The sequence below is a fragment of the Podarcis cretensis genome (genome assembly GCF_951804945.1).
Source record: "Podarcis cretensis genome assembly, chromosome: 7".
NCBI classification, from domain to species: Eukaryota; Metazoa; Chordata; class Lepidosauria; order Squamata; family Lacertidae; genus Podarcis; species Podarcis cretensis.
Window position 1 is genome coordinate 5192264 of NC_137176.1, and position 144179 is coordinate 5336442.

The 144179-nt window shown below is 43.1% G+C and overlaps 1 protein-coding gene across 1 annotated transcript; it reads left to right on the plus strand.

The window, feature by feature from the left end:
- The first annotated feature begins 6974 nt into the window (after positions 1-6974).
- Positions 6975-110959, plus strand: LOC307219547 (uncharacterized protein). The gene is made up of 7 exons (XM_079982802.1): positions 6975-9113; positions 31153-33792; positions 47089-47128; positions 53477-56139; positions 69610-69668; positions 72663-72751; positions 107425-110959. The coding sequence occupies exons 1-7, from the start codon at positions 7023-7025 to the stop codon at positions 107733-107735; spliced, it is 7893 nt and encodes a 2630-aa protein (XP_079838928.1). The 5' UTR covers positions 6975-7022; the 3' UTR covers positions 107736-110959.
- Positions 110960-144179: the final 33220 nt, after the last annotated feature.

Consider the following 144179-nt stretch of genomic DNA (forward strand, 5'->3'; position numbering starts at 1 on the left):
TTGTTTATGTGGTGAGAGAGCTGCTTCATGTGGGTTTTCAGACAGATCTTATGATGCCTCAGCAACCTCTGGCGATATTTTTGCTAAGCACCTCAAGGATACAATTGCTCATGTTTGTACTGATATGGCTCTGGCGCTGAGTTTAGTAAATTACCCGTTGTTCTATGGTCTTGCCGATATTGTGTAGATGTGTTCCATTTAATATAGTCCAAGGATGCTGAAAGGTTGCTTGGAGTTTTAATTTAGTCATTTACTGTATTTATATTGACACCCATTAGCACAGTTTTTGGGGTGGCTCACAAAGGTAAAGTAATAAAATGCACACGAACATGCATGCAGCAGCAACAAAAATAGTGTGATTTTTCCTCTTTCTCACTTATAATATCTTCCCATCAAGATATGATGGGTACACTCCAGGAAATCATGAATGTGTCACTGAAAGAGGTAGCCTGGGAGTAGCCACTGGGTACATCCTTTGGGTTTCTTTTTTTTTTTTTTAATATTTTTATTAAATTTTCACATTTTATAAAGACAAACATACACACACAAAGACAAAGACAACACGTATAAAAATTTCATAACCTTACTTTCCTAACCCCAGTTCTTGACCTCCCCCCATCCCCCCTTCATACATCCTAGTTCAGTTACATTAACTCAGCAAATTCAAATCTCTCATCCATTGCGTATTATTACTATATCTATATATATATGTTTTTGTTTTTTGTTTTTTTAAAAAAACCATTTACTTAGCCAGATTTTACTTATCCAATTTTCTTATAAAACATTAAAGCCTTTCCTAAGGTCGTCTCGAGTTCCTTCCACGAATTTCCCTTTAATCTTAAAAATAGGTCATAATAATCAAACACAAAAGTCATAAAGATTTAAAAACAAATTCTCCTTCCCCCCCCCCAGCCCCGGTTTCTGTCCCTTCCAAATGTCCCCCCATCCATAACAACAGTTTTTAGCCTGGGTTCCTCACATCTGAGGCCTTTAAGTCCTTGTCAGTCTCTCTTTGCCGATCTTGTTGGTAACCCTCCTCATTGGTCCTCAGGTTTCGGGGAAATTTCAGCTCAGTCTCATCAGAATTTCTTCCATCCAAAGTACTTGACACCAGCTGCTGCAGAAGATCAACCAGTCCATACTCAAATAGGAAGCCCAAGTCGTATTTCTTATTTCTTTTAAAATCAGGTATTCCAGATGTTCCAGGGGCTTCCTCCCTCCTCTTTCGCATCTTTCGCAGATTTGTAATCCAAGGGTCTTCTTCTTTGTATTCTAACAATGTAGGCTTGTGGTTGGTAGTCTCCATCTGTACTAGCCCTTGCTCGCTCTCCCCCTGTTCCGAGGTTATCTCTTCTGATTCAGCTGCAGACTTTTCCCCAGTCAAATCCATTGTACCTTCAGCAGAGTCATTTATTTTAGAGTTCAAGGTTATGAGTTGTTTACTCATGACCGTAGTCTGCTCCTCCAGTTTTCCCACAAGAAAAAACATTCTTTCTAGCTCTGCCTGTAGTTTTCCATCTGCAGCCATTGCAATGTTTCAATGTTTCCCCTAGGGGGATTCTAGTTACTTAGTAATCTTTTCCAATAGTCCTTTACTTTGTTATTTCCCTACTTTGTTTCCAACCACTTTAGTTCGAATGTAACAAATTAAGTCCAAAAAGTGTTAAATAATAGAGTTTTTCACTTTCGCTGCCCGTTTGACAGCTCCTTTGACAGCTGTCAAACTCCTCGTTCCTTGTTCTCCAGCTCACATAAAAGGACACCCCCGGGTCTGGGGGGGTTCAAAAAAGACAAACTTCTAAAAAATCACTCTTACTCTCCAGCACACATCTTCTTCTGTCAAATTCATACAAATCTTATCTTTTACAGAACACCAAGGAAAGAACTCTCCACCTTAGTTCTCCGATCTTTGCTTTAAATTTTCTGTAGGCAGGGGGGTGCGGACTTCCCTTTAGCACATCCCCCGATCGTGCCGAATTCAAGGATAAGCTTTTTAAAGTCCAAATTCCAATCTACTCACGGATTAATTAGAGTCCGAATTTCAGGGAAGAAAGTCAGCGGTCTCCGGCCATGGCTCGTGGCTTCGCTCCACTGCAGTAGCGGTCTACTCACAGCACCACGCCACTCCCGGTACCCTCTCCGCAGCCTTTAAAAAGGCTCTTCGTGGGTCGGGGGGGGCGCTTTAGGTGCCCGCCGAGTCACCAGGTCCGCAGGCTTCCGCGCCTGCGGTTTCTAAGGGTCCCCGCGTCGCCGTCGCGGTGAGACCCGTTTGCAATGGAGCCGATTCCCTCCGGAGCTCGGAGGGAATCCGCCATTACTCGGATCGCGCTAACCCGGAAGCAGCAACAAAAATAGTGTGATTTTTCCTCTTTCTCACTTATAATATCTTCCCATCAAGATATGATGGGTACACTCCAGGAAATCATGAATGTGTCACTGAAAGAGGTAGCCTGGGAGTAGCCACTGGGTACATCCTTTGGGTTTCTACACAATGTGCTTCAGATGTTGGTGAGGTAGAAAAAAGCCCTCTCTTGAAGATCTTAAAATGTATGCAGGCTCATATGGAAGAATATAATGTTTCAGACAACCAGGTCCACCTCCAAAATCTGAGCATTCAGATTCAGGACTGAATCCTAGAGTGTAACCAAACTGCAAAGCTGAGTCTTCAAGCAAAGTACAACCACATCCAAGGCAGGTTGAACTCCATTTCTCCAGCTTGCCTTTCTATTGGCCAGGAGCTTCTCTGGCTGAATCTACAGTTTGTGCACCATCTTCCAGTCCATTACTAATATCAGACACTAATTCTGAAGGCAGTTTCCTTGGATTTAAATGGAAAAAAGAAATAGAGTTGGGTGGCATCAGTATATTGGTGATAATGAACCCCCAATCTCCTGGACACCTAGAATCATAGAATCATAGAATCATAGAGTTGGAAGAGACCACAAGGGCCATCGAGTCCAACCCCCTGCCAAGCAGGAAACACCATCAGAGCACTCCTGACGTATGGTTGTCAAGCCTCTGCTTAAAGACCTCCAAAGAAGGAGACTCCACCACACTCCTTGGCAGCAAATTCCACTGTCGAACAGCTCTTACTGTCAGGAAGTTCTTCCTAATGTTTAAGTGGAATCTTCTTTCTTGTAGTTTGGATCCATTGCTCCGTGTCCGCTTCTCTGGAGCAGCAGAAAACAACCTTTCTCCCTCCTCTATGTGACATCCTTTTATATACCTGACCCAGCAGTTTCATGAAATGTGAGAAACAATGTGGAATTTTGACAGATACACTATAGGCCATTGGCCAAAGCCTTAAACAGGAGTCCTCCAGCACCATGTTCTGAAACTTTCCCTCTAAGAAGAAACAGAGCTACTGTAAAATAATGCCTTCCAGTTTCATCCCAGCCAGGCAGTCCTGAAGGATACCATGGTCAATAGTGCCTAAGCTGCAAAGGGATCCAGCAGAACAAACAGGATGGATTTTCTCATTAGATTGCAGAAATAATTTTGAATATAGTTTTTCAAACACACACAGAACTGGACCATTTAAGGAAACACCAGAGACTACACGCCAAATTCACTTACCTGGGAATAAGTCCAATCAAACTACATAGGGATTACTTCTGGGTAGCCATGTAAAGGACTGCACTATTAGAGGCCCATAATTTCTCTCTAGTTTATACTCCTGTCTATATATTTTTGTGACTATACCCTCGCTGAATAAAATCTTTCAGTTTCCTTAAGCCACCTTTAACCAATATACATGAATTTATATTTGGTACGTGAAGTAAAAAAGGAATCACTTTGGAATATAGCTAATTAAAATACAGTCACAACCACATTTAAAAGAAAAAGCTCAATATAAATGCCTGACTGAGATCAGGAAGAAAGTATACAGTAACTTACAATAACTTACAAATATATGACAACTTACAATTTAATAAGCAGCACCTACCACTGGGTGTTGTTGTTGTTATATCCCACCTTTTTCCCTGACAGGGACTCAGGGTGACTGACAAGAGTGTTAGAAGGCAAATCCATTTACAGTTGTGTCTTCTTCATTTTCTATTACAGCATCACACCAAAACTAAAAGAGCCTCATAAAATAAAAAGAGAATGCCTATAGCTCTTGGCTAAAATTCTATCTCGCATTAAAACTGCTCTTCTTGGCTAAATTAACATTCCTTGCAGTGTAATCCTAAACATGTTTGTTCGATAGCAATAACAGAAAGTTCCACCATGTTGGATGGGGCGTACTCCCAGGAAATGTGCATAGGACTATAGCCTTAGTTGATTCATCTACCAATGACAACATCTGTGCCCATTCTCACCAGTTAAATCTGTGAGATCTGGGCTGGATGTCTGAGCCTTTGAGGTGGTAGATAAGAGGGGTGTGCATGGCCTCCATGATACACCAAGTATGTATCTTGGCATTTTTGAAAATTCTGATCTGTTTTTGAGTCATGCTCTGTTCTCTCTGATTCAATCTGTAATTTGGGTTGGAGCCGCTCTGTATAAAACAAGCCTCTCTGTTCCGCATTCACTATAACAGAAAATCTAAAAATGGCTACAACTTTCCTTTTTTTGACCAAGGTGGATGAAATTTACAGGCGCGGGAACCCCCCTCCACCCCCCCCCATGGATCATGCCTGCCAAATTGCAGAATAGTTCCAGGGGCTGTTTGTGGTGGAAGTAAAAGGGATTCAGTTTCTTCCATAATCCCATTGACATGTGTATGTGCAGGTGTTTGCCTCTTGCTCCTTATTACCTTAAAATAATTAAGAGGTGACTGACTGCTGTGTATTCTTGCATGTGTTTTTTAAAAACCTTGCAGCTTTACACATGCTTTTCCATTGCTTGTTTGTGTTCTCTGATAGGCCTTATAATGTGAGGCTGTCTCCAACAGTGCCCTCAATGTTCTGAAGAACTCTGGAGATTTCTTTGCTAAAACCAAGCAACATGGGATTTCCTCCCCCCCCCCCCAACATAACTTTTTAAAAAATCACCCACTGCTGTGCTGTAACAAAAGAAAAAGGAAATTCCTGAGCTCTTTATTGATCTGTAGGCAACAATTTCAGACCCTCCAAGTGTCCCTATGTTGTATGGGACAGTCCAGGATTTACAGCAGCCATCCCAGTTTCTGATTTGATCCAGGAATTGATCCTCGAACATCCTGCTTTTCCTTAGGATGCCCTTATTTTTATTGGAGAAATGTTGGTGGATATAAACTTTTCTGGGGCAAGTGGCATATAAATATGTTAAAATAGTAATAAATAAAAAAAATAAGAGAGGTCAGCAGCAAGGCAGTCACGTGTACGTGCTGCAGTAGTGGCTTGGGAGTAAAAGCAGATATGGCTACTTTCTAATGAAACATGGTATATATTACCATTTTAAATATTTTTATATTAAAAAACAGACAATTATTTTATTGTCTATTTTAATTCAAAACACAACAGAGGCCTAGAGCCTCTATCAGCTACCAGCCATCTTATCAATAACGCAAACATCAACTAGGGGTAGTTCTTCTTGCCCTTCTGCTTGGGGATGGTACAATTATTAACGAATTACTTCCCTAGTACTGTTGTATTCTTTTTACCACTGTAGTGGATAAGTGCAGGAGGATGCAAAGAATGACTCAATAATATCCTTAAAAACTATTATCCTGTTGAATCTAGGATAGTGGGATTTGTATTTCTTTTTTATGAATATTTTTTTAAAGGGAAGGAACACTAATTTTCCAGTCAGTCAATGTGGTGTAGTGGTTAGAAAGTTAAGGGCACTGGGAATTGTAGCTTGGGGGTGGAAACTACAGTTTTTAGAATTCTTTGGGGGAAGTCACATGCTTTAAATGTATGTTGTGTACGTAGCCTTTGTCTAGCAATTTCTGTATTAGTGTTTTGGCTCTCAATGACCTTACCTGGCAAGATGGAATAGGCTGGGTTGCAAATAAATTATGGGCTGTGTCCCTAGTTTGAGTTCTAAAATAATTTTGAGCTGGATCCAGTAGGGTTTTTCCAATGTTCTCTGGCTAATTTTTTCATGTGTCAGTTCTCTGCCTGTCACACACTGTGCCTTACTTGTGTAGAGTGATTGGGCAAAGAGAGAAGGCCGCTGGTCATGGTGGTTCCAGAAGTAATGCCTAGTTGATCTCTTGTGAAGGAATGGAGTTGACTCAGTATCTCAGACCTCTACAATGTAAACTTCTCAACAGTGTGGTATGTCTTGTGGTAGCAGCATAAAAGTCTTCTAGTGTAAGTAGTTGAAAACATAACCTGTGGAAGCCACAATACTCTGACTGAGCTCTATTTTGGATAATTGAAATCAACATGTACCCTACCTAATTGTTTGATTCTACAATGATTATTCAAAAGTATTACAACTATATACCAAAAAACACACAAGTTAACTTTGCAAGGAAAAACATCAGAAAATAATAGCAACGAACTACACATATATTTCAGAAGGAAATTATGAAATTAATCTAAGAATTGAGGAAATTTTAAAATAAAATACCTGTGTGGCATTTATACCAATTGTCACAAGATGTCGCTACCCACTGAAATTCAAAATACTCTTTTCAGGCAGAGATCAAAGCCCCTCCCAGCAATTCAGAAAGAACAAGAGACTGCAAGAAGCTCAGGATGATGGCATGGAGACTGCAGCATAACAATTGCCTATTTCCCACCATTTTATGCTGACGCTGGAGAGTGGATTAATTTTTTTCCAAAGCAGGGATAAAACCTACCGTTACAATGTCTTTGAACCAATGCCCCCTGGTGAAGAGCTGGCTGCTGCAGCTGATTCTAATCCACAGAGTCTGGTTGATGGGAAGTGGCCAGCTCCATTACTCTGTCCTGGAAGAATCCCAGCATGGCACCTTCGTGGGCCGCATTGCCCAGGATCTGGGGCTGCAGGTGGAGGAGCTGATGCCCCGGATGTTCCGGATGATATCCCAAGGCCATGAGGACTACTTAGAGGTAAATGTCCAAAATGGAATTTTATTTGTTAATTCCCGGATAGATCGAGAGGAGATGTGCGCCAAGACCCTTGTATGCATGATTCACCTGGAGGTGATCCTGGATAAACCCTTGAGAGTCTTTCATGTGGAAGTAGAAATCAAGGATATCAATGACAATGCTCCTATATTCCCAGCTGCTGGGCAAAACCTGAATATTTCTGAATCTAGACTTCCAGGTTCATCCTTCCCACTAGAGGGAGCTTCTGATGACGATATTGGTTCAAACTCTCATCTCAGCTACAAACTCAGTCCCAATGAGTATTTCACCTTGGATGTTCAAAACAATGAGAAGCATGGTGAGTCTTTAGTTCTTGTGTTAAAGAAACCTCTTGATCGAGAATTAACTCACGTATACAATTTATTGCTTACGGCCACTGATGGAGGAAAACCAGAGCAAACTGGCACAGCTCAGTTGCTAATCAGTGTGCTGGATACGAATGATAATGCACCAGTTTTTAATCAGTCTGTGTATCAAGTTAAAGTTTTTGAAAATGCAAAAATAGGCACGTTAATAATCTGTCTCAATGCAACAGATCTCGATGAAGGAATTAATAAAGACATTATATATTCAATTCGAAGTGTTAACCCACAGAATTTAGGTGCACTGATTAGTTTAGATTCAAGCAATGGACAAATCATATTAAATGGAGAACTTGATTTTGAAAGTATTAAGTTAGGTGAAATTAGAGTAGAAGCAACAGACAAAGGCTCCCCACCAATGAAAGGACATTGCAAAGTCCTGATTGAGGTCTTGGATGTGAATGACAATGCTCCTGAGATATCAGTCTCATCACTGTCAGTGCCAGTGCCAGAGGACTCCCCACTAGGGACAGTGGTGGCCTTGTTCAGCATTTCTGACAGAGATGTTGGTGCCAATGGGCAAGTAAGCTGCTCCTTGTGGCCACCTGGGCTCCCCTTCAAGCTGATGTCCAACTTCAAGAACTATTATTCACTGGTGATAGCTCAGCCTCTGGATCGGGAGAAAGTAGCTGAATATAGACTGTTGGTGATGGCACAAGATCAAGGGGAGCCATTGCTGTCAACCAGCAGCAGTCTGGTTGTGCCCATCAGTGATGTGAATGACAATGCACCTACATTTGCACAACCCTCCTACATGGTCTTTGTGAAGGAGAACAACCCACCGGGTGCTCACATCTTCACTGTGTCTGCCTCAGACCTAGATGTGGCTGAGAATGCTCTGGTTAGCTACTCGATGGATGACAAGCTTTGGCCACTGACAAGCTACATCTCGGTGCACTCGGAGAGTGGGAAGGTCTATGCCTTGCAACCCTTGGACTATGAGGAGCTGAAGCTGCTGGAGTTCCAAGTGAGGGCCAAGGATGCTGGGCTGCCCTCCTTATGTGGTAATGTGACTATTCAGGTCTTTGTGGTGGATGAGAATGATAATGCACCAGCAGTGTCTGAGCCAGAGGAGGCTCCCATCTTGCTGGCAGCCCCACTAGAAGCTGGACATGTAGTGGGAAAGATCCGTGCCTTGGATGCTGACTCAGGCTACAATGCATGGCTGCGCTATGAGTTGCATGATGCGAAAAGTGGTCCTTGGCGCGTTGGGTTATACAGTGGTGAGATCAGTACAACCCAAGCCCTGGATGAGACAGAAGGTGGCAGCAGCCAGAATCTGCTGATAGTAGTGAAGGATCATGGCAAACCAGTGTTGTCAGCCACAGTCACATTCAGTGTATCACTGATATCAAGTGCTCAGGCTGTTCACACTGATACCCGGCTTCCCATGTTGGGAGTGAACTCAGGATCCTTGGCGGACAATTCCAATATCTACCTGATCATTGCCATCTGCTCAGTTTCCACATTGTTTCTGCTGGCAATCATTGTGTATATGGCTCTGCGATGCCAGTGTCAACCCAAGGAGCCCATGATGTATGGTCCTGGCACAGCCACACTGGTTTGTGCCAGCGAAGTGGGCAGCTGGTCCTATTCAAATCGCCACAGCCATATCCTGGCAGCTCCAGCTGGGGAGGCTGGTGCCAAGAATGACCTCATGGTTTTTACCCCCAACATACCTATCTTTTCAGAGAATGGGGAACTGCAGAATGGAAAGGAGCTGGTCCCAAATATATCTGGGCAGGTGAGATGTAAAGAGAGTTTGCTTTCTTTAATTTTTCTGATGTGTTATCATATGGAGTCACTAGCAACATAAAAAGTAATTTTTTCCATTGAAATTTTCTTAGAGAATGAGATTCCTGATAGCACACAAAGTGTGTCTTTTGGGGGTTATTATGATTAATTTTAAACAATTTTGCATTTACTTTGTACAACTCTGTTTTAAAGTGAAATTTGCAATACTTGTTTATGGTGTCGCTTAGATAATGTGGGACTTTTTTTGTTTTGCTGAAATGGGAAATTATATGGAGGCTTAATTTTTAAATTTATTAATTCATCTCTCTGTTCATTATTTTTCATAGCTGATGGATGGCTGAGCTCATTCTTCTGTCATTAACTGCAACCACCTAATAAGGCACCTAAGAATCTTTTTACCCATTTCTGTGCATTTTTGTTCCATTGATTCCAAGGGAAATGCTGCTCAAAGATTTGTAGACTTCAAAGCTTAACTTCAGATATTACCACTCTGTTTTAATGTCCTCCTTTAATGTCCTTCGTAGCTGTCATAGCCAAGGGAGAACTGCTGTTCGCTGAATGAATGACTTATTGTGAATGAACACACATCCACTGACAAGCTTAAGTCTATATTAATTCATAATTTAGTGTCAATCTAAGACACTAAATTTGGGGTGTATTTTAAGAAAGGATTAAAATAAGGCAAGATATGGGGAGTGGAGAAGAAGGTGCTTAACTCTTTCCCCCTCCAGTTGCTTTTTCTGTTCCCCACTGTTGCTTTCTCTCTTGCAGAATTCCAAATGTATGTTTGCAATGGCAAATGCTTTTGGGACTCCATTCAGAGGGGAACATTTGGCAGGGAAGGCAACCTGGAGTGGAGAAGTGATAGATGGGGGGAAGCATGCCTTCCCCGCTCTGTTTCTTTGCTCAGAATTACCCCCTTAGAGATAGCATCCATTAATATGGTTAAAATACAGGCACACCTCCTTTGATTGTGTTTTACAGATATTGCTCCTTATGAGGATATGGGTGCAGCTGCAGGAAGCCTGGCTGCTTCCAGGGGAAGAAAGACCCCCTACCCAGCCCCTGCCCCTCTTCTGGCCTTGAGAGTGGAGCTGTCTAGGGCTGGAGCTGGGTTTTCCCCCTCTTGCCCCTGCAGTTAGGGAGGCCTGGCTTAATAGATGACAATATAACTTCAATATGCACTGGGAAACAAACAAAAAAAGTGTGTCTTGCTTTATTGTGATATTTGCTTTATTGTGGTGCTCTGAAACCAAACCTACAATATCTTTGAGGTATGCCTGTACATTTGTTTGTTTTGTATCACAAAATTTTTTTTACATTTTTTAAAAAATGTAACTTGTGGTTAGGATCTTAGAGTGAATTTGTATGGACAACTCTGAAAGAATATTCTTTCTTTCTTTGGCAATCACTCGTAGCTGAGTAAGATTGTTTTACCACCACTGGAGAAGTTAGAAAGACTTGTCTTTTGGTTCCCATTCAGTTTTTGTGTGTGTGACCAACATTATATACCACGCCTAAGATACTCAACTGACACTTCTCAGCTGCTAGTAAATTACTAGCTTTCATCCATCTGGCCAGTTTCTGTTGGCTCACCAGCAATGGCTATTCCTTGACAGAGATAGCCTTGACAGGGAAATCCATGCTCTGTCAACCGCCTGCTTGGATTATTGTTGGTATGGTGTTACTCTTGAAGATGGAAGCTTCAGCTAGTATGGAATGCAGTTGCCAGGTTGTTAAGTGGGTCAGCCAGCTGTTCCTGAAGACTGCCAATGGTCTTCCTGGCTGAAATCAAGGTGTTAGTGGTGATTTATGAAGCCCTAAATTACTTGCAACCTAAGTACTTGAAAGAATGTCTCTTCCTATATTGCCTTGCCTGGATACTAAGTTCTTCTGGAGAGGCCCTTTTTAGTGTCCTGTTGCCAGGAGTTGAATACCATGTGGCAATACCAGAGAGAGCCTATTCAACAATAGCATCACATCCACTCTAAGGAATGGTAGCTTCTGACTCAGTTTTCGCTTTGATGTCAACTTGAAGCATGGTTCTTTACTCAAGCATTTGAGATTCATTAAGTTGTTCAGTTGAGATTGCAGGAGATTCCATTATGTGATTTTACCATTGATAGTATTTATTGATTTTAACTGCTCTCTAAAGATTATTGAGTCTGACCAAACTGCGGGAGGCAGTGGAAGACAGGAGTGCCTGGCGTGCTCTGGTCCTTGGGGTCACGAAGAGTCGGACACCACTAAACGACTAAACAACAACAACAAAGATTATTACAGATTTGCTATTTTAAATATAGTTTTATTGTATCCCACCCTGCAATCCATTGTGATGAAGGGTAGGCTATGGTATTAAAATAAATTAATTGAGCTTTATTTCCATAGCACAAATTGGGATGCAACACCCTCTTAGGCATTTGTGAGCCTCTCTGAAGAAATACCATCAGCTGTTAAACTACAACAAAAAGCGGGGGGAAATGCTTGATAAAAGGTAAAAGGGGAATATGCCCCAAAGCAAAGACACACAGAGGGAGGGAGCTGTTTGATTTATGATTTGCTAACTGAATATTAAAAATAAAAATAAAAAAGCCACCACTGTTGATTTGCACGTACACTTTGGGGACTGAAGGAGGGGGTTCTTCTGTAGGGTCTCTCTAAAGGTGTTGGAAGGTTGACTATAATGTGCTTGTAGAATTTTTTGCTTCAGTTGCTAAAATACCTTGGTTGGCCTTGGGTGCTAGCTCTCTTTATTGGGTTGTAAGGTGCCATTTGTTGGTCCACCTTAGGCAGCCAAACGATTTGGGCCAGCTCTGGGTGAAATAATGTTGCCAAACTGTGGGTTGGGCCAATATGAACTGTCAGTTGTTGATCATAATGATACAGCCAGGAAACAGGGAATCGGTTGAAAGCAGCTGATATCTAATTTGATATTGAGTGAACCATTAGTACACAGTTTGTGGTACGAATTTTGAAATACAAGGACTTTCTGAAAAATTATCTGTATGATATAACTGTCTGCTCCTTAAAGGCTATCCTGTTTCACTGAAGGGAGAAGCACAAAAATTCCTGTAGACATGTGCTAGTGAACCTATGGAAGAAGGGTGTTGTTTGTTGCTCTTAATGATAAATAAGTTGGCATCCTCGGTGGGCTTGTTGAGAGAAATTATCTATAACCTGACAAAATGTGTTACCTCTTAACTGCTAAGACTTATAAGACTTATTAGATCAAACCAAGTCAAGCGTATAAAACTGCTTCATTTCTTGGGTGTATTTCCGTCCCTTTTGTTTTTCCCCTTTGATTATCACTAGATCTCAATAGCTGAACTGGACTAGATATTTATAATTTGGGCAGGCTCAGTAGCAAATTGTTCATACTTTTCTGCTAGGTTCCTGTGTACAATTTTTGCAGCTTGATTTTGCCTTCACAAATTTGCCAGGGCATTGTATCTTATCTATAATCTATGTTTAGAAAATCTATGATTTCTGACATTTCCACCTTTCTGTCATTTCTCCCCTAATAATATACTTTAAAATATACTGATAATACTTTTTAAAATATTCTGATAATATACTTTAAAATATTTGTGTATTGCATCGGATAAGAAACTCTTTCATTTCAGCTTCCAATCAGTGGCCTCCTATCAGTGACTAGATACTTGAGCACCTGATTCCTTTTTAAAGGCTTTCTGGGTATTTTCATAATGCCTTTGATTTCCATCTAGAATTCCACTGGAATTACTGCAGGTGGGGGGTGGGTGGGTGGGAAGAGAACTATTACTATTACTGTACTCTTGTTAGGGAAAAGAACATAGATTTGATGTTTTGAAAGATCTCTTGAAAAAGTCTTCTCCATTGATTTTGGTTTATACACTATCTTAGCCAAAGAAGGTGGATGGGGTGGTACTGAGTGGCCATTAGCCTTCTCAACAGCTGATCTAGTTTATTATGGTCAACATCAGATCATTTGATTATACCCATATTATAGAGTGTGTTTGGACAGTCATATGTTGGTGGTGTTTGTCCAGTTCTGTCTTTGTTTTTTGCTATTCTTTGTAAGCAAAATAGGCATCATTTGACTATTGCGCTCAATTCCTAAAAGTTGGCTCCAGTAAGGAAAGTGTTTTCAGTGCCATTCACAGGGTTGGTTCACATATAATGCCGACCTTTGTTTTTGTCTTTTGCAAATCGTAAGTTGAACTCCAAATTATTAGTTTTGTTTGAGGTGTAAAAAACAAACTGATCTTCCCTGACAATTCCTGAATGCTATTGGAAACTTTATACTATGAGGATGGAATAACGCCCCAAATCATACTTTGTTAAACCATATGTAATAAGATACTAATTTGCACAAACTTTAGAAACTAGTTCAGAAGCTTCAGCTAGTCCATAATGCTGTTGTATGGCTGTTAACCAGGGCCAGTAATTGGCAGCACCTGACCCTAGTGATAGAACAACTTTACTGGCTGCCAGTATATTTCTGGGCATAATTCAAAAGGCTACTTGTGCCCTTTAAAGCCCTGATTGGCATGGAGCCAGGTTGTCTGAAGGACCACCTTCTCCTATATGAAGGTTTCCAGGTTTAAATATTTTGAGAAGAGGTCCTTCTCTACATTCTACCAACATCTGAGGTATGTTTGGCATTGAAAATGAGAAAGGGCACCTTCATGCCTATGCCTAGCCTTCAGAACTGAGGTCTGTCTAGCTACCTCTTTGTTGACCTGTCAGCAAGCAGAGACCTTGTTTGGCTGCTCAGGCAATTTGTTTTTCTGCTAATGCTGTTTATAATTTAGTCCACTGTTTCTGTCTGCTCTTGGTTTTATTTGCTTATTTTTATATTTCTTTATAGCGTGTCTATGTTTGTACATGCACAGGCAGAAAATGAGAAGGATGGTGTTTGTTTTTTTAATATAAGCAACCACCTACAATTAAGGAAAGGGAATTCAGGATGCAAGGTAGCATCACATAAGAAGTATATGGTATGAATTTAATTGCATTTGTGCTGTCAAATGTATTGTTACATATCTCACATCAAACTTCACCCCTTGATTAGCAGAGCATTGATTTCATGATTGATTGAGGAATTGCAGAGATAATTGCAAGAAAGTAAATGCAGTAAAAAAATAAATAAAAATGAATTGTGTTCTAATTGCCACTGAGTATGAATAGTTCCACTGTGAATAGTTGAATAGTTCCACTGTGATGTCTACACATTGGATCTGTACATGGCTTATCTGATCTTCTGGGCAATAGGATGCATCACAAATGACATCCCTCTGAATTCACTCCACCCTTATAGGTTTATCTGATCTTATAGAGATGCATCCAAAATTGCCTGCCTCGGAGTCCATCTCCCCACCCCTCAAAAAAAAGTTTTGAGGTTCCAATTTGTCATGACATTAGAGTGGCATTCGTAATCTACTATTCTTTCAAACTGGATGTCTACAATTTGTAAAGACTGTTGCAAATGCTTAGTTTGCTCTTGCTGCAGGTCTTGTTGTATTTTGCTGTTGTTTTCCACTATGCAAATAATGTGTACAGGTGATTGAAATTACTATCTGTTTTATTATGTAATTATGTACATGATTGCATCAACCCTCATTTTAGTCAATGCAAAGCGTAAGTGCTTATTAACCAGCCCTGAAATTTCATGCAGTGTCCTCTGCCTACCTTTAGAACAGACTCATAGATGGTCCACTGATACAAATGGCAATTTTTAACTGGGTGTATAGGCAGGACTTAGGGACGCAGGTGGCGCTGTGGGTTAAAGCCTCAGCGCCTAGGACTTGCCGATCGAAAGGTCGGCGGTTCGAATCCCTGCGGCGGGGTGCGCTCCCGCTGCTCGGTCCCAGCGCCTGCCAACCTAGCAGTTCGAAAGCACCTCCGGGTGCAAGTAGATAAATAGGGACCGCTTACCAGCGGGAAGGTAAACGGCGTTTCCGTGTGCGGCTCTGGCTCGCCAGAGCAGCGATGTCACGCTGGCCACGTGACCCGGAAGTGTCTCCGGACAGCGCTGGCCCCTGGCCTCTTAAGTGAGATGGGCGCACAACCCCAGAGTCTGTCAAGACTGGCCCGTATGGGCAGGGGTACCTTTACCTTTACCTTATAGGCAGGACAGCCAAAATCACTTAGGACCTGCACCTACATACTGATTTATACTTTAAAATTATTGCAGCATCTTAAAAACTAACACATTTATTGTGGCATAAACCTTAATGGGCTATAGTCCATTTCATCAGGTGCTTCAGCAAAAGCTTTTGCCGTAATAAATATGTTAATCTTTAAGGTGTCATAAAAATATGTATTTGTTTTGCTGCTACAGATTAACATGTAAGCCCCTCTATAAGGAGTGCAATAGGAGGAAGTAGTGACAGATAGCCATTAAAATAACATCCCAGTCAACTATTTTTTTAAAAGCAATTTTATTGAGTTTTACAATTTTATATTCAATCAATCAACACAATGTAACATTTGTCATAAAAAAGAAAAGAAATCCCCCCCCTCCCCGTGACTTCCTTCAACTTCCCTTTCTGGTTCTTTAAATATTTACTATTTCTGCTTAATTGTTATCTTATTTTTATATTCTTATACCTTAATCCTCTTAACTTCTTATTGTTTTTGTACTGAATTTTCTTTCATGATTATATCCTACAATCAATTTCATTCCATCTTATCCTTTCTTAACTTTTGGTCTTATTTTCTTACTTGTATAGTGAGCCCATTTCTTTACGATATTTCTGTAAATACAACATAAAAGCGTCCCAGTCTTTTTAAAAGTCTTCGTTATCATTGTCGCCGATTCTTCCCATAAGTTTCGGCAAGCTTAATCCACAAGCTTGACTCGCCATTCTTCTTTCATTGGAGTCTGGTTGTCCTTCCGTTTCTGGGCTAGGAGAATCTGAGCCGCCATTGTAGCATATATAAACAACTTTTTCCATTCTTTTGGTAATTCATGTTCTATTATACCCAGCGGCGTAGCGTGGGTGGTCAGCACCTGGGGCAAGGCAAGTAATTTGCGCCCCCCTAACCCGGGGCAAGGCAAGTAATTTGCGCCCCCTAACCTGGGGCAAGGCAAGTAATTTGCGCCCCTAACCCCTAACCTGCCGCCGCTGCCAGCTTCTTCTTGCTGAAGCCTGGGCTGGGGTATTTACGGTAAGGTAGCCACGGCGGTGGTGGCGGGTCCGTGTCAGGTGATCTGAGGCGAGCTGCCGCTGGCGCTGCCGCCCAAACGACGCCGCTTGCCCGGAGGAGGAGGAGGGTAGAGAGGCGAGGAAAATGCAACATGGCCCAGCAGCTGCAGCAGCGGCGGCGGTGGCGGCGGGGCTGTCTGTCGCGCCCTCCGCGGCCCTGACGCGCGGGGACCGTGGCGAGCGCTGAGAGCCGCTGCCTGCCGGACACCTTCAGCCCGGACGCGCGCACAGCTCGTCGGTTCCGCAAGACATGGGGCTCTGCTACAGCCTGCGCCCGAGGCTCTTCGGCGACTCCGGAGGCGGCAAGCGCGCCCCCCCAGATGTTGCGCCTGGTGCGGCCGGCCCCCCCTGCACCCCCCACGCTACGCCACTGATTACACCTCACAAAAATGCTTATTTTTTTTTAACAAAAGTTATTTTGAACATCTTCAATTCATTATAAATCATTTCCCAATAACTTTTTATAACTTTACAATTCCACCACTTACAGTAAAACATTCCTTCTTTCTCTTTACACTTCCTGCACTTATTAGAGCTTGTTCTATACATTTTTCCAAGTTTAGCAGGAGTTAAATACAATCGAGACATCATTTTCATGTAGTTCTCTTTCAGAGTTGTACATGCGGTAAATCTTAAATCAACTTTCTGTAATTTTCCTCAGTCTTTCATTTGTAAGTTGTATCCTAGATCTTGTGCCCATTTAATCATTACACATTTGACTTCTTCTTTGGTTTCCCATTCTAACAATAAATTATACATCTTCTTCAGTAACTTAGTATTATCCTCTACAATTTCTCTTTGAAATCTAGATAAAGTATAACTAAATCCTTTCTTTTTATCTTCTTTAAAAACCTCATTTACTTGAAAATATTGTAACCAATCATTAACATGTTCTCGGATCTCTTCAAATTCTTTGAATTTTAGTTTCTCTTCTGTTTCTATTATATCCCAGTCAACTATTGATGCTGTGTACCTTGATCCTGTACATGCTTGTTTAGAATAAATTCCTCCAGGTTCAATGGATCTTGCTCTCAAACAAGTAAGTACTCATTTGCAGCCTTTTGTACTATTGTACGGTTAGCATACGATACGACAGAACAGGGAAAGTTTTAATTTACCTTGAATGCTTTGGGCTAGCCCTGCTCCTGGGCACTTAATTCTTGGAACTGGCTAGCAAAAGTTGGGCACATAATTTACCAAATGTACTGTAGACATCATGAAACTAGTTTGCCTTATCTGTACCAGCCAGATAGCTTTGTAAGGACTTTGATGTGTGGCTAGAACACCAGAGTACAATATGTAGACCACAGCATAGTGATTTTTAATGGGGTTGGATAATGAGGCCACAGAATCAGATTGTCATAATGAATTTGTTAGCCTCCAAGGTACTGCAATCCTCTGTTGTCACAAGGGGCCTCCTTTCACAGCTCACCCATCACAGAAGGCCTGTTCCTGGGCCCAGGAAAAACCCTGACATCTCTTTTTTAAATACAGAAATGCAAAAATAATAAACAATATAACATGTATCATAACATATTTTCAAAGCTTCTTTGGACTCCCTCACGTCTCCCACTCTCACTTGCATCATTGTAAAACTTTTTCCAGCAATTTATCAACTTGTTTACATTCTTAAGTCTTATTCATTTAATTTAGTCTAATAATTCTCCAAAAAGTTTATATTTTCCTGAATCTCATTTATCATCCTAATTACGTCTAATTTAGTGGTGCTCAATTGTTTATGATCTGGCATCCTTCTTAACATTCAACCAAATTACAGTGTTTTTGTAAGTAAATCCTAAATTTCTTCCAGTCTTCTTCAACCCTCTCCTCTCCCAGGTCTCGGATTCTGCCGGTCATCTCAGCCAATTCCATATAGTCTATCAGTTGCATCTGCCATTCTTCCAGTGTGGGTAGATCTTGGGTTTTCCAGTGCTATCTTAATAAATCTTAATAAATATTTAAAAAACAAAAAAAACCCCTGACATCTCTGCTAAGTTTTTACTTTAATTATAATAATTTATTGCTGTTATCCTCAGTTGGAATCAATTGTATTGCGTATAAAATCTCCAGATCCCTTAATTCTGAAGGCTGCATGAGTCAGAGAGAAAGAATGCTAATAAGCATATTCAAACAGCCCAAGGAAAACAATAGGTATTATATTGACAATTTTATTTACAAAGTAAGCAGCATGATGTATAGAGTATCCAACCTAAAGGTTGAAAATGCTAGTGATATTTAGAGATCCTAAGCATGCTGGAGAGACACTGGCTTCCTCACAAAAGGTAGCCCTTCTTCTCCACTTCTGGGAATATGCAAATGTCCTCACCCTTCCTACTTTTGCAGCACCCAAAAAGGCCAGGTTACTCCCGCCTCCCTATGTGTGGTCTGATATTTCCTCCTCTTCCCTTCCCATGACAGCAAATAGGATTTTGAAATAATTTACTGCCACTCCTCTCCTTAAACATTTCTTTACCAGACCCAGGAACTCAAAGAGATAATATATTGCTGCTTTCCACAGAAGGGGTGGGGGCAAGATTGTCTTTCCTGCTTTAGTTTGCTGCCTTGCAAATGTGAGACAATAGTGTCACAAAGGAAGAGAAGAGCAACAGGCAGACCAAAAATTCATGCATCTGATTGGCTCAGATTGAAATGCATGCATGCGACTGATGGGGTTGGGAAGGTCATTTATAATCCTACCCAAACCCTGTGGAGGTTTCAGTGCATTTCTGAGAGAATCCTGATTGGCTGGTAGTTTAATCCACTGGGGAAAGTGTTAAAAAAGGAGGTCCAGAGGGATCTGCTGCCTTCCATAAGGCACTTCTAGTGGAATTTATTACAGTGGTACCTCGGGTTACATACACTTCAGGTTACAGACTCTGCTAACCCAGAAATAGTACCTTGGGTTAAGAACTTTGCTTCAGGATGAGAACAGAAATCACGCGGCAGTGGCACGAAAGCAGCAGGAGGCCCCATTAGCTAAAGTGGTGCTTCAGGTTAAGAACAGTTTCAGGTTAAGAATAGACCCCCAGAACAAATTAAGTACATAACCAGAGGTACCACTGTATAGTATTTACAAACCCTTTTAAGTTCCAAGAGATGGATGGAACCATTAGGATGGTTGTGCCTGGCTGTGCTGCCCAGAGATGATTAGCCAGCACAGCAGATGGGCAAAAACAAGTCCAGAGGGTCTCTAAGTGTATTTAATAGGAATGTAAGGAACAGAGGAGGAACTGGGCTATAGCTTTGGTGGGTTTGGAGATTTAGGGTAGGCAGTGCCCCAGTTGTGCTAACTGAGGTGCCTCCATTGCTCCCAGTGGTTCTTTGTAGCAAAGAAATAGCTATAATTACTGTACATTACCCACAGCTGTGGTAATGTGTAGTATGGACACAAGCTGCTGTTTGAGAGTGTACAAAGATATCCTAAGAGCTGCTTCAACCACAAAACACATGATGTTAAGATGAAAGCTCTATTAGCTGGGTTTCTTCCTCTAGCCCTCTGGTCCCAGTAGTTCACAGACCAGTTTTCTGTTAACTTCTAGCCATTGCCAGAAGTAAATTTTAAAACATGTTTATTGACTGGGCATCATACCAGCCTTGCAAGGTACAATGAGCCCTCTGTAAAATATGTGAAAAACAGCTTTGTGAGATGCCCCACTCAAGATGGAGTCAGTCTCTTGAGAGGGTGATTGCAAGCCAGATCCAGGTACTCTTGGAGGAGCCATATTTCCCAGATCCATTTCAGTTGGGATTCAGACCTGGGTTTCATAGGGAAACTTGGTTGCCTTGTACAATGACGTGTGTCATAAAAGAGACAGGGGGAGTGTGGCTCTGTTGATATTCTTTGATCTTTTAGAGGTTTTCAATATTATTGACCATGGTATCATTCTGACACGGGTGGTGCTGTGGTCTAAACCACAGAGCCTAGGGCTTGCCAATCAGAAGGTTGGCAGTTCGAATCCCCGCGACATGGTGAGCTCCCATTGCTCGGTCCCTGCCAATCTAGCAGTTCGAAAGCATATCAAAATGCAAGTAGATAAGTAGGTACTGCTCAGGTGGGAAGGTAAACAGTGTTTCCGTGCGCTGCTCTGGTTCGCCAGAAGCGGCTTATCCATGCTGGCCACATGACCTGGAAGCTGTACACTGGCTCCCTCGGCCAGTAAAGTGAGGTGAGCACCGCAACCCCAGAGTCGTCTGCAACTGGACTTAATGGTCAGGGGTCCCTTTACCTTTACTTATCATTCTGAGGCGACTGCTTGAGCTGGATATTTGGGGCATTGCATTCCAATGATTCCACTCCTACTTGAATGATAGACTCCAGAAGGAGTGGCAGAGCATATGCCCGTGCTGCCCAGGGTGGGTGTGCTCCCGAGGGGAGAGGGGCATAGAGGGTGTCCACACAGGTGTGGGATAGCTGCTTGGGTGCACTGAGCGGTGCGTGCCCTGCAGCCAGGGGTGGAGCGAGCCACCCAGGGGGGCAGAGCGAGCTGCTGATGGTGGACATTTGGCGCACTGCCCACCCGCGACTCCCAAGCCTCCCCCAACTGTCAAAACAAAGGGGGAAGACACACAGCTGGCCTCAGTGGCATGGAGTGCCTTTTACCAATTTAGGCCAGTGGCTCAAATACAACCCTATCTGAACAGGGGTAATATAGCTGCAGTAATCTGTTCTCTGGTAAGTACAAGATTGAACTATTGCAATGTGCTCTATGTGGAGCTGCCTTTGAAAATGGTTTGGAAACTTCTATTAGGAAAGAATGTGGCTGCCCGACTATTGACAGCTTCAAGGCGAATAGATACTATAACACCAATTCTGTTACAACTAGATTTGTTCTAGATTCAGAGCTCAATTAAAATGCTGGTTTTGACCTATAAAGTTTAAAAATGCTGGTTTTGACCTATGTAGTTTAAAAATGCTGATTTGACCTATAAAGCTCTTTAGGTCTCAGAGTCTCAGTAGCTTCTGGAAGTCACTTACACTCTTAGATCTTCTTCTGAGGTGGGAAACTGTCCTTCGTGAGGTCCGCCTGGTCCTTTGTTAACATCTTTTCAGGCAAAAACTTACCTTTTCCTTCAGTATTTGATGGGCTGAGATGATGTTATTTTGCTGCCAATGCTTCATTTTGCTGTTGAGGTATGTGTGTGTCTTTGTATCTATGAAGGAATTGCAGTTGATTTGTATGAATCGTGCTCCTTCTAGGGTAGTTTGTCCTACTTTGGTCCCCACTCTGCACTTAGCTCTCACCTATGGCTCCTAGAAGCTGTCAGCAGTGGCGTAGCGTGGGGGGTGCAGGGGGGGCCGGCTGCACCGGGCGCAACATCTGGAGGTTAGGGTTAGGGATAGGGTTAGGGGGCGCAAATCCAGGGTTAGGGGGTGCAAATTACTTGCCTTGCCCCGGGTGCTGACAACCCATGCTACGCCACTGGCTGTCAGCATTCAACAGTGGGCACACCCCAGGAAATGGTTTTGACTAGCCGGCTAAAACAGGTGAGGATAGCCAATGGGTCTCAAACTCTCAGTGAATTAGGGACTTCACCTGCATGTGAAGACAGGCTCTGGCAGATTGAGCAGACAAGACCAAGAGTGGCTCCAATGGTCATTAAGGCGGTTTCTGCACATGCTGTAGAAGGAAGTGAGGAGCAGATGAGGATTGCCAACCTGGGAAGGTACCCAATCTAGGAGAAGGAGAACTCTGGTCCTAAATCTCTGATGCTTTGCATGATCTCTTTGGGAGAAGAAAAGGCTAAGGAATAAACCCTACATAAACCCATAGCAGAGTCCCTAAGATGGCTGGATGGCGCCTTGTACACCTCCCTCTGGTAACTCCTGCAGCCAAGCTGGTGCCAGATGTCTTGCTCGGCTTTCCTTTGGACCCTTTCAGTGAGGCCGAGAGGGAGGTCTTGTCATCTGGGTAGCCCAGGACCTTCATACACATTGCCCAGGTTTGTGTCCCAGGAAGGTCACTTTATGCCTTTAACACAACAGTTTGACTGGAGCCACATTCCATTATCTCTTGAGACAGAAGAATGTCAACCAACAAATCCTTCCTCATGTTAGCCTAAGGCGTTGTTTTCTTTCTTGACTAGCCTCTGCCTTTGGTTGATCTCCCTAGAAATGTATCCATGCTGTGTCTGGAAGTGCAGGTCAAAAAACAGCTGCTTCTTTCCAGGATCTGTTGTACTTGTGCTTATAACAAATGTTTTGGCATTGGCAAGCTTTGTCTTCACCTGCCACTCTAAGCCTTTCTGCATATATGCTTTTTTCTTTTCTATTTCCCCCGCCCCTTAACTTGTATGTCTCTTCAAGTAGCTTGTTAAAAAACTTTCCTTGCTTTGCATTGGAATTTTATGTTCTGCATTTCTCAGACATTTGAGTACCACTGGTCACACACTACCAAGGTGTTTTGTCACAGTGACCAGGAAGTAGGATAGTGTTGGGGCATCTGCTGCCAGAAAACACATGTTGCTTTCTAAACTCCTGGTTGTCTTTCTCTTCTTGCTCTTTTAAACTAGAGACTTACTTGTTGTTTTACCTAGGACTATGGGGTGTTTAATAGCATTTTAAAAGTAAACTGATACACCTGGAGACTGACTCCAACAGGAGGAGAGATATAATTTCTAAAAATTGCTGCTGTGCTTAAGGCAGCTGTCAGGGGTTCAGGAGCAGAGGCACAGGGAAGAGAGGAGATGGAGAGCGAAGGGGAAGAATCCGAGGGGAGCGTAGGAGAAGAGGACAGTGGACCGAGGGATTCCATGAGCCTCTCCAGCGAATCGGAAGATTCACAGAAGGGGGCGCCAGTGGCCAGGGGTAGGGGGTTCCCAAGGGGAACGTCCCAGGAGCAAGGGGGCAGCAGGGACTCCCAGAGCAGTAGTTGGAAATCAGGACCAGCTTCCCCACCAGAGCAGAGTGGGGGGGGAAGAGTCCCAAGGATCAGGGCCAGTGCATTCCCCACCAGGGAGAGAAGATAAGGCAGGGCTGACCACACCTCCATCGGAGAGTCAGACAACGGAGGGGAGGTCAGATCCGGCCAGTATCCCGGAAGAGGGAAGCAGTGACAGAAGTAGTGTAACGGTCAGGAGGAAGGTCACTGGGTTGGCGCGAGAGGCAAGTTCAAATGTACAGGAGCGCGGGACAGCAGAGAATGAGGATTGGGAACCGGGTCCTAAAGCCCGCCGGAGGGAGGGGGAGGAGCTAAGCGACTCAGCGTCGGAAGAGTCCAGAAAGGGCAATGCCCCAGCGGGCAGGAGGACCCAGAGGAGGAGAGAGCAGCGTAAAAGGTGGAGCCGGGCTAGGATCTTAAACTGGTGTCATAGGGGAGGAGACTCAGACTAGGCTTTAAGACGTAGAGCTGCGCGCTGCGGCTTTGAAATGGAAACTAAACCTCAATAAAGACTTTTGTACATAACGACAGCCTGGCGTTGGTCCTCTGTGAGCTGGGACCTAGAGGCAGCTCTGACAGCAGCTACATAAGCTCTTTCCACATTTCAGTTTACTTTCTATCAGACTAACTTCACAACCTCTCAGCTCAAGTGCATATTGTAATAGTTGTCTCCGAGTTAGTCTTCAGTTTACAAATCATTCACTGTATGTCTCAGGAGAATTTACTTCATTTTTTCTCATTTCACTCTGCTAGTCTACCACTACATCAGTTCTATGGACCAGTTCCAACTTCAAATAACAGCTTTCCAGTCCATCTATCTATGGCGGGGGGGGGGGAGGGAATCACACTCCACTTAATTTTGGGGGGTGAGGGTGGGAGCAGCTTGGAGGCCCAGAAGCAGGAGGCAGTATAGACTGAAACCTAGTTTACATGCTGTGCTTGCCTTATGAATATGATATTTATGCTGCTGTGTATGCTTCTGAAGTGTATTTTATATGATAGTTTGACATTGTCAATAGAGCATATGAATATTGGCCAGCCAAAGCAGTTTGAGAGATGACTGAAGAGCAGAACTAGACAGTCTTGGAACTGTCTCGAATCTGGGTAATCTTCTTAGCATGCTCACAGCTTGGAAGAGTAGATGTAAGGTCCAGATGTTTCTATACTGAAATGGTTGCACTAGAAATTCACACTAGTTGTTGCTTCTACTATTGGGTCCTGAAAGACATTTTCTGCTTCAGGGTGGGTTTCTTTCTCACTTGGTGGAGGTGATGAGAGAAATAGGAATTGCAACATTGAAATCTGTTAATAATTTGTCATGATGTGCTAATTTAAGACGGAACTGCTTTGAGCTAATGACAAGTTGGTATATTACACCTTTTTAAAAATCAAATGAGATAACAGCCTTTTCTGTTGGAAGTGGCAAAGGGAGGAGGGGAATTATCCTCCTCATCTTTGCTAGTTTGCTCAGCAACCAAGAACTTTCAAATGATCAAGGCAGTAACTGAATCAATAAACAGAAATAAAATTAACATTGGGCCCTCTGTTTTTGCTGACTCCATAGAGATATCCTCACCTCCTTTGGAGTTTATAAAATCTTTTTAGAGTGTTCAGAGGTCTCTCTCTCTCTGTGTGTGTGTATTGCCTTATATCAATCCTATTTGATTGTTACGTATTATTGTCCCCAATATCATTGAAAGTGTTCCAGAGCTAACCCAAATCTGACAAGTGCGTTCATGTCACAGTTTCTAATTCATATACATCAGTCTAAGGCTGCAGTACTATATACATGGAGAAAGTCCAAATGAACATTTTAGAACTTCTGAATAAACATGCACAGGACTGTTCTGCTGGCCAGGGTGCTGCATGTTAGAGAATATTGCCTTGCCCCCTACAATAGCAGAATGGGAAAAGAAATCACTTTAATGTTGCCTATCATGTCAAAGCAGATCAATTACATGAGAGTATAGAAAAACAACAAACAAATGCCAGGATTGTTCAGAATTTGACTTCCTTTGCTATTGGTAGAACAACCCATAGATATCATAAAAAAAATTACTCAGTTTTAAACATTGTAATATTTTACTTTAATTTCTTTTAAAATTCTGCCTGTCATCTTCTAAAAATATATATTAAAAAGTGGCAAGCAGTATTGACAAGTTAGAACAATATAACAGTGTTAAAAATAATAAATTAAATCAAAACAGTATTCATTAGAATCAATATAAAAAAACAGCACAGCCAAATATTTTTTTTCAAGCTGAGCAAAATGAAGACCTCTTGGCCTCCGCAACCCCTGCACTTGTACAGAACTGCAACAAGTGCCATTTAGTGATCTCAAACTTCTGCTGAAGGATCATCATCAAGGAAGTATCTGGTCCTTGTGAGGAGCTCCCAAGTCAGCATTTGACTGCCTAAGCCAGGCAGTCTGTAGGTACAGGGACTGGCTGTTCTGCAAAAAGTACATAAGAGGAGGCTGCTGTATTAAGCCCGTGGCCCATCTAGTCAAGCATCCTGTTTTCACTGTGACCAGCCAATTGATTGTGCCAAGCCCCAAAGCAAGACCCAAGCACCCAAGTACAAGTGCTTTCTACTCCCGTGGTTCCTAGAAATAGATAGAGAAGCAAACTGCCCCTTGTACCATTATAGCCTTCACCATAAAACCTCTGGCTACCAGCATGCCATTAAACCTTCTGCCATCCCTAAAGTTAGACTTCCTCTCTTGTAGAACCTGCAGTCCCACAAAGAGCCTTTTCCCTCCCACCTTTGCAGCCTGCATGCTAGCAGATGGACAGAAGCGGCACTTGTCCCTGTCATCAGACACAAGGACTCTGGGCACACAAACCTTTCACTTCCTGAAAACTTCAAATTCTGCAGCTCATTGTCATCCTTCAGAACCTTCCTTTCTCTTCTAGACAGAGAGAGTGGAGCAGGGAAGTACCTGTATTTCATGCACAGTTTGCTGTCTGGTTCAAGATCTTCATGTGAAAAGGGTTTTAATAGGCAGGAGAAAATGCATTAATTGCAATTTATCCCTCCAGGTGCCCATGTGTGCATTGAACATACAAAGAGATCAGCTTACCATTTCATTTAAAATGTAGGGCTGAGCAAAGTTTAAAGTTCCATCTGTAACAGAAAAAGCCATAATACTGCCTTCATTCTCAGCAGCAACAGCAGTAAAATAAATGCAGGCAAAATACTTACCGTATATTTCCAGTATAAACAGCCTCAGGCATGTGCCTGAGATGGAGCAGTTGGATATATATCTGCTCCTATTGCTTATCAAAGTGAAACAGGAAGAGAGAAAGGAATAGTCCATATGTCCCCCCCCTCAGGAGAGGAGAGGAAATGACACCACACAGAGCCCTCTCAACAAATTACATTTCTATGATCTGTGTCTGTCTATTGGCAGTACAGCTCTGTGGTCTTTAACCCCTTCTCATGCTAACTAGTAAGAATATCCATTGCTAGATTGGGCTGCTAATCTCCCACACTTCGTTCAAGTTCCATCCAGCTGAATAGGGCTTGTCTTTAGATACCTAAATCCTGTCCAAGTCCCATTTATTTCAATGGAGTCTTTTCAAATAGAATATCAAATGTGAAATGCAAGAAAGAAAAGATGCATTTTAAATGTTTCCTTAAAATTGAGATGAAGGGACCAGGAATGAAAAAGCATGAGTTAATAGCAAAAGGGAACTGAGGTTTTAATCAGTTTGGTGCTTGATGAATGGATAGCAATGGAGAACAGACTTACAGTGCAGTACTGTTTATGTCTGCATAGATGTAAGCCCTATTAAAGTCAGTGGGACTTAGTAAGAGTCTTTTATAGAGCCATTAAATAAAAGGGATGAATTTTAGAAAGCAGCAAGCCTTAGCTATAGAGCAGTACAGTGGTACCTCAGGTTAAGAACTTAATTCGTTCCGGAGGTCCGTTCTTAACCTGAAACTGTTCATAACCTGAAGCACCACTTTAGCTAATGGGGCCTCCCGCTGCCGCCGCGCAGCCGGAGCACGATTTCTGTTCTCATCCTGAAGCAAAGTTCTTAACCCGAGGTACTATTTCTGGGTTAGCGGAGTCTGTAACCTGAAGCGTCTGTAACCTGAGGTACCACTGTAATGTGGGACCCCAAAAAGAGAAAGAAGGCTAAAGGCAACAGCTTCCTGTGACACCTGAAGGGATGATCTTGCCGTTGAAAGAAGGTGAAGCAAAACGGAAGGTTTGCAATGAATGCTTTTCTTCGGCATGTTCAGCTCTTCCCTTTTCCTAAAAAGCACTTGGCTAGCTGCCGGCAAGTTGCCAGTACGCAGGACTCCTTTGGATGGCGGTTCACTTGTTTGCATTGGTGCCAAAGGTCTTCCTTGGGAGAGACCCATGTCTCTTCCTGCACAGAGGCATAAAAGAGAGCGCATGGAGAAAGCTCCAAGTTACAAGATGGCTTCAGGTTACCAGAGGGGCAGTTCGAGGGTAGCGCCGTCCTTGCCGGCGGGGAGCAAGGCGGCAGCACGAGAGACGCGGCCGCCCTTCCGTGCCCAGGAGTCCTGACGCCGCGGGTTTCCTGGAAATCAAGTTCCCTGCGGTTGACTCGTAAATCACCGCTCAGCGGCCGCTCGACGCGCTCCCGAATCCAGCGGCGAATCTCGGGCGCGCAGTTTGCCTCCTTGGCAGCCGCTCTTCTGCCCATTGCCGAGATGCCGCCCGCAGGTTTCCTGGGAGGCGCAGCGGGCGGCGGGGGCCGCTGGCAGCCGCGCGTTTAAGGGGCTTCTTTCTGGGCAGCTGCTGCTTCTCGCCTTCTGCCAGATGCCCGCCAGGGAGGCTGCCCGAGGAAGGACGTTTTGTTCCGAGGCGTGAAGTGGAATTGGAAAGCTTGCTTTTGACATGCGAGGAGCTCCCAGGGGTTGTCGGTGAAGCGGAGGAAATTGGTGCGGGAGGCGACAACCCTCTTTTCAGCTCAAGGCCGAGGATAGGGGTGGCTGCCGTGACGTCATAGAAACAGCAGCCATTGCGGGACTGGAATTGCAAGCGAGTTTACAAGAAGGAAGACTAGCAGCGGTGGTTACCTGGGGTCCTGACCAGACCAGGCACCTGCAGAACCCGGCAGCCCAGCACGTTGACCACTGCGGGAGAGGCGCAGAAGCCCTGCCCGGAGGAAGCCGGTGGATATTTTTGGTACCCCGTTGACGACTTGGTACCCTCTTGGCGACTTACTGGCCTCTTCGCAGCTAAGTTCTTGGAAGTGGATTTGGCTTAAAGAGAAAGCGTGGATGTCAGAAACGGATCTGGAAACGCCTATACCACGCAGGCACGCTCATCGGGGCGGACAGCCAGGACTGGAGGCCAGCTGCGTGTGTTGCCTGCCGGTGACCCGGTGTTGTGCGTGAAACAGCCCAGGCGAAGAAAATGCTTCTTACTATGCAGGACATGTGTGTGTGTAAAGGAAGTCTCACCACTCAAAGCTACCCAAGAGATGGCTGGCAAATGCTCAAAGCTGCAGCTGTGAAATATTCTTCCAGAATAATTCTATGGGCTTCGATGACTTACGGTTAGGACTGAAACTCTGAGCCTCTCAGAGCTCATCTTCAATCTCGCCCAAAGGAGATCCTGTTTGCACCCTTCCATGAAGGCAAAGGCTTCGCACACCCTATACTGTATATTTAAAGCACACATCCTCTCGCGTCCCGCTTACCCACGCACCAAGAATCCTATATCCGTGTGCATCCTTTGAAGGCATGGTGCCTACACAGCCAAACGGTCAATCGCGGAAGCGCCTTCAGTTGGAGTTTGGGCGCTGAGCTGCGATACGTCCTCTTTGTCCTCTTTCTTCTTGAGCATCGCCAGCCTTGGAGCGTCAGAGAAGAAGACGTGGTTCAACAGTCGGAGCCCTGAGTTTTCGCACGCAGCTTTAATATGCAGCCGCATTTTAATAAGGACTACCAGATTTAAGCAATCACAGAGTAATGAGGAGACGTTTAATGGCCCCCAAAGGCGCTCCGTTTTAAGCAGAGCAGCAGATTAAAGCAAAGTGTGTCCTACACCCACCAAAGATGATGACCAAGCCGTTAAGACAGGGGCTCTCAAAGGGTGTGGCTGTGCCACACTGGTGTGGGGCAGGAGAAGATGGCAAGAGTGGCGGGAAGATTCAAGGACAATCAAAGAAATATTTTTTTTATTTGCAGAATCTGGATAGACACCCTTTCAAAATGAGAGCAAGAGCATCCAGTGATACTGATGATAATCCTAGTTGTGATCCAGAATCGCCTTTGGATCGGGTGCTGGAGAAGACCCTTTTGGGGTGATTCATGTTCTTATGTAGCTGCATTGTTTATACTTTCTGGATGTCCCACGATCATATTATTCAGTAGCTGTGTTCTGTGTTACAAATCAATCATTGCTAAGAGTTGTTTCTTTTTGTTTTCCAATGTATTTCTTTGCAATATATTAGCAAATTTGGCGTGGCGCGAGCAAATTTTTATCTTGAAAGCGAGGACTAGAGGAAAAGGTTTGAGAGCCAGGCATTAAGGTGCTACAAGTCTCCGTTATGTTTACAAGCACATCTTGCAAGCTGCAACAATTGCCTCATCCTGATCCAAGAGTCGTCCTGAAGATTTTCCCGCTGGAACTCAAGAGAGGCCTCCCTGGGGCATAACACAAAATCCACCCGGGAACACGAGGGCATGTCAGCCAGGGGGCGAGGCAAATGTCAGTAAAGCAAGTACGAACAAAGACTCCTACTCTGGGGCGGAGCAGCCTCGGGATTTGCCAGGTGGCAAGAAACCCAAGACTTCTGCTTCTTCCAGCTTTCCTCTGCTTCTGCCCTGCCTCCAGTAACCTATTCCCCGCATATAAATTCATTATCCCGTCAAAGGAATTCGATAGTGTAACCTTATTTACGTCCAGGCAGAAGTAGGCCCCATAGACTTCAGTGGGCCTTACTCCCAAGTGAGTGTGCTTTTGTACGGGATTGCAGCCTATGGCACAGGGGTGCCCCGGTCTTAGGAGGCGCCCCAGGAAAAAACACTGTAGTCTCACAACAACGAGACTCTCAAGCAGCCGGTGCTTAAGGGCTAGAGATAATAATAATAATAATAATAATAATAATAATAATAGAGCCATTCTCTTCTAAAGCCTCAACAAGTAAGCTCCACTGTTATTCGCGGGGCCAGGAAAATGGGTCTAGGATTCTCAGTCGTCGTCCACCACCAGCGCCCCAGATTCGGAGCTCCCATCCTCCCATCCTTAAAAGCTCCCGGTACCCCAAGGTCCATTCGGTGCTATTGAGACGTCTGAAGGGTAGGTGGGGAGCTAGCGTGGCCTTGGGTGCTATTCTGGCACCAACCGAAGTCAGCCGTATGGAGGTCAGAGACAACGTGTTGGTGTGTGTGTGTGTGCGCGCACCACTGGGCGTGGAGGAAAGGGAAGAAGCAGAGGCGCACGAGGCGCACGGCTCCCCCCTCCGCCCTCCATGTTTCTCGTCACGTTTCTGGAGAGAGGCGGCTCCCGCCTCCCTCCCTGCTTCGATCCGTGCCGATCGCGCCCCGCTTTCCAGGTAGGCGCCGCCTCTCTCGGCAGCGAGGCTGGGCGTTTTCCATCGCGGGCGGAGCCGCGGCGCGCGTGGCGAGAAGGGAAGCTTTTCTCCCCCGCCTTCGCCCAGGTCGCGGGGCGGGGAGCGCGGCCCCCCCCCTCCGGCGGCTGCTTCCCCGCAGCAGCAGCAGCAGCATCTGCGACGTTTCCGCGCTGACCTACTGATACAGTAGTCCGGGCAGGGCTGGGGAGGCTGCGGCGTGCGCGCGGGCTCCTAGGCGGCGCTGTGCTCCAGCCAGGCGCCCCCGCGTCTGCAATAGGAGCGCTTCTCCCCCTCGCCCCCCCTCCATGAGCTCATCCCGAGCCAAAGGCAGCGGCTGCCTTCGCGCAGGGCTCGCTCTCGCTGGCTCAGCACAAGGGAAGCGGGCGGGCGAGCCATGACTTCGGCCGGCGCCTGGAAGAAGAAGAAGAAGAGCGGCGCCTGCTCTCCCCGCGCCTCGTAGCCAGCGGGTTTCTGGCTGCTGCGGCTGCTGCTGCTCCGGTGCGCTCGGCTGCTGCTGCTGCTGCCGCAGCAAATTTGCTGAGAACGTGGGATTATGGTACTGTTGGCTCGGTCTGCAGGGAGCTGAGGGGGAAGCCAGGGATAGAAGAATGCGGGTCTATTTAATGGTGTGCTGCCTTATTTTCTACACCGTCAATGGACAAGTAGAGTACTCCATCCCCGAAGAAACGGAGCCCGGCACGCCTGTCGGGAACCTAGCCCAGGATCTGGGTATCGTGGCCGCGACGCTTCCCTCCCGGAAATTCCGCATGATCACCAGCTCCAGCAAGCAATATTTTAGCCTCGATGCAAGCACCGGAGCTTTGTCTGTCAAGGAGCCCATCGACCGGGAGCAGATCTGCGCGCTGAAACCTACCTGCTCTCTGAATTACGAACTGGTGCTAGAAAACCCCTTGGAGCTTTATAAAATGCAGTTTAAAATACTGGACGTGAACGACAATGCCCCCATCTTCCCGCTAGACGAGTACCATTTGAACGTGGCCGAGTTCCTGGCGCCGGGAGCTCGCTTTACCCTGCCCAACGCCCAGGACCCCGACGAAGGCATCAACGGCGTGCAGAGCTACACGCTGAGCCCCAACGAGCTTTTCCGACTGGAAATGCAAACGCGCGGGGACGGCAGCAGGTATCCGGAACTGGTGCTGGAGAAGCCCTTGGACCGCGAGCAGCAAGCCACGCACAGGCTTGTGGTCACAGCCAAAGATGGAGGGACGCCCCAGAGGTCCGGAGACGCCCAGGTCGTGGTCACCGTCCTTGACACCAATGACAACGCCCCCGCCTTCGAGCATTCCGTCTACAGGGCCAGCGTCTCTGAAAACTCCCCCAATGGCACTCTGGTCACTCAGGTGCATGCCACAGACTTAGATGAAGGTCAGAACGGGGAGGTCCGGTATGCCTTCAGCAACAGCACCCCTGCTGAGCTCCAGAAGATGTTCCACATCAACCCCCAGACCGGGGAGATAAGAGTAAGTGGGAGTTTAGGCGCCCGGAAGCCCCTCCTGGAGATGTTCATTGAAGCAAGAGATAAAGGGGTCTTTGGTATGTCCACTGTAGCCAAGCTGCTGGTGGAAATAACTGATGTGAACAACAATGCTCCGGAGATCACTGTTACTTCTCTTTCTAGCCCCATCCCAGAGGATTCCTCTCTGGGCACAGTGATAGCGCTCCTGAGCATCACCGATGAAGATCCTGGAGAGAATGGGAAAGTCATCTGCCAGATCCCCACCAACATCCCCTTCCAACTCAAGTCCTCTTTTGATAGTTACTACAGTGTGGTCACCAGCGGCCTTCTAGATCGGGAACGGGTCAGCGAATACAACATCACTGTCACTGCCTCTGATCTGGGCTCCCCTCCCATCGCCACTCAGAAGACTCTGCGGGTGCACATTGCGGATGTGAACGACAATCCCCCTAAGTTCCTCAACCAGATGCGTGAAGTTTCCGTAATGGAGAACAACAAGCCTGGGGTGTCCCTTTTTCATGTGTCAGCCTCTGATCCAGACCTGGGGGAGAATGGTCGGGTCTCCTACCTACTCAGGGACATTGACATCCAAGGCAGCTCCTTGACCAGCTATTTGGCCATTGATGCAGACAGTGGAATTGTCTATGCAAAGGGCATTTTTGACTTTGAGCAACTCCAGAGCTTCCATTTTCAAGTGGAGGCCAAGGACAATGGCTCTCCAGCCCTGGCTTCCGCCTTTATAGTCAGCATTACCATCCTTGACCAGAATGACAATGCCCCAATCATCTTGTACCCAGGGGTCAGGAATGGCTCAGTGGCGGTAGAAATTGTTCCCCGCTTGGCAGATGCTGACTACCTGGTGGCCAAGGTAGTGGCCCACGACCCAGACAGTGGGCAGAACGCCTGGCTTTCTTATCACCTCTTGCAGTCTTCCGACAGCAGTTTGTTTCGAGTTTCACCCAATGCTGGAGAGGTCAGGACTAGTCGCTCCATGAGGTCTAGTGACCCCATCAAGCACAAAGTTGTGGTTTTGGTAAAGGACAGTGGGGAGCCTCCCCTCTCCTCCTCCGTGACCCTGGGCATCCTGCTGGCTGACTCTCTCCCACAAGCGCTCCCGGACTTTGATGACAGCTTGGAAGCACGTGGGCAGCAGCTGTCCAGCTTGAACTTTTACTTGATCATTGGTCTAGCTTGCCTTTCCTTTGTCTTCCTTGGCTTTCTAATCTTCCTTCTTGCCATTCGACTTTTTCACTGTAGGACTAGTCCCTCATGCAGCTGCTGCTGCTGCTGCCCCACAGATGAGTATGAAAAGTATCGCTACAATGTGCGCATGCTCCCAAGTTCTCATTTTACACCAGAGATGGTCGAGGTTGCAGGCATGGGGAAGCTTACGCACACCTATTTGTACAGGGCATCTCTGGGTGTTGGGCCTAGCAATAACAACTTGATGCCCAATGGAGATGCCGGAAAGCTTTCCAAGGGGGCAGGATTATTACAAGTGCCAGCATCTTGCATTCAAGTGCAGAAGGTGAAGAGTGACCACTTTAATGCCATTCTGGTGGTAAGCAAGGTTTTCTTTTAATATAAAAAGTTATGTGTCTTTCTTGGGCGTGTGTATCTGGGTTTGGGGTGGCAAAAATAACCCAAAGGTGTATCCACTTCGTCCATTTTGTTTTAAAGGAAGTCAATACATTTATAGATGCAAAACTGAATTTGCGCCTAACCTCTTAGAAACTAAGGACAGAATAAAAGAACTAACAGCAAATAGATTGTATCTGCCTCTCATCATTTTTTCTACCATGGACACTAATGGACAGTAGATTCATGATTGCAAAAAAAAAAAAAAAAAAAGCCCAGCCAACCGTCCACTTCACATAATGCATAATGTGCATAATGCATAATTAATATAAAGAATTTATTGCTACAATATGTGGTGAAAGTTTCTGCCTGAGATGGCTTTATTAGAAAGGGATAGACAAATACAGTACATGGAGGATGGCCCATCAACACTAACCTGCCTAGCCAGTGGTTAAAGTCTGGACTAGATGGCTCCTTGTTGAGATCCAGCAGGGCTTTCTTATATTCTCCAGTGAGATTTTTTATGGCTATCTAGTTAGCTGTTACTCAGTTGTGGGGAAATGGTAGTTAAAAATTTGGTTCAAACGTTTGATCTTCACTGCCTGTGCTGAAAATTACAAAATACTTGAATTCCTTGTATTGATTATAAATTGTGCCATATTATCAATATGATTGTGTATAATAATAATAATAATAATAATAATAATAATAATAATTTATTTGTACCCCGCCCATCTGGCTGGGTTTCCCCAGCCACTCTGGGCGGCTTCCATAGAAACCAAAAATACACTAAAATATCACAGATTAAAAACTTCCCTGAACAGGGCTGCCTTAAGATGTCTTATGAATGTCAGGTAGTTATTTATCGCTTTGACATCTGATGGGAGGGCGTTCCACAGGGCCGGTGCCACTACCGAGAAGGCCCTCTGCCTGGTTCCCTGTAGCTTTGCTTCTCGCAATGAGGGAACCGCCAGAAGGCCCTCGGCGCTGGACCTCAGCGTCCGGGCAGAACGATGGGGGTGGAGACGCTCCTTCAGGTATACTGGGCCGAGGCCGTTTAGGGCTTTAAAGGTCAACACCAGCACTTTGAATTGTGCTCGGAAACGTACTGGTTAGCATTCCTTTTTAAAAAAGTTGGAATATGTGCTTTCTTAAAATTTGTGAAGAGGTTAAAGAAATACAGAGATCCGCAATATGGAAAAAGGTGGAATTTTGAATATTTTTGTTAGTGACGCTGCCAATATGCTTTATAAGTGCATTATGACCTATTGTAAAATTACTTCCAATTATGGCAAACTACAGTCTTCTACAACAAAATTGTCCAAAAGGAACCTTGGGGTCCAACGGTGGAGCACAGTCCAGTTTCCAGTTCTTGAAATGAACCAGTCGTTGAACATTCTTTGTTGTTCAAAAATCTCTGAACTATACCTGAAAGTAGTCCCCATAATTGCCAGAAGAATTAAGTTCATTTTGAATCATTCATTTTAAAACCAAAACTTTGAATGATTTCTAGTTCATCTTCACATTAATTCCCCCAAGCCCAGCCCAACAGGAGGGCCGGACTCTTAGCTTTCTTTTTTTAAAAAAGAAGTAAGTACTGTATTTTTCTGCGTATAAGACTATATTTTTTCCTAAATTTTTGAAGTTTAAAATAAGGGATCATCTTATACACGGATAGTGCATAGTACATTTTCTTAATTTTGAGTCCCCAAAAATAGGGGGAATCTTATACATGGGGGCGTTATACATGGGAAAATATGGTATATTGGATCTCTATAAAGAAAGTTAGAAAGCAAACATGGAGGCAGTGTTCTAAAGCTTTTTAGGGAGATATAGAGGCACTGCTGTTGCTAAGGATTCTTAGTCAATCCATGTTACTAAACGGGAATGTGGAAGAAATGAATGTGAGGCATTTCCCAAGGCTTCCCTGCTGAAGAGATGTGAGGTCTTCCATTAGGAGCAGCATGCAGAAAGAGGTACAGGGTCAAAGCGAATGATGCCGTGTGCCTTTAACAGTAGCGTGACAGGCAACAATTAAACAGGGTAAGCATTTTCTAATATGAAAATACAATTATGGGCAAAACTTCACCTGTCAGTCTTCTGTCTGTGAGACGTCTTATTACTTGTGTGTGGATCCTAATTTAGTTTTGCACCCTATACAAGCAGAGGAGCTTGTAGCTTTCTGAATGCGCTCTGTGTGCGCATGCATGCATGCTAAGGATGAACTTTTTGTGAGCCTGGACTAACCTAGTTCATTTTGTAAATTATGAACTTTAAGTGAAACTAGTTCCTTTTTGGACAGGATGAACTTGAACTACAACCAATTCCTTTTTAATACGAACTTTCAAGGCAATTGCCAATTTCTGGTAGGCCACTTTGTGCTTGGTGGTTGCAGTGATTCTTCCAAAGACTGCTGGTCTAGATCCATCTCAGTCTGATCCAGTCTGATCTTTACAGATATTAATTTATACCTTAACTATTAGCTCCTGGGTATATCCATTTGGCTGTGGAAATTTAATACACCTTGGTGGGCCACAGTCACTCTAGTATGAAAACAAAGCCATATAGCCAACCCCATCTCTAGAAGGGGTTAAAAGGTCAAGTGCTTTTAATTTCCATTGATGTGAATAGGAGAGATTTAAGGATTTAAGGATGAAATGGATTTAAGGATGAAATGGATGGGAAGTGTATTTTGACTGGAACTGGGCATAGTTAGCTTACCTGAGAGCAAAACTAGATGTGATGTAAACACACACATGTTGCTCAAGAAAGTAGCCCCATGTTGAGTCTTCCCCTGTTAGATGTTATATCTAGTTCATGCCCTGATGCCATAATGCTGACCATTCATTGCCTCGCCTCTGCTGCCCAGCAATGACTCTGCTGGCCAAGGCCAAGAAATGCCAGGTCAGAAACTGAATTGAACATCATATTATGAATGGGGTGTGGGAGATTTTGACACAGGGCTGCTTTTTTGGCAGCAGCTCTGCATTTTCTGTAACTTATGGCAAACATTTATTTTATAGTAGAAATTAAATCAGGAGGTTCGTAAGTTGTAGTATTCTAATGGGTTCAATGTAGAACCATGCATATATGTATTATTGATTAACTTCTACAGTACTCTCAGATACAAGCATTCATTCCTTAACAACTATTATGAGAAATAAATAAAGGAAATGCAGCAGCAGTGGTTGTGGTTATGCAATTAAATATACAAATATAAAGCAAAGAGAAAGTTAATCCTGGTCAATCAATACAGATTGTTCTTTTTATTGTGTCTCTTTGTGGTGAACAAGCAGAGCATTAGCTATATGCTTTGAGATGTTCACATTCATTTTTTGACTGCTGTCATAATACTTGGAAAAATCCCTTTTGAAGAATGGAACGTGTCTGAGTAAATATTAGAACTGAGGTGGAAATATATTTTTATTTTCCTATATCACACTTCCTCACAGGTTTATGAAAGATGGAATACGCCACAGTTCATTTAACCTATATAGTAGATTAAAGAAAATAATACAATAACTGCAATTGTTTCATTTGGGATTTGTGTGTCTTCTGTTGTTGATGTTTTAACAGTATCACTTGGGGTGGGCTGTTGGGCTTAGATGCTGCTTTCACAAATGGAATGTGTGATCCTGCAGTGTTTTGTCTCTGAAATCCAGGCCAAGCCTCTAAAAATAGAACTATAGACTTTCAGTAGAGGAAGTGAGATGGAGCCGAACTACATGTCATGCCATCTTGTTTCAATTTGTGCCCTGTGGTGTGCAGAGCAGAAAAATGGAAAACATGTCACACACCCAAGGACTCTGAGCTTTTAAAAAAAATCTGTTATGAGGAAAGATGAATTCTGGAACCTGGATATATTGTGCAGATTGGTCAAATTTCCACAGATTTGTTTATTCTGTATAAAATTCTACTTCTGGTAGGCAAGGGGAGGAAATGATGTTACAGAAAGCACAGAAGTCCTCACTCACCTCCTTGACTGCTGATCGTACTTCTCCTTCTCCCTCCCTCTTGCTTCAAAGATTTCATGAGCCGCAGTCCCTCACATTTCAGTTATCTTTGTTTATGGAAACAAAATGGAAGCTTGTACTGCTTGAGGATGTTCAAGTCAGTGCCTGATGCAAAAATCCATGTTTGCGTGGTATATTCAGGAAGTGTTGAATCCAGTCCACCAGACATCATTCTTGTCACTATGCCTCAAACTGAACTTCCAGGTGCCTATGTGGCTGAATTAACAGTGGTGGCTGGTGACCATTGGGAATGGTAGGACAGAAGGGGATGCCAGTGACAGGCAGAGCGGACCTTCGACTGATAGTAGATAAAAAGGAGGAGGTGGAGGCAGACAGGTTGTTGGCGCAGTGCCCCACTCCCATTTGGGGACCAGCCTCCAATATGTATTAAGTAACTCTGAAGGGGGAGCAGGTCCATTAGCCCAGGGACAGAACATATGCTTTTTGTATCCCTGAAGTGAAGTCCCAGTTTGAATCCCTAGCATTTCCAGTCAAGAGCAGTCTCCTGCAGTCAGAATAAACTGTGCTGGCCTAGGTGGACCAATGGTTTAACTCAGAATAATGTCAATTAGAATATGGGGGGGGGGGATAGCAAGGAAGTGTGCTTCTTGACAGTCAGACACCTCTATACTGCTTTGTTCTACTGTATAGGTTAAACTTTTCAGTAAAATTTCCTCATGTAAGCCTTCACTATTCCTTTGAATTAGATTTTCCAGGATCAGGCTCAAAGGCAACCTACGACTTTGGACTTGGTGGTTCTTTTGCTAACCTTCGTGAGAAATTCATCCTCTCTTTCAGCAGAATGGGAGATTTCCAGGGTGTGCCAAATAACAATCTTATTTGCAGGGGGAAGCTTCTTTGATCCTAGTCCATTAGTGACCTGTTACACATGTTTTGACTGGTAAATTCTAACTCAGGGAATTCCACTCTATAAGTAGCAAACTGATGGGTAATTTCTCTCTCTCTGGTATCTCTTTCCCCTTCCCCTCCCTGGTGTGTCCTCCAGACCTGTTTCTTTCTCTTCCATGCTGTTAGTTTCCCTTGAGTTTGCACCACCACCAATCTTACACATGATGCTCTCATGCGCTCAGGCAGTGTGTCCTACTGCCTTTCTCTCTCTTGCTGTCCACCCATTATTCTCTCTCCAGTCATTTATGACTGTCTCCTCCCTTTCGTCCTCCCCTTCCTGGGAGAGACTTCATCCTCACAATTCGGTGAAAGATATTACTTCCTGAAACACTGTGTATTCCCCAAGGGAAAGGAAAAAAAATCTATACGTGGCAGGCCAAAATGTAGAAGCACATCCGCCTCCTTCAATACTGTATACATAAATCCAGATGTTCCCAGATCAAATTAGTGTGCAGGTCATAATATTCATTTTGTGTTTCTGACAAAACCTTTATGAAAAAGCTCATGCCACATCAAAGTAGGGTACCTTTGCATGTCTACTTATGTTTCCAACCACGATTCTCTGTGTCAAAAGGAGCATTTTTCACAGAGGCACAGGTCCAGCTGAACCATTTCTGAAAACCCTGCTGGATTTGGGTAGGTTGCTGGAGTGGGTAGTATACTTTTATAAACAAAGTAAATATATGTCAGTGAAGAAATTGTGTGTTTTAAAGAACCTTGTATACATGTTGGGGTATGTAGAGAGATGACCTACATATTGCACTTACCTGTGGGATCCTTCTCATTGGGATCCAGGTCATCCAGAGAGGCAGATTTGGTTTTCATTGCAATACATGTAGTGCTAAAGCACTTTAGTTCACGGCAGCCATTTGCTTATTTGAGAGAAAGCAAACAGATGTACTTGGGGACACCATTGAGTGGAGTCTCCACTGAGTGAAAGTTAGACCTGCCTCTTGTCCCTGGTGACTCTAGATACAAGGAGTCAAGACTGTGTCTATCTCCATAATCCTGTTCTCTCAGTGGCTCAGACCCATATTGGTTTCTGTTCATACCAAAATGAAACGAAATAACCTATTTCTGCCATACCACTAATCTGGATTACTGCAACCTCAGTTTGCAGACAACAACAAGCCACACCATGACTCATTTGCTTTCTATGCAGCACCCATGTGAGCAGAGGAAAGCCACATGTGGGCCATGCTGCACATACACAATCCTGCAAACTACAGTTTAGCATGATGGGTGAAGCACTTCAGTCTTAACTGATACCCTGTGGTTCCTAATTAGCTAAGTACCGTGAACCCCCTGCTTTTCAAAAGCCAAGTCATGGACTCTCTACTTTTCATAGAATCATAGAGTTGGAAGAGACCACAAGGGCCATCGAGTCCAACCCCCTGCCAAGCAGGAAACACCACCAGAGCACTCCTGACATATGGTTGTCAAGCCTCTGCTTAAAGACCTCCAAAGAAGGAGACTCCACCACACTCCTTGGCAGCAAATTCCACTGTCGAACAGCTCTTACTGTCAGGAAGTTCTTCCTAATGTTTAAGTGGAATCTTCTTTCTTGTAGTTTGGATCCATTGCTCCGTGTCCGCTTCTCTGGAGCAGCAGAAAACAACCTTTCTCCCTCCTCTATGTGACATCCTTTTATATATTTGAACATGGCTATCATATCACCCGTGGGACGCAGGTGGCGCTGTGGGTTAAAGCCTCAGCGCCTAGAACTTGCCGATCGAAAGGTCGGCGGTTCGAATCCCTGCGGCGGGGTGCGCTCCCGCTGCTCGGTCCCAGCGCCTGCCAACCTAGCAGTTCGAAAGCACCTCCGGGTGCAAGTAGATAAATAGGGACTGCTTACCAGCGGGAAGGTAAATGGCGTTTCCGTGTGCGGCTCTGGCTCGCCAGAGCAGCGATGTCACGCTGGCCACGTGACCCGGAAGTGTCTCCGGACAGCGCTGGCCCCTGGCCTCTTAAGTGAGATGGGCGCACAACCCCAGAGTCTGTCAAGACTGGCCCGTACGGGCAGGGGTACCTTTACCTTTACCTTTTTATCATATCACCCCTTAACCTCCTCTTCTCCAGGCTAAACATGCCCAGCTCCCTTAGCCGTTCCTCATAAGGCATCGTTTACAGGCCTTTGACCATTTTGGTTGCCCTCCTCTGGACACGTTCCAGTTTGTCAGTGTCCTTCTTGAACTGTGGTGCCCAGAACTGGACACAGTACTCCAGGTGAGGTCTGACCAGAGCAGAATACAGTGGCACTATTACTTCCCTTGATCTAGATGCTATACTCCTATTGATGCAGCCCAGAATTGCATTGGCTTTTTTAGCTGCCGCGTCACACTGTTGGCTCATGTCAAGTTTGTGGTCAACCAAGACTCCTAGATCCTTTTCACATGTACTGCTCTCAAGCCAGGTGTCACCCATCTTGTATTTGTGCCTCTCATTTTTTTTGCCCAAGTGCAATACTTTACATTTCTCCCTGTAAAAATTCATCTTGTTTGTTTTGGCCCAGTTCTCTAATCTGTCAAGGTCGTTTTGAAGTGTGATCCTGTCCTCTGGGGTGTTAGCCACCCCTCCCTGTTTGGTGTCATCTGCAAATTTGATCAGGATGCCCTTGAGTCCATCATCCAAGTCGTTAATAAAGATGTTGAATAAGACTGGGCCCAAGACAGAACCCTGTGGCACCCCACTAGTCACTCTTCTCCAGGATGAAGAGGAACCATTGATGAGCACCCTTTGTGTTTGGTCAGTCAGCCAGTTACAAATCCACTGAGTGGTAGCATAGTCAAGTCTGCTTGACTATGTTGATCTCTCTATGATAGTTGTTGATCTCTCTATGACCTCTATGATCTCTCTTGACTATGTTGATCTCTCTATGATAGTTGTTGTTATGTGAATGGTGCTACAGACCCCTTGGGTGGGCTATGTGGACCCTCTGGGGTCCATAGACCACCAGTTGGGAACTACTGCTCTATTGAAAAAGAACACATGCTATTTGTTTGAGATGCTTACATTCAATTATATTGTACACAGCAATAAATACACACATTCGGAAGGATGCTTTGTCTTCCCCTTAAAAATATAACACAAAGGCATATGGGATGCTTCATCTCTATGATAATTCTCCTTTCTTTGTTTTTAAATGAATCTGAGCTAGTACATTGCATAGAAATAGATCAATTTACCAGAAGTAGAGAGTTGCAGTATAATACCTGTCCTATTTATGCTTACTTGGAAGTAAGTTTGAGTTCAATGGGGCTTATTCTCATGTAAGTGTAAACTGTGAAATAGAAATGGTGCCATAATTTAAAGCTATGATTCAGAGGCCTCTCCTCTTGCAAGATGAAATGTGCAAGCCTACCTATAGCTCAGATGTGCTGAGTCTTGTCAGCTCAGTTCCTTCCTTCTTTTTGGGAACTGTACACCCTGCCAACCACTCATGTGCTGCTGTGAGTGACCTCGGATTATATGGCTGCCCTTAAACATATATGGAAATAGCTATTGATTAATCTACTCTGATAACAAGTGCATCTACTTTTTAGCCCAGCCACGGAAGTGCAATGAATTATTGCAGCATCAAATTTCAAGAAATGATAGGAAATTTTGGCATTCTTTAAGATTCTGTGGAGTGATTATTTCTTTTAATCTCCTAGTAACCGCAGTCCTAATGCTTAGCATTATAGAGTGCTTTTTAGAGTGCTGGAAGTGCTTCACATAATTTATCCAGTGATCCTTAGGACAACAAGGTAGCTCAGTATTTCTGTCCTTGTACTGTAGTGGAGATGCTAAAGGTGAGAGAATAATTGTCTACGGCCACCTTGGTAGCTCTTTAGCCTGCCTAAGTGGGCTAAGGTAAGATTTGAACAAGGGACTTGTTATCAGACACCTACAAGTAGAATAAGTTTTTACAGCATCATTTTTTGGGTGGGAGAGTCCCATTTTCTTTGTTTCTTGTTCACAGCATCTCCTCATGGAACTGCAGGCTGTTAAGATCCATAAATGTGTCACTATAATTAATGGCCTCAGAATTCTAAGCAATGTTTTAGTTTTTAAGAAATGTTAATTAAAATGGTCCCCAGAGCGACTGTGGCAATATAATATATTTAAATATGTACATTTAATTATAGCGCGCGCACACACACACACACACACAGATGTTGCCTTTTAACACCCCCCCCCTCCAGGCCTAACATGAGTGCTGCTCTTCAGAGCTCCAGCTGGCCTGGAATAGGACTATTGTCGTGCTGTTTGAGACTTGCAGGGGACAGTGTCTGCCTCCTCTTTTCCTACCCTTCTGAAACCCTCCCCTCAGGAGCTCAAAAGACCAAGCCTTCCTCTTTCCATTTACCTCTCTGCCTCCCCCCACCCCGGTCACAACTGTCCTCAACAACAGACTTCTACTCACCCTGTCTGCTTCAACAGGGATTGTGAAATATACTCAGAGTCGCAAAGTGATTTCATGCTCTTTATTCAGCTCATAGTGGTGAGGAGGAATGAATGAATGTCCCCTCAAAGTATCTGCTTTATATACATTATTTATACAATGGGCTGCACATGATTGGCTAATTCTGGAATTCTACTGTAAGCCAATCAGGTTGTGGATTCACATCTATCTGGAGCATGATTGGGTGGTTCCTGCCAACCAATCATACTGCTGCATTGTTCTAGGACCAATCAGACTGCTGCATTCTGAATCCTATTGTTCTAGGACCAATCAGACTGCTGCAATTTGGATCCTATTGTTCTAGGACCAATCAGACTGCTGCAGTTTGGATCCTATTCAACTCAGTACATAACAGATTGGAAATTTATGGCTCTTCAGATGTTGTTGGTCTTCCAACTTCCACTTGTCCATCCACCATAGTCCATCGGGGTGATGGGAGTTAAAGCCCAACAATATCTGGATGGTTGCAGGTTCCACATTCCTGCTTTAGACCATTTATTTTTCACACCCTGGGTGGATGTCTATCTAAATTCATTCCCATCTAGGTTCAGACCTTGCTTCAGGACTATATCAGCCTTGGTCATCCTGATGGATTACCTTTAACAGCTACTTATTTTCCTATTGTGCATCTATATGTGTCCCTTGCCTCCTCTTCTCCCCCATTCTCGCAGAGCCCTCTAGTTTCCGCTCTTGCTTGTCCTTCCTTGCAGCGCTTGCTATTTCTCACCTCTGCTTGGGCTTCATTCCAATCTTGTTTACTGGTTCTCTAGCTTAAATATCTGTCAGCAAAGAAATAATGAAAGTTGACAGCGAAGTGTTATCACTGCGTTTTTAGCTGATACACCAATGACATTGGTAGAGGCAAGGAAAAGGAAACTGTGCAAACTCAGGAAGAGAACAGGCATATTGGCTTCTTCTTGAGTTTCATTTGGAAGGTTATCACCCAAACTTGAGAAAACTGAACATCTGATGTAAGAAAAAAGATGAGTTTAGTTTCTGAACAACCCAGTGGAACTTTTTGGGTTGTACAAACACACCTCCTGACCTGTATCCAAACCCAGTCAATATGCCAGATACTCCTAGATTAAAAACAGGCTGTAAAATAGACAGTGTGAATAGCAGATGAGTAGAAGTTCCATAATCCTGGTTGGTTGTCCAAATGTCCAAATGTATGGAAGATGTTTGATTTGTCCTTGAGACATCTGATTTGGCCACAGTGACTCATGACTTAGTTACATCCCATTTGGATTACTGCGATGGGCTGCCTTTGAAAAGTGCTCAGAAACTTCAACTGGCCCAAAGAGCTGAAACCACATTGTTGACCGGGTCTGGTTGTAGGAAGCACACAGCTCACTCCTTAGAACTGCTCCACTGACTACCATTCTGTTTCTGGATGCAATTCAAAGTTATAAACCCCTACACAGCTTAGGTTTAAGTTTTCTGAAAGACTGTGTTTCCTCATATGAACTTGCCAGGAAAGAAGGCAGCATATAAATATATGATGATGATGATAAAAGGTAGGCAATTCCTTTATGAAAGCCACAAGCTACATACGCCTTCCCACCTTATCCCCAATTCTAGCCAAATAATGCTCCCAAGCTTTATAAAATAAGTAGTTAAGGGGGCTGGCACAAAAGATAAAGAGTGTGGCTTTTCTGTCCCTGCTCCCTGTATTTGAGGAAAGGCTGTCATTCTGTTAGTTTGGGTTCAGATCTCCAATTGGTGAAAGTTATATTGAATCCCAAATCTGTATTCTGCAGCATTAGGTGCCTGTCCCAGTTTGGCATCTGGCATGACTTATTTTTGAGAAACCTATCCTGGGTCTTAGTAATCACAGCATCTTTTTCTAAGTGTCCACAGACCGACTGTTTCACTATCTATTCTAGGACCTTTCCTGGTATTGATATCAAGCTGACCTGCTGGTAGTTACATGGGTTTTCTTTTTGAAGATGAGGACATTCGCCTGCCTCCAGGGACCTCACCTATTCCCTGCAGGGACCTCACCTATTCTCCAGAAATTCTCAAAGGTTATGGACAGAGGCTCCAGTATTATATCCGCAAGCTCCTTTAGTACCCGTGGGTGTAGCTCATCAGGCCCTGGATATTTGAATTCATTTAATGTAGCTAGGTGTCCCTTATCACCAATTTACTTAGAATTAAGACTGAATCCCTATTCAGTCAAGGATTTGCTCCCATGTAAAATGTGTGTATTATTGCAGCCTAGTTAATATAGCACTTGTATGCTGGTGATTAGCTTACTAGCTCAGAGGCGGTGCCTTTCTGAATACAAGAAAACCAGCAAAGCGCTATTTACTTCTTATCCTGCTTTATGGTATCTGTTTGGTTGCTGTGGACCTTTGGTTTAGTCCAGCCAAGCTCTTTCTTATGTTTTAAACACATGCTTGTTTTATTTCTCTGTAGGAGCAATTTAATTTTGTAGTAAAACATTAAGGATAGTATCCAACTAAATTCTATTCTGAGATAACCCATTGGAATTAATTAACTTAAATGAGTTGTGTCCATTAATTTCAGATGGTCTACTCTGAGTATGGCTAAGGTTGGATATAACCTTAATATTGTTTCAGAGGAATTTTCATACATGACCTTGGCGACTGTGATTACTGTGGTTCAGCTTGTTCATCTGAAAGTTTGGATGCATTTGAATAATTTATTAAAGTCTATGGTACTTATCCCATTGATTGAATTGTAGCTGCACTTTCCTTTCTTTTGTTGGTGTAAGTGAAAATGTATTTTTCTGTCCTTGTGTTTACCTTACAAACTGTTTTTCTTAGGCTTCAGTAACAATTATCAAATTGCAGCTCCTATTGTTTCTCATTTTCAGTGTAGGTTCTTAAAAACCCATGAGGGTTGTATATGTCTCAGCTTAAGAACACCTCCAAATCTCTCTTCTGAGGCAGCAGTTTTTATTTTATTTTAGGCCTTCAGGGTCAAGTGTAAGGACAGCTGTATGGGTGCAATGGCACAGCATAACACAGTGCCAGCATGAACCATGAACCAGCCTAGGGTTGTTTTCTCATTTTGACACATTAAGCTTGGTCATCCTTTTGTACAGCTCAGGTGGTGAGCAAAACCCATTAGGTGACATAGAAATGGATGGAGAGTGTGGATTGAGAGTGTACTATTAGGGTGGTGGTAGGATTGCAGGGTTTCACCATTTGACATAAAGCTTTAGGGGCTTTTTTTCAGCAGAAGGACTAATATTTCAAGGGCAGAACCATGGAAACAGGCTATTTTCTGCTTGTCTTGATCTGAACTTTTGCTGTTCACTGCATCGTCCCATGCTCATCAGGCTCATTAAAATAAAAATGCAACACAAACCCAGTAAAACAATAGTATAAAGGCATATGAAAACAAGAGCTGGGGGAATTCAAATGAACAAAAAATAGCTTTTAAAAGCCTAGGCAAAATAGGACTTATTCTGAGATAAGTTAAAGTTTCTATCTGTAACAGCTGACCTCCGATTTTAATCTTTTACGTGGTTTCAAATGTTTTTATGTGAACTTGTTGTAAGCTGCTTTGATATTTTTTCATGAAGAGAGGTATACAAATATTATTTTATAAATAATAAAAATAATATAATCTTATAATACAATCCTGTTGAGAATTACGTCTCACTAAATTCAGTTATTCTCTGTTGAAGGCCAGACCAAACAATGACACCATTAATTCAGCTGCCCATTGCAAGCATGGTTTTGTTTTTCTAGATTTGAGGCACCAGTAATGGGAGATGGTAGGAGCATGCGCTAGATCCAGACTGGGATCCAACCAATGGCAAAGCCTTCCCTGCTGATCCCTGACCTAGATCACCTTCCCTCCCATGCCTGCTATTTACTTCAAAAAAGAGAGACATTAACACAATTGCTAATTTCATAGTGTTGTGTGGCATGTCTAGTTTGATGGGCTTAGTCTTGCCAAGTGCCTGATACCAGTCGGTAAGCAATACTAGATTGCACTTGTCACCCTCATAGTCTTCCGAGTGCAGCCACATGTTTGACAGAAAATGGCAAGACAGCAATTTCAACAGGAGGAGGCTCACAACAATTCCCCGAGGATTTCTCCGTGCTTTTATGATGATGCCTGCATTCTAACCCCCACCAGCTTCTCCTATAGCTCTCTTTTCACTTACAGAGATTTCATTTTCTGTCCATGCTTTCTGAGACTGTGATAGTAGTCCAAGGTTTGAATTTCTGAGCAAGTAATGTCCCATCCCAAAATAATATTCATTCAAGTTGAAATAGCTTTGGAAGATTCCCTCAAGGAAAGATCTTAAATTTGATCGCTGGAAAAAATGAAATTTGCTTTTCTATGGAAACAGCTGAAAAAGCTTAGTTCTGTTTTGGCAGAAGGAAGGATGATTGGCATTTGGGATCAAAACCTTTATATGCCTGGCAGTGCTCTTTTGGCAGTGGAAAACCAGGTTAAAAAATATCTGTCACTAAATGAGGAAGCAAAGAATCGATTGATGGTACAATTAAGCACTTAATGGTGATGCCTTCCAGTAGAATTTCTAATAGCCTGTAACATACACAGCCAAAGGCTATTTACTGTCCAGCATCAATTCCAGCAACAGTCATATCTTAAACCTGATTCACATGAACCAGTAGCAGCAGGGTTGCTGCCCAAGCCATTGTGTTATAGCTGCATTGTCCATGTTGCTGCTGCAACTGTATAAATTGCTTTATATCTAACATTTTCATGCCAGAGTTCTCTGGGGTCCACAGATGCTGGCATGAAAAATGTTCTAAATGATGGGGGGAGGGAAAGCAAAAATGGGATCGTTCCCATTATTGATAAACATCCTTCACCATGATAATATGACTATTGGTGGATGCAACCTTGCTATCGGTGCTTATGAATCAGGCCTAATTCTCTCTCTTACACACACACACACACACACACACACACACACTGCCAATCCCTTCCCTCACTTACCAAGGTTTATGTAGGTAACTGCAAATGTGAACATTGTATATGCATCTACTGCCCTCAAAACTGTGCTAAATTCTGAAGGAGTCAGCCTGTTTCTTGCCATCCCCAATACCTGTGTGAGTTTCTATAACTGTATACACTTCTGCATTTACTTGGCGCCATCATTCTCTGCATGAATAATGCTTCTATTGGATGGCAAAAGCTTAAGGTCACCTAAACAGTGAGAATTGCTAGAAGATGAACAAGTTCATTATCTGAATCTACATCTGTCTGCATTATTTATTCTTGCCCAACTAGAAATTGGGTTCTACATGGGCCTCATGATAGCCGTCTATGTTGTAGAGATTTTAAAAGTAAATAAGAAGAGCCACTACCACCAGTTAGCATTTATACGGTCTCATCGGTATCCAACAATGCAACAACAACAAAAACACATTTCTCTGGTAATTTTACAACAACCCTATAAGGTTGCTAAGTTGGAGATAGGTGGCCTGCCTATAGCCACCTAGTAAGTTTATGACATCTAACATATATCATTGTTGAAAGCAGAATCAAAGGATAAAATCAGTCATGAAATAGAGGGGAACAGCTACAAAGTGACTGATTATTACTATTATTTGCTTGTCAGGAAGGAGTCTTGTACTTTTTGTAAGCTGAAAAATGTTTTAAGGAATTATTAAATTCTACTAGATATCAAGAACCATGGATGATATGGAAATTATATTAGCATTGCAACCATAAGGGTTGAAAAGGGAGGGGAATTGCTATGGGAAAATTACTGTACTCATTTTAAAGAAATTAATACAGAACATTTCTCACCCTGTAGAAAGGACCAAGATTTTATTTACAGAGGCAAATGCAAGATAAATCAACAAACAAATTGGTAAAGAATAAATGGCGTTGGCAGCACACTGGCCAGCTACAGGGCTGTCCAAAAGCACAACATGACCTCCAGCAGTGGAAATAAGTAATTTGGGCTTTAACAATCCATCAAAACATAATGCACAAGAACCAGCTCATAATTTCAGCTTCCCAAGTACTTAATAGGAGCCACTGTTTTAACCAGAACTGGCATCTTCTGATTACAGAGGTGGAATATTAGTATTACTGAATCAGTAACAAAACTCCCATGGTTTTAGTGGGAAAGGATTGCAGCTTGCAGGCCTTTTGTGAGCCCGTAGTCTGAAGCTGGTGTAGCTCAGACACAGGCTCACCACCGCACTGAGAACTATATTTACAAAGATATATGCACAATTTAGGGGGTCAAATGCTTTTAAGTAGCACACTGACTGCAAGCCGGTTCATATAAGCAGAACTATAAGGACTTCATAACCAGGTTTCAATCTACATGGGAATATTCTCCTGGGATAGAATTCGAACATCAGCAAAAATCAGAGATAATTCCCAGGTTATGGAACTCCATACCTTAGAAGATCACTTGAGTTTAGGAACATTTATTTTTGCAAATAGGAATATTTATTTTTCCAGTGAGTTCCGGCTGGGGAAAAAGCCATTATTCTTCAAATTCTGAACTGTCTAGGGTACATAACCCTTTCCAAAAGCATTCCTACAATATGAACATTCAGGTGCAATGGCAACCCCTAGAGCGCTCTATAGCTATGAACCTGTGTGACCTGGGGAGGCTGAACATCCTCTCTAATGAGTGTCCTTATCCCCTCTGCCAACCATCATTACCTCTGTCTTGTCTGCATTCAGCTTCAATTAATTTGTCTACATTTAGTCCTCAGAATAGCCAGAGAATAAGTAAGGGGAGGGGGGAAGGGGGGAAGACCTGTGTTGGCCAAGCTGTGTCTGGGCTGCACTACTGCAGAGAGCTGGCTCACACAAAATTAAATATTAGGGATAAGGATTCTAGTCTAACTTTCTCACTTGGCATGCTTGCTTTTCATTTGCAGGGATTTCTTGTTGCTGCTGTATGGAGGAAGGTTTAGTCAAGTGAGTCTCAAATTTAAAAACAGAACAATGCAGCCAAAGGAGTACAGCCTAGTCACAGCTTTGCCACCTCAGTGACAACAAGATTTAGATGTTAACTGCATAAGGACATGGTCTGGATAGCTGTGTGATCTTTTCTAGGCTACTGGTTATGCTTACAGTTGGGCAGCTCAAATTCCATCAATCTCTCATTGTGACCTTACTCTCCAGTTAAATCCACCTAAATCCAAATCTTATCCAGTAGCTTCACAGACATGTTGAACAGAAAGAGAGATGTAGGATGAGGACTATTATATTTTATATACTAATTTCTGAAACAATGGCAAAGTCAGCAATATCTGAAAATCAAAGAATATACAATCTAAATGTAGTCAGGATTTTTTTAATGATTGGTTGACAAGTTTTATTGCAAAACAGCTGTATTACACACACATGGCCACCACCTCCACACACCTAAGCGACTTCAATTTACATCAGAGATGAGATTAGTTTTGCACTGAACTGAGGCATGGCATGAGGGTACATATTAGTACCAACGATGAATTTAATAAAGATGCCCGATATGACAAACCGAGGCCAATAGCTTCAAATGAGGAAGAAATATGTAAACAAGCAAGTCAGGCATAAAAGAGGATTGAAGCATGAAACAAAATGTCTGATGCAGAACTGGAACAAGAAATATATGCAGGCTCAGGAGAGGCTTAGAAATATATTTAGAAAGGGGGAGAAACAGAAGCTTTATGAGGAGATTATCAGCAGTGCAATTCCATACAGTGTAAGGAGAGTCCACAATGCCTCTGTAAAGACATCTGTATTCCAACCCACAAGTTTGTATAATATAGTTATACTCTACCTTTAAGGATGACTCATTCCAAGACATCTTACAACATTGTAACAACAACAAAACATCCAAAATGAAATAAAAGCAATAAATGCTATGATTATACAGATTCTGCTCAAAGTATTTGGAAGCTTTTGAATTCAACAGTATGGGGAAAACATAGGTCTACTCCCAGCATTATTATTGATGATAGATAGATGATAGATGATAGATATAGATAGATGATAGATAGATAGATAGATATAGATAGATAGAATTAATTTATATCCCACCCTTCTTTCTGAAGGATTCCAGGATGGCAAACCCCTCTCTAAGGTGTATCAGTTCATTTTACAAGTGGGGCTGACATTGCAGAATGCTCCTCAGTATTTTTAAAAATGTAATGCTTACACACAGCAAAAAGTAGATGTCAGAAAAAGGCCAGGCTAGAATAGTACTCCCTGATATGCTAGTTTTCTGCGTGTGGTGGTTTTGAAAATTGGAGAGCATTTAATCATGTGAGCCCCCAAATACTGTCCAAAGTAGTGCAGCCTAGACATTAGTTTACAACCCTAGTAATAACTAAGCCATACAGATAGTCTCTGTTGACACAAGAAATGCATGCAAGTATTCCTTGCATAGGATAGACACTGGAAAACTATGTGCCTTGAAGGGTTAGCTCTTCATATTGCTTCTTCTCACTTATCCCACAAAATAGAAATGGGGAGGAGGAGAAGAAAACAGCAGGAAATTACTGGTACTCAAAACATGTATGAACTATGGCATAAGATACAAGGATTTGGAGGGGGGAGTAATTATCTTTTTGTAATTGTTCTTGGAATTGTGTAATTTTTCCAAATGAATCTCAAAACCAATACTATTAACTACCAATGCTATTATTATAGAAACTGTATTCTTTGTAATAAGATTTTCTGCATAGGGTGATTCTGCATGCACACAGGCATAGGGCAATATTTCTGATACTAATAAAGAAAGCAGTATGGTTAATTTTATTTTGAAGTCCAGAGTTTGCGTTGCACACAATGAATCCAAATTTAATAAGAGACAATCATTGGCATATACAGAGAAATACTGTTACTTCCCAGACTCCTCATTTTCATTATTATTACTGAAAGGCTATCATTCATTTGCAGTTTTATAATGAATGCTGTCTTAAAAGCTTGTGATTTAATTTAAGGAAAAACAAGAGTCTGAATCTGCCCAACTTGTGGCTCACCAAGCCAAACATAGCCGGCCAACCTGTGGGCTGCCAGATATTACACACACTTTCGCCTTCCTCCAGTCCTAGGCAAGTAGCAAAAACAGGAGGTTTGTCAAAGAAATATAGCTAGTAACCTGGGTTTGGCTTGGTGAGTCACAAGCTGTGTGGTGAGATTCCAGTGGATTTCACATACCAGTTTTGGTATATGAGGGAACTGAGGAAGGAAAAGCAATGTGAAGGGGGAGTTTTGGAAAAGCAAGAAAAGGGACCTGCAGGGAAGCCTTTTCTAGACATCAAGATGTCTAAGACTGAAAGCCTCTAGAGGGGCTGTGTCACAACTATGGCACTCCCTTCCCCGGTAAAAGTACAGATCATCTTTTCATTTGCTAGTAAGCTTGAAATTGGTAAGATTGGAAGTGGTGTGTTAATGTTGTTTATAAATCGAGTATCCCTCTTCCTGCATTTTGATTGCTTATTTTTCTCTTTCATTACTTCCTGGAGCCTTAGGGATCTTGAACCCACCTATATAAATCAACATACTCCTTTCCTAGTTTTTTTGGGGTGGGGATTTTTCTCCTCGATTTGTTTGCTGCACCAAAGAAGGAACATCTTGGTGTGGCTGCAGCAAACAGGAGTGTGAGCTGACCGAAGGCCAGTGGAAGGACTCACCTTTTCTTTCCTTGAATTTGACATCGGAATGGGAGGAAGGGGGTCTTGCTGGGATGAGAGCGAGGCTCTGAGTTGGGAGAAGGGCCCCCAGGGAGGGAAAACTCACCCCCTGCTTGCGGAAGAGATCAGTTCCAACCCATGGCATTTTCGCTGAAAGCCTCCCAGGTAGCCAGGATGGCGAATATCCTGGGTCCGAATCTGCAGTGCCAGGTGGGGAAAGCAGAAGTAGGCTAGAGGGACCCCCGGCTCGACCAGGCATAGAGCAGCCCCCGGTGTTCGGATGTGTGCATGTGCTGCGTGGCGCCTGCCCCGTGTTTGTTGAGAAGCGTGGTGAGTGGGGCAGCCGGCCTGCATAGCTGCGCCCCTGTTTCCCCCCCCCCCAAGCACCCACCCTCGACTGCCCCGCCGACGCCTCCTTGGCCCTACCCTTGCCTCTTCCTCGCCGCGTCGCTCCTGGCTGGCCGCCCGCCTCGAGGTCGCTGTTCCTCGCCCAGGTGCTGAAACGGAGCCAGCCGAGCGCCGAACCCGCCCCGCCCCGGAGCGCGGAGGAGCAGCCGCGTCAGCCGGCGGGGGAGGAAGAGGAAGAGCAAGAGGAGGAGGAGGAAGAGGAGTGGAACAGCCTGTCTGTCGTCGGAGGAGACGGGGCCATCGCAGAGCGGACCAGAGCTGGCGACTGGGCGACATGAGGGGCTGGGCGGCCCCGGAGCGGAGGAGGGGCGCAGTGGCCGCGCCGGGGGCTCCTGGCAGCGCCTGCTAGCCGCCTGCATGACCCTCCTGCCGCTGCTGCCGGGAGGCTGAGCGTGCGCCTGCCCGGGGCCTCCCTTCCCGGACCTGCCATGACATCGCCGGGTTCCCGGCGCGGCCGCGAGGCGGAGGCCCTGGGCTCCTGGCTGCTGCTGCTGCTGTACCTGGGTCCCGCCGTCGGGCAGCTCCGCTACGCAGTGCAGGAGGAGGTGCCGCGGGGCGCCGTGGTGGGCAGCGTGGCGGACGACCTGGCGCTGGAGCCCCGGCAGCTGGCGTCGAGGGGCGCCCGGCTGACGTCGGGCAGCGGTCGGCAGTACTTGGCGCTGGACGTGGGCCGCGGGCTGCTGGTGGTGAAGGAGCGCGTGGACCGGGAGGCGCTGTGCGAGCTCAGCCCGTCGTGCTTCCTCAGCCTGGAGCTGGTGATCGAGCAGCCCGTCGAGGTGCACGGCGTGGAGGTGGAGGTGCTGGACATCAACGACCATGCGCCCCGTTTCCCCCGCCAGGAGTACCGGCTGGACGTCAGTGAGTCCGCGCTGCCGGGCGCCCGCTTCCCCATCGAGGGCGCCGACGACCCGGACGTGGGCTCCAACTCGGTGCAGAGCTACCGCCTCAGCCCCAGCGAGCACTTCGGGCTGGGCCTGGGGGACTTCGAGCGCGGCAGCAAACTCCTGGAGCTGGTGCTGCTGCAGCCCCTCGACCGCGAGCAGAGCGCCCGCCAGCAGCTGGTGCTCACCGCCGTCGACGGAGGCGACCCGGCCAAGTCCGCCACGGCCCAGATCTCCGTGCGGGTCTTGGACACCAACGACAACTCGCCGGAGTTCGACCGCGGCACCTACACGGCGACTTTAATGGAGAATGTGGCGCCAGGCAGGTTGGTGGCAAGGCTGAACGCCTCCGACCCAGACGAGGGCTCCAACGGCGACGTGCGCTATTCCTTCAGCAGCTACACCCCGGAGAAAGTGCGCCAGCTCTTCAGCGTGGACCCAGTGTCGGGAGAGGTGAGGGTTAACGGGACGCTGGACTACGAGGAGGCCTCCTCCTATGAGATCTATGTACAAGCCACTGATAGGGGTCCCGTCCCCATGGCTGGGCACTGCAAGGTGCTAGTCCACATTGTGGATGCCAATGATAATGCCCCTGAGGTTGTGCTGACTTCCTTGTACAGCCCAGTCTCTGAGGATGCCCCCCCAGACACCGTGGTGGCCTTAATGAGCGTCACTGACCAGGACTCTGGCCAGAACAGGCAAGTCAGCTTGAGCATTCCTGTCAACCTCCCTTTCAAACTTAATTCCTTCAAAAACTCTTACACCCTGGTGACTCAGGGGGTTCTCGACCACGAAAGGGCTGCTACCTACAATATTACCATCACTGCTGTAGATGCAGGGATCCCTCCCTTGTCTTCTCACAAAGTCATCCAGGTGGACATAGCTGATATCAATGACAACCCACCACGGTTTGAAGAATCTGCTTACTCTGTTTACATCCCTGAAAACAATGCTCCAGGGGTTTCCCTCTGCACTGCCAAGGCTGTTGACCTTGATGCCAATGAGAATGCCCACATTTCCTACTCTCTGCTGAACAGAGAGATTCAAGGGCTCCCTGTGGCCTCCTATGTCTCCATTAAACCTGACACTGGTGACATTTATGCTGTTACTTCCTTTGACTATGAACAGCTGAGGGAGTTCCAGGTTGTTGTGCAGGCCCAAGACTCGGGGGTGCCACCACTCAGTAGCACAGCCACAGTGAACATCTATGTGGTGGATCAGAATGACCATGCACCACAGATTCTGTATCCTGCCCCAGTTAATGCCTCAGCAGCTATGGAGATGATCCCTCGCTCAGCCAGCACTGGATACTTGGTGACCAAAGTCATAGCCATTGATGCAGACTCTGGGCAAAATGCATGGCTCTTCTTTCACCTGGCCCAGTCTTCAGCTCCAGACTTCTTCAGAGTGGCACTTCACAGTGGAGAAGTTAGGACTACTCGAAAACTGCCGGAGGACACTGTGACCACCTTCAACCTTACTGTTGTAGTGAGAGACAATGGAAAGCCACCCTTGTCTTCCTCCGTGTCAGTCATAGTTGCCGTCGTGGACAGGATTTCCAAAATCATTCCTGACACCAGGAGGCACGTAAAAAGCTCTAGAAGTTACTCTGAGATCACGCTTTATCTCATTGTTGCTCTGAGCTCTGTCTCATTTATATTTCTCTTGACAATCGTTGTCCTCGCTGTAATCAAGTGCCAGAAACACAGTGTGCACATGAGCTCCTGTTGTGGTGGGTTCTGTGGGACGCCCAGAGAAAGGTGCCCGGTTGAAATGTATAAGCAGGCAAATAACAACCTTGACACCAGAATGTCAAATGGTTTGAAAGTCCAGCCCCATTTTGTTGAAGTGCGGGGGAATGGCTCTCTTTCCAAGACCTACTGCTATAAAGCTTGTCTGACTGCAGGCTCAGGAAGTGATACTTTCATGTTTTACAACACCGGGGTCCCAGCAGGAATCCACTCCCAGGCTGCGATGACTGAGAGACATCTGACTGGGCAGAGTGGGCAGAGCGCACAGAACCTGATCATACTTAAAAGTGAGCCCATCACTCCAAATGAGGTGAGGACTGAATGGATAAAATGACCTGAACAGGCTTTGAATTTAACCAGTGGTCTTTTACATGCTTAATGCTCAGGATATTGATAGGAAACAAGAGTGGGTTAAAGGAATGGTGAGGCATGGCATTCATTCCCCCCCCCCCAACCAAAATTGGAGGCTTTTGATTTCTTCTGCTCTGCTAGCTCAGGTGTACAGTATTATATCTGTGCAGCACATTGTTTTTAAAGGGTTTTTATCTTCCTGATCAAAGTATCAGGGTGTTCTACCACCCTTCTACATGTAGGAGAAAGTCCACTCTAGCAGATTATATGATAGCACAAAATACACATAAAAGAAGCATAAGAAGGCTCAGTCTGAGAATCAATATGCTTCAAATGATGTTCAGGTGATGTGTGTTTCCTTTGAAGCACTGCGTCCAGTGGGGCTAACTCCCAGGGTATTGGTTTGCAGCCTACAAGACTTTGTAATTATGTTCCATCTTCTGGATCACCATATTAAGATACACTTGGCTGTATGTTTTCCAGGAGGCCAAGAACATATAAAATATTCTTAAGCTACAATCCCACCATTGATCTCAGTGGGACTTATTTCTGAGCAGATATGAATAGATTAAACTGGTAACACAGTGTTTTACTTCTCACATGGTGTTGCCTCTTCTTCCTGTCCTCCTGTCCTACCTCCCCATTTCTCTGAAAGTCTAGTGACATAATTCAGTATGTTGACCCAGTTTTTGCTGTGCTGTTGCAGTACATTAGTCTGTAACCCCCAATGTACTTGTTTAGTACCTATGGCCTCTTCATTACCCGATCATGCTCTCTTGTAGTGATACACTTTATTTTATTTATTTATTTATTAGTAAACAATACTAACACTTAGTAGGTTGTAAAGGATCCTATATATCATTTCAGTTTTATGGCATCTGTGGCACAGCAGTACAATACTGGGTGTTTTTCCCAGGTACCATTCAAAGCTGTATTGTGAAAGCAGTCACACTGTCTCCAAATGGACTTCAGAAGTAGAAAACAAAACGTACTCAGTTTCAATATTTTGGTAAAATTATACAGATATGCTTTGCTGAAAGTAAGAGTAGTACAGTAAAAACAAAGTTGGACAGCCAGTTTTTTTCAGTATTCAGAAAAGAAGTTAAATATGTTAAATAGTAAAAAAAATAAAAAAATACTTCATATTGAAAGCCCCAAGGTGAAATTGTTTCAGTGTAATTTTTCTCCAACGATCACTTACTCACTTGAAAAAGGTTATGTTACTTAAAAGGAAAAAAACAACAACAACCTTAAATAGAAAATTAGCATAATCTGCGCTGAGAAAATAGTCTGGATTATGCCATGGGCAGCTTTTAATGTGCTTGGTTTGATGGACAACCTATTGAGGCTACTATGTCAGCTTGATCATTTCTGCATTTCTGAAATGAATCAATAGGTATAATTTATTTGTTTGACCTCAGTCCAGATAAAATACTTGCTGAACAGCAGTATGGATTTTTGGTGCCACAAACCTAAACAAGTTTACTGAAAGTAAAGATCTGGCTAAATGAGGCAGTGAATGAGGCAGTGACCAAACTGTGTCTTTTACTTAGATAAAATAAAGCCTAGTTTTAATGGGAGCATTTTAGGAATGATACTTTGTTTTTTTCATTCTGCCTTCTCTTGTTCCACCTCTGTGTGTGTCAAGAGTTTTACACGATCAGCAATCCAAATCAAGGTCAATTTTCCAAAAAGTGCTGAGCACACCTCAGTAGCTTCCAGCATGGCACCTGTGTTCAGTTTTCCCCAGAAAGCCTTAGCGACCTGGATAATTGGAAGGTGAGCTGTTGGGGGCGGGGTTGGGGGCAATACTACATCAGAAGCTATTCAGTGCATCAGCAGGAAACTGAAGCTAGATTTAGATAAAACAATAGAGAATCTTGTTTATTGTAACTGCCGCTTCATAATGGAAAGCATTTCCTGGAGGTTATGGGTATCTCCTTTAAAGGTTTTTAAGAAAAGGCTTGATGGAATGCAAGTGATGGGCTACTGAAGCTTAGAGCAGAGATTGGAAGTCCTTGGGTTGCCTTGCAGTTTTTTGATATTGTTTTTTGCCAAGACAGGAGTCCATATGAGACAGAGATAACATATATCTGTACTACAAACCTATATCTGCTTTATACCAGTTTAGCTACACTGGCTTCTCACTAAGAATCCCTGGAATTGTTTTTTGATGATGGTGCTGAGAATTCTCTGCTAAAAATATCTAGCTGCTCCTCCCCCATCAAATCTGTGATGGAGACAAACCCAGAGCAGGATGCAGGCAGAAGGCAACTATGAGTGCAGCCAAAAAACAGGCTTTATTTTTGCCCCAAGGCAGTTTCATCATGCCCTCCTTTCCTGAATTTGCAAATTAATCTTTCCCCACTAAGTACTCATAGGACAGTTCCCAAGCAGGATATGTGTGGTAGTGGGTAGAGGCAGGAAGAAGAGAAGCCAAATTACAGAGAAGACTTTGCACAGAAGCAACAAAACCAAAAGTGCTAGGGAAAGTGGCTAAATAATATATCCCCTAACTGAAGTCTCTGTTCATTAAAAAAAACAAAAAACTTTTGATTTGGCCATGGGAGGCAGGACAATTTATGCTAAACATGGGGGAACAGAGGAAGCACTTTCCTTCTAATCTAAGAATTCTTGAGGAATTCAGTCTTTGCAAATTCCAACACAAAATGACATGATCCACACACCTCTTGGAGTAATGTGCAGATAGGAACCTGAATATGTGGGGGGTTTTGCGCTTCTTCAGATTTTGAGATGTAGTTCTCAGCAGTTTAAATTTTCAAAATGTGCTTTTGAATACCTATTTTGCCAGAAAATACACATTTAAACATGCATGTGTACATGTATTTAAACAGCACAATACTGTTTAAATAGGTATTTAGAAATGATTCTTTAAAAATGCATATTACTGTGGAAATGAAATGGAACTATGAATAAAAATATGGAAAAGTGTCACACAACCTAGACATTGATCTGGCCAGAGTGTTCCAGAACCAAAGGAGTCAGGAGTGCTCTTATGTCAGGAGTGCTCTGATGGTGTTTCCTGCTTGGCAGGGGGTTGGACTCGATGGCCCTTGTGGTCTCTTCCAACTCTATGATTCTATGATTCTATGGAGTCATTTCCTGGTGATACTGTCCACCTGGGCGTGCATTTCTAGCTTGTAATTTAGTAGCTTCTGAAAAGCAGATGCTAACTGTGACTATTAAAAGTGTTTTGTCTGTCTGCAAACGACTGTTTTAAATAGACAAACTTTGTTCTGTGCAGTGAAAAAAAGGAATGCTCTGGGGTCATTTCAGCAGCATTAGTAGCGCCATAGCCAGCAGGCAGCAGAGAGATTGTTGGTGGCACTGCAGAGGCAAAGGATCAAGGCACAGGATTTAATGAATGTCTAGTGTTATAATTCATCACTGCTGGATGAACAGGGCAGTCAGGGCAGGATAATCACCTAAGGGGAACAACAAGCCTGGCAAGCCGTCTTGGCTTCACTGCTTGACCCACTGTGAGATTAAAGCCAGCATTTGCAATTGCTGTCTTGCAAGAGAAGGGAAGAAATCTTATTTTACCATTGGGCTTTTAACATAACCTTTTCAGAAAATATGTGCCATTCCTTGACTGTCTGAATACTTCTCTCTCTTCCCTGATGAGGGAAGTGCTGGAATCCTTCTGGCCACAGATGTCTTATGAGCTGGATTTTCACCTTCGTCATCTGTTGAGCCTCTCAGTCTGCCTTGTCTGCTGCAAAAAGCCCTTTTACCAGAGTGACACTTAGCTTCAAAACTGTGCCTTCAGCAGAGATGCATTGTAGGGTGTCGCTATTGGTCAGTTGGCACGCTAAGCCTTTGCTTAACAATAGCAACGTCTGTTTGGGTACCACTGTTTTCTCTGCCACCATTTTGAATGCTTTGAGAGACATTGAGATAGGAAGGGCCAACACATTTGATGTTTTCTGAATAATCACTGACTGTATGCACTTTCCCTCTTGAATTTAGTATTTGTGTGTTACCTTTTGTGAGCCACCTGGGGGCTGTTTCTTGGTTGAAACTCAAACAACAATAATGGGAACTCTGCAGCAAGACTTCTGAAGCTGCAGGGATAGAATCTAGTGATGCATTTCAATTGCTCTGTTGTGCTCACAAATTTCTGCAGCGGTTTTATAGCATCTGCTCTCCCATCTGAACAGAGTGTGTGTTGCTGTGTACGAGGAGGATAGGAGGTTGGTATCAGTGGCACTGGTAATCACAAAGTAATGGCAGGAGGTGTTGTTTTGGCTAGGGTGAAGGCCTGGCTACTTTCCTGACTAACAACAGCTACTGGTGAGCAAGGAAAGGAATGAGAATGACTGCTCAAAAGAAAGAAACAGGGAGTGGCAGTGGCCTCAGATAACCCCTGGCAAAAGGAAGGAGAAGTCTGCCCTGAACTGAGATGAGGGCAACTGAAAGGATGAAGGATAAGGGGTGCTTGCCAGCCCTCTTCTCACCGTGTGATCCCCATGGAAAACTGTTTGTGGATCTGGGAACAAGGCAGTAGCTGCCAGTTTCACCATACAAAATGCAGGTACTTATAGATATCTACCAATGCACTTGAGAATGGCTTCCTGGAAGATTGTGAGAGACTCAAGTTAACCCACAGAAAAGGCTTGTGCAGATGAAACCCCCCCCCCTGTCTCTTACACACACACACACACACACACACACACACACACTCTCTTTTTAAAGAATTCGAAAGGACCATGAGGGTTATCTAGTCCACCCCCCTGCAATGCTGGAATATTTTGACCAACATGACCCTGAGATTAAGAGCCTCATGCTCTACCAAGTGAGCTATCCCAGTTTTATGCTTGCAAGAGTTAATAGTTGGCAGCTACGTTATTGCAGCCTTCATTTCCCCCCTGCAAATGTGATTGTAGATCTGTGATTTCTACTTCTCTGTCTTGATTAGGGTTTGAGCCAACACAAATGGAAGCCATCAGAGAATTTCTGTTGCCCTTTACAGTGCAATCCTATATGTCTGCTCAGAAGTAAGTTCCATTGAGTTCAGTGGGGCTTCACTCCCAGGCATGTGGATTAAGGATTGTATATTGAGTCATAGAACCAGACATACTGATTGATTTATTGAAACACATTTTCAGACACAGTATTAGAGGTTTTATGAATGTGCATGGCTATTTTTCATCAAAACCCATCTTTTTAAAGATCTCATTAACTATTGGTGAAATTAGATGTGATAAGCATATAAAATTATTTCGTGTGTGTGTATCTAGATCGGGGTAGGCAACCTAAGGCCTGTGGGCCGGATCCGGCCCAATTGCCTTCTAAATCCAGCCCGCGGATGGTCGGGGAATCAACATGTTTTTACATGAGTAGAATATGTCCTTTTATTTAAAATGCATCTCTGGGCTATTTGTGGGGCCTGCCTGCTGTTTTTACATGAGTAGAATGTGTGCTTTTATTTAAAATGCACCTCTGGGTTATTTGTGGGACACAGGAATTCGTTCATATGCCCCCCCCCAATATAGTCCAGCCCACCACATGGTCTGAGGGACGGTGGACTGGCCCCCTGCTGAAAAAGGTTGCTGACCCCTGATCTAGATAGACAGACAGATAGATATAAGATACCGTATTTTTTGCCCCATAGGGCGCACCGGCCCATAAGGCGCACCTAGTTTTTTTTGGGGGGGGGGGAAATAAAGAAAAAAAATTATTTCCCCCCAAGGCGCGAGGCTGGGGCGGGGGAAGCCCGAGCTTCCCCCGACCCCAGCCACCAGAACAGGCAGCTCTGCACAAGCCGGGGGAGCCCTTTCGCGGCTTGCGCAGAGCTACCCGAAGCCCCGGGCTCCCCTGGCTTGCGCAGAGCTGCCTCTTCTCCTGAAACCCCGGCGCGCTCAGCAGTCACTTCGGGTAGCTTCGGGGTGCAGGCAGCTCTGCGCAAGCCGTGGGAGCCCGGGGGGAACTCCCATGGGCTCCCACGGCTTGCGCAGAGCTTCCTGAAGCCTGGAGAGGGAGAGGGGTCGGTGCGCACCGACCCCTCTCGCTCTCCAGGCTTCAGCGAAAGCCTGCAATCGCCCCATAGGACGCACACACATTTCCCCTTCATTTTTGGAGGGGAAAAAGTGCGTCCTATAGGGCGAAAAATACGGTATATTAGCTCTACCATGGTGACTTGTGCATTGGAAATTTCATGATTGGGATGATGTAATGTAGTCCAGTGATGGACTCTGTACAGGACTTCCCATGGGATCGGTCCAGAAGCTGCAGCTGGTAGTTGAGTGGAGCCCTGAGACTCATGCATGCTACACATGTGCTGAGGGAACTGCACTGGCTGCTGATCACCTACGGGGCCGTGCTCAAGGTCTTGATAACAAATATAGCCCTGAACAACTCATGACCAGGTTATCAGAAGTATCACCTGCCTCTATAAACTCCATAAAATCACTAGGAAACATTTCACAGAATATCATAGTGACCCCAAAACTATGGAATGCCCTTCCCTCTGCCATACATGAAGCCAATTCACACTTATTCCAGAGATTGGACCCTGTTTTAAATATTTGAATCCTCAAAATTTCTGTTTTATTTGCTTATTTATGTTTTTGTGCTCCTGTTTTATTGGTTTCAGATTGTATTTTTGCCTTAATGGATATTGTGGATTAGATAGAAATCTTAAAAACATTAAGTGATTTAGAAAAGCTTTTAAATAAAAGAATAAATATCATTCATGTATCTACTTAAAATGTTTATATGCACTAATAAGAAACAATATTTTACGGGGGGCCACTAGGTGGCGCATCGGAAGATGGCTGACGATAACATCTCTCCGACCCACACGAGGTAATTTGGAGGCTATGATGGGGGTAATTAGCCTCCTTAACCCCCCCAGGATTATGGGGGGGGGGACGACCCTTGCCTGCTGTGCCCTATACCACCCCCAAATTTGTGGGGGTGGGGGCACTAGGCACAAAGCCCTCCTGTGGGATTTTCGGCACTCCTCGACGCCGTCCCCGATTCGCACCGCTGGTTGCAATGATCTTTAAAAGAAATAATTTGGACATGATTAATTGCACATACATCAAGGAAAATGGGGAGTAAATACTGCTGACAGAAGAGATCTCTGATAACAAGACAACAATAAAATACGAGAAGAACGTCAAGATACGGTAATGACTGAGGGGGGAGGGGGGAAAAAACCTGCCTCTACCTTTTTATGTGATTTAACAAGAATCCCCCTCCCCTAATGAGTCAGAAATTAAGGACTTAAGCTGTGGATTTAAGGCTGTGTGGAGATAAACTTTCGATCCAAAGCAATGTTTCAAGATGAAGCTGGAAAGCTAAGAGTTTTGGAGTGACGCAGTCAGGAAAAAATGCCGTTCGCCAATTTGTGAGGCATTGTGGGAGCTCTTGGGTCTGGGAGGAGAAAGAGAGAAATAGAGTTGTTTACATATCGTGAATCAACTCCTCGGTGGGACTTAAGAGCGACAAATGCCAAAATTTACGATGGATAAAGTGATGTTATCTATGAAGGAGATATATGGAAACCATCTGGACTTAGTGGAGGAACGGGAAATCCACACAGGATTATTACACTTGCTATCGGCTTAAGGAGACTAACAGAAGAGATCGTAAAGGAAAAAGAGAAATTATACGAACAATATATGATGTGGCAACACCAAGATAAGACTGGATAGAATTATGAACTTTGTTTGGACTGATTGGGACTGATTTGGACATTAACGCAGTAATAAGAAGATGATCTGAATTCCCCTTTGGATCTTGAAGTATGGGTTCCCCCAACAAAATTTAAAAATTTGGCTTTGTAATTCGGAATTTATATGATGTGATTTAATTTGATGTGATTGGCCAGTTAATAAAAATTATTTTAAAAAAAGAAAGAAACAATATTTTACTTATTTTACCCCATTGTTTTCTGCCTTTCCATGGGTTTGTTTTACTGTGGTTCTTCATGCTTTCACTTAGGACTCGAAGCAGTCGAGGAGACATTGCATTTGTAGAGAACGCTCCTCCTCCTCCTCTCTCCTCAGAGATCATTATCCAGAACCACTGAGAGGGAGAAGATTTACAGAGCTGTGATGATGGCTGTTGTGCAGTGCTCAGTGGAAATGCAATGTTCTGACAGAAGGGACACCATTAGAGCAGCCATTTATTGTTGTCTGCACTTTGGACCACAAACTGAACAACATTAAAATCCTTCTGAAAGCTCTTCATTGTGTTTAAAGACAAGGAGAGCACAGAAGCTGCCAAAGAACCAGAAGGTCTAAAATAGCTTTTAATTACCTTCCTCTCAACTCTTCTCAAAGTGTTAGAGTACTTTAGTGGCTGAATTCTGAACGAATTATTAATCATTACTGCACTTACTTTCACCAGCTTGTATCCATTACTTGCAAAATGGAGAACTCCAAATTTTTCTCCATACACATCTAGAACAGTTGGGGACGTCAGCGCCTCAAACATCATCCCCGCCCCACCCAAAAACTCTTCCTCTTGCATGCCTCATGGCAAATCACAAATGCTTAGTATCTTGCATGTTTGCAAAATGGCAGCACTTAAATTATCACAAGAGTATGGAAACTGAAGTTTATTGTGGGCTCTTAATTTAAAGAAAGAAAGAAAGTGGCAGGTGAAGCTTCTTTGTATAAAGCATATTGATCCAAGAGGACATTCTGAAGAAACTCAAGATGAAATGCAGAGCTATCTTTAAATAATTTACTGTGTTCAATGCATTTAATACGAAAAAGCAGAACTGGGCATTTATTACTGGGCTGTTTCCAACAATTCCACTACAACAGCACTCTTATTATCTTGTGTTATTTGTGTACTTGTTGCTTTGCTGTAATGAATGTTATCCATTATGGCATCAAGCCAATGGTTTAAAGCATGGACTTTTGACCTCAGACATGGGCACATTAGTCAATGAGGGGTTTTTTGGGTGCTCTGAGGACATAAACCATGGAGTCCTCAAAGAGGTCACTTGCGTTGCTGTTATCCTCAGCTAGCAGACATGCACCATTGCAGGACCTAATAACATCACCACTACAGATCAGAATCCTACCATTGGAGTTCATTCACCTGCATATACTCCAATGTGACACATGCAGTCACCTGCCAAAAAAGGCCTTCTGCTGTCTGCATTAGACAAATAAATCTGTCTCTATGTAGAAAAATGTCTCTATGTAGACTCAATCCTGACATAAAAAATTGAACACCAAGAAACTAAAGGGAGAACATTTTCATTCTCCTAGGGTAATCTGCAGCTGACCTCAAGTCAGAGGCACCAGCTTCAACAAAAAATACTCCAAAGGATGGCTTCCAGTGTAAAACAGATGAGTTGCACAATTTGTAAGCAACTTTGACTCTCCTTAGTTTAGCTTAATGTCCAGCTGTAGAAAGCAATTCTCTCTCATTATGTTAAGAATTAGGATAGCAAGAAAGGGAGAGCATTGCCACTAATGACGGCCACACTCTCTCCTTGACATTCATAGAATCATAGAATTGTTGAGTTGGAAGGGACTACGAGGGTCATCCAGTCCAACCCCCTAAAATGCATGAATCTTTTGTCCAACATGGGGCTCAAACCCATGGCCCAGAGTCTCGTGCTCTGTTGACTGAGACATCACAGGGTTACTGCTTTCTTTTGTCTTCACTGTTTTGTATATGTGTGTGTAGAGAGGGAGGTGGGCTTAATGCAGTGGTGTCCAAACTTTTTTCAAAGAGGGCCAGATTTGATGAAGTGAAGGGCCGTGAGGGCCGACCAAAGTTGTTAACTTTTTTAAGGATTGAAGTTGTCGAGCTTTTTAAAGGGTTGAAGTTCTTGAGGTTTTCTTAGGATTTTACCCCAGGAAATAAACTGCCACAGGGGCCGGATTAAACCAACCAGCGGATTAGGCCCCCGAATTGGACTTTGGACATGCCTGGCTTAAAGAAACAGCTCATATGATGGCTTGAATACAAGTGGAAGAAAACCCCACTTACCATCACACCCACTTTGTGGCTGTATGAAGAGCTGCTAGGCCACCATGGTTCTGTGCACAGTTCCCAATGCTGTGAGCCTACAGAGCGTACAGATCAAGGATGGCTTAACTATGGTCCTTCAGCTGTTGAACTACTCCCATCTTCCACGATCATCAGCCATGCTGGCTGAAACTGATGGGCGTTGTATTCCAATAACATCTACACAGCCACAGTTTAGCCACCTTTGCCCCAATAACAAAATGTTCCCAGGTGCTAGAGTAAGTCCACCCACCCATTGGCTATCCTCAATAGGAAGGGCTCCAAAGTCTTCATGTACAGATTGGGACTTTGCTTTGGGCAGTGATAGCATTTCCTGGTTCTTTGCTTCCTTCTTTGACTCCTGGATAGACCTTCAGTCCTAATCTCTGATGTTAAGCTTGGCTCAGCTTTATTGGCCAATACACGGGTTGTAGCCAGGGCCTCAACTAGTCAGGTTGGTTCGGATGGATTTCACTTATTGCAGACTGAGAATGTGGACAAGGTAGGTCATAAGAACATAGGAAGCCAGCAACAACTATCCAGGGATTTGGACAGGAGTCTTATCTGGCCCTACCTGGAAATGCCAGGGATTAAAACTGGGACCTTTTGCAGGCATAGCATGTGTTCGACTGCTGAATTTAAATTGTTCCCAAGGTGCTTGGAGAGATGTGGTCCATCCGTGCTTCTATAAGAAAGGAAATGATCATGATTGCCACAAAGGAAGTGGCAATGCAGCCGATGAAGATCTTGCCTTCCTAGGAAATTGGAAACTGCCTCATGTATCCAAGGGCAGGAGTGGGGGTGCTAGGAGAACCTGTTTGCACTCTTTCATTGCACAGTTGCCTTGCAATGTAGGCAAGCTGCATCTTAACTATCTGGTAGCTGCTACCACCATCCTTACTTACAGCCCCCAGATGGTAGTGAATTTTGGGGTGTTCAAGAAAATGCTAAAACGTGGGATCCCAAACGTTCTCAGTCCTGCACTTCTCAGTCAGACCCCTCTCAGCTTACTCAGGAAAATTGGGCTAACATTCAATTGTCTCTTCATCCTGGGATTCAGCACAGCTTGCTTTTCTCCCCATGAAACCCACAGTTTCATCCTAGTAGCAAACATCCAGTGGAGAGGCAAATTCCTAAAGTGATTTTTGGGGGTGGGGGAAGCAGTTGTAGTTGTTATTTTTTATTAAATTTGTAAACCACCCTTCATCCGTAGATCTCAGAGTGGTTCATAATATTAAAATCTAATGCAAAAACACAAAATACATATTAAAAACAAGAACGTAAAAAATCACTATCCAAGAATACCCCCTCCCCAAACACACACATTTAAAAGGGGTATATGATGTTAATCAACCAATGCCTGGCTAAAGAGGAACTTCCGTGGGGAGAGCATTCCATAGATGGGGAGCCACTGCAGAAAAGGCCCTGTTCTCGTGTTGCCACCCTCCGGACCTCTTGTGGAGGAGGCACACGAAGAAGGGCCTCAGAGGATGATCTCAGGGTCCAGGTAGGTTCATATGGAAAGAGGGTCTTTGGGGGGAGGACCTGGTGCCAGCAGGAGACATAAAAGACACTTGAGTCACAAGACATCCATTGAGGTTCCCTGGAAGTATCATGCTTAATGACAATATTTGATGGTTAAAGTATGACAAACATTTCTCTTGTAAGCAGTGTAACAAAGAAAAGTAATTTAAGATTTTGCAGTTTCAGTTTACAGAGAGACATTATTTCCTAGGAAAAACAACGAATATGTGCACATCTAAAAGATTCAGATTTATTGGGTGTAAACTTTTGTGGGCTAGAGCCCATTAGCTGTGAATCTAACAACAGATGCTGTATCCGTTATTTGAGAATATGAAAAAGGAGATATTTGTAGACCAATAGGTTGTTACAGTTATTATTATGTCCATGATTGCTGGTCAGGGCTGAGATTTGAGCTATAGAATAGGGTCTCGTTTCTTATTTCCTTCTCCCATTTTTAGATCCCTTTTCTTGAGGCATTAGCTCCTGCTGTTGTGACAAAACATGTCTGCTTTTGATGAAAATCTGCTGCAGTCGGCAAGCCTGATATAATCTAGTGTAATTCTCTGCAGTCCATAAACCCCAGCAGAAACTCCATCACAAGCGGAGTGGCTGAAATCCACTCTTCACAGGAGGCTGCACTTAATGGAACTCAGAGAGACACCTTCCAGTAGAAGAGAATCATTTTCTCTTTCACTGGATAAACAAACAAAGTGTTATTAAAAAAAACAACCTGCCTTTTCCATGCACTCTGTGGTAATCCTTAACATTCAGCCATGGCAATATTAACTAAGAAGTATATCCTAAGTTTATCCTTAATATTCTGCTTCCTAACACATCGTTTCTCACCTTCCTGTACTGTGCTTTTGAGTTTTGCATGTTGTTAATTGTTCACATTCCATATGCACTTTGCAATTGTTAAACCTTTCCTTGCTGGTGTGGGGTTGTATTCCATTTTTAAAATACTAATATTAAATTTGTTTGCCATCAGATTTTTACTGCTCTGGATTATTTATTTCTAACATCTGTGCAGAGCTCAATTGTGGAAACCTCTAGGTGGTTTGCACAGAACATAAACTATACATTAAAACATTAAAATTATCAAGGAAAGTCAGAATGATTATTTTTTAAGTTTTAAAACATAAAAAACCCAAGTGTTCATAAAATCAGTAGTTAAAAATATACTCTATCTGAATGAAAAGTACCTATTAAAATGCAAGCCAATCTTTCATATCTGGGCAGGCTTGCCTAAACAAAAAATGGTTTTTAGCAGTCACTGAAAACAATATAGCAAACATGCCTGCCTAATGTCAATGGGCAGGGAGTTCCAGAGTACAGGTGCTGTCATCATAACGGGGAGGGCAGCCTGTGGCCCCCCAGATGTTGGACTCCAGTTCCCATCCACCACAGCCAGCATGGCCCTTGGCCAGGAATGATAGGAATTGTAGTCAAGTCTAGTTTTCAAGGTGGAAAGTCACTTTATGGCAGTCAACAGGCTGCTAGAAAACTTGGTCAAAACACACAAATTCTTCGCGTGACTAACCCATTCATATATAAGCAAACTGAAGCGGTACTGTTTTTTCTTTAAAAAGGCACACATGGGCAAGTAGAGTTGAATCTGTCTTCTGTCTTCTTACTTCCCCATGCTTTGTTGTCTCAAGCATTTTTCACCCGTCCTCTTTTTTGCTCTTCAAGATATGGCAACCCTAGATTTGGAATGTATTTGGTGAGGGGTTGGCAATCCTACTGCCTTTGAGTGAGTATATTGTTGAGATCATTTGGCAGATTTTTTAAAAAGCTGAAGAAATCTGGAGGTGATCCGAGATTAGAATGCATCGCTTTTTCGCTTTTTAAACATGTTTAAGCATAAATTAATATTGATTTCTTTCCCTACTTTGTTTTGCAGCCAAAACCACCCAATCCTGACTGGCGTTATTCTGCATCTTTAAGAGCTGGAATGCAAGGGTATGTATCGCATGTACCCTTCTTTTCTGTGAGGGAAACTGTTCATTTGCAATCTGCTTGCTTTAAGTTGCTTCAACCTTGATCCACCAAGAAGATGTCTGTCTGTCTGGTAGGCTGGTTGGTTGGAAGTTGTTTTGGGTTGCCCTGGGCAAGACAATGTGGTAAAGGTAAAGGGACCCCTGACCGTTAGGTCCAGTCGTGACCGACTCTGGGGTTGCAGTGCTCATTTTGCTTTATTGGCCAAGGGAGCCAGCGTACAGCTTCCGGGTCATGTGGCAAGCATGACTAAGCCACTTCTGGTGAACCAGAGCGGCGCACGGAAATGCCATTTACCTTCCCGCTGGAGTGGTACCTATTTATCTACTTGCACTTTGACGTGCTTTCGAACTGCTAGGTTGGCAGGAGCAGGGACTGAGCAAACCGCCGACCTTCTGATCGGCAAGTCCTAGGCTCTGTGGTTTAACCCACAGCACCACCTGTGTCCCTTAAGACAATGTGACATAATAATAATAATAATAATAATAATAATAATAATAATAATAATAGCAGCATGACTCTGCCCTTGTGGCATAGGAGAAGTTCCTGGCAGTGGTGTAGCGTGGGGGGTGCAGGGGGGGCCGGCCGCACCGGGCGCAACATCTGGGGGTTAGGGTTAGGGGGCGCAAATCCACGGGTTAGGGGGCGCAAATTACTTGCCTTGCCCCGGGTACTGACAACCCACGCTACGCCACTGGTTCCTGGTGGAGTGAGCCCATAAGCAGCTGTAAGTTAAGTGCCCAAGTTTTGATCTTTGGACATGCAACTTTCAGATATTTTCCAGACTTGTTTTAATAACTGTTTATAACATATAGCATTATTGTTCACACCCTGATCTCTGAGTGGCGAGAGACACAAAGGGTGCCAGTGCTTACCCTGGGTTCAGATTCTGTGGAATGAAGGAGGCTGGGGTGGCTTTAGGATATGTGGTTTTAATTACACAGATATACAATTTGAGCATAAAATCATAGAATTGTAGAGTTGGAAGGGACCCCAATGATCATCTAGTCCAATCCCCTGCAATGCAGGGAACTCTGATAAAGCATCCATGATGGATGGCCATCCAGCCTCTGCTTAAAAACCTCCCAAGTAAGGAGAGTCCACCACCTCCCAAAGGAGACCATTCCACTGTCAAACGGCTCTTACTGTCAGAAAGTTTTTCCTGAAGTTTAGTCGGAATCTCCTTCCTTGTAACTTGAAGCCATTGGTTCAGGTCTTACCCTCCTGAGCAGAAGAAAACAAGTTTGCTTCATCTTCTATATGACAGTCCTTTAAGATACGCTCCAGGACTGTGCATGGCAGTGGGGAGGAAGAGAGAAAGTTGTGTTCTGCAAGATGGTATGACTTCACTGGATACAAGCCTTATCTCTACAAATCATTTGATTCATTTACTATATTCATTACTATTTTATTAGTCATTTCTGCTCCCTGTGTGATACACATTATACCTGTTGTATAGTTTATCTTCCAATAGCCATGAGTTGTGGTTAGGTGTCCAAAGCTACACAGAATGTGTGTCATGGTTGAGCAAGAATATGACTCCAGACAGTCTGCCACATTGAAGCACATCTCTCTAGGTTAATATGTGACATTTTAATGTATTTTTCATCCTTGTTGGAAGCCGCCCAGAGTGGCTGGGGAAACCCAGCCAGATGGGCGGGGTACAAATAATAAATTATTATTATTATTATTATTATTATTATTATTATTATTCAACAACTTGCTGGAGCAAATGTCCCATCAGCACAAGCATTGCAGCTTGCCAGACAGAATGATCCTCTCCTCCCCCTGCAGGCTATTCTGGGAGTTTTCCCTGCCCCCAAGCCAATTTTGGGGAGTGTCAATGGAACAGAGGAGGAAAAACCTTCCTGTGTGAACTTGCACTGATGGGACTCATTAGCTGAATCCCACTTTCGGTTCTGTGTGGCACCCTAGCAATAGTAACTGGGGACAACATCAGAGTCAGCATGACAGCATCAGGTACTCCAAAATGGCACTGGGCACCTACTTTGGGATAAAGGCCTATTTTATAATATGGTCACCAACAAATGCAAATAACTGAGCCAATGAATTATATCTAATGAAGCAAGGTTGGCTTGGAAACTGACAACATTTTTGCCATCAATAGAATCTAATAGTTGACTTTAGAACTTTGGATCAAATTTCTCCATATGACAAGCAAAGCACATGCATTTATTTCTTTAAACCCACATGCCCTTTGTCATTATCACTTGAGTTTACACCTTAATAATGCGTGGTTGTTAAATGTGCTGGTCTCATGTCAGAATGTTCACCACATAATGTGTCAGAAAAAGATTCTGTGGAATGTTTCCTGCTGTTCCCTCTTTCTCCAAGCCAAAGGCATAAGGTGCCATCACTGCTGGGTACTGTAAATTACAGCAGAATACTTGCTGTAAGAGTTTGGTTAATGGTAGTAAGCTGAAGGATCCCTGGAACTGACAGGACAGTGTTTCATTATTTACTTCAATGGTAAGGCATAAACACTATTGGGATTTAGTAATTTCCCAGCTATGTTAGACATGTCACATCTCATTAATGGAAACAACCCATTCCGTAAAGGCAACATTTATGCAACATTTGTCTGACTTGGATGAGAGCAGGGATATATTAAGTTGTGGAATGCAAATATACAATGAAGGTCCACTATTGTACATTTTGAAAAACTGAAACATTAGATGGTTTCAATTATACTTTTGCAGGAAGCACACTGTAGTAGAAAACGTGGTATATTAATACTTTCATAAGTAAGAATGAAATAATTTGCATAAATGGTTGTTACTGCTGCTGTGGGTGATGATTATGATGGTGCTGATTATGAGCAATTGTGGCAGTGAGCATTTTGGACCGTGCAGCAGAAAGGGCAATGCTGCTTTTAAAAAGGAACCATATTGTTTTAATGAGAACTGCATAATCTAATCACTGTGTACATTTGTTTAGTGCTTTACACATGGAGGAAGCAGGAGGCTTACGTGTGGGACCTGGAGGACCTGAGCAGCAGTGGCCAACAGTATCCAGCGCAACAACAGGTAAGGGGGGGGGGGAGTTGCGCCATTTTCTCTGTGTGGTCTTGGAACCAGTTTCTGCTTGTTCATAACTGTCCTGAATCACTCTCTGTCAAAGAACCTCTTGAATTTGAATGAACAAGGCAAAAGAACAGATGGGTACCTGATATTGGCCTTAGTCCCAGGCTTCCAGCAGCCTGCATCAGAAAATAACTTGAGATTGTTTGAATTGTGGTTTGAAGAACATTTCTAAACAGCATGGAAACAACATTTTTTAATATGACAGAAGAGGGCACAAAATAATTGCTGCTGGTTGTTATTTATCTCCTCATTCTTATTTTATAAGCTCAGGAGAAATGTATCTCCTCCCGCCTCTCAGGTGAGATTTAAGACCAGGGAAGTGTAATATCATCACTACTGGCGTATAAAATTGAATTGTTTACCAGTTATGGGGGCGGGGGGGTGCTGTAGGTGCTCCACATGCAGGCAGGCACACCACAGACCCTTGCCTCACTACTCTCAAAGCTCAGGATTTGCATATTGGGTACCTCAAGGGGATTTTTGGATTGCCTGAAACAAAGCAAGGATTGCTGAAGCACATTGTGTCTCCTCCATGGTGCAGACATTTGAAAAATGCTGCAGACAAGCATCTCCTAAAAAAACGAATCTATGTCTTTAAGATTGCCATATAAGGGCAATGCCAGGGGGTGGGAGGAGAGGGAGCGGCTAGACAAAATCAAATCTTACATTTCTTGTTTGAGGGAAAGGCCAATGCCAGGAGGGAAAAAGGGCAGCTCCTTCATTATTGACAGGTCTAGCTTGTAATAAGAGAAAATGATGTTTTCCGTGCTTGCCAGTCACAGTGCCTTGGGGGAAGGAGCAGCCTTATAACAGTGAAACTTACGTTTCTAAGTTTAAGGAAGAAACCAGGATGAGGAGGGAGACATCCTTCCTTCCTGACAGATCTAACTTATAATCAGAGGAAGTGATTTGATGTTTCAATTCTTCTCACCCCAAAATCAACTCTAATGATATGTAAGTTACTTTGAGTCATTTGCATAAGTAAACGACTAATAGGAATAACTAATAATGGCAGTTAGTACAAATGCTTATGAACATTTCTGGGGGTACTGAATGGTACACAACACCGACACCTTTTTCTAGAAGAAAAGCATTGCCTATGAACCTGTTTGTTTGTCTTTTTTTAGGTTTCTTACCCAGGAGAAAGGCTGCAGTTTTCAGATCAGTTACCCACAAGACACTAGGGAAAGATTAAGTGATTCCTTTTTTACACATCAAAAAACCTGTAACAGCGACCCTTACAGGAAAACTTCTGCAAGTTTCCTTCTGAAACTTGGCAGGATCCATGCCATCTTTTCTTTTACAGAAATCAAATTTACATAGCACAGAGCCCCCTGGACCCATGTGGTTGTGATTTTATCCACTCTTGACGGATTAGTATGTCTACAAATTTCTTCCACTTCTGTTGAAAGAAAACAAAAATGATAGCTGGGGGTTTGTTTGTTTTTACTCACAATAGTGAAGGAAAGGGAATGTGAAGGGAAAGAAATAAACAGGCTCAAACTGACAGTGAGCCAAACCAGGCAGCTCTTGAGGCACCTCAGGCCACATTTTGTGGTGTGCTATTTGGGGTCTGAACTAAATATTGTGGTTGGTGCACTCAGCTACTATATAATGTGTTATAATTATAGCTCTTCATTTTTAGTTGTTTTCTGCTCTGGTGCCCAAGTTCATGAACTCATGCTATTCCCCCCACCCCACCCCAATTGCCAGTCAAATTAAGATATGCTTTCCATGAGGCAATTGACCCATTTCATGCCATTACACTAAAGTGAACTAACCAAATGTTTGCTTTTGCTGTGTCATTTCCACTGCCCCAGAGTTACACCTGTGTCTCGCCAGGCGTTAATTAGCTGCTCATTTCCAACAGGCATATTTAGCTGTTGCAGCTCTCTCCCTCTGACTGGAATAAGGTGCACCTGATCCCAGTTTCAGATACACACCTTCTGTACAGTTGGCTTGCTCAATTTTTTATTTCCATTAGGTAGGTCAGTAAACCATTCATTTAATTTATTGGTCCACAAAAGCTTTGGCCAAAGTGCTTCGCACTGAAGGAATCAGTCAGTTAATCAATGAGAGTTTGAAAAGATGATGTCATAATATGTTTTAAGAAGGATAAAGAAGTTAATCGTTAAGCCAGCAAATCCTTAATTCCTTGCATGCAGCTGCACTCTGAATTTGTGTAGCATAGCAGCAGTTCTGTGCCTGGAGCATTAAAGCCTGTTCTCAGTTACATGGATCAAACTTCCATCGGATTCAAAGGGAGTTTCACCTAAGCAAAGTAGAGTAGAGTTCATCCTGTTGATGCTTATTTCTTTTAAGCTAATGCCATGTCCTGAATTTCACTCTGGCGTAAAGAGGAAAGTGGAAAATGAATGGCTGAGCTGCTTTGAAAATCCATGGGCTGCAATGTTGTTGTCACCAGAAAGTAACAGAGCATGGAGCAGAAAAAGCACTTAAAATCGGCCCCTTTTATTGGCTTGCTGAATTGCTGATTTTTTCCCCTCCATCAGTGTCAGCAGAGGAGAGGGGACATTTTCCAAAAAGGCATTTCATGACTTAGTAACAGTAACATTATGGTCCTGGTAAAGAACATTAATTAACATTTTTCTTTGATAAAATGCACGCTTTTGGGGTTGGTGGGGGTGATTAATACACAGCTGCCAAACATGAAGAAACATTAGACTAAATTTTAGACTAAAACTTCCAGCATTTGTTCTGTTGGCCTACTTTATTCTTACTGGCTTTTGCACTTCTGATATATTAAAATAATTCAGTTAAAAGGGAACGATTAAATGGTGCATAAGAGTTGTGGGGTAAACCAGGAACTACAGAGAGCAGCGGAGGAACACGACTCCTCATTCCTCAATTTTACCTCTCAGGATACACAGCCATCTTTCCAAGGCAGCTAACAAGTAGCATTAACTTATATTTTAGAAAAACACAAGAGTAAACAATATGTTTTAATTTTGTATATATATAAACAGTGATTCATACACAGTGATTTTTTATATTTATTTTTAAATCCCACCCCCTCCCACAGAGGTACCAAATGTCTCTTTAATGTCATTTCACTTTTTAGTCTTTAGGTTACAGACGCTTCAGGTCGCGTTTTTTCAGGTTACGGACCCGCCGAAACCCAGAAGTACCAGAACGGGTTACTTCCGGGTTTCCGGGGTCACGCATGTGCCGAAGCGCTAAATCACACTTTGCGCATGTGCAGAAGAGCTGAATCACAACCCGTGCATGCGCAGACGCGCCGCTGCAGGTTGCAAACGTACATCTCGCATGGATCACGTTTGCAACCCGAGCGTCCACTGTATACATCTGCAATATTAAAATCCATATAAAAAGACTTTGCCAAGTTCCTGAGCATTAAAACACAGCTTGCCTTATGCATCTCCGACAGCTCCAATTCTAATATTATTTTGCCTTTTTAAAATCCAATTCGCCATTTTCCACTTTGCTACTAAATATCTTTAGGGCGGGTTCAGTCTTCTGTGTGAAGATGGCAACAAGTAAGGCTGCTGGTCCTTGAGCTCTACAGTCTAGTTTTAATTGAATAGCTTTAAAGTTTTAAAGTCATTTGTCTGAGCCCTTAATACTAATTGCAAATTCAGGTAAGGAGCATATCTCTTTCAACTGTTTTCCTTCTATGTGGTCTTAAAAGTCATATATTTTAATTGGAGGACAGGAGCTGGAAGAGCAGCTGTTTGGGTTTGATGTTTTTAACTGATAACAAACTCGTGAGAAGAACTTAGAAGACCATCTCATCCTAAGAATACTCTGCAGTGTTAACATGCTTATTACATGAGCACAGACCTGTGGTGCTTCAGTTAAAGTGTCCAGAAATCCATTGCCAAATTTAGTCCGGAAATTTATGCTGAATTATTGTGACTCAGCACGGGAGGTAGAGGTAAATGCAAAGTGATCGTGGCAAGATGGACAGCCATGGTCCTTTACATTGTGAGAGTGCAAGTAAGGGGCTGGAGAAGTCTTTTTCCAAGTAAAAGCTTAGCTACCTGTTCAGTAGAGCCACACTTGTCAGGAGATGATGTATATGCTCCCAGGCAACCTCAGCTTCCAGATTTAGGAAATCATTTATTTATGTTATAAATACCTGTCCAATTGAGACTGGAGAGGCAGTACTGAACTAACCTTTTGGAATCCTGATATATGGGACAAATAATTCATATTTTTGTTGACAGAGAGCTGTTATTCCAACTAAAACATTGCCTGAAAAATGCCCCCACCCAGTGTTAAATATCTATCCCCCATACTTACTAGAGAAATGAAACTGTAGTCTGGAAAAGGCCATTTGAGAGGAAGGAGCAGTAAGTTCTCAAGCCACAAGACCCCTGCCTTTGTCACCTATCCTAATAATATCCAGATACACTCCAATAGACAAGAAGGGGAAAACCATTACCTCGGGTTACATATGCTTCAGGTTACGGACTCCGCTAACCCAGAAATAGTACCTCGAGTTAAGAACTTTGCTTCAGGATGAGAACAGAAATCGTGCTCCAGCGGCGCAGCGGCAGCAGGAGGCCCCCTTAGCTAAAGTGGTGCTTCAGGTTAAGAACAGTTTCAGGTTAAGAACAGACCTCCGGAACGAATTAAGTACTTAACCCGAGGTACCACTGTACATCAGCCCAAATGCAGGCACTGGAAGAAATATGCCCAAGTTAGAGGCCCAGAACTCCTACCCTGCTAGCAATCCATTTCCCACAAATCAAAGCGATTAAGCATTAACAAATGTTCAAGATAAGCCCAGGTCTGGGGGTAATTACAGAAAAGCAAATTATGATACCTTCAGCTCTCCTCTAAGGTACCATAACTGACTACAAAACATCCAAAAAGGTCTTAGCCTTCTTTCATGGAACCTGGTGGGATAATAAGAAGGTGGCTAAGGACTTCATTTGTATACTCCAGAAATTTGATATGTTTGCAAGAGACTTGGTGGCATGAATTTAACTCTCCCCCTGCCCCTGACCTACAGGGTTATAACTCTTTTAACCAGTCAGTTAAGAAATTTTAAAAGGGCTGAGGAAGTGGGGGCTTGTCTACCTTTACATCACTTGGGCTTGCAGGGCGCTGTGTGTGCACCCCTTAAAGCAGGGTGGCGCCGGCCGCTTCAGCCGGCCAGGCTCCCCACTGCGCAGCCCCACTTAGCTTCAGTGGGTGGGGGTCACTCCGGTGTGCGGGCAGAACACCTGAAAATGACTCCAGTAAATGGCCTTATTTGATGCTTTGCATGCCTGATAGTAATGAACTGCCCAGTGCAATGCGGACATCATGTATCTCAATCATGTTGTTTCCTTGGGGCGCCATTAAGTGCAAAGTGGAAGAAAACTCTTCTTCCTTGGGTGGTTATCTTGTCAAGAGTAATCAACTAAGCACGGGGTTGTGTGGTCACTACTTTGAAGGAATCTGTTGCTCTCACGCAAGACAGCAGCTACGGTTTTCTGCCTTAATTCCCACTTCACACACATATATTGCTTCATTTTAGAATGTTTTTGAACTTAAAATTAAATTGAGCAGTTTTTAAAAAGACATTACAATACCTGCTCTCCACCACATATTTACCATCTTACCTTTTCACATGGGGAGAACATTTAAGGATTTTAAACATTTTGGGTGACCTTTATCAAATTCTCAAAACTTGTGCAACTACACTGTGAAGGAATTAAAGCGATTCAGCCATTTTGTGTTTTGTAAAATGTGCTTTGTGATTGTGAAATGGTTGCTTTCTGCTTTAGTTTCAGTCTGCTTGAGAAATTGAAACTTGAGGGGGGGAAACAATCCTAACAAATTAAGGGGTCCATACACTTAAACTGAACCTGATTTACGAAGAATTTGGGAGAAGGAATTGAAAGGTTGCATATCAGTAAACCAAACTTGGCAAACTGAGTTAAAGAACATGATCTAAAGCAAAGAGAAGGAATATAAATTAGAAAAACCAGGATGGAGACCTGAAATGGACCCAGGCTCTAGAACAGGGGTCACCAGCCCAGCGCCTACTTTAGATCTGCGCAATAAAAAAAATGTCAATACATATTACGGGGGATGAGATCAAGTTCTTGACCCTCCTGAAGGCTCTTCTGCTCACACCCCTTTGAGAATTTTCTAGTAGATTGTGCCACAACTCTGTTGTTATAAGAGCTTTAAACACAAATCTGGTTGTGCTATGTCAAGATATACTACATGCATTTTATATTTGATAGGCTAATCAGAGGCATCCGATTAGTGATTGCCATCCAGTATGCTTTCTCTTCCAGTAATTTATGTAATGACATGGAAGCTCCCCTGTATTCTTGCTGGAATTAAAAATGCACCTGTCCTCTGCCTCACCTATTATTTCTGTACAAGATTTACTGTTGTTGCTTGCAATCAGAGCAGAGTTAGGGCGTGCTTGGCAGAGAACAACAGTCTGCAGTACTGCTTTTCTGTTTTGCCTCTAGTGCATAACTTAATTATTTGCACAACATTGACCTAGAGATGCTGCATGTGCTGTGAAATCTTTAAACTCTGAGCAATTCAGTCATTACTCGTGTGCACTCTGAGGGCGTAATGAAGGATGTAGAGCAGTCACAACAGCACTCAGCAGTGTGCCCTTCGTTATGGGGATTTAGTTCCCAGAAAACCAAGGCTCTGGCTGTAGAGGGAATATGTGTCAGAGTGCACTGTCTCTGTTGTTGTCTTATGCAATTAGATTCATGTATCCCTAAACGCATCTCTGTCTAGCATGCACACACAGCCAAGAAGGAAAATGGATTAGCTGGAGGAAAAAATCCAGCCCTTGTAAACTGCCGTGGAAATTGCTTCTGTTTGTACTAGAGAAAATCAGGAGCAGTTGTTACACATGCAGGTAGAAAGAATCATCCAAGATGATCCAAAAGTTCTTTGTTGGTTTTTTAGTGTGCAGTTGGACACAAAATGTGCAGCTGGAAAGCAGTTGGGAATGTGTGTGTGTGTGTGTGTGTGTGTGTGTGTGAGAGAGAGAGAGAGAGAGAGAGAGAGAGAGAGAGAGAGGAATAGACGCATTAGGCATACAGTGGTACCTGGCTTACAGACGCTTCGGGTTATGCGCTTTCAGGTTGTGGACCATGGGAAACCTGGAAGTATCGGAATGGTTACTTCCAGGTTTCACTGCTTGCGCATGCGCATAAGCGCTAAATTGCGCTTCATGCATGTGCAGAAGTGTTAAATCGCGTCATGTGCATGTGCAGACGCAGCGCTGCAGGTTATGAACGCTGCGGGTTGCGGACGTGCCTCCGTCACAGATTACGTCCGCAACCCGAGGTTCCACTGTATATGGTTATTAAACACTTAAATGACAGGCAACATCAGCAATGGTATAACTATGTAAGATTAGAAGGCACCCAGTTTCCATATTTAAGACAAGCTGTCCAAACCATATTAGCACATGGAGGGCAGTGCACCATATGCATTTTCTAGATTGCAGAGAGAGAGAGCTTCAACAGCAGTGCCACCTGCTGCCAGGAATGTGGGACAGTTATCTAGATATCTTTTGAACCTGAGCTCCATTACAAGAAAGGAGGCTCTTGGGAATGTCATTTCAAGCTATGCTTCATGTGATGGAAGTGAACATTAAAGCTATCAGATAGTCAAAGGGACCATTCATTCCTGGATCACTGAAAAATGAGGGGACAACCCCCTATTTACATTAAATGCTTATGCTGCCTTTTATCCGAAGACCATAGGGCGGCTTACAATAGTAAAATACAAGAGTACATGTCACAATAACGAAACAAAAACCATTATATATACACACACAGTTTAAAAGGCCATAGATGGTTTAATCAGCCCCGTGCCCTCCCAGAGAGCTCAGAGCAGCTGACATTTGGTTCATCCCATCTAGGCTGTGCTCAAGCGCACTGAGCGTCAGCAGGAGGCTGCATGATGCGACTTCAGAACATTTCCTAAGCCTAGCCTGGCTCCCAGCAGACATGCAGTCAAATGAGAGGAAACTCTCACATAAGCCATAATAATTGGCAGTCTTAACAGGGTAGCTAATGGGTCCGGGAGCCTGAGTCCCTTGGAGGTCAAATTCAGGTTATGTTTGAAGCACAGCTGGATATGCAATGCTTATGGAAGACTGTGCTTCCACTGCATGCTCTGTGTAGGTTGTGCAGGAAAACTGTTTATAGTTGCAGACCCTGAAAGAAAGGAGATGTGGCGCATGGTTGCACAGCAATAAACTAGCATAGCTATAAAATAGCATTTTGGAAACATGGTTTTATAGACACTCTCTTTTTAGCATTTGTAAAATAATGTAGAGTGAAGAATATGAATGTATGAGGCTCTGTAATTAACTTCATTGCTCTTTTATCTTTTCTCTCTCTTCATCACACAATAACCAAGAGAGGCTCATATAAGATTGCATTTGTTGCAGATAGCTGAAAGCTGATTCTGGGTCCTTTTTAGATTAAAAATGGGGTCAATCGTGACTGCGAGCCTTTTTTAATAACACCAGTTGGGGAATTCAGCTTTCTGTATCCATAATGACAGCAGATTTTGAAGTGTCTCTAAAGTTGTCTCCTTTGGATGCAATGACTTATTTGTGGGAGTCTGCACAGGGCATGTTCCAGGTCAGTGGGAGCAAGATGTAGCTGCCTGAGCAAGGGCAATACTTAGTGGGAGCTTTATGACGCTTCTCTCTTGTAGCTAAATCCAAAAAATAACCTAGGGAATGGGAAATGCAAAGATGGGCATGCAGCGGAAATGGTTTGAGCACACATCCAGCTCCTGTGGTTGTGTAAACACAGCATTTTTGTCAATAGAGCCTGAGTACTTGTTTTTTCTATGTACTCCATGCACATTATTTACTGTTAGCGTTTATTTTGACCTGAAAAGCACTTCTTAAGAAAATGGTTTCATTCCAAAGATAAAAACTCACTGATTTTGCTATGGCCTGCCTGTAGTGTGTCCATTTGAGAACAGATGTAGGTGGTCACAGCAGCCCCTGACGGGTTTCTCAAAAACAAATCATGCCAGATGAATCTGGGCGCATTGTTGTCCAACATCTTTCTAAACGACTTGGATGAAGGAATTGAGGGGATGCTCATCAAATTTGCAGATGTCACCAAACAGAGAGGGGTAGCTAATGTCACAGAGGACAGAATTAAGATTAAAAATGACGTTAACAGATTGGAGAAATGGGGACCAAACTAACAGAATGAAATTCAGTAGGCACAAATGTAAGGTTCTACACATAGGCAGGAAGAAACTGCTGCACAAATATAAGATAGGGGACACCTGGTTTGCCAGTAGGACATGTAAAAAGGATCTAGGGGCCTTCGTGGACCACAAGCTTAGCATGAATCAACAGTGTGATGCAGTGGGGGTGGGGTGGGCAGAGGAAGCTACAATGGTACCTCAGGTTAAGAACTTAATTCGTTCTGGAGGTCCGTTTTTAACCTGAAACTGTCCTTAACCTGAGGTACTACTTTAGCTAATGGGGCCTCCTGCTGTCGCTGCACCACTGTGGCACAATTTCTGTTCTTATCCTGAAGCAAAGTTCTTAACCAGAGGTACTATTTCTAGGTTAGCGGAGTCTGTAACCTGAAGCGCCTGTAACCTGAAACGCCTGTAACCCGAGGTACCACTGTAATGCTATTCTAGGCTGCATCAACAGAAGTATGGTTTCTCGATCAAGTTAAGTAATAGTACTATTCTGTCTTGATCAGACCACAACTGGAATATTGTGTCCAATTCTGGGCACCACAGTTTAAGAAGGATATTGAAAAGCTGGAAAGTGTGCAGAGGAGGGCAAACAAAACGATCAAGGGTCTGGAAACCAAACCTTATGAGGAACGGTTGAGGGAGTTGGGGATGTTTAGCCTGGAGAAGATGAGATAGAGAAGAGAGAAGATAGCCATCTTCAAATATCTAAAGGGCTGCCACATGGCAGAGAGAGAAAGCCTGTTTTCTCTCTGCTCTAGAGCTGCATTCTACTGAATCAGACAATTGCCCAGTAGCCCAGGGCTGCTTATTCTGACTTTCCAAGGCTTCAGGGAGGGGGCTTTCCCAGTCCTGCTACTTGAGATCCTTTCAACTAGATATGTCTGGGACTGAATTTTTGCTCTAAGCTGTGAGCAATAGCCCCTCCCAAATAAAGTAAACATCTAACTAAACAGAGATGGGCAGATCTGTCCATTTTGGCTTCTCATTTCTTGTTTGGTTTAGGCAACTGGCTACTGAACACCCGTAACTCACACCCTACACAGTGGATGCTTGGGTTGCGAACGTGATCTGTGTGGGAGGCACGTTTGCAACCTGTAGCGTTTGCAAACCACAGCTGCGCTTCTGTGCATGTGCAGGTTGTGATTTGGCACTTTTGTGCATGCGCAAGGTGCAATTTAGCACTTCTGCACATGCGCGATCGCCAAAACCCGGAAGTAACCCATTCAGTACTTCCGGGTTTCGGCGGTCCGTAACCTGAAAAAACGCAACCTGAAGGGTCTGTAACCTGGGGTATGACTGTATATAGTTTTGTTCCTCTTGTGCACCCACAAAAAACCCTAATTCAGCAAATGCTTATTAAAAATTACTGGAATGCTTATTTTGTCCATGTGAGCTGCCCTGAGATCTATCGGTATAGGGCAGTATACAAATATAACAACAACAACAACAACAACAACAACAACAAATAGCATCAGTACAGAAGCAGTCTAAATTCTATTTTATATTCAATCATTCAATATAAATGATTTGATTTGCAGTCATGCACTTTGATCATAGGTGTGATCCCACATTCTCACCCCAGATATAAGTTTCTATACCTACCTACCTACCTACCTACCTAATTTTATTTGTATGTTGCCTATCTATAATTCAAGCCATGTTCAAGGCGGCTTACAACACGAATAAAATTACATTATTTCAACATAAAAATACAAACAAAATACCAAAAGTAGACATAAACAGTATATAAAACATTAAAAAATACCCAACTAAACAGAACGTGTAATTCACAAGATCATATACAAAAATACAAAAAACAACAACAGCAACAATACCCACCCACCCCAACCCACCCCCCAGCCCAAGAGTCTGTGCAGCAGCCTCAGCTTTTGTAGCTGAAGTCAGTCAGGTTTCTGCCCTCCCTGGTCAGGTGCAAAAAGGCCTGCAATGCAGGGGGCAGCTCTTCTGGGACTCGCATCTAAGTTCTGCAGCAAATACAATTTGCAATCTGCTGTGAAAAGTAAAAATGTTCTCCTTTCTCCAGGAGAAAAGCTTGCACTCCAGAATTACAGGACTAGGTAATAATCATGGTCTGCAACACAGGGTGGGGGTGGGGTGGGGAATCTACCAAAGGCTTCTTCCTCTGATATCTGCAGACGCCTCTCCATTCTTTTTTAGAAGTCTGGTATTATGCTCCTTCCCCAAAGGCTGCAAGGACCTACACTATTCCCCTGCATAACTGCATCTGGCACTTGACCTGAATATGTTTCTCCCGATTAGGCAATGACATTCTCATCTGGAAGCTCCATTTGTACGTGGCAGACTGTTATTTCGGTACAGGGGCCATTCTCCAGCTATTCTGGAAAACACTGTCTGGAATTGCTATGTGTATGCTCTATATAGCTTAAACCTCTGGAGATTTCAACAGCTGAAGTGATATGAAGCCTTTCACCTCTAAATCACTGGCCTGAATACAGCGTAATCCTGCGATCGCCTCCTGCCTCCTGGACAATGCATGTGAAAGGAGGTTGGTAGGGCTGTGCCAGTTTCTGATGAGACGGATCCAAATTTCCATGTCACGAATAAGCACTGTAATAGTGGCTGGCTCTCCTCCTAGCATTCTTGGTAGGGAACCCATGATCTCTGCAGGAAAACTATAGGGTGACTGTCCCAGATTCCTATAGCAGGCCTTTGATCACATAAGGTAGGGATGTTTTTGCATGCTTGGGGAGTATTTGGGGAATATAACAATGACCTGCCCCGGTCCTCCATATTCATAGAGAAGATGTCCTGGGGACTTCCTTGTGCTTATATTATTTATTCATTTATTTTAAAAAAATGTTTATACCCTGGCCATCTGGCTGGGTGGTGCAGAGGTTTGGAGAAACTCCTAGAATACTTTATAAATCCTTGCACTGATAGGCCACAGTAGATGGATACTGCCCATGCTCTTTGTTTTTTTTTTTAAAATAATTTTTATTCATTTTTCAAACACATAATAGAAACAAAACACAAAACAAAAACATACAAAACATTTAAACAAATATAACTTCATAATTGTATTTTCATACACCTTCTTTCCTTCGACTTCCCCATACCTCCCCATCCCTGCATCCTTGTTTTATGGTTCTTTAGCAACCCTTTGGTCAATTTATCTTGATTCCCTTTCATTAAATTTCCTTTACTTTTTTAGTTACAGCTGTAATTCTCTGTTTCTTACCCCTTGACATCTTAGCATTCCTCAATTTTACAACAGTTTTTAAGGTATATTTTAAATTTCTTCCAGTCCTCTTCCACTGTCTCCTTCCCCTGGTCACGGATTCTGCCCGTCATCTCAGCCAGTCCCATAAAGTCCATCACCTTTGTTTGCCATTCTTCCAGAGTAGGTAGTTCTTGCCTCTTCCAATACTTTGCCAGTAGAATTCTTGCTGCTGTGGTAGCATACATAAAGAAAATCCTATCCTTCTTTAACACCAATTGGCCAACCATGCCCAAGAGAAAAGCCTCTGGTTTCTTAGGAAAAGTCCACTTAAGGACTTTCTTAATTTCATTATAGATCATTTCCCAAAAAGCTTTAACCTTCGGGCAGGTCCTTTACACACTGACCGGAGGGATGCAGAGATTATAACTTCTTTGTAGTCTAAAGAAGAGCCCACATGGTGCGTGTCTCTGCCCCACCAACCATTTTAGCCCTCACATAGGTGAATGTCTAAAGGGGAGTAGAAATTTTAAGTGGGGTGGAAGTGATTTGCGCCCACATTCGCTGTCCTGAAAACAACTGCCTTGGAATGCAGTGAATGTGTGTTGAAAACCACTTCTGCCACATTTCAGAATATTACAACTTTCTTCACTGTAAGTGATTTTAGTTGCTATATATATTTTTTGAAATCTTGTGGATGTTCATAGCTCCGTGAGCCATCAGGTACCTTTAATGGACCATGCAGCACACATGTGGCAAAATCAGTATGCTCCTTGTCATGAAAAAGCAATGCTTTCCCAACAAATTAGCCTGTGGAATAACAAATTAGGTAGCCAGAGGACATATTGATTTTTTTAAAATACAGAAAATCCAAATTAAATCATGCAATCAGTCCCCCCAGATCTTTTCTGATCTACATACATATGATCTGTATATTTAACAACAACAACAACATTTTTATTATTTTTACCCCGCCCATCTGACTGGGTTGCCAGTCACTCTGGGTAGCTTCTAACATATAAAAAATAATAATAAAACATGAAACATTAAAAAAAGTCCCTATACAGGGCTGCCTTAAGATGTCTTCTAAAAGTTGTACAGTAGTACCTTGGTTCTCAAACGTAATCCGTTCTGGAAGTCTGTTCAACTTCCAGAAACCAGAACACTTACTTCTGGGTTTTCAACATTCAGGAGCTGAAATGTTCGAGTACCAAGGCGTTCGAAAACCAAGGTTCCACTGTATAGCTAACTCGGGGGTCTCATTGCATGCAAGAGTCTCTTTCATCATCAGAAGTTTTTGATAGTGTTACAAGTTTGGTGAATCGGGGATGCTGTGGATGTGGTGTATCTTGATTTCAGAAAGGCTTTTGACAAAGTCTCCTCCGCTCAGGAGGTTTGCTTTATGGATGCTTAAGTTGAGATTCCTGCATGGCAGGGGGTTGGACTAATGACCCTTGGGATCCCTTCCAGCTCTGCGATAAAAAGCATTATTTCCCTATTCAAAAGACAAATTTGAAAAAGGCTTTAACTTGCAGTTGACCTCTTCCTTCAGCTATCACAATGGGCTCATTTCTCTTTATATAAGCAGACATTAGTAGTGCTGCTACATCTGTCTACATACATAACTATCACAGGTGCCTAGTCATTTAACACATAGGTTCCTTAAATACCCGTTAGCTATATTCTCTCTGGGTATGAAGTGGATCCATCTACTATCACTGTATTTCTTGCACTTTTCAAAGCCGTTACTGAAATTTCAGTTGCTGATTATGTATGATTTCAAATGAAGTGCTCACTATCCTTTATGTCAGCAGGAAGTGATATAAATAGTTATCCATTCACTTAATAGGCGGTGGCGGCTCTACGTGTGTTTATGCTGAGAATCTGAAGCCATGGGTTACCTTATTACTCTTGGGACATGCCTGGGGATTCAGTGCCCATGTTCTCAGAGTCCCTTGATTTATTGCAGATCTCCCTAAGCAGGTTGTGCAGATGTTTAGCCCTAGCTGAGATCCAGCCACCTGTAAATTGAACCACTACAAAAAACACTGTGCAAATGGTTAACGTTCTAAAATCCAGAAATATAATTTCAAAATAGGTATAGATGGTGTATTAGTAAGCAGGAGTTCATTTAGAAACAAAAACTTAACAGAATAATATGCCCTGAGACCTTTGGATTAAGGACTGAATGAATGAATGAAGGAAGGAAGGAAGGAAGGAATTCCTGTGTATTTCTAAGCTAAAACACAGGCAGATTAGGCTGAATTGACACAACTGAAGCTAAACATGTTTAGAGGAGCAGAATTTTTACCATATGCTTTCCTAGGTCTTCTGATAAGTTCAAGCACACAAGCATCTGTGGGTAGTTATTTAGCCATCCTAGATGAAGACAAAATGCTTTGCCACTAACTACAGTTTAGCAGAGAAAATCAATGGTGGAGGGCGGGTCTGTTATGAGAGAGAAGGCGAGACTCCCTGGGGAAATGTGCCAATCCAGAAAGCTTCCCTTTAAGTGGATTGGTTTAGGTCTCTTTTCTTAGGAACATGTAGGGGCTTGACCAATGGAATATAAACACTTTTAAAATCAATCACCCAGCTGAAATTGACAAGAATTGAAACTGAAAACATGTTTCCTGAAAACATAGGGCCACTTCCTTCATAATCAGAAAGGAAATACCCCAGAAAGGAAGCTGCGCTGCAGAGCATCCAGACATTCTCTGCCAGATGTTCTGCTCGGGTTCATTTTGCAAACAGACAGCACTCATTGAAGGATGGCCCTTTTGGTCTTCCTTCATGTCTGCACATGTGATACATGAGCTGCTGCATTGCATTGCCCAGTTCTCACATCAGTTACTTAGGAAATCGCAGCCCATAATTCTGGGATGTTTAAGTGGAACTGGTACTCATTTTGCACTTGTATTAAATTGATCATTTAGTGTGACATCACCCACACTTTGGAACTCCCTGCCTGTTGACATCAGGTCAGGCGCCTTCATTGAGCTCTTGTTTTTAAAGTCAGATTTCCTGCAGTCTGGAGAGATGAGAGAGAAAGAAAAGCTGAGGGGAAATCTCAGTAAGCCTATGATTTCATGATGATACCATGCAGAGAGGTCCTGCAAAAATATGAACAAAGCATGGCTATTCCAAAGTAGATGTCTAATGTGGAAATACCCTATGTCAGTGGTTCCCAAATAGCTAATTACTGAGGACCCCCTGTTTATCTAAAGCCAAGCCACGGACCCCCTACTTTTAAAAATTTTGATAACTCTATGGTAGTTAACGCTGCAATGCAATTTTTTCAACAACATGTGGGGTAGCCCCTAATAAGCAAAGGATTTTAGGTATACTATAAAACAGACTAGGGTTGAGTGATAATCTGGTTTTCAACATTGTGATATATCAGCAGCTAAACATCGCAATATTCTGATATATCACAATGTCTGAAATTGGAGATTTCAGGTGTGGGGATGAGGGAAGGAGAAGCCTTGGAGATGGTGAGAGGATGAGGGAAGGAGAAGCCTTGGTGGGGGGAAGAGAGGAAGGGAAGGGACGTCACCTCCACTGCATGGTTTGATTGAGAGTGGGATAGGATAGGATGGGATGGGGTGCATCAGGGCAGCCAACAAAGATCCATGTCCCCTGTGGCTGCTGCTGCTTTCCTGCTTACTGAGAAAAGCTGCTCCATCTCAGTGCCAGGGGAAGGTAGTGCCACAGTGCCCTGAAGTGAGGGAAGGCAGCTCAGATCAGCAGTGATGGCTGTGGCTCCTGATCAACTGCCCTGTTCTCCATCAGCGGGAGGTAAGGCAGCTGATATCAGCAGCGTTATTGACTGAGATTATCGTTATTGTGGTGTGATTTCAAAACTGATTTTGGCCAACATATTGAAAAATCACACAGTGCTAAAACAGACCATAAAAAATGTGATATTACCATGCAAAAATGACAAAAAATTAGTTGGAGGGGAGGCAAGGGATGGGGCCGCAGACCCCATGAGTGCATTCTACAGACACCCGGGGGTCCCCAGACCCCTAATTGGGAACCACTACCCAATGTATTTTATCTAGAAAGAGATATCTCTGAATGTGAAAAATCAACTGTATTAAGAGGTCTTTGAAGTAGAGGTGATGACAGTTTACAGGAAGGACATAAATTTATGTTTTTTTCCTAACAGAGGACCACAGTTATAAAGAGGCTTCATTTGCAGTTAAATCAGTCTCTTGAAAAACCTCAAGGACATTGCCTTGGTTTAGCAAACAACATATATAGCTCTGCTCTATCTGTGTAGAGGAAAGACACAAGCTTTGGGCATCGTAATTTATGAAATTAATATAATAAGGAATGTGTGAAATATATATATGTTTAGTTCAGGGCTAAGCAGTGTGGTGTCTTCCTAATGTTGCTCATTTCCAACTCCCAGCAGTCCCAGTCAGCATGCCCAGTGGTCAGGGATGATGGGGGCTGGAGATACAACACCTGGAGGGCCCTGCTTTGGCCATCCTTGGTCTAGTTCTCATTCTACTAGAAAGTATTGCAAGAAAAATTAAAAACGAATTACTCATTCCCTCTGATAGCTTATGCTCCATCTGTGGGGGGGAAATGCATCTGTCACAAGAAAGTAGCATTAAGCAACATGCATATTGTAGTAGGTTGTAATTTTGCTGCATTTCCTCCCTGTCAAGCTGAGAACACCGACATCTTGCCCCACATGGCAAAGCTAAAAGCTTTTGTAGTTTGAGAGGTGATGACTTTCAAAGAACCTTTCTCCAATTACAGTTGTAAAATTATGATATATTAGATGCCCAAGTGTACTGAAACATCTTTGTTTTCAAAAGGCTCCATCAGACCTAGACCTGGTTTTGGCTCACTTTCCCCCCTTGAAATGAAAATTGTAATACATAGCATTTATATAGTGCTTTCAGGAATTTAAAACACTTAATTGATCTTGTTGCAATCCTTACAGCAACCTTGTAAGGTAGGCGAGTAACTTCCTTATACTGAAAAGTTCAGCTGAAAAGGGGAGTAGTTTGGAGAAGACCACCTCATGATTTCATGGTAAATTCAAACCACGAACTTCCTGGCTTATACTACAGTCTCTTAGCCACTATGCTGACACCAGCTCACCTATCCTTTTTGCTCATATTACTCTGTAAAGCACCATATACATTGATGGTTTGGGGACCCAACAATGTTGCTAGATTATCAGTTTGGAATCCTCAACTCCAGATTCTTGGACTTTGCCCATAAATCCCATTTTTGTGATGGTGGCACAGAGCACAATGAGGCTCTTTCCCGAGGAAGTGTGCTTAGAATTGTCATCTTCACTTGGTCTTGTTTCCAATGGAGATTTATGTGTCAGGGGTGCAGTTGAAGGCAACTGAGCCATCTCCAGCTACGGTTTGCAGTTTTGGATATCCAGCTTTGTAAACATTGCCCCGCTCCCAAATGCACACCCTCTCCTTTTTCTGTATTTTATTTCATGCACAAACAAAAAGAACTTACAAAGAAAAAATAATGTAAAAATAATGATTGCAGTTGCTGCTAATGACAATTGCAAAGAAACTCTCTGTTTCAGAACACATGCAATTCTGCCTTGGGGCAGAATTTTAAAGCAAACTCAACAAAAAAGCATGGGAACAACAGTGTTTGTCTCCAGAAACATGCTACCTCTGAATCTGGAACATCTGTTTTGGAATCATGCAGCCAATAGGTGTTCAGTAACTACTGAAAGCTACACAATCCTTTCAAAAGTCCTCCAGCCCAACAGCCTGACCACCACACATGTACTGGTGAATTTCATAACTTATGTCTTAAATTCACTGCTGTTCTACAGTTCAACCTTGAACATGTTCCAGAAGTAGGCTTTTGAAACTTGCTCTGAATTCACAATTGTGCAATGCACCAATATCACAATGATACAATGCCACCCCAATTGCCACCGTAGAAGAAAGGCAGGACACAAATGTAATAAGTCAGTAAGCCCAGCCCAATGGCACCAGTCGTAAAGCAAGAGTATTCTATTCTCCCCACCACCACCTTATTGGCCATATACCTTGTTCAAGACAAGTGTTCTTGTAACTCAGTACTGCTCAATGATAGGATTAGTACCACTGGTGATACATTTGCTTCTTGACTACTTTGAGCCCAGGACTCTTTATTCCAGTGATGAAAAGAAGCCTGTTCTATACACAAATCCTCACTTGTGACCCCAGAGGCTTGGAAAGTTGAGGTGATTTTAATCTGTTTTAGCATTTTAACTTTTCTATGTTTCAAAGCATGGCTGTAATTTTTTCTTGATTTTATCGTTTTATTTTTTTGAAAATGGTTTTGAGGGTATGGTGGTGGTTTTTTGTTTTTTTACAGTCGTGTGGGGTATAAATTTTACGACATAAATAAATGAATTTGTGGGGTGACAAAACAGACCTAAGGCTCAGTTTAACCGTCTCAGGGTTTTACCATGTTCTGAACCCGCTGCAGTCTTGTATTGACCCCTTGATTGCATTAACAAATCAGAGACCGAGTAGAGATAAAGGATTATTATCTTAGGATAGCAGATTATGAAAAAGAATTAAGCTCTTAGAGTAATTGGAGAGAAAGCTGTATAATGTTTTAAGAGCCAGTCATTGCCTATGAGTATAAATGGGATTTCAATCGAATCTTTCTAGTTGTGTGTTTCTAAAGCAGAATGAAAAGTCTCTTCTCCTCGCACCCCTCTCCCCCCAAAATTCCCACCTATTCATAGGTAGTGAGTTGCAGGATAATATATTCTGAAGATTTTTTTTAAAGGGGGGGGGCAGGCTAGGTAGCACCAGCTGCAGCCCCCCCTCTACATTTCATGTTTCTCTCACCCTCTTCCCATTGCCTCCTTGATATAATTGTTCATAAGTTGGTGATACTTTATGAAGATTGTGGAGGGGAATGAAGTCGCAATACGGCATCATTTTGTGGGGGCATGTGGGGGGGGGGCAGAATGACATCTCTCCCAGCAGGTGGCGGACGTCTTATGGTTATGCTGACCTCCGCAACCTCTTATGGCTGTGATAATAAATAACATTTGAAACTGCTGCCACAGCAACCTAGTATACCCCCTTTGAAAATTGAGGACACTTTTGCCCCCCCCCCCCCAAAAAACCTCTGTTTATACATACAAAACTGAATTTTTGTCCCTCTCCACACAATTTTGAGGAGAAAGCTAACAATGGATAATGTTGACTTAGCCCACCAAGTTTGGAAGAGCTGGGGAGGCAGAATAATAAGGTATGCCTCCATCAGGCTCATCAGTTTGCATTAGCATCTCCCCATCCCATCTAATTAATACTCTCCCCCCACCTTTTTAACTTGAATTGGTGTCCTACTGGCTTTGTTTGTAGTGCGTTCATAAAAGCAATAATAACATAGATGAGATTTTAACAGAAGGTGATAGAAAATGGCTGATGTAACATGAGTCACATATTGTGGGAAGCATCCTGTTCTGGCACTTTGCCAAAGTAATCCCAGATTTCACAGGGAAAATGCAGATTTCTCTCCTACAGGGGAGCATTCAGTTGTGTGAGCAGCCACTTGTAGCCTGAAATATTGTAGCTGAGGCTCAGCCTCTCCACCTCACCTTCCCTTTGCAAGAGTCAAGGAGAGGAGAGTATGAGAGCAGGCTCATTTGCTCATTCCGCTTTCTGCTCCATTCAAGTGTAAATGGAGCTGGTAGGGGGCCTAATTCCAACATTAAATATTGTGCTTGGGTGTAAGATGGTGACCCCACCATCCCGCTAAATCTCTAGTGCTTTGTTGCTTCAGTCATGTCCTCCTCTGCATCCACACACACACACACACACACACACACACACACACACACACCCAACAGAACAATTCACTACTGCTATCTGAACTGAGGCTGCGTACACACCCTATATTTAAAGTACACCTTCCTCTCACAAAGAAAGAATCCTGGAAATGGTGTTTTGTTAAGAGCGCTGGGAATTGTAGCTCTGTTAGCAGTAAACTACAGTTCCCATGATACTTTTTTTGGGTGGGGAGGGTGCTTTAAATGTATGGTATGTATACAGCCTGTGCTGAGAGCAAAGTTCCTTTTAGGGAAGCAGATTGACACCCTCTACTTTATACATCAGTGGGGCAGAAATGTGAAGAATAAATCTGGCTGCCTCCTGTCACATCAAACTTAGCCCAAGAACTAGGTCTAAATTCCCCCTGGACTGAGGAATTGTCATGTGGAGCTGGACTGTACATATTGTGAAAGAAAGAAAGAAGAAAGAAAGAAAGAAAGGAAGAAAGAAAGAAAGGAACAGCAGTACAATAGCACAATGGACCAAAGCAATGGTTTTGCAGAATGCCTAGCTGAACCTAGAGCACCCTACCTAGAAGCCATCGTTTTCATTAGCAAACATTAATTAGGACATGGCTTCAGTGCCCTATGGGATGGAAAAGTCACTCTGATGAGACAAAAAGTCAATAAAAGAGGTTCTGGGTCGGAGTGGTGCAGGAGATCATAAACAGTGTGTGTGTGAGAGAGAGACACAAAGAGAGAGGTTGATGTGTGATAAACAGGACAGGGTCAGAAAAATAGAAATGTGGGGGGGATTACTAGGAATCAAGGAACATGGAGAAGGGAATGCTAAAATTTAATTCAACAGGGGGGCAATAAATGAAGGAAAATAAATTGAGAGAACCAGGAAGAGAAAATGAGCAACTCTTGAAATTCTGAAAGTACAGCAGCTTTAAAGATGTGAACTGTTCATTCAAGCAGAGAAAAACCCATATAAATTATATGGCAGGGAATGGAAAAAAAACCAGTGGTTTAGGTACAAGGAAAGGAACCAAGGAAGATTTAAATAATTTTAAAGTGAAATAATGAAAATGTGATTCTGAAATGGGGTTTAGAAAACTTTTATTGATGTGCACATATGTTGTTATTGTGCTATGAGGCAAGTGCACCCAGACCACGGATGCACAATAGTGTCTTGGCTATATAACACACCAATAGATTTAACTTTACTTTTGTAAGGGGGAATAAATGGGCAAAGACTCTGGAAGTGATAGCAACAGATGGGCTGGCTTCCCCAAGGAGCCTCTCAATTGTTCACTGCCATTCCAACTCCCTTAGGAGCAGAGGAATACAATGCCTGCTTAATATTGCACGCTATAACTGTATTATGGCAGACTCAATCAGAGGAGGAATAAAAGGGCATAGTCTTTTCTCCAATAGGTGAAGGAAGCAGTGAAGCCCTCACACTTCCCCCTAGAATAAATTCTCTTGGTGGTATTTAGATTCAGTTCACACAACACATTTCACATTGCAAGGGAACAGTCCCACTTTCCCCAGACATAAAAAGGTAAAGGTACCCCTGCCCGTACGGGCCAGTCGTGTCCGACTCTGGGGTTGCGTGCTCATCCCGCTTAAGAGGCCGGGGGCCAGCGCTGTCCGCAGATACTTCCGGGTCACGTGGCCAGCGTGACAAAGCTGCTCTGGCGAGCCAGCACCAGCACAGCGCACGGAAACGCCGTTTACCTTCCCGCTATAAAGTGGTACCTATTTATCTACTTGCACTTAGGGGTGCTTTCGAACTGCTAGGTGGGCAGGAGCTGGGACCGAAGGACGGGAGCTCACCCCGCCGCGGGGATTCGAACCGCTGACCATACGATCGGCAAGTCCTAGGCACTGAGGTTTTACCCACAACACCACCCTTTCCCCAGACATACATTCATGCAAACAGCCCAAGCAGCTGATCACAGATTCAGTAGTTAGCAATTCCCATGATTTCAACAATGGTTTTCCAGTTGCTGCAACCATGGATATTGCTGCTAGCTGTATCTGTGATCTGATCCTCAGATACCTGGTATCCTGGAAGGAATAATTTTCTGCACTGTGTCTTCCCATCCCTAAGGTTGGCGTTTCGAATCCCCATGACGGGGTGAGCTCCCGTTGCTCGGTCCCTGCTCCTGCCAACCTAGCAGTTCAAAAGCACGTTAAAGTGCAAGTAGATAAATAGGTACCGCTCTGGCGGGAAGGTAAACGGCGTTTCCGTGTTCTGCTCTGGTTCTCCAGAAGTGGCTTAGTTATGCTGGCCACATGACCCGGAAGCTGTATGCCAGCTTCCTCGGCCAATAAAGCGAGATGAGCGCCGCAACCCCAGAGTCGGCCACGACTGGACCTAACGGTCAGGGGTCCCTTTACCTTTAGTACTCTTGTTGCAACCAACCTTGGATCAGGCTGCGACCCATTTGTGGGTCCTGCGCCACCAGTCGAAGACCAAGGCTGTAGATTAAATTAGTGCTTAAGAGACAGCTACAGGGGTAGCTTCAAAAGTTGGCAACGCTACAGGGAACACTGCCAAGTTACATTTCCTCCAGGCATTATGTTTCTAACCATAATAGAACATACTGCACATTTCTTTACTAGGGCTGCTGTACCATTCCTTACTTTAATTTTTTTGATATGACAGCTGTGTTCTTGTGATGAACATCAGCTCCATTGAAAGATCTCTGCTGCAACATGGGGAAAGGTTGTTTAATCTTTAACCTTGACAAAGCTGGAGTCCAGCATTAGCACACACATAAGCAAGGGACCAACTCATCATCATCATCATCACCACCAGTATTTTACTCTGTGTTTGGTAGTATTGCTGCTGTTATAACTCACTCATTCAGAAGGTGGCAAGGTCACTGCACCTTTACTAGGTATGTAGATGAGGGAATTTAAGCAGCAGCTAGACTGGTGACTGGGAGCGGCCGCCGAGACCACATAATACCGGTCTTAAAAGACCTGCACTGGCTCCCATTACGTTTCCGAGCACAATTCAAAGTGTTGGTGCTGACCTTTAAAGCCCTAAACGGCCTCGGTCCTGTATACCTGAAGGAGCGTCTCCACCCCCATCGTTCTACCCGGACACTGAGGTCCAGCGCCGAGGGCCTTCTGGCGGTTCCCTCACTGAGAGAAGTGAGGTTACAGGGAACCAGGCAGAGGGCCTTCTCGGTAGTGGCACCCTCCCTGTGGAACACCCTCCCACCAGATGTCAAAGAGAACAACAACTACCAGACTTTTAGAAGACATCTGAAGGCAGCCCTGTTCAGGGAAGCTTTTAATGTTTGATGTATTAGAGTATTTTAATATTTTTTTTTGGAAGCCGCCCAGAGTGGCTGGGGAAGCCCAGCCAGATGGGCGGGGTACAAATAATAAATTATTATTATTATTATTATTATTATTATTATTATTATTATTATGGCACTTGTCATGGAAAAGGAACGCAGGACCATTCCATTGAGATCGGCAGCTTCTGTCCCCTCATCTCCTTGACCTGCTTCTGCCCTAGCAGCTTATTAGAACTTGTCGCTAAGAACTGGTAACTGAGTCTGTTTATATTCTCCTCCCTCCCAGTCCAGTTTCCTTTTGTGTTGGGTATTTTTTATTATAAGCCTGAGAGCAGGGACTGTCTTGTTTGTACTGATTTGTAAATTACTCTAGAAGCCTTTTTTGGGGGGTGAAGACCAGAATAAAACATTGTTTATATAAAGTTCATCATGCCCAGTGACCCATTTAAGTTAACACTAGAAACACCCTACACACTATTTCTGCAGTAATTTGGTTACACTTTAGTATGCATGAAAAGAAGATACCAAGGACTTTTAAATGCATTAATGTATGTGTGCATATTTATGTAAATAAATACATTTCATTCTTTTTGTCAAAGGCCATGGCAAACACATACCACAGCACATCAATCCAGGAATACAAAATAATAAAATTTGTGGCCCTGCATCACAGTGCGTAATTATAGGACTGATTGATCTAACACTAAAGTGTCCTAAAGTAGGCCATCACTAAGTGTAAAATAAAATAAAGATCTATATTTATTTGTATTTGTTTGTAGGGATTCCTATGTTCAGACTGGCCCCTTTAAAAGCATTGTGACCTACAGCAATAAACAAGTGACACTATTTTGCTCCATACTTTGAAAGCTTCATAATATGCAAGTAGGACAGTTCCCCCCCCCCGCCCCCCGGCCAGTGAGTTTGTACTATTTTTAATGTACTGTGGGTTTCTAGGATATAAAAAATATACCTTACATTTTAGAGATTCATGACAGTAGGAGTTTGGGATTACAGAGACTTGACTGCTAGTTCAGAGCTTCCTATTCTGTTTTGTGTTTTAGAAGATATTTCACATTTGTGTTACAGTCAGCCATAGTCTATGTCAGTGTTTCCCAACCTTGGGCCTCCAGCTGTTTTTGAACTACAATTCCCATCATCCCTGACCACTGGTCTTGCTAGCTAGGGATGATGGGAGCTAGGGATGATGGGCCCAAGGTTGGGAGACACTGGTCTATGTCTTACCATGAATGATGTCAGGAGCGAGCCGGCAGTAAATTGCACTGCGCAAGTTGGAGTTAACTCTTTATTAGCAAGATCACAATCTGCACAGACTTGCAAGAGTATCAGGCCTAATTAACACATCATCTCATCTCTGGTGGGTCATGTCCCATGGATCAATTGCCAAGACTGAAATTTCCTGCCTCCCCATAGCCATCTAAATCCCCTTCTCTCCAGGGCTTTTCCCAGGCAACCAGAGACTTCGCCTGTGTGTAGCCACCAGAACTCTTCTGGTTCTGGGAGACCAGAAGGTTAGAGGGGAGCATGTGTCAGCAGGTTGATGGGGAACAGCTGTGACTCATCTCTGCCTCTTGGCCTCTCTCCTCCCCTACTTAAGCTTCTGCCCCTGATTCTGGACTTCTCTCGGCCACAGACTCTCCGAGCTCACTAAGCCTTGTTACCACTTCTCCCCAGTGTTTTCCCTCTTCTCCCTCCGACCACTCACCATTGTCCCACCACCACTCCCCAGGCTCTGAGCCTTCTTCCCTTGGTGATTCCCCAGCTGGTTTCTCCCACCATTACTCTGCATCCAGCTAGTTCATGACATCTGAACAGCATCCTAGTACACATTGCTGAATCACTTGCATTTCACTGTGCCCTGCTTGAGAGCAGGAAAGAATGAACCTTGGCTTAGCGTGGCGTCTGAGCCAGTGCTCAGGGTCTGTTTCTCTCCAAACAAACCACAAGAGGAATTCATTTACTGCCCATGCTTTTCTTGGGAGAAACACACCACAAGTGCTGGTTCATAGGTCACACTAAACCAGGGACTCACCTATATAGCTGCAAATAAAACATTTTAAGTGTGTTGTAAAGTTCATTATACAAATGTGCGATGGCGATGGTGAGCTATGGCAAATTCAATATATTTTCCAAAACTTTTTTTAAAAAAAGCATTTTCACAGCATTTTTTAATATATGTCTAGATTTCACCCAGGGCTTGTCATTTATTGTTCCTTGCTCCATGCAGGGCAGAAGGGGGGGGGGTGTATGAGAAGCAGCAATTCAGCAGCAGGCACCATAAGTTTATTTTAATTTTTTTTATTACCCTCAATAATAGCCAAATTATAACAATAACAATTAATTCCCAAATTATACAAAGTGCCAATCAACTTCCAATTAATACATTTTAGTTAAAGTGGCTCCCCGCATGGTGGTTTGGGTGCATTTCCGATCTTATATCACTGCGTTCCATAATCTTAAATAATTTCAGTTATAATAATAATCCCTTAGTGAACAGCTACATAATCAATGATTTCCATTTGTGATGTTAGAATATATAAATTTATAAAGCTTCAAGTGAGGAACTCAAACCATTATCTTTATTCTTCCCTGTGTGTGAAAACTGTTGTATCCATGGAGATTCCTTCTGTCCATATTTGGTGTTGTCTCTGTTGTTTTCTCCCATCATGGCTTAGGGCAGAACTGAATCTTGAAGTTTCTCAGAGGTCTTTTCTCTTTGTCCCTTGCTTTGATGTCTTGGAACAGGCGACAGTCTGCTAGAAACCATGGCGGATCTTCACCATTTTTCTCTCAGCCTAGGAAAAGCTGGGCAGTTTTTGAACGCGCTGAAGATTTAATACTCCTTTCCAACACCCAGAATCTCTGCAGCGTTCTTATCACAGCCCCCAAATTCTTTTCCTACCAGCAAGAGATTTATGGCCCAATTAAACTTTATCTTAGATTACATTTCATCAGTAGCACACACAAATCTCAGTCTCTTTTTCCTTGTCTGTTGTTTTTAAACAGAGGTGAGGGGAATTATTCCTTCTTTCCAACGCAGTCCTACTTGAGTTTCCCCTCCTCCTCCTTTCTTCATTTCAGATCACACACAGTTTCCATTTTTTGCTTGTTAATATCAATATTACTCCAACGTCCCTTCCTCACTTGTAAATATCTATTTATCTTATATTCTGGAGAGGGCTGCCAAATCATAAATATATAAAAGTAGCTTTATATATAAATATATATAAACCATGGGCTTCCCAACTGATTCTCACTCCGAAAAAAATCTTATCTCAATTCAAACCTTTGATCCGTGTAGCTGGTATATTTGGCAGTATGTTTTTGCAACCCTTTCCCATCATGCGCCAGTTCTTTAAATCCAATTAAAGATCCAATTAGACGGAGAACCTCTGCCTCTTAATGGTGGCCTAAGAGGGTTTTCACCAGGCGAAGTGCTTTTGCACTAAACGCCTCTGTGCCTCCCACATTCCATGCCAGAGCGAGAGCCAGGTACCCAGATGAACTGCGAGAGAAGACCATTCCCCCCGTACCTGGGGGTAATTGCAAGGATGATTTCCCCTCTGTCATCCTTGTTTTTTGTTTGCCAATGATCCCCTGCTGTCGTGGGGTCTGTCTCCATTAAGGCTGGCAGGACCAGAAGCCCCAAGCCAGAATTTTATACTACCATGGTGAAGGGGCTGTTATTGTCAGATCCTTGGTTGGCTGAAAAACCTCTTTTATACCAAAGTCTGGAGGACAGAAACATGGCCTTTTGGAGAGGGAGTATCTTTTAAAGGCTATCCCACTGGCTGTGCCACGGAATAGTGCCTGTGGTTTCTCCTGTTGCAGGATCAAAGGTTAGGAACATGGGAAGCTGACTTATATAGATAGAGTCAAATGACTAGTCCATCTAGTTCAGTATTCCCTACTTAGGAGTGGTGGCTCCTTTCTATGGTTCCAGACCCAAGGCTTTTTTCCAAGCCTTGCAGAGATAACAGGGAATGAACTGAGGAACTTTTGCATGCAAAGCATGTACTCTACCATGGAGCAAGTGCAGGTGGCAACTGGGCTGCGCAAAGAGTTCCATTGTTTAGCTATGTTAGTGGGTTAATAAATTATGATTAAGTGACAAGTGGGGTGCCACAGGGTGGAATGGTCATCTGTCATGGATGCTTCAGTTGAGATTGCTGCATTGCAGGGGTTTGGACTAGAGGATCCTTGGGATCCCTTCCAATTCTACAATTCTATGATTCTATAATACATTGGAACTTCATGTTATGGACAGGATCCGTTCCGGAGGCCTGTCCATAACATGGAACTGATGCAGGCCGAAGCGCCGTGTCTGCACATGTGTGTGGCACGATTTAGCGCTTCTGTGCATGCATGAAGTGCAGTTTAGCACTTCTTCACATGCACAAGTGGCGAAACCCAGAAGTAACCCATTCTGGTACTTCCAGGTTGCCATGGGATGCAACACGAAAACACGTAACCTTAAGCGGACGCAACGTGAGGTATGACTGTATGGCATTGGAATAGTCAAATTCTTACTTACCGGTACCTTATTCCCATGATTATATAACACGTTTTGCCATAGTCTGTTAGTCTGTTGCAACCTATAATGTTTCGGCAATTTAAAGACTAATTATTTCATTATGGCATAAACATTGACAGTTTCATGAAGTGTTATCTTCTGTTATAGCTACGCTATATAATACGGATTAGAGTGTGCGTAGGGATTTAGAAGCACTAGGGTTAGAGTGAAATGCAATGCAGAAAGTACAGAGAAAGTGAGAATTACCTAACACTGACAAATTTACAAAACAGTTGTTGATACCACAGCCTTGCTGGCACTGGTAGGACAATTAATACAAGTAGTATGATAAGAATTGTTGCCCAATTCAGTCAACAGTTGAGAGCATGAAACTCAAGATGAACAGTCATTCAGCAGCTGTACATCTCAGTTTAGGCTGCAATAGTAGAACATGTTTATTTGGGAATAAATCCCATTGAATGCTAAAGACTTCTGAAGAGGCATGTATAGGTGTGTACAGCCAATGCATTAAAAATGAAGCATCACTTGTGAGCAGCAGAGTAGCTCACAGGAGAAATTGTGTTTCACTTTGCCTGTTGCACATCTCTATCAAGTGAATAAATAAATGAAGCTTTGCCTTTTTTGTGTTTGATCGCTGATTAAAATTACGAGTAGGCTTACTCTGAGAGACAGTAGTTAACAAGGTAGAACGTGGATTTTCACCCTCTATATCTTCTTTTGCTGGCAGTTCTAATATTATTATTTTTCTTGGCTACTATAACAACAAAATATTGTATGGCTATTTTAATCCAAAATAGGTTTAGGGAAAATCAGTGCATTCAGAATATTTGGGGACAGAATATTTCCCTCCCTCCCTCCCTCCCTCTCTTGCACACACAGTTTTCTCTCAGCAAGCAAATAGTGTTTGCTCTCCGTGAGCTGTTCCAGAATTAGTCGGCAGAATGTAGGACTCCTCTGTAGCAGGAAATATTCATCATGCCAGCCAGAGGGAAAAGCAGCAGCCTGCATAGCACAAACAAAAAGGAAAGCAGAGAAATGGGGCGCTCTCTGCAATTCCCTGCCAGCTTGCACCCCGCTCTGTGTTCTAAAGAATTTCATCACTAAATAGTAATGTTAATTTACACTGACCCTTAGGATAAATGATTGAGCCTGTCCTAAATATAGAGAGGGTATTTATTCATAGTGTGGATTACATTTAATGCACATGACTTCCCCCAAAGAATCATAGGAATGATAGTTTATTAAGGATGATGGGGACTATAGCTCTGTGAGGGGTAAACTATAGTTCCCAGGATTCTTTGGGCGAGGCTCTGTGCTTTAAATGTATGGTGTGCATGCTGCCTTAAAAAAAAAGTGCAGCCAGCAAGATTTCCTTTTAGATGTGATGGCAGTAGTTTGGGTTAAGGCTTTTATCTGAATGACCTTTCAGATGCACTAGATGTCAAAATCCTTAAAGAGGAAGAGAGGATTGATGAATGAAAAGAGGTGGGGCTGCATATTGTCTGGGCAGAACATGCCACACAAATGCAAATGTCTCTTGTCAGCCAGTACTGATTCTCCTTGCAGGGGGTTGTGTGTGTGGAGGGGGGGCGGGTTGCATTTGAAAAGGGGAGCCTGTTCACGAGAAAGATTTATTAAAAGAAAGCATTGGAAGGACATGAGACAGAGCCAAAGCATGGTGCTTACAATATAGCTTTCATTATGTAGAGTGAGCCCCACCTGTTCCTGTGAAATGACAGATTGTGGTTTTAGGGCTGTGTGGAGAATATGAGAGCATGCATAAAAAGGAAGAAAGAAAATACTCTCTTTGGTGTTGCTGCCAGAACACTGAGTTGCTGATTGAATTGCACTGCGCTGTGCTCAGTGAGCAGCCATCTTGCCTGCCGGAGACATCTCAATTCTAGCCTGTTTTTACCTGCCACTCTGTATTGTCAGCTTTGTTCTACTTCTCCTTCATTTAAAATGGATTACAAGCAAAACTCGTCTTCTCCAGCTGGATAGTTTTACAGATTTTGTGCTTTGGAGAAGAGACTCCTATAACCAGGACAAAATCCATGCATGCAGGAACCCCCCCCCCCCCGCCACATAATTCTGTCCTAAGGAAATTAGAGGGAGGAATTCCTGGGGGTATATGAGAGAGTTAGATGGGTTGGTTTGCCCTGGTGCTTGGATAGGTAGCTGCTGCCCACTGAGAGGCAAGCATGGAGGGGAACGGAGAATGTTTGGGGGCTGTGAGCTCTTCTGCTCTAATCCTCCTTGCTGACCACTGACCACACAGTGCAGTTTCCACAACCTCCACACTTTCTGATGTGTGCAGTGGGCCAGTATAAGTGATAAGGGACATCAGCATAAGGCAGTGGTGTCCAAACTTTTTTTTCAAAGAGGGCCAGATTTGATGAAGTGAAGGGCCTTGAGGGCCGACCAAAGTTTTTTTAGGATTGAAGTTGTTGAGCTTTTTCATGATTTTACCCCAGGATATAAACTGTCACGGGACGCAGGTGGCGCTGTGGGTTAAAGCCTCAGCGCCTAGGACTTGCCGATCGAAAGGTCGGCGGTTCGAATCCCTGCGGCGGGGTGCGCTCCCGCTGCTCGGTCCCAGCGCCTGCCAACCTAGCAGTTCGAAAGCACCTCCGGGTGCAAGTAGATAAATAGGGACCGCTTACCAGCGGGAAGGTAAACGGCGTTTCCGTGTGCGGCTCTGGCTCGCCAGAGCAGCGATGTCACGCTGGCCACGTGACCCGGAAGTGTCTCCGGACAGCGCTGGCCCCTGGCCTCTTAAGTGAGATGGGCGCACAACCCCAGAGTCTGTCAAGACTGGCCCGTACGGGCAGGGGTACCTTTACCTTTACCTTTTATAAACTGTCACAGGGACCGGATTAAACTGACCATTGGTCCTGATTAGGCCCCCAAAACGGACTTAGGACATGCCTGGCATAAGGGATGGAAAGCACAGCAGAGGGACGGGAATGTTGTCAGGCAGATACATAAACTCTATTGCGTGGACAGGGTTAGGGTTAGGGTTAGAGAGCCCGCCCCGTTTCACCGCCATCGCAGGCGAGAGCAATGACAACCTCTCGGCGTATGGCCAATGCCTCCCCTCAAGACCCCTCTAACGGGGAACCCTGGGATCACCGCCACAAGGGGGGTGTGGGTCACTGCTTCACACCCCCCCCCTATTTTAGGAAGATAGACTAAAGGATTCTGCCCAAGGCCTGAAGTTGTGACGTTTTGCTACTGGAAAGGCAAAACCTGCCAATGCAGGAAAATTCCTTTCCGGGCCTTCAACAGCAACCATGATGTAGCAGTGCCCGTGTACCTGTGGAGAAGAGGTTAACCTGCAAAAGAAGGCTTAACTGAGGGAGGACAGGGTGGGAGAAGCTCTGGGGCCAACTGACGCTTCGCAGGTTCACCTTCTGTTGTGTAGGCAGGGTGGTCCCTCTCTCTACCTGGCCGATCCCATGGCAACGCCTCCCCAGGCGGGATTGGGAGATTGGCTGAGGCAGGTGGAGACCTCCAGGTATCCAGCCTGGGGAGGGTGAAGCCAGCCCGTACTCCTGGGAGCCACACTGGGATCCGGGGGTGCTGCGTGCGACCATGCAAAAGGCGCCCCCCATTTGAGGGCTTTTACAGGTAACTGCCCAGATTAGAATTCTGAATACCCACATGGAGCCTTTCTAAATGTGAGGGTTCCTCCCTATTCATTTCAATACAAGGAAGCACCTGTCGCTTTCTATAAAGGAATACTCTCAAAGTTGTCCTGAAAGGGCTGGTTCAGCTTTTCAGTAAATTTAAAAAGATTATTAAAAGTTGTTGTTGTTGTTTAGTCGCTTAGTTGTGTCCGCCTCTTCGTGACCCCCTGGACCAGAGCACGCCAGGCACTCCTGTCCTCCACTGCCCCCCGCAGCTTGGTCAGACTCATGCTGGTAACCTCGAAAACACTATCCAACCATCTCGTCCTCTGTCGCCCCCTTCTCCTTGTGCCCTCCATCTTTCCCAACATCAGGGTCTTTTCCAGGGAGACTTCTCTTCTCATGAGGTGGCCAAAGTCTTGGAGCCTCAGTACAAGGATGCTAATTATTGTAAATTATTTTCCTGCAAAATATTCAAATAACATCACAGTGATTATAGGAGAACTATTACCTGGTTGTTCAGGACAGCATTTTGACATTGTAGTTTTTTCAATTACTTCATCCTTAAGATGAGAAAAACCACACCATGTTGGGCATCTGTTAAGTCACATGAACGTTGTTAGAAAAATGAGGTACCACCCTGTTCTGAGATATGGTTAAGAATATGATCAAAGCTACAGGTTAGAAAGTTCTGTTCAAATCCTTGTTTTTCTCCCCATGGGTGTAGCCAAGGGAGGGCAGGAGGGGGCAGCTGCCCCCCAAATCAATACAAATCAGTACAAATATGAGGCTCTGCACCCCCAACAAAAGACTGCCCCCCTAATATGAGGCCTGGCTATGCCCTCGCCCATGTTTCTCCCTCTTAAAACCTGGAAAGGAAACAAGGGTAGAATCAATGCCTTGTATACAGATATACCAGAACATGGTTATAGAATGGACTTTGGTCTGCAAGTAAAAGATATTTACTTCTGAATTCTTCTTTATATTCAGATTGCTGTTGCGTCACATAGAAAAGCTATCCTCTCCACCCAGTGGGTGCTGGTGGCAGAGAGCCAAATTGTGCAGAGAGAAACAATTGCAAAGTATTTCTCCTGAGTTTTATTCATTGTTGCATACAGTGCCGAACACTAAGGACGAGTCCTAGTGACTGATGGTTTCCCTCTTTTGTCTCTGCCCTCTCATATCCCATTCCAACCTCACCCTTTCCCATTCAGACACGAAAACAGAAAAGCTATGTATATAGGTCAGGGTTGTTGGGACTAATTGCAGAGGTTATGGACAAATATATGTTTAATATTCAGAACACAAGTTTCCGTTTTGTACAACAGGAGGGAGTATTGAATCATGATTTGTATTAGGCACACAAAGTTCAGCTGTGTAATTTATTATTCCAAGGCAGTGAGGGGAATAATGGAAGTGAGAAGGACACACAATCTCCACTCAGAAAAGATTTAATTAAGCTAAAACAAAGACTGAAGATATATGGCAGGGTCTTGTGCATTGAAGTTGTTTCTGGAATACTGTACTGGAATCACAAAAAGCAAGCCTTAATAGTCAGATGCTGGACGTTACAAAAGAATGCCATAGAAAACCAAAACATTAGATGATGCAGTTTAAAGGCATCAAAAGAAAGATAATTCATTGGTTAAGATGGGCAGATTAAATTTTATAAAATAGAAAATCTGCAATAATATTATTTTTAAATATTAGAAATATGTGAATTGCTGTTTCAGACACTTATTTACACTAGCCATGAAAGTTTTAATCTGGCAGACTTTAAAAAAATTACTTGCACCAGACTCCAGAAAAAATTGTGGCTTACAGTTTCCTAGTTGGACACAGTGATCTGAGCAAATTCATTTCCTTGCAACCTATGCAGAAAAACCAGCCTATCCATTAGTTAAAGTATCCATGCATGTTTACTCAGAAGTAAGTCACACTGCTGTTCAGTGGGACTTATTCACCAGTTAACACATTTAGGACTCAATCCTTAGGGTCAAAATACATGAAATGGGGTGAGGGCATTTAATAAGCTAATTTTTTATGATTTGTGGGTTATGTCAATAGCAGCCATGGGGAGAGGGAGTGTGATCAGGATCAGGCTTGTTTTAATTTGCATTCAATATGAAATTCAGTGGATACCTATGAGTCCTGCTAATATATGATTTGTATGCAATATTCCAGTCATGAAGATGTGGTATGATAAGAATAGGTCCTCAAATATTTGTAGCTATTTAATACACTGAAATATTGTCACCCCCAAATTATATTAAACTTGCAATGCATCCCTTGTAATGACTTGACATTTCAATGCCCTGTGGTTTTCTTTTTCCAGTGTTTTGAAAGAGCACTAAGCGACATAATTTATTTATTTAAATTAAATAGAGAAGACAGACCCCATTTGCAGAGAAGTCTGTATGCTGTTACCTTTATTTGTCCAAGTTCACTTATAATTCTAATACAAAACTATGGCTTAGGATGAACACACGAGCATGCGGGCTCCCAGAGAGGAGCTCAGGGCCGTTTTATTCCTTCTCTGGTCCTGCTAAGCCATGATTTGCCTTGGTGTGTTATCCCAACCCAGGCTTGTGATTTGGCTTCTTCAGACAAACCATGAACTGTAAAGCAAACTGTGGTTACAGCTTGTGGTTTGTCCAGAGCAAGACAAACCATGGGCCTGAGTTTGGATGACGTATTAAGCCAAACCATGGTGTATCTCTCAGCCACAGATCAGAGGAAGAGCAAAGTGGTCCCCTCCAGGATCTCTCAGGATCTCTCAGGATCTCACATTTGTGCAAAACCATGGTTTGCCTTAGCTTTACCTGTGAGCCAGGTCTTTGAGAAAATCCCAGTTGCATGGTACCCTATCTGCAGAACTATAATTGCAATACTAAGGGTTTATTGTTCACTTTTATCCCCCCCACCACCACAGAACCAGAGGCTGGCGAGGTGTCCCCTCCAGTGGGAGCTGGCGTGAACAGCAACAGCTGGACCTTTAAATATGGACCTGGCAACTCCAAGCAGCCTGGGCCCGGTGAGTTGCCAGACAAATTCATTATCCCAGGATCTCCTGCAATCATCTCCATCCGTCAGGATCCGCCCAACAGCCAAACTGACAAAAGTGACTTCATAACCTTTGGCAAGAAGGAGGAGAGCAAGAAAAAGAAGAAAAAGAAGAAGGGGAACAAAGCTCAGGAGAAAAAAGAAAAGGGCAACAGCACCACTGACAACAGTGACCAGTGAGGGGTTTATACTGAACAATCTACTTAGCCAATTTTTGTAATCTTGGAAGATCTCTCCTATGTAGCAACTCCCAACTTCTTCCTACTGTTAGCCAATTTCCTGTATGTGCAAGACTTCAGAAATCCACAGGGAATTCACAATGTCTGTCTAGATTGCTTAACAGTTTTGTCTTGAAAGCTTTATTAAGCCTGGTGTTAACTCTTTTTCTCCACTCTGGCTTGTTTTCAGAATCTAAAAAGCAGACACAAGTTTCTTTTCTCCTACGCTGAAAAGGAGACTCTTCACAATACAGCCAGTGCGAGGTTGGACTCTTTGCATTGTGGTTCCTGTGATCCTGCCCTGATGATACTTACGGGGGGTGGGGGGTGGGAGGGGGGCTTAAACATTTTTGGTATTGTGCACCCTGTATCTGATTGGAAACTTTTGTGTGCTGATTATCAGCTAGGTGATGCAAGATCAGATTAATACGACACAAGAAGCGTTCCAAAACACAAACAAGTGAAGTTCCTTGTGAAATTAATGTGCAATGCTGTGCGGCCTGGGGAACTATCTTAAAATTTGCAGTTAGATTTTTCATAATCTACAAGAGCTAGTGTGTAGTATGCTGGAGCTTTTATATATTTTATATACACACTCCAGCAAAAAAAGGAAGACTCACTTAGATAACTCTATACCATGAAGTATATCTTCTTCCAAGCCATTGGCTGTATTGCCACAATAAGGCCTTTTGTTCTCCTAGCAAGGATGTCCCTCAGGGAACGTCTACACAGCAACTGCCCACACTTCTGGCTCAGTGCTCCCGCGATAAACAGGGAGCATGGGGAACTCCCCCTCTCTCAAAACAACATCAACAAACAAACAAACCACCAAACAAACTGAAGAGGAACCTTGAGGAGTGGAGATTCCTTTGTTCACATTTTGTATCCAGCTGTGTAGACAGAACTGGTCCTGCTACCCAGGCCTTGGCATGCATGAACCGCAGGGAGTTGGGTGTCCGTCCGGGGAACATCCAATGCCTTTTGAAACCACTGTGCAGACATGTCCTCGGAGTTTAACAAGGGAAGGGAAGGCTGACATCTCAGGAATGTAACTGACTGTGATGTTTCCTTTATGTCCTTGTTTCCACTCTATTTAACATTCTTTTGCACATAATGTCTCTGAAAAGGTCAGAGTATTTCCATAACACATATGCAAAAGTAAGGACAAAAAAAAGAAAATCTTATCTATGCTGTTTGTGATTTGATATCTCTATTTATAAAGGGAAAGTAGCTGTAAATGAGGAAGAAATAGGATTCCTTTAACCCAGACTGAAGTAAATTTACAGCCATTAGAAAATATAATTGCTGCTATTGAAGTGCTTTAGAAAAATTTGCCTGAAACATCTGTATTATATCTGCCAATCACAGCTTTATTCTGTCAGGTCACTGGTTTTGGGGGGAGACTGCCTCTTGCATGCATTAAGAAATACAAGATATTCTCTTTCTCTTTTTGCATTACTTATTCTGCACTTTGAATACACGACATTTGTAAAAAAAATTTTGTCAGAGGAAGCTGAAGCAGACCCTTTCTCACACTAAGCAGATCGACTCACCTGCTGGCTCTGTGCAGTGTCTTGGTGTTATTATCTCCCTCTTGACTTCCTTGGGCTATAGTTTAATTTCTCTCTGAGTTTATGATTTCCAACCCTACAACTATCACTCATTATGTAAAATTCAAGTACTGTATGTATGCTCTATGCTCTTATAAGTATCCTGAAATATTTATTCTGTGCTTGTGTATGTGAATGTCAATGAAACTATTACCTAGCGTGGACATTAAGCTTTACTGTTGAATGTAAATCCATTATTATTATTATTTTGTACGTTTGTGAACAAGTGAAGTAGTGTTAATATTTTTAAGCACTGTTAGTTACCGGTTTTTGTGTATGAATTGAAACACAAGTAAAATATCTTTCTTAAATCAAGAAATTAGTAAATCGCAGGATATTATTTCAGAAGTGGGGTGAGGGTGGTCATGAAGTAAAGAACTTTTGCCTCCTGACAGATAAAGGCACAAGTGATACATGGACTGGAATCTCTAGTGGTCTCAATCCATTGTGTGTTTTAAACAGCATATGGTGTGTGAAGGAGTGATATAAAATGATATAATCATGTTTTTCTCCACAGAATAAAGCTGGGATCCAAAACGTACATTCCAAATGTCCCTATATATCAAGGATGGCCCCTGATTTTAATTCATTTCCCTAGTAAATCCTTTCATCTCTTTTACTCTGATTTGCCTTGTGAGGAGATCTGAGGATGCCTTTTCAAAAACTGGGTTAGAGTTGCCATTTGCTTCTGCTCTTTAGAGAAGTTGTGTCTGCGATCTTTTACAGACTTCAATGAGAATAGTCCAGAAAGAAAGAAAGAAAGAAAGAAAGAAAGAAAGAAAGAAAGAAAGAAGTTGTTGAATGTGTTTAGTGTTGCATCTAATCAAGAATCACTAAAATCAGTTCCACTGCAAAATTCTAGCATCCTATAATTCTAACCAGATCTATAATAAAATTAAACATTTAATTTTTGTAAAAGGCACATCTGTTAGCAGGAAAGTGTGTGTGTGGAGACAGCGGTCTTTGAATAGTGTGTCATATATATATATATATATATATATATATATATATATATTCATATATGAAATGTTGGAGGGTGTATCAAAAGAATATGGGAGAAGCTTTGACACAGCCAGTCCTCTGCTACCCAAAAAGTTGCTTTTGAAAATCAGAGGAATCTCTCACATGACCTCTTACGAAGTATGAGGAGCTGCAGTTGAAAGAGAAAATGTTAATGTGCTTAAGGAAGTTTCGTGGTATATGTTCATGGGGGATCCAGCTCAGAGTGTCCTGTGAATGTCAACTCTATGATACAAGAGTTCTTAAAAGTTTTAATGCTCACTCCATATTTGATCAAATGAGATGTCTTTGAATGGATTCAGGATTTATATTATTTTAAGTTTGCTGACAGTTCATTTAGTTCAAAAAGTTGCTGTTTGTAAGAAGTGTTACAGTTTTGATCAGTCAAGTTAATTTGTAATAATCCTTTCGAAGCCACTGGTACTGCTGAATATAGGAGGTTGAAAACAGCAGCATGCCACATTTACTTTTTAGCATGTTTTTGTAAAGAAGCTCAATTGGACATATTTCCAATGTTTAGAATGGGAAAAAATAATTTGAAAATAAACAAACAAACCACAATCTATGTTGTAATGCATGATTGTCATGTTATTGCAATATTACGAAACCCTGATTCATATTTGGGGCAGATTAGGCAACTACAAAAGCATTCTGCTGAGTTTTAGAAATGTGATTACAGTGGTGCCTCGGGTTAATAACTTAATTTGTTCTGGAGGTCTTTCATTAACCTGAAACTGTTCTTAACCTGAGGTACCACTTTAGCTAATGGGGCCTCCCGCTGCACCGCCACTGCATGATTTCTGTTCTCATCCTGAAGCAAAGTTCTTAACCTGAGGTACTATTTCTGGGTTAGCGGAGTCTGTAACCTGAAGCGTATGTAACCTGAGGTACCACTGTACTTAAATTCATTTTTACAGACCTGATACTTGAGTACCAAGGGTCAAATTAATAGTCAAATCATTTTCACTGAACGATGTGTCTTCCAAATAATTTAACCAAAGCCTTTTTTATATCTACATTCTTGCTTAAATATTATTATAAATATCTCTTCACTTACTGCCCCATGTGTTGAAAGATTATGGTGTGCTTTATAGTAGTTTGAAAGAAGGTAACACAAACAAGGAAAGAATCAGATTATTATCATGCCTGACTGATTTCAGTGCAAGTATGATCTGAAATCTTGCTGGTGCTAACACTACTACAGTTATCAAATATGTACTCTGCATATGGATCTATCCTTTGGCAAGTCTACTCTGAGAAATATGAACCCTAGGAATGGCCACAGATGAAACACATTCCACCACTTTTCCCTCCCGCCCGCCCAACATGAAAAGATAATTAAGGAAATAACTAAATATTAAGATGTAAGTGAAATAATTTTCTACACTCTGAAAACCCATTGCCAAAGGATGTGGATAAGATTATGAATATGGCTGAAGTTCAAAGAGCAACTGGGTGGATTCCAGGCCCAGCCTGGCAATATTATTCACCTCATGATCCTAAATTAGAGACTGGGAGCCTGTGGCCTTCCAGATGTTTTTGGACTACAAGACCCATCATCCCTGGCCTTTGCCTATGCTGGCTGGGGCTGGTGGGAATTGGACTCCAGCAACATTTGGAAGGTCACAGCTTCCCAAATGCTGCTCTAAACCCAATATTTTTTAGAGGTGGGATAAGGTGGTTTGATCTGCTCCTTTGCTCATCTGGTCCGCAACACAAATTCCGCAAAGAGTCACACCATCTGGTTTTGTTGTTCTTATATTTACTTACAAAGCTCTTTGGAGAATGGATCCATTTCCACAAGTCACTAAGAAAGCATTAATCTTTCAAACTAAAGGCAGCAAAACTGTTCGTATAGATTGTTTTCTTAATGGACCACTGGGCTGAATAGCCCCATTCATTGTTTGCTCTTCTGCCAAATATAAGTCTGATTTCAGCACTCACACAAGTTTTGTCTTACAAAGAAAAGAAAAGTGCTACTTGATAACTGAACACACTCTACTATGGGCAAGAAACCTGCAGTAAAGACAGCACATTGTATACAGTGCTGTGTTCATGCATGTCTTTCTACAGATTGATTTGCACAAAAGTTACACAAAATAAATCAATATGGAAGCAGCTGCAGCTATCATTTTATGGGAGTATTTCACAGAGTCACGTGGCTTCCTAATTCGATTACTATTAATGACGTAGTTAGCTATGTATTGACTGCCATGGAACTGACCACGAACTTCATGTCAAAATAATGAATGCTACAAGATCTCTGCAAGGTTGCCACCAGTTTATAGTTTTTATAGACTTTCCATAAAATCATTTGAGGTTAACTGGTAGAAGCCCTATTATGGGACGATTCTGGTTGTTCTGGAACTTTGAAGGCTAACAAGTATATTAGGGTTTAAACTTTCTTGGACCTGAGACTACTTCATCAGATGTATAAAGCATGTGGGAAGAGAGAGAGAGAGAGAGAGAGAGAGAGAGAGAGAGAGAGAGAGAGACCATTCACAATCAGACATAAAATGTCATAAAATGCATGACATTTCTATGCAGAGCTCAGATGTGTACATGGTAAGAACAATGACCCTTCAATACAGCCTTCTTACCTCTGCTATGCTAATTCTGCACTAATCTTTCACTACAAATGTCAAATTTATAAAGTAGAGGAGGAAGACAGTTACCACCAGTTCTTAACAGAGTTTTGGTACAATCCACCACCACCCAAATGTCACAGAGCAGTGTTGTAGAGCTGCCTCACAGGACTCCGTTAACCCCTCCCCTCCTTGACGCCAAGCCACAATTGTGCTGCCCCCTCTCAGTCATGCAGCACTTGCAGCTACACGTAAGTTATTCATCTTCATTCACAGACAGCCTTTTCACACATGGCCCCCACAAGCTTATTTCCCCCTGGATCATGCATGAATTTCTCCAAGGGAAAAGAAGAGCAGAGCTACACACACAGGGCAATTTAGAATTACTGTATAATGTTGTTATATGCTTCCTTCAATGGGACACGGGTGGTGCTGTGGTCTAAACCACTGAGCCTAGGACTTGCCGATCAGAAGGTTGGCAGTTCAAATCCCCGCAACAGAATGAGCTCCCATTGTTTGGTCCCTGCTCCTACCAACCTAGCAGTTCAAAAGCACACCAGTGCAAGTAGATAAATAGGTAAATGGGAAGGTAAATGGCGTTTCTGTGCACTGCTCTGGTTCGCCAGAAGCGGCTTAGTCATGCTGGCCACAGGACCTGTCTGTGGACAAACGGCGGCTCTCTCGGCCTATAGAGCGAGATGAGCGCCGCAACCCCAGAGTCATCCATGACTGGACTTAATGGTCAGGGGTCCCTTTACCTTTATGCTTCCTTCATAGTTGTAAGGTGACCAGGGTGGTGTGTGTCTCTTTCTTCTCATTAAACATATCTCCAGCTTTCCACAGCCTCCCTGGCTGCCTTGGCTTCCTAACATGAAAAAAAAGCCCCTTGCGGGGGACTTGCTTCATGACATTTTTCCTTGAACAGTGTGAAGCTGAGGGTGGTAGCACTTTCTGAAATCAGTACATCCACAGATTTTATTTTTAAGAGAAGTGCTTCTTTTTTACCATGAAAATGCTTTTTGCATTGATTTCCTTAAAAGTTAGGATTTCATTTAAAAATGAGTAGCTCATGGCCAACAGGCTCTCTGCCTTCTTACACTTGAAGAAAAGCTCAGTCCAAGATGCTATGGGCTTTTTAGGGTGCATCGGGTGAGTCATAAGCCCTGCACCCATCCATGAGAATTTCACTGAAAATTTCTCTTTCCTTTGATAAATTTTAAGTGATGAATGAAAAAACTGCAGGACAAACTTTTGATACAGCAAAACTACTGAATGCGATGGAATAGCTCTGCACATTATTCTGTTGCTGTGGAAAGTGCAAAACTGCACCCAGATATTGCTTGGCACTAGTTCCTAGTAAAGGTGCTTAGGACTGCAGCCTTCGGCACAGGCTGTCTGTTACCTCGAGGGCTGACTGCTGTCGCCTCTTTGATTCCTGCCACGATGCTCTGGCATGTCTCACCCCAATGTTGTTAGGTCAGCTTGCATGTCCCCCACTGCCCCATCCATCTGTGCTATAATGTATGGAGTGCAAAGAATAAAACTGTTGGACTTACTGCAAGCCACAACCAACACTCTCATAATCTCCTGGTTTGATGTATGAATTTGGTCAGCTCATCATACTCAATAGTATAATGTACGAATCAAGTGTTCTTTTTCCTAGAAATCCTTCTCTGTCTCAGAACATTACATGACATTCAGCACATGTGTGGTCATCATTCATGGGACCAGGAAGCCAAAGCCAGCGTACTCATGTTGAAACTATGTGAGCAGACCACCTGAACAAGCAGCCTTTTGTTTGGTGAGTATCTTTTCTAACTGGGTCAATTATATTGATTACATCTTAGAAAGTTTTATGTAGCTGTTATCTGGTGAAGGCTGGTCCATTAGGGCAGGTAGGGCACTGCCCCCTCTAGACTCTCCTAAACCCAGTTCCCTCTCTGTTCCTTACATTCATATCCAGCACAATACCTTACATTAAGAGATACTCTGGAGTTGTTTCTGTCAATCTGCTGGGCCAGCCAACCATCTCTGGACAGCACAGCCAGTAACAATCGGGTGAAAGAAATTACATTTCAATAGATGTGGCTTGGAGAGGGCCTCCATTTTTTACTTCCCTTGGAATAAACTCTGGCCAACCAGGAGTCCCTCAGAAATGCACTGAAAGGTCCTCAGCGTCAGGGCAGGACCATGAATAGCCTCCTCACCCAATCGGATGCATGCATTTGCAAGCTCTCCTCTGAGTTTGTGTTGTTATTCCCTGGCCTTTGTGAGCAGCAGGCTAAAGCAGCAGGAAGCAGAAATCTTTTTCTGACAGTCTCTGAAGCAGGAGCACCAAAATATCTGTGTGAGTTCGGTTGGTTGTTCATATGGGCAGCAGTGTGAGATGGGAGGGTGTAGTTTGCCCGAAAGGCCTTTATTGAGGTGGGAAGCGGGAAAGGAGCTGTGCAATGGGCAGCTGGGGGGGGTATTCTGTTAACCCTGATGGGTCTTTGATGATCATTGTGGGTGCACCCCTGGCCATGCAGAGAACTTCCCTCCTTCACCTTAAACCTGCAAACTTTAAAAACAAATTCTCTTTTTGCAATAGCAAGAGAAATTGCTTGTTTTTAATTTAAGCCTCTTTTTCTGAGAGAGAGAGAGAGAGAGAATGGCTTTGAATTAGAATAGCTGCTAGACACTGAAGAGAAACAACTCTTAATTTAAACTGACAGGTGCTGGATATTCAAAGGCCAGGTATAACTCTGGGGATCCGCTCCTCCTTGAGGCACGCAGAGGTTAAAGGCATCTCCATGACACGAGTGGTTTACAGTGACTGAATATTGCTGATGCTTGCAGCACCAAAGTGCACTTCCCTCAAATGGGTTCCCAAGTCCGTCTGCGACCTCCTGGTCTCTAATCTGACACACATTCACAGCAAACTATTTTGTTGCACCTTACAGGGACCATAGCAACAGAGCAGCGTGCGGTGAAGGTGTTGCACCCTCCATTCAGGCAAGGCTTGCTGAAAAGGATAAAGACTGTTCTGCAATGCTCTTGGGGGCTGCCCCCATTGCAATGCTTCTGTACTCAACCTCAGCTTTTATGCTGAGTATTTGCATTTGCAACGTTGCTTTGTTGAGAGCAACTGTTGAGAGCAACTTTGTTGGGCTGTCAACTGTGGGTCAAACTAAACACAAGGTTCTTCATGTCTTTAGTCCTGACATACAATATTTTTAAAATAAACAGCCGGCACTGTGGGAAGAGGAGTGGAATTGTGGGAAGAGAGGGATTTAACCCATTGCCTTCCTTGCTGAGGTCCCAGTCAGAATCAGCTCCTTGGTTGCTATTTGCAGTGCAATGTAAACTCCCATTGGCACCATGGTTGGATGTGTGGGTGGTGGGGACCCTGGAGGGAGGGGAGGGAAGGGAAGAGGAAATGGGGGAATGGGGGAGGAACAAAAACTAGACTGGGTTATGGAAGGAGGAGAGGAGAAAAGCCCTTTGCAAGCAATCAGTTCAGCTCTCTGGCAAGAGTCAGCTGTTCCCCAGGAAACCACTGTGCTGGTAGAAAGAGGAAGAGTAGGAGAGTGAACGGGGCCCACACCAGACCCTGAGGGGAGGGGTCCCTGTGAATGGTGCCCCCACTCTCCCAAGACACTGAAAAGAGTACAGCAAAGGTGCCCACCTAATGTCAATGGGCAGGGAGTTCCAGAGTGCAAGAGCAGCCACACTAAAAGATTGACTCTTTGCAAGTGCAGAATGAACATTATGCGGCACTTGGAAAAGTGCCAGTTCCACAAATCGAAGTTCTTGAGTGGGCATGTTTCTTTTTTTATTATTAACATTGAAGTGGGCACCTTTCAATGAGGTGTCCCAAGGCCCTCCCATTCATACAACCCATTCACCCACTGGCCAGAGGGACACGGTTGCTGCGGCCCTCAAGCATTGTTCCAGTGTTTGTGTGTATGTGTGATGCGAACCTCCCCTACTCATATTGTTTTGTATAAATGATCGTAACATTACAAGGAAAAGAGAGGAGAGGTTTATTTCATTTAGTTATTCCATGAATTTATAAGCTTCCCTTTGGTAAGAGGGAGATTTCTCTCTGGCTGTAACACACACAACAACCTTTCATCAGTGTTAAAATGAAAACAACCTTCTCAAATGAATGTGCATATCCAAACTTTTATATGAACATAGAATCAGAGGCAAACCGTGTAACCACATGCACACACTTCAAGCAAACATTAACCTTTCCAGTATTAAAAGGATGGCATTTTCCACATTTAATTTGGTAGCCCATCTCAACGAATAAGGGTCCCTCCCTGTCCTGACCATCCGGTGTCTGTATGATAAAGACCTCAGAAACAGCTCTCTGCTGACCTCCCTCCTTGTTTTACAGCAGGCACTGCATAGCCTTCTGAAATCCTTTTTGTGTTTTATTCTATCAATCCATTTCAGCGAGTCATCCCACCTTCCTCAGGGCATGAGCTTCAAGCATGTGACACCTTCCTCCATCTCATTTGTTTTCTTTATATTGTATAAATATTGCTAAATTATCTTTCACTATGAGCTCAGTCTACATTCTGTCAGGGCGCAAGTGGCTCCTTCTTGCCAGCTGAAAGGTCCCTTTCACATAAAGAGCGGATGGGAGATTATAACTGGAACTAGTCTTGAAGGGCAGTAAATCTCTGCAGGTGATTCAAACAAGCAAGCCAAATTGCATGCTACGGGAGAAGGCAAAATAAATTGCATATATACTCAAGCACAAATTTGAGAGCATAACTTCAGTTCATGAATCTAAGTTTCAGAGCCAGAGCAGACACGACAGGATCTGTCTCTTGAAATGCAGGCAGGTTTGCCCCAAGCACATATAAAGCAGGGGGCAGATTCCTAGGCTTCTTTTCCTGCAATTAGATCTACTGGGAGAATAATTCTCTCATTTGGGAACTGATACCAGGAGTGAGATTTTCCTGGGAGAAAACCACCTGGGTGAAGGGCTATGGAGAGGAAAGCAGTGGGTAAGGGAAACTGTTACTTTAGCTACTGTGTTCTAAAATGAACTGCTCAACCCCTGCATTATATGTGCTTTGGGACAGAACTTTGAAGCCAACTCGGCATTCACTGCAATTCTGCCCCAGTCACGTGGGGCATCTGATTTTAACAAGTAAAAGGGTCCCATAAGGAGGAGCTGAATCGTCCTCTGCCTTCCCTCCTTGGGAACCATTAGCTTTGTCACTTTTCTTCTGCCTGGCTCAATTCTGGTACTGGAAGCAGATCAAGGGCAGAAGGACAACAGGCTTTTAAAAACTAGGCCAGAACAGGGATGGCTGACTCTGTGGTGAGATGAGGGTGGGGAGTGCTTAGCTCCCCTCACCTGTGTGTGAGAGGAAACGTGATTCAAAGGATGCTGCTGCTGCTGCTGCTGCTGTCATGTCTAAATTGGCCCCCAAGACTGAGTGATTGCCATGGTGCTGCCAAGCTGAAAGCCCCCACAGACGCTGTGAACAGTGACAAGAGTTTCATTATTATGATCCCAGAACTATGATGTTTTGCACAGATAGGAGTCAATGTCTCCTTTTAATTTCCTCCAAAATATTAGGGTGTTCTAAAATGACTGCTGCAGCTGATAATAGTGTTGTGAAATAAAGTGGCTAGATTAGCCATCACTGCAATCTTTCATTTCTTTACTTTGTGTTATCTTGGATGATTTTCTGTATCTACCGTCTGCCGTAATAGTTCTCCTCTAATAAGCATTTGTTTGGAGATGCATTTTAGAACTGCGCTGGTGTTGTCGGATTTCAGAAGTGCTCAGTGAGCACAATCAGAATGAGATTTCAGTAAACAAAAGCCCCAATTTAAAAAATCCAATCAGCATTTATAAAGGACCTGCCTGTGTCAGCCACCCAGTGACCTTATGGCAGATGCAAGATACAAAGCGGGGACTTCCTGTTAGGTAGGTGAGTTTCTTAGGCTCTGTGCCACACCAAACCTTTCACACAACCTCCTAGAACAGCAAATGGTTGCACACATAAAGCTGCAGCAGGAGTTCGCTAGTTTGGAGTGTGCCTGGTGGAGTACAATATGCACTTCTGATCAAGTATAGGGGATGTTCCATATGAATATGTGAGTCTACTCTGAGGAGCAGGCAAGATACTTATGAGGGGGATGCAACATACAGAAACCATGCATTTCTATCACAATGCTGTTGTGGTAAAATGAGGCACTTGCTGTGGGAAGGCAGGTCCGTAATCCTTCCGTTTCCCACCAATTCATCTCTTGAAATGGCCCCCTCAGTCAGTGTTTCATGTTTTCCCACGGCCAGGCCATGGAACAAACCAAAGATGAGCAGCTTTCAGGTGGAATTTGCAGTAACCCCCCCCCCCACACAAACATGGGGTTTTCTCCCTTCTCTCTTGCCAGACCTCTCTGAATGCCCTCTGGAACACACAGTTGCCAGGAAAAGGTCTAGTCCTACTCTTACTGGTTCTTATCAAATGAACATAACTGATGCATAATCATTTGCATCCTTATGTACAGCATGAAAAGCCCTGATTAGTCTAGAAAGGAGGAGGCAGAGGGGAGATAGGACAGCCATCTTCAAATATCTAAAAGGCTGTCACATGGAAGATGGAGCAAGCTTGCTTTTTCCTGCTCCACAGGGTAGGACCTGAGCCAATGGCTTCAAGTCATAAGAAAGGAGATTCTGACTAAAAATTGGGAAGAACTTTCTGGTGATAAGAGCAGTTTGACAGTGGAATGGAGTCCCTCGAAAGGTAGTGGGTCCATTTCCACTGGAAATGTTTAAGCAGAGGTTGAATGGTCATCTGTCATGGATGTTTTAGCTGAGATTCCTGCATTGCAGGGGGTTGAACTAGATGACCCTCAGGGTCCCTACAAACTACGGTATGATTCTATTTTTCTATGATTCATGTTCTCTCACTTCTCACAAATTGCTACTGTGCATCCAGGTTCAAAGATTATGCATACCAGCCGCAGTCTATTGCTCAATAGTGAGAAGGATGCTCTCAACTACACTGCCGTGGGGTTGACAAACTACTTGGCCCAGGAAGGCTCCCGTACCTTGAAAGTTCTCCAAGAGTCAAGCAAGAGGTGAAGGTGTTCCTAGTGTGGAGCTGGTGCCATAAGGGACACTTGTTTCTGCTACCCTTCTGTCTGCTAAGCCACTACCCAAGGCACAGGAGCCCTGCTAGAGAGACTGGCTGGCAGCCCCACACACGTCTTTCCCTTTTGAGATCTCCTCCATCCTGGATGCTGTTCAATAAAGGCCTTGTCACTGCCAATTCTGTTGTTTCTTTGATGCTGGAAATGGTAGACAGAGATCCTTTTCCCCACCTAGAAGGCTCAGGTTTCAACTGGCCCCAGCAAGGGACCGAAAACCATAGGAGGACAGGCAGGGGTGCTGCTGCCCGCCTTCCCCTGCTCACTTAGTTTCTGTGGGCTGCGAGGGGGCAGGCCTTACAAGGAGCGCAATGGGGATGGGTGCAGCTGCCAGAGTGTATTGAGATGGAGGAGGCCTGCTACTCAGTAGGTCTGGTGGAGAATGGACTGTGTGGCTTGGAGAAATGGGTCAAAATGGCTGGCTGGTCCATGTAGCAGCTGATCATGGGTCCAGCCCTGATCCAAGTGTGGGATCTGTATGCTGAATTTAATCCTGGGACCTCCTACATGCCCAAAGGAGCTGTTCTACTAGACTACCTAGTAGTTCAAAAGCATACCTGGGCAAGTAAATAAATAGGTACTGCTGCGACAGGAAGGTAAACAGCCTTTCTGTGCGCTCTGGCTTCTGGCCACATGACCAAGAAAGCTGTCTGTGGACCAACACCGGATCCCTCAGCCTGAAAAGCAAGGTGAGTGCTACATCCCCATAGTCGAATTTGACTGGACTTAACCATCCAGGGGTCCTTTGCCTTACATGCAGCAGGGTTTTTTCCAGCCAGAACTCGTTAGAACTGAGTTCCAGCACTTCTCAGGCACCGTTGCCGTTATAAGAGAACAAGGGAGGCATTCATGGTGACTTCCAGCACCTCTTTTTCTAGAAAAATAGCACTGAGCACATGAATTGTGCCCCTTACACCCCTGCTCTTGCTGCCTCTGCTCCTGGCCTTCCGACATTGAGTGGGAATTCTCTGAAGAAGGTTCTATACATGCTTGGTTGAATGTGAGTGTATAAATCTCCCCAGCAGGTTTCCAGTCCCAGGAAGAATTATGAAATAAAAAACGTAAACAGAACATTAAAATATGATAAATGATGCAGAATTCAGAGGTGCAACTGCAAAGATGAACATATTTTGCGCTGTGTTGATTAAATTATGATACAGAAAAGTAGGCATTCAGCCTTAATCCCGTAAAACACAAAATCTATTTGGCTTTTCAAAGTCCACATTCACTTTCTCAGTTATACAGGATAGTGTGCATAATGATCAAATCAGGTTGAACTGCCAGGTGATTATACAGAGCCACCATTTCATCAGCTTTGTAGGGAATAATCCTTCATCTGTGAATCCTGCTCAGCCTAACTTGACTTAATTAAACCAGAATTCTCCAGCTGACCCCTTTTGCAGAGTTGTTTTCTGACCATTTCCTTTCCCATACATTTGTGATCTTCAAGTTGCTGCAGTTGTATGTGTGAGAGAGACACAAGGCACTCTGCAAGAGATTTTAGCTTCCACAGATATTCTCAGTGCATATGCTAATCTTGCCCCATTTCCTCTGGCACTCACTGTAGGATTCTGGGATGAGGTTTTCTAATTTTGTACAGCTGCTTAATCTTCAAATGCTCTCATTTTTAAGTACCTATTTTGGCAAGACTCAGATTTCTTTCAGTAGGTTTTTGGAGACCTGATTTGCATGTTTGCTGAGGTGGTCCTTGAGCATGTTTGTTGTGTGGTTTTACAGCAATTCATCACACCTTCAATCTTTCTGCTTCTTGCGTGAGGTGGTGTGGTGGTCATAAGTATTCATTTTTTGCCAGTAATGTCTGAGAGTGGTTCTTTCAAGCACTCTCTCTGCTTTACTATCTCACAGTTCTCTTTTGATGTGTTTCTGCCAGCTTATAAAACATTTATATAAGAAATACTGATAAACAGATACTCAACAGACATAGATCTGTTTGTGTTGCTGTGGGATCCAAGAGCCTTGTACATGTATGTGAATAATTACATAGATAATACATAGATATTCATATTTAAGTGTGAATATAAATTATGCATGTCTTCATATTTGTTCTGCAGATACAGGTTTTACTAATAAAAGTTGAATAACAGAATTGAAGTTCATAAATTGAAACTGATATCAAAACCAAACAATTATCGAAAAATTATTTGTTCCATATAAATCTGCTCTAAAGTTCAAATCCCAGATGAAACCCCCCCCCCCAAAAAAAAGAACACGGAAGAGGAAAAAGAAGCTTTGCCTCTCATTCATACAAGTGTAGACTTTGCAACATTCTTGCAGTGTTGAAGTTGGCCAATTTGCTCTCCTCAGCTGGCTAGGAAGAAGACAGAAGACAAGACAGGGTTGCACATGTGGAAACAGCTTATCTTCTTTGAACCCCTTTTCTGTATCAGTAGCTAACTAAAGCTTGCCAGAGGTAACCCATATGTCTTTGGGGAATCTGCAGTGAGATACCCACGTAGCAGAAGTTACCAGTTTCAGAGGCAGCTTAAGGTCCAAATAGTTTACTGTTGCAGAAGATAAGGTTCCAGCAAAGCAGTTCCAGACACTGGTACATGCATACAGTTTTTAGGTATTGCAGATATAGATAAAGATATATTCAAGTACCAAGTTTTTCCGTTGCTCCAGCAATTCCAAGATGCAACACAGACTTCAACTCGCTTCTCAAGACTGACCCCAACACAGACAGCCCAAGACCCCAGACCCATGAGCTGACATGCACTAGTCACTTATATAGTCAGCACTGTTTTTAATAATCATTCAATGATGCCTAACTTTCTGCAGGCAGTGTAGAGAATTCCAAATTGTGATTAGGAAAGTGCTTATTTGCCCTAAGAATCTTCAGCAGACCAAGAGCAGAATTCCATGATTTAGAGACAATAAATGTTTATTATCTAATCTGAGGTCACAAGCACTCAACTATATTAATCATAAATTATAATTAAATGCTTTTGCTATGGCAACACTGGGAGCAGAATAACTGCTATGAGGCTCTTTGCTGTTCAGAAAGACAAGAATCCCCAGGAGACTTGGAATGTTGCAGCATGACTTCTGTAAGCTAAATTCAGGTACAGAATCATCGAATCATAGAATTATTGAGTTCGAAGGGACCCTGAGGATCATCTAGTCCAAACCCCTGCAATCTAGGAATATGCAGCTGTCCCAGACGAGGGTCAAACTCAAGCTTGACATTATTAGCACCACACTGAGATGTTCACTTGCTTTCTCAGGGTATGTTTTTAATTTTAGGTTGGCCATCAACTGATAGTACTTGTGTGTGTGTGTGTGTGTGTTTTAAGAGTTACATTGGCCCTGTCATGTTTTCAACTTTTAATCCCTGATGTGTGCTCTGAGCTTCTTTTCCACAAGGATCTGGGTTATTCATCTTGAAAGTGTAACAGCAGGGATCATTCAGTGTGCAGCTTAGGGGTTAATTTTGTGGGTGTAAAAATGAATTAGCCAAGAGGAGGGCAGGTGGAGGTGTTGCTTAACAACCAAGCAAAGTGGCATGATGGCCAGCTGCTTGGTTACGAGGGAGTCCCCCCATGTGTTAATTGAACACCTGCGATGCAGAAGACCTGAACTAACAAAGGCAAAACCCAATCTTCCTTTCTCCTAGAATTAAACATGGTTTGAGTACAGTTTGTTTCATCATCTAGTCTTCTGGCTACTGGTGCTATTACTGTTTATTTAAACAGTATTTAAATAATTCCACCTTTCTTCCAAAGACTTTGGGCTAGTGCACATGCCCCCCCCCATTTTATTTTCACAAGTGTGTGATGTAGGTTAGGTTGAAACATAGGTGACTTGCCTAAGGTCATCCATGGATCTCTAAGACTGAGCAGAGATAAGATTTTGGGTGCCCCTGTCCAAGTCCCATACACCATGCTGCTACTCTCTGACAGGTGAGGAGAAGGACGGTCATTGGTTTCAGTTCAGGATGGTCAATAAGATCTTAAGAAGTCTTCATGGAAAATGTTGGGCTTGGGAAGGGATTTGAAGGAAGAGAGAAAGAGGCAGCATGTAGTTTTGACAGAATGGAGTTTCAGACATGAGGGCAGATAGGAGAATACATACAGTCGCTTAGGAAAGCTCCTGAGGGTAGCAGAGCTAGAGGTCACAGGCTTTGAAATTCGCTTCCATCTTAACTATAGACTTATTTGCAACAGTGGCTTTGTTCAAAGAATGAATTTATACCTGAGCTTGCTAAGCACCACCTCTTGTTCTGATATGCATTGTCTACATGTTCAGCCCTCCAAGCCATTTTGGAGCATTGCTTCTAGTTCTGACTCTCTGTCTTTCTTTCTTCCTCCTCCTCCCTTTCTCTTTTTGTTGTTGACACACTTTATGTGTTTTGGGGCTTTTACCTTATCCTTTCATCTCCCTTTCCCTAGGCTATGCTTATTTAACTCTCTTTCCTCAAATTTAATTTCCTTCAAGCTCTTTATCTCCTGCCACTCTTTCTCTTTATTGATTTCAGTACACCAGTGTGTCACGTTTGAGGTACTCTGAAACGGATATTATAGGAATGAAGAAAAGATGTTTGGAGGGGGGAAAAAAGTAAACTTGGGATGTGTAACTAATTAAAAGTATTACAACTTTTTATTACAGATAATAGACAATAACATCACAGGCACATTATGAAGCTCAATTGAAAGTCAAAGTTGCTTATTTGGATCAGTATTTAGTGAAAATTATCATGAAAATGTGCTCCAAATGATAATTAGATAGCCACAGCTAGCTCTAGATGCAAGGTACCTTCATGTCAAGTTTGAGGACAACCAGAAGCTTTCAGGATAACTATTGTAACTAAAGTCTACTGATCCCAAGTCCACAGACTGCTGCTTTCAGGCTTGTTACTGATTCTGCCCTCTGACAGTTTTGGGGATCAGCAAGCACCCCAAGTGCCCTTGCTATTCACCAGTCTGTGCTTATTTTCTGATGCCTGTCCCTGACAAAGTACTGTGCCCACTTTGGCCTTCTGTAGATGCCTTGTTAATGTGTTATGAGTGTGGGTTACTCATGTTGCCATTCTCCGAGGTCCAGCAACTTTCCTGCAATTTCCAGAAGTTATATCTCTGAGTGGGATATAAAGTGGGAGGTAGATGCATCTCAGCGCTAGTGCACATGCATACGAGTCATGTGTGGACACTGATGTGCTTATGCTTATCTTTTAAATAAGTGGAATGCAGGTCTTCTGTGGCACGCAGAGATGACTCAGGCAGTGGATGCAATAATTTGTCAGTGTCATCTCCCAAAATGAGTTCTCAGCTACCTCCATGGTTTACCAAGGTGCTTGGAGTGATGAAAGCACTGCCATTATTATTACTCAGTGGCAGAGAATAAACAGTATTTCATTGTATCCCTCACTGCATCCTTGGAGTGTAATCTGGTTTCATGAGAAGTGTGGAGCCTACTTTCTTCTGGTCTGGAAAATTTGAAGGTCTGCTGTGACATATCTTCTAAACCATTTCTGCTCCAATATATATATATGTGCTTCAGCTGAAATAATTATGTTTTCTATAGCACAGAATGGTCCATCTTTGTGAGATGACTCAGTTGTTGCAGCCAAAGGATGTAGACATATTTCTTATATAATTGATTTTTGCCTTCTTGGCTCATAAGTGTGACCAAGAGCTATTTAAGTGTGACCAAGAGCAAGAGATGGCAGTCATATGGCCACTCCTCAAAAAATCCTCTCTGGCTATTGGCCAATCACAAATATGGGCAAGGTACTAGAGGGAGTGGCGGTTGTGTGATTCCTGTCTCTCTTGGCAGGCAGTCTCTCTTCTAGGCCCATTTCAATGGGGTTTAGGTCCAGCTTCATCATGTAAACTGTGGTGGGCACCCTGATGGATGTCCTGTGCTGGGAGAGAGACAGAGCAAGTGTGACATGAATTTTACTTGAGCCTATTTCCAGGTGCTGGTTTTGACAAGTAAAGGACCAAAAAGCCTTAAGGTGGGGATGGCCTGTGTGGGATGCATTGCAAGCAGAAGGTCTGAGACAGGGCAGCTTCAAGTAGTGCTGTGACTGTCCCCTGTCTATAGTGTGGAAGAGTCACAGTAGATAACACTAAGCAGGATGGACTAATAGTCTGACCTAGTTTGAGTCCTATGCTCTCCCTGAATGCTGCCTGAATTCTGAAATCTTCCAGCGATTTCTCTCAGGATACCACTGGAGAAAGGACCTTTTAATCTGTGGTACCCTGGTAGTAGTAGTAGTATTAGTAATAATAATAATAATAATTTATTTGTACCCCGCCCACTCTGGGTGGCTTCCAACAAGATTCAAAATACATTAAAATGTCACACATTAAAAACTTCCCTGAAGCCTTCAGATGTCTTCTCACTCTCCACAAAGAAGTCTACCTGCTAGCACCCACCAGGTTAAGATATCAGGTTAATGCATTTTTATTCTTTCAGACATATTAGACTGCTGTCTTATATACACTGATTTGGAAATAAGGCCCATTGAATTCAGCTGAGATCCCCGCCCCCCCAGTAGACATGCCTAGGATTGCATGTTTAATGGGTTTCCATTTTAAGCACTGGTCATGATTGTTTTCCACCCTGCTGTTTTATCTGGTTTGATGGTTTAATTCCATCAGGGTTTATTGATTTTACTTATTTTACTGTATATTTTATAGTTGCTTTTGGTTTTTAAGCACCCTAGGATAGGTTTCTGGATATTAAGCAGTTTGCTGCCCTGGGTTCCTTTGGGAGAAAGGGCCGGAGAGACACTGAATAACCAAAGGTTTATGAAGAGCAGTGTGTGTGTCTGTGTCTGTGTAGGTATGGATACTGTCCAAAACATTAGTGCCTCACATTGAATGCAACTTGTGTTACTCAAGAAAATATTAATAAAAACAAATTTTAAAAGATATATATATAATATCACTATAAAGCTGAAAATAAAAGACTAAACATCTCTATGCCAGGGACATTAGCCTCTATACCACTGACTTGAATATAGCTGTCATGTCTGGAAATTGTTGAGGCATAGAATTTGGCAGACTTCCAAAGAAAGGGAATTAGAAAACCACTGAGACTGACTTTCTTTTCTACATAACCTTGTAGAGTTTTATTTAATTTACAGATCCATGGATTCATGGTCTGGAAAGCATGATCCTCCTGCTCCCAGCACCACCCCCTGCCCTTGCCACTCTCTGTATACTTACCACATATTCAGTATTTTATAACAGATATTGAAGTCTGATTTCATTGTTTGACATTTGATTCTGTTTGGAGCAAAAATGAAATGCTGCTTAATATTATATATCAAATATATATATGAAATGAGCAGATTTCTTTGAATTTGGCCTGTTCACCTAGGTGTCATGGCTTGGTCCAATGGCAGCAGAACAAGGGAATTCTTATTCCAGGTGATGAAGACAGGTACCATTAGAGAAGCAATGGTGGGGGAATCAAAAACCTAAAACCAGTCTTGTATATCCATTAGGTACCTCAACAATCTATTTCTGACTAATTTCAGTCATGGGGAAGAGAGTGCTGCCTCTGACTTGGAACAACCTGGTTTTTTAGAAGCTCATGGAGACACTTCCAATTTTACCCCCCCCACCCCCACCCCATCCACTTATTATCTTAATTGAGCACATGGGATTGATTTTTGCAAAAGCAAGCCTCCCCTGAAAAGAATTCTAAGCTGTCTCTCAGTGTGATTATGGCCAGGAAACCATGCTTCAGCTTCATAAAAAATGTAACGCAATGCCCTAACAGGAAATGCTCTGTCAGATACTAGCTCTCAGTCTGGGGGTTTGCTGCCAACTCAGCACTGGGTTTTGGCACTAAAAAGGAAAAAAAACAAAACCCCAGGTTCTGTAGAAGGGTATAAAGCTGGGGTCATGACTTTATTTGTGACACTGATTTCAAAAGGACTTTGTGCATGCAACCAGGGAGATGTCAGTTTTCCAGAAAAAAACGGCATTTTTTGTGATTTTGCCAAGAAAGCTCAGCAACGTTTCTGTACGGATTTTCATTGAAATATGGCAACCCTAATTAATTTCCATGCTGAATTCCTTCTCCAATTAGGGACATGCCTTAGGAAGGCCACTTCTGCATGCTCGTACCTGCTGGGATGGATCAGGGCACTTTACCTGAAAGTGGCCTCTTCTTTTTCAAATACCGGTGTTTGGAGCAATTCATACAGGTCAGTTCTGTATCCAAGGCAGCTATTTATCAGCTCCATCTGGTACGTAGGCTGAGACCCTACCTGCCTGCAGACTGTCATGCCAGAGTGGTGCATGCTCTGGTTATCTCCTGCTTGGACTACTGCAATGCGCTCTACGTGGGGCTACCTTTGAAGGTGACCCGGAAACTACAACTAATCCAGAATGCGGCAGCTAGACTGGTGACTGGGAGCGGCTGCCGAGACCATATAACACCGGTCTTGAAAGACCTACATTGGCTCCCAGTACGTTTCTGAGCACAATTCAAAGTGTTGGTGCTGACCTTTAAAGCCCTAAACGGCCTTGGTCCAGTATATCTGAAGGAGCGTCTCCTCCCCCATCGTTCTGCCCGGACACTGAGGTCCAGTGTCAAGGGCCTTCTGGAGGTTCCCTTGCTGCGAGAGGCCAAGTTACAGGGAACCAGGCAGAGGGCCTTCTCGGTAGTGGCGCCCGCCCTGTGGAACGCCCTCCCATCAGATGCCAAAGCGATAAACAACTACCTGACATTCAGAAGACATCTGAAGGCAGCCCTGTTCAGGAAAGTTTTTGATATGTGACATTTTAGTGTATTTTTCATCTTTGTTGGAAGCCGCCCAGAGTGGCTGGGGAAACCCAGCCAGATGGGCGGGGTACAAATAATAAATTATTATTATTATTATTATTATTATTATTATTACACTTTCAAATTCAGCTCTTTTCTATTTTGGAACTTCAGATTAAGTCATGTTGTTGTTTAGTCGTTTAGTCGTGTCCGCCTCTTCGTGACCCCGTGGACCAGGCCAGGCACTCCTGTCTTCCACTGCCTCCCGCAGTTTGGTCAAACTCCTGCTGGTAGCTTCGAGAACACTGTCCGACCATCTCATCCTCTGTTGTCCCCTTCTCCTTGTGCCCTCCATCTTTCCCAACATCAGGGTCTTTTCCAGGGAGTCTTCTCTTCTCACGAGGTGGCCAAAGTATTGGAGCCTCACCTTCACGATCTGTCCTTCCAGTGAGCACTCAGGGCTAATTTCCTTAAGAATGGATGTGTTTGATCTTCTTGCAGTCCATGGGACTCTCAAGAGTCTCCTCCAGACCATAATTCAAAAGCATCAATTCTTCGGCGATCAGCCTTCTTTATGGTCCAGCTCTCACTTCCATACATCACTACTGGGAAAACCATGGCTTTAACTATACGGACCTTTGTTGGCAAGGTGATGTCTCTGCTTTTTAAGATGCTGTCTAGGTTTGCCATCGCCTTTCTCCCAAGGAGCAGGCGTCTTTTAATTTCATGACTGCTGTCACCATCTGCAGTGATCATGGAGCCCAAGAAAGTAAAATCTCTCACTGCCTCCATTTCTTCCCCTTCTATTTGCCAGGAGGTGATGGGCCCAGTGATTAAGTCATACAAGGACACTTTAGACATAAATTTAACCTGTTCCTTATCAGCTCCTGGCCCATACTTGATGAAATTATTTAATGTTACAAAAAGGATGTTTAATTGTAATTGTATTATATTCAAGCTACTGTGAATAAAGTTTGAGCACATGACTGAAGGCTTGCATTTTTCCACTGCAAAGGTGGGGTGAGCTAAGTTTTATGACGGAGTCACATGCTTTGGCGTAGTGTTTCAAAGTGCTTACTTGTAAAGTAGCACACACCATCCACATGCTCTCCTTGCCACTGGTGCAAGGCATGGGTGGGCAGGTGGACTGTCAACACAGTTCCTTGCCAAGGGCGCAAGGGAGCCCAGGTATACCACTGCAAATCAATTGTGAGCTGAAGTGAGCTGCGGTCAGTTGAGAGCAGTTGTGACTGGTCTAAAGAGACAGCCAGGAAAATAAGACAAATATATGCAGTTTTCTGGCATTTAAAATCAGCCAGTTTTCTGAAGGTACATTCTTTCACCTTTGGTGGACGTGTCCAAGGATCAAGGCTTTCTGGGAAATGATCTATAATGAAATGAAAAAGTTATTTAAATATACCTTCTCGAAGAAACCAGAGGCCTTTCTCCTAGGCATGGTTGGCCAATTGGTGCTAAAGAAGGACAGAATTTTTTTCATGTATGCGACAACAGCAGCAAGAATACTTATTGCAAAATATTGGAAGACACAAGATTTACCCACTCTGGAGGAATGGCAGATGAAGATGATCGACTATATGGGACTGGCAGAAATGACCGGCAGAATCCGAGACCAGGGAAAAGAGTCGGCGGAAGAAGACTGGAAGAAGTTTAAAGATTATTTGCGGAAACACTGTAAAATTAATGAATGTTAAAATGATGTTAGACAGAAATTAAGTGGTTTCCAGCTGTAATGTTTAAGAGATATGAAAAATAAGGTTCAGAAATAAGTAAAAACTAATGGAGAGGATTTGCTGAATTAACAATTTGAATTGGAATATAAGAAAGGGAGGTATGAGGAGGTCTGGAAAATAAGTTAAAAGAAAATAAGTAAATGGAAATTCTATGTGTTTTTTAGTTGTTTTTATTTTTGTATTTTTGTATTTTTGTTGTTTCTTTTTTTCCCCTTTTTTGTTTTACATTGTATCATTTTTGAAAATTTTAATAAATATTCTATTAAAAAAAAAAATCAGCCAGTTTCCCCCCTCCCCAACAAACTGTAAAGAATGAGCACCTATGTGCATCAGGATACACTACTTGATCTTAAAAGAATAGATCAGGGGTCAGCAAACTTTTTCAGCAGGGGGCCTGTCCACTGTCCCTCAGACCTTGTGGGGGGCCAGGCTATATTTTTTGGGGGGAATGAGCGAATTCCTATGCCCCACAAATAACCCAGAAATGCATTTTATATATAAGCACACATTCTACTCATGTAAAAACACCAGGCAGGCCCCACAAATAACCCACAGATACATTTTAAATAAAAGGACACATTCTACTCATGTAAAAACACGCTGATTCCTGGACCGTCCGCGGGCCGGATTGAGAAGGCGATTGGGCCGCATCCGGCCCCCGGGCCTTAGTTTGCCAGCCCATGGAATAAATGGATGGCAAAATAGTGAAGTTAGGACTTTCTTTTCCCTCTCCCTACCTATTTCTATCTAATTTCTCACTGCATTTCAGATGACGGTGACCACTAGTGAGCAACATGAGCTCCCCACCTATAAGCAAATGTTGTTGTTTTATAAGAACTCAAGCGAGTTCAAGTGCCAGTGAAGCAAGAAGCAGAGTGGTCGTGCTAAAACTGCCCTCCCTCCTCTGCCCTCCCTACCATTCTCCATTTGTCCCACTTTCCTTCCAAATCCAGCCCATACAGCTCACGCTGTCTTTGTAGACAGATTTCTGTGTATCCACATAGACTGGAAGTATATTGTACTGCTATTTTCTTATGGCCACCTCCAAAAGACATGTTTTTCCATGCGCCCAGTTCAAACCATGTTCCTATTCAGCAAAATAAATGTGCATCCGTCCTTGACAAAAATGGCATCACCTCATGTTCTACTTGGCAGAGGGACAAACTGCCACCTCCCTTTTGCCACAGAACCTGGTTAAAAGCCACATTTAGGAGACTGACTAGCCAAAAGGGACACTAATGATCTGTTCTGTGCATATTTACTCATAAGCAAGGCCCCCTGGGTTCAATGGGGCTTACTCTCCAGTAACTGTGCATAAAATCACACCCTTTTAAATCTGTTGCACAGAAACCATTTGTTCTTCGTTCATTCTGTTTCTGTTTCTCATTCAGGAATGAGGTTTGTGAATCCATTTGCTGGGAATCCTTTGCTTCTGATTAAGTCAGAAAAGCAGGAGAATGAGAAGCTCGCCCTCTGGTGGGTCAATGCAGGAAGCGCATTGTATGCAATAATTAGATTCACGTCAGAAATCAATCGAAAACAACGCCAACATTTCAGAGCTTTGCTAAATTAATTCTGTTTAGAAAAGCTGTTTATTCACGGCCCATTTATATATATATTTATTTATCTATCTATCTATAAATATACATAATATATTGGACAAAAAGCAACTGCTGATTTCCATCCAGCCACTCATAAATCACTTGAGGGAACTTATTTAATATCTCCTTCCTTCCTCTGAAAAATTCTAATCATATGTGCTCTTTCTATAACAATTCAACGTGTGTGTGTGTGTTTTAATGGAACAGTTTAGTCTCTACTATCATTTCCCCGTTAAATTGTAAAGTAGAAACCAAGTACAGTGGTACCTCGGGTTAAGTACTTAATTCATTCCAGAGGTCCGTTCTTAACCTGAAACTGTTCTTAACCTGAAGCACCACTTTAGCTAATGGGGCCTCCCGCTGCTGCCGCACAGCCAGAGCATGATTTCTGAAGCAAAGTTCTTAACCTGAGGTACTATTTCTGGGTTAGCGGAGTCTGTAACCTGAAGCATATGTAACCCGAGGTACCACTGTATAACTACAGTCCAAAATTCTAGTATCAAAACTATTGTAGTTTGAGAAAAGAGTGAAGGAGCATATTATCCTGCCTGCAAAATGTGAAAATCACAACTTAAGGCACTTGCATTAATTTCCATTAAAATCCTTTATCCCCCCCTCAAAACAAACAAACAAACAAGCAAACAAACAAACAGCCACACACTTTCTACAGCCTCTCACACTGTATTAGCTTACAATTGACCCTCCATGTCCTTTCCCTTGGTCTTTCATCTCTAGTCTTCTCTCCTACTCTGCCAGCTCCCAATCTCTGCTCACCCATCTCCCTAAAGGGTTACTACACACACCTTTTCAGTAGCTTGTCTGAGATGCCCAAGGTAACAACACAGGGTGAGCTACAATGGTATATAATCTGCCCAACAGAGCACATTGTGTTTTTTTAGCTAAAAAATTAGATTTATTTAAAAGAACATAACATTGCAGTTAATTAAATAAACAAAGCATCATTTCTAACATATAAATGTGACCTAGATAGTAGAGAGGGCAAGTACTTTTTTTTCTTACTTTCACAGAAGATCCATTTTAGGAAGCAGTAGCACCTGAGGTAAATCAAATGCTTCCAGTATTGGAAGACACAAGAGCTACCCACGCTGGAGGAATGGCAGGCGAAAGTGATCGACTTTATGGGACTGGCAGAAATGACCGGCAGAATCCGCGACCAAGAGAAAGAGACTGTGGAAGAAGACTGGAAGAAGTTTAAAATATATCTTAAGAGCTACTATAAAATTGAGGAGTGCTAAAATGCTAAGGGAGAGGAAGACGTAGAATTACAGCGGTAAATTTTGTTTGATTTAGGGTGAAATTGAAAAGGAGAATGAATTTATATTTAATTGGCTAAAAGGGTTGTTGAATAATTGTTAAAAATAAAAGGATGCAAAAAGGGGAAGGTATGGGGAAGTCCGAGAAAAGAGGCTTATGGAAATAAGGTTAAGAAATTATGAATTCATGTGTTTGTTTGTATGTTGTTTTTGTTGTGTTTGTTAAAAATTGGAAAACTAATAAAAATTTATTTAAAAAAAATAAAAATAAATCAAATGCTTCCTCCTGGCAGAAGAACAGCATGAACTTCACAAAGCTAGCTAGCTGCACCTGAAAACAGCAGACTTGGAAACAAGGCTAGATATCTGAGCCAATTGACTCTAGCAAAAGGACTATTTTCTCTGCTCACAGTAACTCAACATATAGTATTTGTTAAGTTGTGGGTTGACATAGCAGACAACACAGCGATTTCTCCAAAGCAGCTCTTTATTTTGTAAGCTGGAATAGAACTGACTAGCAAACAGCTCAGCCGGCCTGCTTTTATAGGCAGCCGGCTGTCAACATTGTAGCAACAACAACCCAGAGTTTCCCGCCTAAAATAACTGACGTGGACCTGAGTGAAAACTATCTACAGACCTGAGTGAAAACTATCTACAGTATCCCCCTGCTGGCCCAGGGTGAAACTTCACTACATAACAGTATTGACCCCCAGGAAGGAGAAAACATTGGGGTTTCAAAGCAACAAAAGTTCAGACTCTCTAATTAATATGCATTTTTCTATTATTTAACCTGAACTCCCTTTGACAAGGATCTTCCCATCTTTATATGGGCAGAGACATGCCTGTTAGGATGGCCTCTATACGTAGTGCAAGGCAGGCAACACACACAGCCCTCTGACATCTTAACTGGAACAACTGATAGATAGTAAGGAAGGAGCTAGACCAGAATGTCAATTCCAATGGTACTGAATGTTGCAGAGAATGCAGGAGAATCAGGAAACCCAACTGTCAGAGCTGCCTCTAGGTCCCAGCTCACAGAGGACCAATGCCAGACTGTCGTTATGTACAAAAGTCTTTATTGAGGTTTAGTTTCCATTTCAAAGCCGCAGCGCGCAGCTCTACGTCTTAAAGCCTAGACTGGCGAAGTCCCGTCTGAGTCTCCGCCCCTTCCACACCAGTTTAAGACTCTCGCCTTGCTCCACCTCTTCCTAAGTTCCTTTCTCCTCTGGGCCCTCCTGCCCGCTAGGGTTTCATCCTTTCTGGACTCCTCTGACGCTGACCCCCCTGATTCTTCCCCCTCCTTCCGGCGGGCTTTAGGACCTGGTTCCCTATCCGGGCTACCTTCTGTGCCGCTCGCCTGTACATTTGAACTTGGCGCACGCGCCCAGCCGGCAACCTTCCTCTTGACCGTTCCCTCGCTCTCCGATGGAGGCGTGGCCAACCCTGCCTCATCTTCTCTCGCTGGTGGTGAATATGTTGGCTCTGATACCTGGGACTCCTCCCCCCCACTACGCTCTGGTGGGGAAGCTGGTCCTGATTTCCAACTGCTGCTCTGGGAGTCCCCGCTGGCCCCTTGCTTCTGGGGTGTCCCCCTTGGGTCCCCCCTTGCCCTGGCCATAGGCGCCCCTTTCTGTGAATCTTCCGATTCGCTGGAGAGGCTCATGGAATCTCTCGGGCTGCTGTCATCTTCTCCTACGCTGCCCTCGGATTGCTCCCCCTCGCTCTCCATCTCCTCCCCTCCCTGCGCTCCCGCTGAGTCCCTGACACCAACTCATCATAAGTTGTCCGTTACAGAAAAGAAGGCAGTTTCTTTCTCAAATCTGGGCCAAACACTAAACTGGAAGTATTCAGTATTTATTGAGGAATGCCTGGAGCTGGGTCACCCTTATTGTCTCACGCTTTAAAATCAGAGTAGGCCAATGGTGGCATTTAAAGTAAGGAGCTTGTCCCCTCCTCCTCCAATACAGGTGGACATGACTCTCTCCTAAAGAAGCATTTGCTACTATTCCAAATATTCAGCCCTTTTAAAAAACAAATTATTATGGTCTTGCAACCATAGTGGATGTTAGAACTGACATCGCATAGCCAAAATTCTCAGAGCTTAATGCCAAAGAAATAAAAAGAAACACATATTCAGGTGCAAACTTAATCAGATCCAAGTGGGGAACAGAACACTGACTTCTATGTGGTGGGATATGTTACTTCGGTGCTATTGAAGGTTGATTTGTGTGCTGAAACAACAGTTATGTACACAAGACTGACTTTAAGCAACACAGCGGGTGGCGCTGTGGGTTAAACCACAGAGCCTAGGACTTGCTGATCAGAAGGTCGATGGTTCGAATCCCCACAACAGGGTGAGCTCCCGTTGTTCAGTCCCAGCTCCTGCCCACCTAGCAGTTCGAAAGCACGTCAAAGTGCAAGTAGATAAATAGGTACCGCTCTGGCGGGAAGGTAAACGGCGTTTCCGTGCGCTGCTCTGGTTTGCCAGAAGCGGCTTGGTCATGCTGGCCACATCACCCAGAAGATGTACACCGGCTCCCTCGGCCAATAAAGCAAGATTAGCGCCACAACCCCAGAGTTGGTCACAACTGGACCTAATGGTCAGGGGTCCCTTTACCTTTACCTTATATGTCTATAACAAAATAAAAAAATTCCTTCCAGTAGCACCTTAGAGACCAACTAAGTTAGTTATTCGTATGAGCTTTTGTGTGCATGCACACTTCTTCAGATATATGTCTATATGCAACATAACTGCCTTTTAAAAACCATGTGCTACCTAAAAATTAAATCCTCCCCTCTCTTTACATGCATCCAGTCTCAGCTTCCTTTACTTCTGAAATGCCTTTTTCATCGCTTGGAATCTGGAATTACGAAACTGTTGGCAGGTTTTTCTTGACTGATGATGTCAGGCAGGCTACATGGAGTATAAGCATGCCATCTGGTGGTTGAAAGGAAATAAGAAAAAGGAAATAAATGATTTGAGTAAATGCACTGATATAATCCCATAAAAGTAGTGCTGGACTTTTAGATGGGGATATCTTGCATCACACCCACAAGCACCTTGAGACTTTTAACCCAATAACCTTTTTACTTCTAAGACTGTTAAGAAATGTGTTTTCCTGGTGAAACAGAAAAGCAGCAATAAGCCTCAGGTCCATTAATTAATGAAGCCTCCAGGCGAAGGAAAAGTGTTTAAACCTAGGCAATCTTACAAGGGAGTAAGCCCCATAGAACACCATGGCGCTTGAGATATGCACAAGTTGTGCTGCAATTCCCAGAGCTCTCTTCCTCAGCTGTACTGAGAGGGAAAGGATTGCCTTTAACGCAAAGCACGCTTACTAAGGCTTCCTTTTCTTTTCTCTCTCTTTTCCTTAATGTATTTTTAATAGAACTTTGAAACATAAAAAGTAAACAAAAATATATTTTTAAAAAGTTGCATGAACTATATCATAACAACATAAAATACACAGAAGTAAAGAAATGAATGACAGAAAGCAAATTAGAGCAAGCCCTTTCCTGTGTGTAGACTTTGGCAAACTGGTCACAGACCATGAACTGGGAGCAGCCATTCCGAAGCCGTGGGAGCAAATAGTGGCTGCAGGACCCAGGAAGCCCCTGCAGAGGGTCATGATGTGGCCAAGTAAGCTGGTCTGCTCTGGCACAAACTGTGCATGCTAAAACACATATACATACACATCCATTTAGTTGCCGCCTGGACTTTCACAGTTGCAGCAACAGCAACATGACAATGTGGCAGCTGTCTGGGGGCAGATCTACACTCATGGTTTTTAATGCTAAAAAAGAGATAAGGAATGGTTCTAATAACCATATAGCCAGATGACGTTCGTTTTTAATGTTAATAATGTGTTATTGAAATGTGACACCAGAGGGCGATGCAGAGCAACTAGCTATCATAAACCAGATAGACTGTGTGGAAAGGAAGTGAAAGTGAAACCAAATGGGACTTTTTCTGTCTTGGAGTTTTAGTTTAAATAACCAACGGTTAAAAGGTGAGTGTTGGTCAGAAGTTAAAAAGGATTTGGAAATATGGTCAAGGCTGAAACTTTCCTTGTTAGGCCGAATTGCTACCATTAAGATGAATGTATTGCCTAGAATGCTGTTTTTATTCCAGACGTTGCAGATTGTGGACAAGATGGATTGTTTCAAGAAGTGGCAGAAAGACATATCAAAATTTGTCTGGCAGGGCAAAAAGCCCAGAATTAAATTTAAGATTTTAACTGATGCAAAGGATAGAGGGGGGTTTGCCCTGCCGGACTTAAGACTTTACTATGAATCAGCAGCTTTCTGCTGGTTGAAACACTGGCTACTTCTAGAGAATACTGACATTTTGGATCTGGAAGGGTATGACAATAGTTTTGGTTGGCATGCATATTTATGGTATGACAAGGTAAAGGTGTATAAAAGTTTTAAAAACCATATTGTAAGGAAAGCATTGTATAACGTTTGGATTAGATACAAAGACTTGTTGGAAAGTAAAACCCCTAGGTGGGTGTCACCAATGGAAGCTAGGGAAGTAAAAAAGCTTAATATGGATTCTAAATGGCCAAAATATCATGAGATCATAGATTATGATGGGGAAAGGGTGAAACTTCAGAGTTATGAGAAACTAAAACCTAAGGTTCGAGATTGGTTGCATTACCATCAGATAAATGAGATGTTTAAACAGGACAGGAAAATAGGATTTCAGAAAGAGAAGTCAAAATTAGAAACAGAATTGTTGGAACCCAATACTAAGAATTTATCAAGAATGTATAACTTGCTGTTAAAATGGAATACACAGGATGAAACGGTGAAATCTGCTATGATTAAATGGGCACAAGATATGGGTCATGATATTATGTTTGCTGACTGGGAACAGTTATGGACCACCGGTATTAAATTTACTGCATGTAATGCTTTAAAAGAAAATATTATGAAAATGATCTACCGGTGGTACATGACCCCAGTCAAGCTAGCAAAAATTTATCATTTGCCTAATAATAAGTGTTGGAAATGTAATGAGACTGAAGGCACTTTCTACCACCTTTGGTGGACCTGCCCAAAGGTTAAAGCTTTCTGGGAAATGATCTATAATGAAATTAAGAAGGTCCTTAAGTGGACTTTTCCTAAGAAACCAGAGGCTTTCCTTTTGGGTATGGTGGGCCAAGTGGTGTTAAGGAAGGATAGGACTTTCTTTATGTATGCCACTACAGCAGCAAGAATTCTACTGGCAAAGTATTGGAAGACGCAAGAACTACCTACTCTGGAAGAATGGCAAACAAAGGTGATTGACTTTATGGGACTGGCGGAGATGACGGGCAGAATCCGGGACCAGGGGAAAGAGACAGTGGAAGAGGACTGGAAGAATTTCAAAATATATCTTAAAAATAACTGTAAAATTGAGGAATGTTAAGATGTCAGGGGGTAAGAAGTAAAGAATTGCAGCAGTAAACAAAAAAAAAAAACTTAAGAAATATTTATGAAAAGGAACTAAGACAATGGACTTAAGGGTTGCTAAAGAATTTTTAAACAAGGATGCAGGGATGGGGAGGTATGGGGAAGTCAAAGAAAAAAGGTTATGAACCGATGAGTATGAAGTTATATTGTGTTACACTGTTCTTTATTTTATGTGTGGAAAATTAATAAAAATTATTATAAAAAAAAATAAAAAAAATAAAAAAATAAAAGGTGAGTGTAGATCCAGCCTTGGTCTGAACAGCTGGATTCCCATCTGGGTGACCATTGCCATGGTCCATTGTGGAACTACTTTATGTAGTAGTTTAATAAGATTATAATATGTCTCAATAAATAGAAGCTTCTGCAGATTGACCATTTATAATTTTTGATTTTAAGAGAATTGCTGGTTCCAAATTTAGTCTGGTGCTACTACAGTAGACTGCTTTGAGGCTATTTTATTGCTTTGTTGGGACATCTGGTTCATGGTTTGGCATCTGTACTACTGGGGTGTGTGTGCACAAGTTTATGTCCTGGGGTACAATAGAAAGGACCAAAGGCAATAGGACTCTCTGTCCTATTGTCAATGTTGAACGAATTAATGACATAGAAGCCTTTCTAGTTACCAGGCAGTAGTCGACTGTTCTTGCTCCCTAGTGGGTCATGAAGGCGAATTCTCCCATGCTACCCTCTGGGAGGACCCCATTCAGGATTGCTAAACAATAACTAGCAAGATCTATTTTTTGATCTTTGGGTGATCTAGATGGAAAATAACCAGTAGAGAAGTAATAATACTCCTTAACCTCCGACTAGGTGTATAAATCATCTTGTCATGCCCCCCACATATATAGTCCAAGAACTCAGCAAGATGAGAGCCAAATCCATTTGTGCAAATGTGTAATAGATGAGGGAGGTCCATTACAAACAAGAGTGGGGCTCCAGCTGACATTACATCTCAGCCCAAGTGAGAAAGCAAGCAAGTTCAGCAACAAGGCAAGTAAGTTCAGCAGCAAGGCAAGTAAGTCAGTGCAGACCAGGAGTGTTGGCTCCTAGGGCTGAGCCTTTTTGGTCTCCCTATATTTTGGGAGTAGTGGCCAGCCCCCCCCCCCCATGTCCCAAAAGCACAGAGCTTTGGGAAGGAGGCAGGAGGGCTCCGGCATCCTGCCAGAGCCCTGGCACCTCCTTCCCAAAGCCCAGGAAACTTCTGCCTGGCTTGGGAAGGGAGGCGTGATGCTCTGCCTGGCTTTGGGAAAGAGCTCATGACTTGATGTTAACATTGGAAGACCCATTGCAGGGAGTAGGACCTCTTATGGACAACTAAATGAGCTTGGTATGTTAGCAGATTTTAAGATTCACCATCAGGAAATGAAAATACTAGCAAAGAATATGTCAAGAAAACAGAAGTTCAAATTGATGAAGAAAACAGGATTTCAAATGGGGGGGGGAGTTAAATATTTGGGCATCACTATGACAAATATGAACTGTACGTTTTTTTTCAAAATTATTATGTTAAAAAATGGGCTGAAATCAAAAACAAATCAAGATGGGAGAAGTTAAAACTGTCACTACTTGGTAGAAGTTCACTGATAAAAATGAGTGTTCTGCCTGCAATGATGTTTTTATTTCAAACAATACCTATTGTGAATAATGACTTGCTGTTTAAAGAATAGCAAAAAGATTTATCTAAGCTTTTATGGCAAGGTAAAAAAAAAAAAAGAGAGCTAAAATGAAAGTACTGCAATATGTGAAGGAAAGAGGGAAGACAGTGATTGCCTGACTTGAAATTGTACTTTGTAGCCTGTTGCTCAATTTGAATGAAGGAATGGGTGACCTTCAAAAAATAAGAGAATTTTGGAATTAGAAGGTCATGATTTAAGGTTTGGGTATCTGTGGTATGACAAGGTTAAAGTTATTGGGGAGTTTTAAAATTATTTTATTAGGCGAGCTATATTGAGACTCTGGTATAGATAAAAACCTAGGTTACATATATACAAAGATACCTTTATGGATCTCAACATAAGAAGCATTTCATAGCACAGAGGTGATAGGTAAAGAGAAATGGCCAATCTATCTAGAATTATTAGCGTGGAGGCAAGAGGACTGCAGAAATAAAGCAAGGGAACAATTAAAAAGAGAAGAGTACAGTCTCTAATGGTTTGCTCATCTACAACTAACTGAGAGATTTAAGTTGGGGGAAAAGATTTTTGGTATAGAACAAAAAAAGACAAATTTTGACATACAGATGTGTACGGATGAGGAACAAGTTATTGCGAAAATGTATAAATAATTGTTGAAACTGGATATGCAAGAATAAAAAGTTAAAGAATGCATGATTAAATGGGCAAGAAATTTTGGGTATAATATACAGATGGAACAGTGGGAACATATGTGGACTAAAGGATTAAAATATACACTGTGTTATGACATAAAGATGGTTTTTTTTAATAAAATGATTTACCATTGGTACTTAACTCCTGAAAAATTATTTAAAATGTATAAAAAATACTCCAAATACTTGTTGGAAATGTAAAGAACATTGAGGGACATTTTGTCATGATTGGTGGAAAAAATATTGGATACAAAAATATTGGATACAAATATATACATTGATACAGAGAATTTTAAAGATGAACTTTCAGTTGAAACCATAAGCTGGGGCTTATGGAAATACACAGTTGGGAAAAGACGATGGAACTTTGCTTCCATATATGATTATGGCTTTAAGACTTTTATATGCACCAAAGATGGAAAGATTCATTATTACCAAAAATGGAGAAATGGTTGTTAAAATTAATGAACCTAGCTGAGATGGTGAAATTGACGTTTAATAAAAGAAAAGCCATTGTTGACATTTGCTAAAGACCGGAAACCTCTTACAGGCTTTTTGTGTGAAAAAGAAAAAGATATAATGACATTGGATTTCAGAACTGAAGATAATGGTTTATAGATAGTGGGTTTATTAGGTGTTATACAGGAGTGGATGTAGTGAATAATATTTATAAATAGCGGACAGACGAAGAATGGGAAATTCTTTAGCTCCTTAACTTTCTCTCTCTATTTTTTCTCTTCTCTCTCTCTCTCTTAATTTATTTTCAATTCCTCTTTCTTTCTTTCTTTCTTTCTTTCTTTCTTTCTCCCCCCCCCCCTTCTCTCTCTGGACACTATACTTCTACTGATTCTCTTTATGTCCATGTATCTGACACACATGCAGCCAGGACACTTCATGCACTGTTTGGTTTTCCAGGAAGAAATTGGGCATATTCTTTTCATTCACTTCTTACCATCCTTTGATGCTTGAAGGATATTGACAACCCATCTCCAAAGTTTCCAGATGTTAACATGTAGAAATGTCTAATCACAGGTGTCAAAACTGTACCCTCAAATGTGTGTGTGTATCTGCGTTTGATATGTGCAAGATGGAAGTGCAGAAAGTAACTGTTTTGAAATATATGGGAACAGCTGAAAATTATAAAAATTAATGAAGATAATACAGCCATATAAAATGAAAGGGGAGGACAAGAATAAATGGAATACTATATATACACACACTAGTTATAACAGATTTAAGGTCAATTTAGCAAGACTTCCTGTCCTCTTGGTAGTGAGGTTTGAGATTATGGAGTAGTAACATATGTAATGACAACTATTACTGAGCTAGTTAATGGGTTAGATAGAAGGAAATATAATGAAATTGAAAAATCTTGAAACAGGAAAGGAAACAAAAATCAACAAAGAAGGGTACATCAGAGATGCATAAAATACACAATGTTCAATCTTAGTAGATTACTATGAAAGAAATGAAGATAAAATTATACAGAGATGTGATAACCCAAAGGATATAAATAAGAAAGTAGAGATTTGGTCTTGAAACAAATAAAGGAAGTTAAAATAGAGCCTATGTTATATGGTGCTAATGTGTCTATTCTAAGTGCACGGATAAAAGGGAAATCAAGACAATGGAGATTAGATACAATATACCTGAATTATTCAGAATTATTAAATACTAACCATCAGGAAATACAACAATACTGGAAAAGAATGATACCCCAGAGGTGACATGGCCTACTGGGATGCTAGGATAGCTTACATATCATATATATATATATAGAGAGAGAGAGAGAGAGAGGGAGATTTAATTCATTCAGTAGAGCAATCTCATAAACATAAAGGGAAAGGTAAAGGTACCCCTGCCCGTACGGGCCAGTCTTGACAGACTCTGGGGTTGTGCGCCCATCTCACTTAAGAGGCCAGGGGCCAGCGCTGTCCGGAGACACTTCCGGGTCACCTGGCCAGCGTGACAAAGCTGCATCTGGCAAGCCAGAGCCACACACGGAAACGCCGTTTACCTTCCCGCTGGTAAGCGGTCCCTATTTATCTACTTGCACCCGGAGGTGCTTTCGAACTGCTAGGTTGGCAGGCGCTGGGACCGAGCAGCGGGAGCGCACCCCGCCGCAGGGATTCGAACCGCCGACCTTTCAATCGGCAAGTCCTAGGCGCTGAGGCTTTAACCCACAGCGCCACCTGTGTCCCTCTCATAAACATAGAAGTCCACAAATATATGAACAGTTTGTAGGGGTTAAACAAGAGTTAGAGTTCTTATGAGTTCAAAAATAAGAAAGCATTTCAATTGTTTTAAAGCAAAAATGATTTGACTTGAGTAATAAACCATCAAAAATATTCAATTATTAAATAAAGAATAAAAGAGAAAATTAATTCATCAATATTTTTAAAGACAGAGTAATAAGTATAGCAAATGAAATTTTAGAACAATTTTAAAATATTATGAAAAATGTCTAAATCAGAAACCCCACTGGAACAAAATATAGATGAATTCTTTGTGTAATTGGGATGTATAATAGTATACTTGGGCTCTATTACAGGGGGGGGGGGAGTCTAAAAATGTCGGAAGACTGGTAAATGTAATACATAAAACAGTTAAACATAGTGAAAAGTAACCAACCTCATGTATTATTATTTTTAGATATTAAAAAAGCATTTGACAGGTTTGAGTGGACATAATTGTTTAAAAATATTGGAATACTTTAATACAGATAGGGAATTAAGAAGCTGGATAAAACTTTTGTTTTATCATCCCATAGGTCAAGTCAAGTTCCTTTGTGGTGAAGTAGTATGTCCACAAATTTACAGCTATTCAGGCCTCTTATTGGTCAAGGAATCCAGGCTTAATTCTTTAAAAGTGGTTTT

Excerpts from the sequence above, each read along its gene's own strand:
- LOC307219547 (XM_079982802.1), top strand. The coding sequence starts at position 7,023 with ATGTGCGCCAAGACCCTTGTATGCATGATTCACCTGGAGGTGATCCTG. Across the intron at positions 9,114-31,152 it reads TCCCAAATATATCTGGGCAG|CTTCGGCCGGCGCCTGGAAG; the intron begins GTGAGATGTAAA and ends GGCGAGCCATGA. Across the intron at positions 56,140-69,609 it reads AGCCCATCACTCCAAATGAG|CCAAAACCACCCAATCCTGA; the intron begins GTGAGGACTGAA and ends TTTGTTTTGCAG.